The sequence below is a fragment of the Streptopelia decaocto genome (genome assembly GCF_964273445.1).
Source record: "Streptopelia decaocto genome assembly, chromosome: 4".
Lineage (NCBI taxonomy): Eukaryota > Metazoa > Chordata > Aves > Columbiformes > Columbidae > Streptopelia > Streptopelia decaocto.
This window is the reverse complement of record NC_138658.1, coordinates 40,594,307-40,738,485: the sequence shown is the minus strand read 5'-3', so window position 1 is coordinate 40,738,485 and position 144,179 is coordinate 40,594,307. Positions and strand designations below refer to the sequence as shown.

Sequence of the window (144,179 nt, the reverse complement as noted above, 5' to 3'; positions counted from 1 at the left end):
GAGAAGACAGGGACTGTAATACCCTTGAATGAGAGGACAGGTTGATTTTCTGGCAGTCCCTAAATGGAGGCTCCTGCCCAAAGATGTGTTAAATTGCAATGTATGCTTTCAAGATGAGAATCCTTACTGGTATATAACTCTTTCAGGCATATCTGCATATTCACATAGTTGCTATAGGAACATGATTTTAGATAAAATAGAGAATAAACAGAGAACTTAATTTACAGTACTTCCTGATGAATGAGATGTACTTTAATGCTTCACATCTTGATGCCATCTGGACTATAGTTCATTATTATTCCACTATGCCATATAGGTGTCTTCTAAAATATACTTTTAATTATGCTTCAGCAATAAATGCTGAGTACAATAAACTATTTGAGTGTTGAAGGGAAGTGCTGCTCTGCAGAGGATGGGTCATTCACAGCAATAAGTAGAAGGCTTAGTAATGGGTCTCTCAATTACTGTAAAAATCCATAAGCATGAATGCAATTTACATAAAACTTCAAATAAGAATTCTGGGAATTGACTGTACCAAATTCTATTTTAAGCATAATAGTCTCTTTAATTTAGGCTTCTGGTGGAAGATGGTGCCTGACTGCAGTGTTTTTTCGAAGTTGATGAACCTTTCCTTTGGTTATATTGCCTGAGAAATGGCAGCAATGACTCTAGTCCCTGGTGTTCAAATAGTGCTCCTGGTGTTCAAACATAAATGCTGATACTGAGAAATGCTGAACCAGTTAGTCATCAAGAGGATGATTTGGGATTACATATTTAGATGTTTAAAATAGAGGGAAAAAAATAGACAAAGAAGACTACTTCAGTGAAAGATGTAAGGTGAGAGTAATGATAGATTTAATGAACTGAGAAGCTAATAGGCTTTAGAAAAGCACAGTAAAAACTTAGAAGTGAAATGCACCAAAATGTTAATGGTTTTTTTTGTTACAAATAAATGTTCTCTAGGTGATACAGACTGCTACCAAAGCTTTATGTTAGTTTCCTCTAAGCATCACTGCCTCATTGCAGTCTTTTTGTTTTGTTTTTTGTTAGAGACAAGGAATGTTATATATCAGACAAAATTATGTAATCCATGTCTTATCTTTTGACTGACATCTAGGCCTTTAGATATGGAGTATATGTATGTGTTGCAGATTCATCCTGCATAAAATCTCCAGAGATTCAATCTTTCCTCTTCTTCCACACAACCTCCCCCTGACTCTCGTTATTGTGAGATATAATAGAGATATAAGGCTTTTCAGTTAAAGGAAGCTTATTTAAACTGTTTATAGTTTCTCATTTTTTGATATTAGGTGTGGTTTTTTTTTTTTTTATTTTTAGATTTGTTTCTTGTCGTCGTCGTCATCTCTTGTAGTACCAGATCCCCATTTCATTGTAAATAATGACATGACGGGGTGGAACCAAGAACTTAAACTGAATTTGTTTTCATTAACTAGGAGCAAGGATTTTTGATGTATGTGATGGTTTAACCTGACAGGCAGCTAAACACCACACATCCGTTCACACACTTCCCCCTAGTGAGATGGGAAAGAGAACTGGAAAAAAGGTAAAGCCTGTGGGTTGAGATAAAGATGGTTTAATAGGACAGAAAATTGAGGGAAAATAATAATAATAACAATAATGATAAAAAACTATACAAAACAAGTAGTGTACAATGCAATTTCTCACCACCAGCTCACCGATGCCCAGCCCATCGCCAAGTGGTAGCAGCACCCCCCTAGCTAATTCCTCGCAGTTTTTTGTTCAGCATGACATCATATGGTGTGAAATATCCCTTTGGCCAGCTTGGGTCATCTGTCCTGGCTGTGTTGTCCCCTTCCAGCTTCTTGTGCACCTTGGACTTCCTCATTGGCAGGGCAGTATGAGAAGCTGAGAAGTCCTTGACTTAGTGTAAGGACTGCTCAGCAACAACTAAAACATCAGCGTGTTATCAACATTATTCTCATCCTAAACCCAAAACACAGCACTATACTGGCTACTAGGAAGAAAATTAACTCTATCACAGCTGCAACCATGGCAGTGAGAGTGTATGTATTACATACATGACAGAAACAAAAAGTAATGAGACTAACAGAGAAATAAAATGTGGTTTATTAGAACAATGATCATAACAAAGTTTTCTCCAAATCCTCCCACCCCTCGCCTTCCCCCAGTATGATAAGACATTAAGTCCCAGGAGGCAAGAATAATATGCAGAAAATTTCGTGAGTTATAGAAATAGAAAAACATCTACATTAAACAGTCAAGTCTGTTCAAAGTAAAGATGATTTATTTTACCTCAGCAGTACTGATAGTTTACATCAGAAAAGCTTGCTAAGTTTTTGTTCATATATCTTAACCACCTGTCCTCTGGAAATTTACCATTTAATCTGATTATTTAAAACATTGTTTCTATTATAAAATGGGCTTAACTTGACACTATATTTGTATATTGCATGAGGATACTCAGTGCAAATTTAGATGAAATTAGGTGGAAATATGCATGATTTCAGAATATAGGACAAATATTTAACACAGTATTATATATGTCCAATCACTTATTGAATTGAAGATGTGTGTTCTGCGTAAAGTATAATTCAGGTTAATATAAAAATGTTTCCAGTGTGAAAATTTTTTTCAGGAAAGTAGTCACAACATTACATTAGGCTTCTAATACTGAAAGATAAACTAATGAAATAAAGAGAAATTACTGAAATATAGGGATTTATTCTACTTATTAGTGGAATAGCATTTAATCAAACATTTTACACCTGCATCGTAATAAAAATCCATATTCTTATTCATTATTTGAAAATATTTTTAGACACCTTGTTGTGGACAAAAAGGATGCACCTTCTTTTATACAATCACATTTGCAGTTATTTAATACATTTCTATTGTATTCTGTGGGAAGAAAACTTGTATAATAACTGCAGCATGAAGTGTAAGACTAGAGGATTTTTACCTGACCTGTTTTCAATGTGAATTGTTCACAGAGAGTCAAATTAATTCTGTGTGACAGTGTATATTCAGGAATATTGGAGCACCCATAAATTTTCAAATGGCCATTTGTTGCTTAGAATTTATTTCAGATCTTACCTATAATACTTGTTTAATATTATGTAGGTGTGGTGCCATGATACCTATGATTGGATATGTTATTGTGACAGGAATGAGAGATTTCCAGAACGACAAAGGGCATTTGTGTAAATATTCTTCTATAGTGGGTCTCCAGAGAAGTGTGGTTTGGTGTGTGGTTTGTTTGTTGTTGTTGTTGTTGTTTGTGTGTGTTTTGTTTTGTTTTCCCCTGACCCACAAAAGCCAGGTTTAGAAGAATAAAACTGGAATAATTACCTTCCTAAATACAGGAAGAGAAGAAATTAAAAAAATGAGGGTTATAAAAACCCACCCAGTATTCTGGCATGTGGGGTTCAGTTACTCTCTGACCTAAAAGAAATTCTGTGACTCCTCTCTGGTAAGTGAGATGTTTCTTGTCTGAGTCTTGGTTGTCTGTTTCACCTGTTGCTCAGCAGTAATCTTATTCTCTTTGCTTAAACAGTATCTTGAAGCTTTCTGGTGCTACACTCTTACCTCTTTCTTTGCCTGTTACCCCCTTCAAAGTATCTCCACCATAAACATGCTCAGCTGCTCCCTGGCAAAAGACCAGACTTCCTGTGCCATCCAATTTTTTTCAAGGGATCTTACCTGAGCTATATAGTCTGTTAAAGGCACATATCATAAATGAAGAACACATCAATAAAACACTATCTCTTACATATATGCATAAAAACATTCTGTTTCAGTTTCTTAGGGACTTTACTGTAGCATAATAAAACAAGTTACATGAAAACCCTTTCAGCTATAATGAAACTCAAACAATTGTTTAAACTTTTATGAAGTAAGCTGATCTCAAACTGAAATAATCTGAATGGGTATTCTAGCTACCTCTGGTTATGTAATAAAAGCATCAGGTCAGACATATTTCCCCCTGGTATTAGAAGGGTAATATGAGTGGGGAATTTCTGTTTATAAAAGCTGTCTTTCCTACATTTCCTTTCAAGTCTGTTGTTCTGCTATTTTTGCTTTTTCTGATTCATTATTATTTTCACCCTTTTATTTGAGTTCTTCTTTTACAGAAGAGATTGCCTGAAGCTATTTCAGAGGAAGATGTTTGACTTATTTGGGTGTTTCTCACTCCTCATATTATTCACTTTCTCAGCTAGTCTGTGTTGTGCAGTCACTGTTTCTTTCTTTCCTGGTGGCTTTTTGTCACATACCTGCCCACTTAGTCTGCAGTTGATTCTGTCCACTTCAGCTGGAGAGGCAGTTAAAGCAGCTGTTACTTAGCTGAACTGTGAAATAAAGATTACACCTTAGTCCTGGCATGACAGTCAGGGCTAAAGTCAGTCCAGTCTTTTGATGAGAGAGACTGACATTTGCATTTTAAAGATTTGATTAAACTAGGAGTTTCAAAGGCACTCTGCACTGACCTGGCTAATATTTGATGTTGCTTTTTATTTATTTATTTATTTTTCTCTTTACCTATGGACTTTATTAAATTTCATTAGTGCAAGTGTTGGTGATAAACTTTCTACGTATGGGGGTGATCCCCAAAAAGCAGTGTTTTTCAGAGCCTTTTTCTCAAGGAAATACAGAAGACAATAAGCAGTACTCTTCCACATTCCAGTGTTCTTTTGTGGATCTTTTCTAGATCTAATTTCTGCAAATGTGAAATTTCCCCATACAACTACTTTCTTTTTCTATATATCTGATTTGGGCAGAAGACTGGTGGTGAAGGAGAGCAGTACCAGTCTGGATTGACATAGGTAGGTACTGTATCTGGAGGAAACAAGAGCTGCTGCTTCCTGGTAGATCTTGCTGAGGAGATAAGGTGCTGTGATATAAACATCCAGGTGTGTTCACCCAGACATATTGTGCAAGGATAAACAAATAGGTACCTACACTCTGACCTAAAATCTAGATGCAGCCTGTAAGAATGTCACAGAAGTTGAATTGAGAGCAAAACAGACTGATTGTGCAGTATGTGCCAGGTACAAAAGCAAATGTTGTACATCTGAAGAAATAAAATACTCCTGTCTTTCTAATATTGTCCCTAGCCAAAGTGATCCTCAATATCTAACAATCTAAGTATCACTGGATGTGTGGTCTGGTAGGTGTATGTTACTGTGGCTTAGTTCAACAGTAATATACATAGAAGAATCACAGATCTCTTACAATCCCTTGTGTTATTATACGGAGCATCCTAAAATGCACTATAGTTTATTCTGCTTTCAGAAAATGGATAGATACTAGATGCATTATCAATACTTAAGGGCCATCCTATTGTGTAAGACAGAACAGTTTGCCATAGATTCATGCATTTGAGTAATTATTGTATGCAGTTTTGGCTTCTTGGCTTGTATTTTTTTTTTTTACACTTAGTCAGGTGATGGGGTTGCATGAGATTAGTTGAATAACATTCATCTAGTTATTAATAGACCTTGAAAAATATTTCTGGCTTCTGGAATCATTCAGTTATTTTCTTTGGCAGAGAATGTCTTAATGAAAATTAAAATCATAAAGGGCATGATTTAATTCTTACTCAGTTCATTTAGTGCTTTCTGAAGGCTGTGTTTGTGGTTCAAAAAAACACTTTACTGTTTGCTCTTTATTAAATTACTGGGCTTACTTTTAAGTGATACTTCCATTAAAAGAACTGACATTAGCTGTGTGTGCACCTGTCTGGATGACTTATGATCACGTGTTCAGGTATGTGTATGTATACATACAAAAAAAAATCATACATTTGAATAAAATAATGATCTGTTTTTCAAGATTTTATTTTGAAATATTATTTTACTTGCTACATCTAATCTTCACAATTCTGCTTGCCTTTTTTTTAATGTATTGCCTCTATTCCTCCCTTCTTTTTCCAGTTACTGTGTCTTAGCTTCCAAGTAATTACAGTGACACGATTCGTTGTTTTGGGCCCTAGAGGTTGATGTCCTTGATGTACTCATGCCTGTTGATAACCTTAGTTATAGTAGAACAGATAAATAGTCATTTTAGCTCTTTGCTATTAACCTTGATCCAATAGCATGATAGGTGCCTAGGTTAGATTTTATTTTGTATTTAGCAAAGCTAATAAATAAGATCTTGGTACTAGTGTATCAGGGGGTGTGTTAACTGCTGATTACTTTCAGGAGAAATCTAGAAACTGGAATGACTACCCAGCTGGAAACTGAAGAATTGAAGATGCATTAAGATACATTTATAAATGTATGTCCTAATTCCAGCTAGTGATTCAGACTGAGATGATAATTTAAGCTCTTTGTCCCACATAACTGATTATCTTACACCTGTTAAGATCACTGAATATTGCAAAAATGACTATGCGTTAAGATACTGAGATGGGAATGTGACCTGATTGCTTTTCCCAGTCCTGGTAAACAACAATGGAAGTGGATCAGTAGATAGACAATTAAGATCAAACATCTAACTGAAATTGGAGATTAACTCTAAAATGCTATTTTCAGATACTAACCAAAACAAGCCTTAATAGACGAATAGTCTAATAGGCTGTCCAAATAATAGATTAATTAAAATAAAAATTAACATAAACACAAGTAATGTTGCAAAATGAATGAAAACAGTTAATAATATCTTTTGCTGCACCAACTAAAATATACAAAATGAGTGATGACTTCATCGTCTTTGATGGAGCTAATGCAGTAAGCCACACTTAGTAGGGATAATTGTTTCCTGCAGTAATAACTAAACAAAGATGTGTCTACTTAGTGTTCAGATTGGTTTTTGGAAGCATGACAACATCTTTTTTTTTTGTATTACATCTTTTTTTGGGTCTTGCAAAGAGGTTTTACTGTTTTGGTTTTGTTTGTTTGTTTGTTTTTGGTGTTTGGTTCGTTTGTTTTGGGTTTGTTTTGTTGTTTTTTTTTTAATACTTGAACTTAACAAAGGCATGAAGTGAAAAAAAAAATTAGCAAGCTGAAAAAAGCTACAATTCATATTGAAAACATAATTTGTCTAGATTCATTGCTTTATTGTCTCTTTAGGTCAGAATTTGCAGGAGCCTATAGAAAGAATAAGTCAGATAGGAATTCTCATTAGAAAGATGATGGATATAATCTGCCTCCTACACTCTGGCTCACTGACATCTACCTTGAACATGAGGATTTATTTTCAGTCTGAAGTTTGGTTTTACTAATAAAATCTCTAGATCTTGATTTGTTTGATTCTTTGACTTTTGTAATTTTGTAGGTCAAGAAGATGCTCTTTTCCAGTTTCAGAAATATGGGGAAACTTACAGTTGCTGAAGGAGAGTGTTCAACTCATGAGAATTCTTGTTACATAATGGCTGTGATTTTTAGAAATGGTGATGTTGAAACCTAACAATAGACATTTTGTGGAAAACCACATATTTTTGCAAACTTGACTTATGGTACAGCTTAAAGAAATTTTAGAAATGTGAGATAAATGTCCAAACGTTTGAATCTCTGTGGATTTTCTGTAATAGCACCAAGGGCTTGTGTTTTTCACAACATTAACACAAAAAAAAAGTTATAACTACTATTTCTTCTTACTGCAAATGCAGTTCAGCCACCTCCATCACTGGAGTGTGATTTTGATTCCAATTCAAATTTTTTGCCTGTGACTTGTCAGTGCAAATTATTGTACATCAATGTAACCATTCAGTATTATGGACATATCAATTATTAGAGGCAATAGAATGACAAATATCTATTCAGGTGACATATAATTCTTGCCATAATTTAGGAGGAAATTTCTCAGAAAGTTCTACTGTAGAGATGTAAGGAGATAAGGATTGTGAGCCTGTAATTTCAGTGTTATTTTTGCACTAGCTAGCCTAGCCACTCACCAGGTCACAAATGAGTGTAGCTGGCACGTAACAACTGCAATTAACACCACAGCAGGTGTTTAAATCCATATAATTTACTTTATGCTTACAGGAGGTGTGAAAGATGAGGACTGAGGATTTGGACAGACAGGAATTCTCAAGTGATTAGGTGCAGTAATTTCTCTTTAAAACAGAGATGCAAACAAAGTAACAAAAATGAATGAAATTTGGTCTTGCACTGGGTTTTGGGTAATAGTACCAGCATGTCCTGAAGTCTAGGAGCTCCCCAAGTGGCTAAGGATCATATTAAAATTACAAATGTCAAACTTCTGCTCCTGATCCTCAGATATTTTTGTAATACGTCTGCCCTTCTTATCCCTCTCTTGCACTGAAGCCCATTCACCACCCTCTTGGCCTTTTATTTTAGGACTATTTCAGGGGATATGTAAATGGATTGCTTTTTTGCTTCTTTTTTGTGATAGAGGATTTGGTTTAATAGTTGAAATAATAGTGCTTTGGCACATGGCCCATGACTCTGATTTTCTCTTTTCACAGTGCATGACACTGCAGGTCATGAATTTCTAGGCAGTATGACAGTATTACTACAAAAATGGTGTGGTTCCCTTCAACTTTCCATGTAATTAGCATTTCTAGTTGCATAGGAATTTAACAATATTATATACTTCTTCAAATGCTGTATAGGGACTTTAGAAAAAAGATCAAATAAATAGTATGGTATCTCAATCAATATTTATTATAGAAAGTTATACATATGCTCAAGTACATATGCTGCATATGTACATATGTTACATACACTGGAAGTGGGAATCATCAAGTTCTGCTAATTAGTAGACAAGATGCTGCTCACATTACAGTTTCGTGAAAATGGAAATATTGAGTCCCCCCCCCTTTTTTTTTTTTTTTTACAGGTTATGCCATCTGGCTTCACTTTTATTTGGTGCATGATTAGCATTAACTTTAAATTCTCTTCCTGTGCAAACTGCCTAAATTAACTCATTTATTTCCTGTGTCTTCTAAATAGTTAGCCTAATTAAGAGCTCAGTTAGCAGAACACTGCGTGTTAATCACATGGTCTCTTTTAATAACATGCTAATTTATTAGGTTAAAATGACCCTGTAACACTTCAAGAATTGAACTTCCATAGTGTTTCTATTCATAATATCCAAATTTTCAGAATTATCAGCAGATATCATCATCCAGCCTTCTTACTGACTTAAATATATGGCATCAGTGCTCAAGGATGGAAATTTAATTTTCTTCATGGCAATATTCCATTCAATGTCTCTTCTTTGAGGCTGCGTCAGCTACATAAGTGATTGTGCCACTGTAATCAGAACTGGTGAGGCCGCACCTTAAATACTGTGTTTAGTTTGGGGCCCATCATCATAAGAAGGACATTGGGGTGCTAGAGAGAGTGCAGAGGAGGGCAATGAGGCTGGTGAGGGGCCCAGAGCACAAGTCTTATGTGGAGCGGCTGTGTGAGCTGGTGCTGTTTTGCCTTGAGAAAATAAGGCCGAGAGGAGACCTTATCGCTGTCTACAGCTACCTGAAAGGATGTCGTAGCATGGAAGGTGTTGGTCTCTTCTCCCAGTTAGCAAGTGATAGGACAAGAGGAAATGGCCTCAAGTTGTGCAAGGGGAGGTTTAGATTGGACACCAGGAAAAAATTATTCACAGAAAGGCTTGTCAGGCATTGGAACAGGCTGCCCAGGGAAGTGGTGGAGTCACCATCCCTGGAGGTGTTTAAAAGGCATTTAGATGAGGTTCTTAGGGACATGGTTTAGTTCTAGAGTTAGGTTAGGTTATGGTTGGACTCATTGATCCTGAGGGTCTCTTCTAACTGAAATGATTCTATGATGTGGATATGCTCTTTCTTGATTTCAGTAAAGCATTTGACACCGTCCCCCACAGTATCCTCGCAGCTAAACTGAGGAAATGTGGACTGAATGATCAGGTAGTGAGGTGGACTGTGAACTGGCTGAAGGAAAGAAGCCAGAGAGTTGTGGCCAATGGGATGGAGTCTAGTTGGAGGCCTGTATCTAGTGGAGTCCCTCAAGACTCGGTACTGGGACCAGTATTATTCAATATATTCATCAATGACTTGGATGAGGGAACAGAGTACACTGTCAGCAAGTTTGCTGATGACGCAAAACTGGGAGAAGTGGCTGACACGCCAGAAGGCTGTGCTGCCATCCAGTGAGACCTGGACAGGCTGGAGAATTGGACAGAGAAAAATTTTATGAAATATAGCAAGGGCAAGTGTAGAGTCTTGCATCTGGGCAAGAACAGCTCCAGGTACCAGTGTAAGTTGGGGAATGACCTGTTGGAGAGCAGTGTGTCAGGAGGAGGAGTCAGGCTCTTCTCAGTGATACCCAATGATAAGACAAGGGGAAATGGATGCAAACTGGAACATAGGAGGTTTCACTTAAATATGAGAAGAAACTTCTTCACAGTGTGGGTGACACAGCTCTGGAACAGGCTGCCCAGAGAGGTTGTGGAGTCTCCTTCTCTGGAGACATTCAAAACCCACCTGGACGCCTTCCTGTGTAACCTCATCTAGGTGTTTCTGCTCCTGCAGGGGGATTGGACTAGATGATCTTTCAAGGTCCCTTCCAATCCCTAACATTCTGTGATTCTGTGATAATACTGGAAGTACATGATTTAATTAAAAAAAATACATTATCAAGAACAACATTTATTGCATTATTAATTGAGAAAAATGGTCACATAAAGTCTGTTTTTTCTCTCCATTGTGCCTCCATCTCAGTAAGAAAATGTTGTTGTGTGAATTGAAGGGTTCCACTAGAAACAATTGTCCAGACCATGCACTTAAACATGCAGATATGCTTTAGATACCTTGATATTTCAAGACTAATTTATAATTATAGGACTGAAGTTGTTAGGAAAGCAGAGTAATTGTACTGACTGAACTGGTCGTGAAAAATAGTGCAACTTCTGAATGATGGAATAGATTCTAAGAGTTTGTAAATTTTGCTTGGCAGCAGGCTTGGTGTCACAGATTATGCTATATTTTATGTAACAAGTTATCCCTGTAAGCCCAACATTTTACCTTCAAACTACTTCACATCCTAGCAAAACCACATCTTTTAGTTGATGTTTGAATAGTCTCATCAAAAGATAGGGTTTTTTTGAGTCCTTTTAATAAATTTCAGCATTTATGAAAGTAGTATTACTCTTGGTGCTTGGAAAAGGCAATTCTTAGCAGCCCTCCTAACTGTCAAAACACTCATCCTATTTATGTACCTTTTATCATTTCTCTCTTAGGCCCACAAAAGCCTTTTAGTTTTAAGAACCAGCTTTGTGAGTTTTCCTAAAAAACACTTGTAAAACAGAAGGAGTATCTCCTGAAAACTGGCAGAACAGTTCCAATATTGGAAAAAGATGGAGTGAAAGAAATAAATATTTCTATACTTAGCAGAAGATCCCAGGCAAGAGATTAAATGTTTCTTATTAGACTTATGAGAAACTGAAGGAATATAATTAATGCAATCAGGTGGGGTTAATAGAAAGTAGATCTTGCTTGACAAAATTAATGTAATGATGTATTTCAAAGCAGATAGGGATTCTGGAAATCAATGTCGCAGGCTTTTTTTTTTTTTTTTAAATTAAAAATAGATGTGATACAAGTTTTAAATGGTACATTTTAAAATTGTACAGTTCTGTTTAATACCTTCCTCAACGATCTGGATGAAGGGATTGAGTGCAGCCCTAGTAAGTTTGCAGATGGCACCAAGTTGGGTGAGAGTGTTGACCTGCTGGAGTGTAGGAAGGCCATACAGAGGGATCTGGACCAGCTGGATAGTTGGGCTGAAGTCAATTGTATGAGGTGTAACAAGGCCAAGTGCTGGGTCCTGCACTTGGGTCACAACAACCCCAGGCAGCGCTACAGGCTCGGGGAAGAGTGGCTGGAAAGCTGCCAGGCAGAAAATGGGGGTGTTGATTGACAGCCAGCTGAATGTGAGCAGCAGTGTGCCCAGGTGGCCAAAAAGGCTTTTGGGCTTATGAAAAGAGTTTCTTTCAGTGAAATAACTGAATGTTTACCACAATGAGGATGAGCATTTTCAGACTACAGAAATAATTTTCAGTTTACTTTGCTAATTTCCCATGCGATCATCTTGATACATCAGAACTAATGGATGTCTAATGCATTAATGACTTATGGCCCTCTACTACTTATGGGGAAGACAGAAAACACAGAAAATTCATCATTCTTCTATAGCACGTATGCTTTGTGGTTTCAGTTATATGATATGAATTAAAGAAACATCTCATTGCAAGGAATCAAAGACTTTGTTTTATGATAAACCATTATGATGAGCAGATGGGTTATAAGAGTGAGAAGAACAAAGGGTGTTCTAGATTTACTTTAAACCATGCAGATTGCTTCTGATTTAAGACACTAGTTTTACTCCTAGACAGTCCCCTTGTCTTCACTTAGAGCTAATTTGCAGCAGCATTTTTGAGTCTGGATCCCTAACAGCTTTCATAGTGGCTCAGTCCATTAAACGCTAAGTTACTTCTGATTTATAAATAGGTAGAAGGAGGGAAGAGAGAGTCTAAGTCTTCTGCTGCTATTTCCAATAGATGCATGAATGCACTTAACTAAATAGTTTTGTCTTTTTGAGCACCACATAATGAAAAAACTACATCCTCATTCTGTGAAATGCTGTTGTATAGATTACAACTATATAATGTAGCTTGTCAGTTTGTCCATGCTTGATGGAACTCAGACTTGGGAAAATCAAAATCCTGCAAGATGGGGTTATTACTCCATCATTATGATTGTATCACTGTAGAAGAAGCTATCAGCATTCAATGGTGATAGCAAGGGTATTATGAGTCCTGCTTCTCAAGGTAGTGATTTTTCTTCTTTTCAGTCTTTGAATAGGAATGATCTATTCTCTACTCTTGCTTTAAATCAGTTTCACTCTCCTAGAGAAATTAACAATTAGTAGGAGAAAAAATTGACAGGAAAGGTGTATGGCAGATAGACCTGCATTTATTCAGAAACCACAGAGAATAAATGGGATGTCTCCAGCCCAAATTATTCAACTATTCAAGGTTGTTGGTTGTTGTGTTTTTGTTTTTCCTTCACAGTTTACCTGATATTAGTTACCTGGAAAGCAAACACTGAGTGCGATACAGTTGAAGAATATGTACTGTGTTGGGCATTAAGCAGCTTGTTTTGAAGAAATTTAAATCAGAGATTCGATCTTCTCAGTGTTATTGGGATGTTACCATTGCTAGGAAGATATCTACACTAGGAAAGGAAACTATAAGTTATGTAGGTGAGCTTCATGAGATGAAGGAGAGTGTTCTGCATATATGGTTGAAAATCTGAAAGCTCAAGAGGTAAAACCTTTGGGGCTTTAAGGCATAAAGTGTCCAGTGTGCAAACCTCTGTAGCACTGTTTGCTCTGATTAGTCCCAGCCATCTCTATTTTGTCTATTAATATCTTTGTCTGCAATAACAGCACAGTGTTAGCAAGAACAATACTGTCTTTGGATGCATTGTTCTGCAGATGTTCAGTAGCCATTGAAAAGAGACTCCATGTGAAGTCAAAATGTTTCAAAGATATTCCTCAAATGTGAGCTGTCCTTTGTTTCTTCTGTTACACATGATCTCTATCTGCATTGCACAAGAATTATACCACCATAGAATACCACCAAAAGAAAATGTGGAAGTCCCTGTACAGGTTGCTTTTGTAATGATGCCTCTCTTGTTCCTCCAGAAGGACCATTTCTGTCACCTATTTTCTCACCTGTAGTGAGAAAGGGTCTTGAGATCTACCTTGTTCTGAGACCCAAGAGGACACTATGTCTTTCTGTTTATCATAAGGACTCTGCAGCATTGTGTGAGAGTTACCTAGATAGTGTTTGAAAACCTTACATCTTACTGTCTGGACTGGTGTCAATGTTCCTCTGCAAGAGCTGATACAGAAAAAATATACCAGATAAAAAATGAGCTATAAATTTCTGTTGGAGGAATTAACCTTGAGATCTGACATGTATGCTAAGATTTAGAAACAGATAAACAGATACTTGATGCTGTGGAAGGAAATCGGTGATTATATCAATTACAGTTAAATTAAATATCTCAGCCAGTGAAACATCTATAGAAAGGAATTTTTCTACTTGATGGAAGGTTGTCTTCCTTTTCTTCATGATCCACATGCTACAATGTGTCAACAACCTGAATTGATAAAGCTAATATTCATAATTTCCTTAAGGTCTTACAAATAATAGAAGTGCTGGTTCTTTTGGAACTGCATAAATAAAGCAATGTACTTCGGGGACTTTTTCACAGAATCACAGAATGTTAAGGATTGGAAGGGACCTCGAAAGATCATCTAGTCCAATCCCGCAACTAGGAAAGCTAAGGCCTCCTTAGAAGTAAACCTGGTGAGAGCGGTCAAGGACAACAGAAAGAGCTTTTTCCAATACGTGGCAGATAAAACTAACACCAGAGGCAATGTAGGCCCACTGATGAACGAGGTGGGTGCCCTGGTGACAGAAGATACAGAGAAGGCAGAGTTACTGAATGCCTTCTTTGCTATATTCTTTTTAGTGTATTGTCTTGGACTACTACATGCCCAAGTAAATAGCTGATTCATGTATAGTTTGGTTCAGGAGACTGGAATGAGGCCTAGTAATTCTGTCTTTTTAAGAGAGCTGGACAGAGGGTTATTCTGACTTTGAAGCAAGAGTTATGTGTCCGTTATACGTAACACTGGTGAAGAATAGGATAGCTGTCAGTCCAGATTAGAGTCTAGAGACCTTTCTACAGAGCTCCTCACATTAGCGTGTGACCTCTGTCGACTTCCCTTTCTAATTTTTCTTGATGTTGATGGGACAGGGTAAAAGGATGTTTATGCATTTCTCACAGCAATGCTCTCAAACACAGGTCTTCAGGGTTGCATTTCTTTTTAAAGTAACAATTGACGAGGCCTCGGCAGTTATCTCTCAGTGTATTCTCAAGCTGTTACACTGCATTTAGTGACATTTTTCCCTTCGTGGTGGTAGCATAACAGAAAATGTGATTATTATACTGTAAGACATTACTGAAAGGAAATAGTTCGCAGGGCAATGACAGGACTGTGGAAGATGGTCATCCATGCTGGCAATCCTTTCAGCAGATGACCGAATAGGGGAAAAGGTGATGATGGAACTCAAACTTCATTCGTAATTTTTATTTTTGTCACAGATTAAGCTTGCAGATTTTCATGTATGGTCTGCTATTCCTTTTAATGCTAACTTTAAGAAAAACAATTGTGGGAGGACATCAAGTTTTAATCTTGTTTTAGTTAGCCAAATATCTTGGGTTTGACCCTGATGGTGTTTTTGTTGTGTGGGCTTTTTTTTTTTTTTTTTTTAAATATTTATTTATTTATTTATTTACTTACTTACTTACTTTCCCCAACTACCTTATTCCATCCTCATGTCTTGCAGGTGGACATGTGTGTGAATTCAGGCATTACTTGAGTGTGGGAGATTGGGAGATCTTTGGATAGTTTATTCTAGTTTTGTTTGTTTGACAGGACTCTGACAGAACATCACTTCCTGAAAGTGTGTACACCAAACATCTTTACAAATTTAAAGATAGTTTATTGTGACAAGAGCCAAAATGAAGTTGCTTTGGAAATAGAAATTCAGATCTCTTGGATGTTAAAGTGATGGATACTTTTCTCCTCTTCTCTTTGTAGTTCAGCTGGCATTCTTGGTCACAGTAAGCAGTCCTTGTTGGGTTTCTGAGGCCAAGTTTGTTATGTTTTTAGTGTGTGGTGTGTTCCTTTTTTTTTTTTTTTTCCCCACCTCTTTTTTTATTCCCCCCTCCCTAGTCACCTCTAAGTTCTGTCTGGGAGTATGCTCTTTTCCCTTTTTCACGGTCTTCCATTGTACACTTCTGCAGGTTTTGTTTTCGCCAAGTGAACGTGAGGTGTTACTCTCCAAAACAATGTTTTTGCCCTCCAAAAACCTATGTTTGTCCCCAGCAGCAAACACAAGGCAAATAGACAGCCCCTCCTCTGCAGCTCAGCCATGATCACAGAATGCAGCTTATGGACAGTAAGTGGTTAACAAATAAAGGAAGCAGGTGCTGTCTATCATGGTTCGTGATGGTGCCTTAAACGGGATGGAAGCTTCAGGAATAGGATGCCATTTGGCCCAATAGGAGATTACTGGGAATGAGCAACTGCTCATTCCTGCTTAGAAACAGCAGAGCTCTGGATGCTGACTATGTAGCAAGAAGCCTGCTTCGCTGGATACCAGTGTTGAAGAACCAAACCAGGCTGGCCTGCTAACCAAGAAGTTTGCCACGAAAGTTATGCTGCTGTGAACATTAAACAAAATACTGCATTAGAAAGATGCTTTTCACAGTCACCAGATTATAGCTTGTTTTGACAATTGTTCAGCAAAGATAGCTGCAGGCACTGTGAAGGAAATTGGGACTGTGGTTTGAAAAATAACCCAGAAACCAACCAACCAAAAAAAAAAAACCCAACAAAAACCCAACAAAGCAGCAGCTATTGGACTGTCTATGCAAATGTGAAGCAGGAAAAAATACCCTGAAGATACTCTTGTAATTCACTCACACAAACATTTCAAATAAGGTAAAGAAGGAGGTTTGTAGTTTCTTTAGACTTGGCTTATTTCTAGTCTGATTGCATATACGTAAAAAATAAAACACATAAACTTGAAATAAAAGAATGTGCTAAAAAGTAGAATTAGTGAAATAACTAATTAAAAAAATCTAAATAGAGCTTTGCAAAGTTTATCAAACATTTAAACAGTTATAAAAGCATTGCATATATCTATATGTTGGATTCACTCGAAAAGTAATTTTCATACAGTAAATTCTAGCTTGTGTGCTATGAGAGGTTCAGTTTTTGTGGTTGAGGATCCAGTTCCTCAATAGGTCTACATTTTCAGGTTGTCTTTATGGAATGGTATGTGAATTTGAACATGCCATCCTTTTATTAGGTCCTCCAACTATTTTAGCTTAAAAATCAGTTTTAGGCATTCTTTTCTTTCCATTTCTCTCTCTTCTCTTTCATACCTTCTATCTGAAGCTCTTAAGTTAAAGTTTAGTTAGGAACCTATTCAGTCTTTATTTTACTGTAGCATCGCTTATCATCCCCTGCTCAGAGTCCATTTGGAAAGATGAGGTATGATTTTTGTCTAATTAGTTAGAAAAAAATAGTTAGTTAAAAAGTATTCAGCTAATGACTCTGATGCTTTGATAGGTCCTGAGCAGTGTTTGTCCTTTTTCAGAGCAAAATTACCTTTCTCCCACCCAACACAGTATATCTCTGAATGAAATAATTTTCTACATTATCTATTCAATTTTTAACTTAAACTTATAACTTTTTAATGATAAAAACACAATATGCAAATTTAACACCCTACAATGGGTAACTTAGTATGTTGCTTTTGTTTTTAAATATTGGATAGTCTTTTTGCTTCTTAATTATCTATGCATAAGAATCATAGTTTTGTATGGTACTCAGAGATAAGATTTAAATTCATTAAATTCATTGACATGTAAACAAGGATATTACGTATGGTCCCAATACTTTGCATGCCCACAATTTCTTTCCTGTATAAATTTATACTCAAATATAAGTGTGTGCAGTTCTTTTGGGTCTCTGTGCAAGACTATTCTCTTGCAAGTTCAGGTTCTAAAATGATTTCACATATGTCTTTGGATAATACATTTACACTTTCAAAACCAAGAGTGTTCTGAAGTTGTGTTGCAGAGGTCAGAGTTACAGGTCACTCAACATATTTTGTGCTCCAGAACTCTGTTGTTACTGGCCTGTATCGATGCTGTTGAGTAGACTTAAAAACATAACAATAAAGAAGTATGACTTGTATTTATTGTGTTGCCTGTCCAATGTTATTTACACATTCTAAGGATGTATGACAAAATTCAAAATGCAAGCAAGCTGTTCCATAAGAACTAAAGATGTTTAAGGAGGTATTTTGCTGAGGTTATTGCCCTGCCAGAAAAGTGCCTCAATTTACTGTTCAAGTGCCTCCATTCATTGGGAAAAAATAATAAATCTATTATTGTATCATATGTTATTGTATGAGTAGCAAAGAGAAGCTTTAAGTGAGATAAGATGATGAAGAGGTAAAATCTTGAACATTACACTTTAGTGTTTTTTGATACAATCAAGTACATTATTTCTATGCTCAACTCTAGTAGAGAAAGAAAGCTTGGATCCTATTCTATTTCACATTAGGTTGCTGTCATTGCTCATCCTGTTTAGTGGTTCATTCTCCTTTTCCAATCTGAAAAAAATATCTTATTTGTTGTGTGTAACTTAAGTATTTTTCAACAACTACAATACATGATATAATACAAAATGACTGTAAAAAGTACCTTGGACTTTGACTGCGTCTGATGAGTGTTTCACTCAATATGTTCTCACTCTCATCTCTGAAACAAAGATTATTGTGTATAGTATAGGACTGCAAAGTGAGTCGTAGTACAATGACTTTAAATTCCATCTTTAGCATTTAAGCTGGTAGATTGGTAGCTTACTTAAAGTCAGATGTCATGTAATTATTATTTTATTAAATGTACTAATCATAAATATTTGTAACATTCCCAGGGAGAGTATAAACAAAATGTAGCAGGAGTGCTCTTTGACTTAATAGCAGGTAGCTCATCAGATTCGAGTCAAGGGTCTGGTGTTTTATATAGTGTGGTGAGGAAATTTGGAGGAAGATCATCCATGTCAGGCAGTAATTAGGTGAATTTGAGGGACCAATTTCCTATATGGAATTGTTAGAACTAGCACACTTTTTAAAGAAGTTTATGTTGTGCAGTCTCAGGAGGATGTGGATGCCCTCAAAAGGTTGAAAATCCAGCCACCAAATGGACAGAGTGTACTAACGGCTAGTTATCCAAAGTGATGCACCTCTAATTATTTCATTTAAATAAGATCCAAATAACTCTTCAGTCCTGGTGTTTTTCCAGCTATGTCTGACCTCAGCTGAAACAGTTTCTGTGGTCCAGAGATCTATTTCATGCCTTTCCCATATCCCAGGAAAGCTTAAATCGACTTCTTAGTAGATGGTAATTATTTTCCATCATTATAATTAACACAATCTATTATCATATATTGCAAGAACACCACTGAATGTTTAGAAACTTCTACTGTTTTACAGTGTATAGTTTCTTTTTAAGATGTGTATATATGTTTGGGTCAGTTTATTTGTTTAATCACTGACATTTGCCAAAGTATCGTACAGTGAGGTTTTCTTGCTTACATATCAAAAGAAACTGTTTGCCTTGTGTTCTCTTATCGGATGTTTTATGGAAAGACTTCAGAGGAAGAGATTTTTCTGCCTTTTTGTTGTTTGTTTTTTTTTTTTTTTTTTTTAATAATAAAAATACAGCTAGTGTACCATCAAGCTCTTCTGAAGTATACTGGCCCTTAATGATGTGTTTCTGTTGTCATGGAAATGGGATTTTTTTTTTTTTTCAAGTAGTTTACATGTTCTATTTTTACTTTTTATAGTTTTAGTTCTGTACTAGTGATGTCGTGTTTCAAGAAAGAACAGCCATACTTCCTTTATCATACTTTTACTTCTCTTTAATGTCCGTTAGAATTTGATGGCTAAAAGACTGAGGAGGAAACAAATATTGGCAGATACAAAGACAGCAGGCATATACTTCTCTGAACAGGAGACTTGCTGCTAAAATGGTTTTGTACTTAAAGACTGTTTCAAGTCATTTACAGTTCTGTCTTGTTTTTTTCTGAATCTTGGTAAGAAAGATGACTCAAACATGTGTGGTTAAATGCTATTTACTGCATAATTAGAAAGTGAGAGTAATGAGTTAATCCTATGTCCCTTCTGATGCTGAGAATACTTGAGGTGTGTCAGTGTCAGACAGATCTCTTCAAGGTGTGCAAGACACGCTGCACAGAATTCCTATACATGGTGAGATACCACACCACCTGCCATGCTTTTATAGTCTTCTTCCTCACCATTAAATTTATCAGTTACAGATAGTCTTTTTCCTTACAAGAAAACCATTAATTTGTCACCTAAAGAATGTGAAACATCCATGAAGGGCAGATCACACATGTTAGAACATTAGACAGGACCATTCTCCTGTAGCACCTGCAACACCTCCTGTACATCCTCCTGTAACACCTGCAAGCCAGCATGGCAGGACATACTGTGGGGTCATTCAATGGTCACTTAGGTTAAGATATGAGTACTAGCTGCAGAGGCTTAGTTGAGTCAGGGTGTACCTCAGGATCACTAATTCCTCATTATGTCTTCAAATAAGGCTCCCACTGTAACAGTTTTTTCTGTACATACATGTTAAAATTAGTTGAAGCATTGTAAACACATAATATCTGTAAAAAAAAAAAAAAAAGCAAATAATGAACATTTTTGTGCTGATTCAGAGAGAGACAAAGCATGATTCAGACTGCACATGATTTGACCCTCTGTTCCTCTCCTCTAAAGGTGTGTGTTACTTGCTTCTGAGAAAAGGAGGGAAATGTTAAAAGAGATCATACTTTAGAAGCAAACTAGAGAATGTCTCTTCTTTCATCTGCCATTGTTTTTGGTTTGATACAATATTTCATCTTTCCTTACAAAGTTAATATAATGAAATACGTATGTAGTGAATGACAACTGCATCTGAGTTCCTAAAAGGTAGATCTTGCAAACTTGAAATAATAAATTAATATAGCCTGTTTAGAGAATGAAAAACAGGGAAAAATCTGCTAGTTATAGTAAATCCCATATATATCCATGCCAGCTTCCACTCTTTCCCAAATCTTTACATTAGGTGCATGCTGTGCATCCAGTAATGTTAATTTCAGGAGTTTTTATGCCTTCTGTGAGGATTTATTTTTTTGGCTGTCTTGTTTATTTGTTTTTAACAAGTTTCCTTATTTCTACACAGTTACCTATTTGAAATTTAGTAAAACAATGGTTGATATTCTTTCTTGTTTTTCTCTGTCTTGTCATAGCTTTTTCTGTGTTTTGCTGTATATTTTGAATTCTAGTATTACAGTGTCTCATTGATTGTTTTCCCTTCATACTGATGTGTTTAGTTTATTAATGTCCTCCCTCAAGGCAAAACTGTATTTACATTTGAATATGCACAAACCACTCTCTTTAAAACTAAACAAAACACTCAAAGGTATGATATTTTGATCCCTATTGTTATTACAGGTATCATAACTAATTCTTTAAAAAATGAATAAAGTATCATGCTAGTGCAAGATAATTGTAAAAGGGATACTAGCTTACTAGTGTTTTATTAAACTTGTCCTTTAAAAAATTTGTGCAGGTGATTATTTCACCCTTGAACATCTCAGATTAGTTCTTTTAGGTACTGTATGATAAGCATAATTTTTTTTTTTTAATGGTTAGAAAATAGTTTTTTTAAATAAGTGTGCATTATTGTTATCTACAATGCTAAGCGATATGTTCTGAAAGTTGTAAAGAATCTTAATGTTTATAATTTATTTCACAATTAAGAAGAGTGTTTGCATTACTGTGACCACACCTGAATTCTTAATGGTAAAACAATTTTTTTTTTTTTTGCTAATAGGATAAATATCATGAACATAATCAGAATATATGTATATATATATAAATATATATATAAAATCCTGATTTTATTCAGCCAGAATTTTCCATTCTAATTATGCTTTGGACCATAGTTTGAGAGACAGACCAGTAAACTTCATTATAATCTCTCATCAGGATAAATGTTGGCTTTTAAATTATTATATTTATCTAGAGATTAGTGAAAAACATATTTTGTGATACTTTTATTTGGTGAGACTTCTGGAGTAGAGAGTACAATGCCTCACTTGTTAAAACACTAGATTTTAATAAGTGCAAAGCAGGATTAGAGGTGTCCAATGTCTAAAACACAAATCAGTTTCCTTACGCTAGTTTAAAGGTGATAATTCAGGAGACGTGGTTTGGTTTGCTGTGTTTTAGTCAACAGCTTTTACTGTCTTTGTGGGAACCTTTTTTTTTTTTGGTCATCTGAAAACTGATCTGCCAATCCATTTATGTGATTTAGTTTTCCAGATTAGGGAGATCCTCTAATCATGTTGTATTAAGAGATTCCAATTAGAGTTTTTAAAGGAATCTTAGCTTGAATATCACCCAGAATGTGCCCCTTCAAAAAAAAAAAAAATGCAGTTTTGTTACAAAATTAATTTCCCCAACCTGTCCTGTTATAATGTTGCTGTGCAATGAGGATATTGTATGCTACTTTCAAAGGCACTGAGTACATAACAGAGATTAAAAAAGGGATTACAGGATCCAGGGAGTTTGCTGAACCAGCATCTATCATACCAGAGCTCATGGAAGATATTTATAAACTGTTCCTTTGTAGCCTGTAATTGAACAGTCAATTTCAGTTATGGTTTTTAAATATTTTTGTCTGATTTTCTAGGAGTGATAAGGGGGTGGGGTGAGGGACACGGTGCAGAACTTTGTTTATGTTCTCTTAGGACAGGACTTACATGCCTTTTGTCCCTGGGCATGCAGAAAGGTCTCATTTGTTAAATATTTTGCAGCTGCACAGAACTTCATAGGAGTATATATGTGTCTGTGTTTTATATTTATCTATCTACATACATATATACATACACATGCATATAGACTTATAAAAGTTATCTATAAACTTATCTATATGTTTATCTATCTATCTAGGACTTCTCTCTCCCAACAGAGTTAGAAGTATGCAATCTTTTTTTTTTTTTTTTTTTTTGGTCATGACCATCACTCTAAGACAATGAAAATGATTCCTGATTTAGATTCCTTATATTCGTCACATGTAGGCCATCAGAGACAGTGATGCATTGCTCATTAGAGAATATACTAAGGAGTAGAAAGCTTGCTGGTAAATTGTTATAAGGACAGTTTAACTTTCATTATTTTACAAATAGAATATTTGTGATCTCACCAGATTTAGCAAATAAACACAGACAACCAAACTTAGCCTTAAAATAAGCATTAAACATCTATGATTGTAGTCAGCTTCACAATTCTCCATGAGCCTTAAGGTTTCTGTGCCAGTGGGAAGACCCACACAGCAGTATTTTGCTTGTTTCTCTTTTTCACTCAACTGCTAATCTTTTTTTTTTTTTTTTTTTTGGCTTGTTTTTCCTTCCTTATTCCCTTCAGAGCTTGGATAAAATGAATACAGTTAGAGAAAAGGCCAGGGGAAGCAAAAATGTAGCTGGCATCTACACAAAGAATCTACTGTAGCTCCCTAACCAGACCTTGAAGAAAAGAGTCAGCAGTGGGACATCTGAACTCATTAGCAACCAAATATTTACTGCCATTCTAGGACATCTGGTTTGTTGTATCCTTTTTTTTCTTTTCTTTCTCTAACTTCATATATATTCCATAAAGCTCAGCTAGCTGAATCTTCCATAATATTCTACCTTAGCTAACGTGCAAATTCTCTGAAGCAAAATGACCTCCTCAGTGTCCTTCCTGTGCCTCCCATGTACTTCATGATGCATGGATGGTCTTAGATGCAGAATTTTCATTAATATTTCTATGTGGTTTATGAGAAGCTGCAATGTGCTGCTCTTCTCATGAGAAAATCATCAATATAAAATAGACAGTCTCAAAATCGATTTTATTATTTTTTTAAAATGTATATAGCAACCTATTAATTTTACAGTTCTGAAAAGCAACAGATTAAAAAGCCACAACACTTTTCATGTCTGTGTTTTCTGAGTTTCTGTTGAGAGTAAGTAACACCTTCAGCTCTATGTAAGGTCATCAGAATTTTTCCCATGGACTTTTGTTTTAAAACCTGGCATCTTTAATTCCTACAGTTTTATTCTGGTTTCATTTTATTTCACATCACTTTTCACTCCATAGTATGGAAAGCCAAGCATTAGTAATTCCTGATTATTCTTCTTATGGCTTGTGATATCTGAAAGACTTAACTGCAAAGCTGTGCCAAATAATGTGTGAACAAAGACCATGTCTAAACTACAATTTGTACAATGATGAAGAGAGCACAACTTGGTTATTGCAGGTAGTCTATTGGGTCGCTTGCTATTCTGTGGTTTGTGTGCTGTCCATGTGCAGTAACTTGGCTATTTCTTCTGTGTTGTGATTCATGTGGAGAAACTTTAGAACCTGAATTGGCAGGCAGAAGCAATGGATAAGTTTATAGAAATAGCCCATCACTAAGTGTAAATCAACTCTTTCATCTGAATCTTGTAGGTGGCATGTGGGTAATAAATAGTTGACCTTGTTTTAATGCTGCTTTGAATTTTGTGATGGAAGTGAGGGGGCATAAGTTCAGCTGTAAAAATGTGATGATTTCTTTCCTACGGGAAGCTGCTGTTTCCCAACGGGAGTGGTCACTCTTCTTTCTCACTAAGTGGAAGCAAGATGTGACTGATAGGACCATTTAGAAAAAAAGGTGCACTCTTCTCTGTGGATTTTTATCTTCCTCCCTGCCGCTTTTTTTCCCTACTGTTATGTTTATCTGTTCTTGTTACTTTATTTGTATGTCATATGTGTGTTGCATGTGTTCTCTGCTTTGCTGCCTTCTCAGCTCCTAGCTTAGAAGTAAATGTCGTCAAGGGACTTGTGTGTCCTTGTCAAGGGAAGGGGTTAGAACAAGTACAGCCTTTTGAAATCATCAAAAGGTGCTTTCAGAAATTTCTCAAACTTTGGACACAGGAGAGAGACACTAGAGAGCCAAATAGAAACTTGAATGCTTTAATAGACTGTTACCACTAATGGGGCATCAGCAGACAGGGTGATATGCATACTGTTACATGTGGGGTAAGCAACATCTTTAATCACTGTGTGTCAGCAACTTATTCCGAAACACTGGTGGGAAGAAAAAACAAAGGGCTTGGCTTTAACTAATTCTCACATATATCAGACATCTAAATTTTGAAGCTATTTGAATGAACATTTTGGTGTACAAAGACCGCAGAAGTCAAGGAAATCTCAGAGCACATTAAGATATGAAATCTCTCAGCAAACATAATTACAGCTTTAATTAATTAAGTGATTAAAAAACCAGAAGAGACTAGTGTGGTCATCTAGTCCAAACTCCTGGAGAGTGCAGGAATTAATCAGAGACTTTCTATGACCTAATTAAACCATAGTATAACTAGGAAAATGTCAGAGATTTAATTTCTTTTGTGTGTTCAAGAATCCGATCTTGCTGAATTTCTCTGCTGTTTTGAAGAAAAATTTGAACAAAATTTATGTTCTGAATTTGTCTAGTTTCAAATTCCAGCAATGCTAACTAACTCAAGCAGCTTTCAATTAGATTTGTTTTCTTGTAGATACTTTGATGTAATGTAGTTGCTTCTTAACTCTTTTGTTAAATTTACCAGACCAGTCACTTTGAGTTTTTTAATTGAAAGGGTGTTTTCCTTAACCGTGTCTGTGGCCATCTTTTGAAGTACCTCCATTTTTCATCAACATCTTTGCATTGATGGCGCAAAAAACTATATAGAATATTTCAATAGTAGTTACACCAGCAGGAAATCTCAGAATACAATCACAGTGTTGTTGAGGTTGGAGAAGAGCTCTGGAGATAGTCCTAAAAGTAGGGCCACTAGAACTGTGTGTGTGTGTGTGTGTGTATACTGCCATGTGAAATGTTCTTTTTTCTCAGGACATCCAATACACATCAGTATGGGTATTTATCAGTATGTCTACTACCTACAATCCTATCTGAGCGGAAGAGAGTTCACTTGGATGACCACAATGTCATGCTTATGCCATGGCCTCCAGTTTTGAAAGGGGATGAGAACAGCCAGCTGCCATTGGGCTTTAAATATACTCACAGGCTTAGAGCTGAGACTTAGAGTGTCCATGTGGAGCATCTAGCCATACAGTTTAGAATCCCTCCTGTATAAATGTGGTATTAGGGATCTCCTTGACTTTTACTGTCTCACATTCATGTTCAGCTGGCTGTCCTCCATGATTCCCTCCACCAGTCAGTATATTTTCAGAGTTAAATCTTACTGAATGAATTCCTTTGGGAATCTGGACAATTACTTTTGTTCCCAAAGGTATCAATTCACTCTCAGCCAGTTAAAAAAGGCATAATTTTCTTATTTATAGTTATCAAAATGTTTCAGGTTCTTCAGAATTTCAGGTGGATGGTATTGGCAGTGTTAACTCCTTTTAATTAGGAAAGCTTTATTTATTTTCAAAAGTAAAACTTTACTGATAATAATTATGAAACATATCCAGTCAGACTAAAGGTTTTAAGCTATGGATAATACAATGGCTACAGATAATAATCTGGATGTTTATTAAGATTGGTATTCTGAATCAGGGGTCCTATTAATCAGTTTTTACTATGTTCTCTGGATTGAAACCGTGTGAATTAAATACATTTGAGTACCAAGAGGAACAAATTCTTATATGTTGTGTTTTAAGGCTGGATATCATACACAGTGGTGAAAGATTTTCTCAGTGAATAAATACTTTTAACCAGATGATAATTTCACAAAGGGGTTAATTTTTCTGAACATGATAATTATGTTAGTGGTTATTAGTATAGAACCTAACAAGGCTATATGCAAGGAGGTCTCCTTCACCCTTCACAGTCTTCTCTTCAAGAAAATCCCGGTTGCTAGAAGTGTTAGATTCTAGAAGCTTGTACAAAGAAATGAGAATAAATTAAGGTTGTTAAAGAAAGGATGTCTATTATACTTTTGTCAAATGTAATGTCCAGACTTGAGCACAAATAGGATTAGAATAACCTTTCAAAACTCTTTGTTAGTGTTCTTGTGTTTGCAAATCACTTTTTCTTTTTATCTCTGTATAACAAACAATGTTTGATTGTATTAGTCAGAATGGAAATATTTATTTTAAGTAGTAGTAGACTCACTTGTATCATGTGAAGTCCTATTCTGAAATGTCTTTGTTAAATGACCATCCTGCTATTTCTTTGATAACTACCTGTTCTAAACTGGTACTTTGTTCCTTTAGAATAATGTAATTTCCCCAGAAACATAATTTTGGGGAATTAGTAGAACTATACACAATCCCATCAATGGGATGAGCAACAATATTCTATCAATGCTACATTTTACCTTCTGCTTCCTTCCTTCCTCTCTTAACGTTTCATTTCACCACTAATTTGGATAATTTTTCATGTCATTAAGCATTTCTCATTTCCCTGAACACTTGTGTGAATGTCCGGCATGAGTTAAACTCTGAAATGGACCATGTGTTGTTTGTTAATTTTGATAAGTATCTTGTGAAGCTGTAAATAAGAAATGCACATCCCAGAACAGGCAATTAGACACATTGTGGAAGTCTTAAAGCTTCTCAGTGCTTCCTCTAAACTTACTCTTTTGGTATATTCCAAAAGTGAAATATCTTGTGCCCTGTGCCATCATTTTATAGTTGTATTTCTGTTTTGAATATAAAATAGAAATATTAATCATGGAGCACTCTAAATATCAAATTTGAGCATCCAGTTTTTCTTTTTTTTTTTTTATCTGTGAACATTTTACAGATTTCCATAATCTGCCTAATTTTCATAAAATAATTACTGCATTTGTGTCTATATTAGTGTTCTGGTGAGTTCAGGAGTGAGCTTTTGAAGTCAATGTCCCAGTTTTCCCCACCTGCTGTATGCTGGTTTATATTACAGAACATTCTCTAAGAACAGAGGTGGTTATTCTTATAATCAAACCAGAACATGCTTTCAAGAGGTGCACCTTATACTGCCCCAGCCCCTAAAGGGCAGTCAGTCTGTGAGACCTTATGGGCATTAGTCCAATGTGAATTCCCCTGAAACACAAAGAACAGGTATTGCTTCATTCCCCAGGTCCATCACATCTTGTTCATGCAGTCCTAAGCAAAGCATTGCAACATAGCTGAGGTAATTCGAGCTGGTTTTTGATTTTTTCTTGCTCATTTATTGAGGTAGTAGTGTTAGCAACATTAATAACATTGTACTTTTAAATTAGGTATCAAGATATCGTTGTACCACAACATTATCATTATTATCTAGTTGAAAATCAATAGGATGGAAGGATGGAGTGGTGAACTGATTTGAAGACCACACCAAACTGGGAGTAAAAGTCTGGTGTCTTGCTGTTTAAAGCTGCAAGTGCTCAACCACAATTCATAATATCATAATGGACACCAGGGGATCTGTTAATGTTATCAACTTCTAATTATTCTCTTGATTAACTGTTTATTTAGTCTCATTAGACAGTTGCATGTTCTGTCTTGCCTTGCCATTTACAAACGGTGTGGTTGTCCAATGATCACTTGCACCAATAATCTCATCATCTCATCTCAAGAGGGAGTTTTAGACAATCACATGTAGTTCCTACTAAAATATTTTTTTTTTTCTGTGGCAGAAATGTGCTCAGAAAGGGCAGGTTCACAGCTTGGGTAGTTTCTGGGTATGGCTTTAACGGAAGGAGCTTGTGCGTAACTGGTGGTAAATACATTTCACAGTATGCAGAAGAAGGAAAGCCCCTATGGTTGCTGCTTAGAAAAATCACATAAAGTTGGCACTTTCTGACTTTGTTTATTACTCTTCTTAATACTTGCAGAGCTTTCCTGTTGTTTGATTTTAGGGATAACACCTATTCATAATTTCATCTTGGAGTAGCTTTTAAAGAATCATCTAGGAGGCAGATTTCTGTCTCAACATTAATATGTTAATAAAATGCAGTTAAATATGGCAGAAGCTGACATAAATTCTCTCTCACATCCTCTCTTGCACATGCTCATACAGGAGCTGTGAATTAATGGCCAGTTAATAGCACCTGAAACTAATCAGCATCCTCTTAAGAAGGAGCTTTGACACTTGTGTAGTTTGGAGAAGTTGGTGTTTATCAGGAGTCCCTATTAATACCTTTATGGCAATAATATCCATGCAGAAAAATAGATCATTGCAAGGGGTCAGGGGGAAGCTCAAAGCCATTGTTTGGCAATGCCGTATTTTGCTTCACCAGTTACTGTTATTTCATCTTAACCTTTGACATAAGATTGTAGGCTTTTTAGGAAGCTAGAAGTCCTGTCATTAAAATGAAGGCTTGTGTAAACCTGATGTGAAAATGACCATAGTGGGGACTAGGCCAAGGATACACTCAGCCCAACATCTCATATATTTGTGTACAAAAGCATAAGTAATATAACAAGAAAATAAAACTTTTACACTACATATTCCTGACTCTCCAATAATTTGGAGCTTGGGAACTCCTGATTCAGAGGTACATCTTCATATCCATGACTCACTGTGATTCAGTTTCTCCTTGCTGCTGTTTTGTTTTGTTTTCTTCCCCTCTACAAGGCCCTTCTGTAACAATTTCCACAGCTTAATTACACATTGTATACTGTGCTCTTGCTTTCTTCTGAGTCTACTTTCTTTGCAGCCCCCCCCCTGTACTGAACAAGTTTCTTATTCAGCTTTCTTTTGTCACTCATTATTGTACAATCTTTATTGTATCCTCTCCCAGCTATCTCTTTCCAGCCATTTTTTTTTTTTAGATACTTTTTATATTTGAAATAAAGTTTGCATGATTGTTTCAAGTAATGAGGTCATTTGGTATTGCATGCAACCTATAGATTCCTTTGTTGCAAATATCCCTGTCAAAGAGGTTGGTTATCTCACATATTTGGTGCTATCAAGGAAAAAAATAAAAGTGTAGAAGCAATTGTCACACTAAGTAAAATGTTTGCCAGACACTTTTTAAAATATGAAGATTTATTAATGCTTATGTAAGAAAATGCTTTGGAAAAAAAGTATTACAGAGGAGACTTACACAGGAAATCTTCTGTTTTGAAAGAAATATTCCTTTAAAAAAAATTCTGACTGAAGGAATAATTCCTAGAAAGATGGAAGACACTTAGATGCTATGATGTCACAGCACTTCCATGTCTGTAGGAAGTCTTGATGTGTTGATTTTGAAACGATCAGTTAGATCTGAGAACTAAAAAACCTGATTATTGTTTTTCAGTTATTCCAGAAAACAGAGTCCTAGAAAGGTGAATTAAAAAGGAAAAAAGGAGTAGGAAATACATTGGGTAACTAAATAAATGTGCGTTCAGTTATTCAATTATATATAAAAATTGTATCCTCTGTATCCTTCATCTATAAAATATATACCGGTATGAACCAGATTTGAAAAGATTTATATACAAACTGTGTTTTAAAAAAAATACAACCCCAAAAACCAGCAGCCCCCCAAACATGAGAGAGACAACAACAGCATAAAAAAAACGCAATGAACCAAACAAACAAAAAAAAAACCACCAAAAAAAAAACACCAAAAAAACCCCAGACAAACAAAAGAACCCTGACCAGCCAAACAAAACAAACTCAAACCAACTTTATTCTTGTTTTGGGGACTTAGACGGCAGCACTAGGTCAATCTATTTAGATATCATAAAATAAATGGATGAGCTAGTTATAATTTATATGTAAACACAAATAAGCTTTAGTCACTGTTTTCCCTAGAAGGATGAGAAGTGAAAACTGTAAAGAAAAATTTGACTTGTTCCAATTTCACTTTTGGTGAAATTATGAGTCTTAAAATGATGTTACATTCTACTCTGTAGACCAAGGTACAAAGATGGTAATTTATTGCTAGACTGCAGCATCCAATTTGCATTCCAAATCAGACTGCAGAGCTCCCCAAATGAGTAGGTGCCCTCACAATGTATTTAACCTGTGCTTTTCCTGAGTAAATTCCTAACAGTATGCATGTTTGTACATGCTTCCTCACATACATACCCACATGTGCTGCTTCACCATTTTAAGACAGTCACTGTTTCTTTTCATAGGGATTTCAAGTGTACAGTCCATTTTGGATATTAGCAATCAGAAAAAAAAATGATGCAAGTACTGTTTTATAACTCTGAACTGCTCCTAAATTCCTATTTGCTGTGGCACTGACAGATAATATGTAGGGTGCATATAATTTGCAGTTATTAATGTCACATATGAAATTGTGCTTGTATGTGTCTATGAATACACAGTTGCATACAAAATAGTACTGTTATAAATCTGTTTTTGAGAATATTATAGGGGTAATAGCGTATATCTGTTTTTAGTTCCAGATGATACAGATATATGAGAATGAAGGAAATGAAGAATCATATTATTCTTAAATGTGCTGATACAGAAGGAGGGGGAAGGGGGGGGCAGGAGGGGGAGAGAGAGAGAAGGAATACAGCATAAAGAACCCACAGGCATCTGGGCTTTCCCACTTCAGTAGCAAATAGGGGGAATTATGGGTTGGTGGTCTGTTTCCCGTTAGGAGGACACCCCTCCATCTGTTTTCAGTACAGCCTGTTTCCAATTTAAAACACAGTTTTCAATACAAACCTCAATTTCTTTTCTTCATTTTATGTGCAAAGTGAGCCTTATGAATCCGTGTCATTGCCATAAGGGCTCAGACCAAATTTTCCCCCAAAATTCACAGGCTGTTCATTTGAATACCTGCTTACAGTGGTACACAATGGGCAGCTTTGAGAAGAAAAATTGATAATCTTCACGGAAGAGTAATTTGAATGAAATTACACTTGACAGCCTGTCTCCAAGCAAACAAGGAGAGTGAGGGAGCCTTAGCTAAGCTCTGAGGACTTGCCTAAGCCTCTGCTGTTGGAGCTTCCCAGGGAAAAAAAAATCCACACTTTTTCCTGCATCTGACTGAAGCTTTTGATTAATTCTCTGTAGCTGTTTCTAGTGAAGAAAGGTAGCCATGGAAGAGAATATGGAAGAGGGACAAACACAGAAAGGTATTGTGATAAAATTGCTTTCTTTTTTGCAATGAGAGTATTATTTTGCAGTTCCTTGTTTGCTTTAGCAGCATGCTGTAATGTTACTGAATATCCTTATGTGGCATATGGGGAAAGATTTTTTTTTTCTTTCATACCATTTACTTCATTTATCTCTCTGCAATAGCACCTAGCATTAATATAGTGACTGTCATCTGATATCTAGCCTTAAAAGAACCTAAATAGCAAATTTTACATCTATACTAATAATATTGCAAGCATTTAATGCAGCCTGCTTCCCGACCAGTCTTTGTTAACATTCCATTTATTTCATGTTTTCACGCTTGTCTAGCTGGGTCAAGGGAGTCTAGTGTGAACTATGAGAGAGCTACTCACACAATATTTGGAGCCAGTTGCAGTTGGATATCTAACAATATAGCCAGTATTTACACCTTGAATAAGAGTCCAGACTGAACAAAGACATGGGGTGTATTTTTTTAATTATTTAGGCAGTATTGAAATATCCCTCTGCTTTTTTTCCACTTCTGTTTTGCAAAGTGTTGAAGCAGCCTTGCTATAGTTCTCATATTTGTATTGTACAGATTTGCATTTTGCCAAAATTTGTTTGCACATTGCAGCTGAAATTGCTTTAGCAAGATGTACACAGCAAGTGTAGAGCATTTCTGTTTCACTGTTTCTGTTCAAGTTGAAAATAACTGAAAATGATGGGATGTGTTAGCACTTAAAGGTGCAACTGGATATTATTGCAGACTGTTTATTAATTTGTGGGTCTCTAAGAAATATAGTGGTTTTCATCTTTTCACTTAAGTGTTATTCTCTACAAGTAACATTACAGTAGTGAAAGGAATCAAGGTTTCTTCTCTTTATTGCAAGCAGAAAGTGTAATCTTAGTGAATATTTACTACATTACATAATGTGTATTTTTCATTTTGCATTTATTTTTAATTCACTTCCATTTTTGAGGAGGATTTAGGAACTTGCCAAATAATTTAATATAAGTTGCCTGTAAAGGCATATTTTTCTGCACTGATGCCATATTCTGTTTTTCCACTCCCTGATCAATCTGCGTTCTACATGTAAATGTCACTCTTTCTCATTATAAGTGACCCATTTAGACAGAATGCAGCTTTGTATTGTTTATGGTCTTGACTGGATTTAGATGCAGGGTAGGTAGTCATGAGAAGACTAAAGGAGTATATATATGTTCCCGCTCTGTGTGTATACATACTTATGTTTATAGATAAATAGATTAGTATCTGGTTGGTGATTTCAGCAGTTTCTTCAGTTGAATTTCGTTATTTGCAAATGGCAGAAATAATGAGAAAGTACAAGACAGTTTGTCTTTTTTTTCCTAAATGTAAAGTCAATGCCTTTATTGTATGGTTCAAATTAATTAGTGTAATGCCTTTATTGTATGGTTCAAATTAATTAGTGTGTTTTACATTCAGAAATTGATGACATTAGTTTTTTTAAAGTCTGAAATGCATTTTTTTTTCCTGCTTAAAACAAGTGAGTTAAACTGTTTGACCACTGAATCAATATACTTCATTGTTACTGAATGATATTGACTGAAGGAACAGTGGGAAATGCAAATCTTTAAATTCTTATTAGAGAGAATAAATCAGAAAAAAGTGAATTATTTTATTTATTAAAAGAACATTGATAAACTGTGTCCTCATTGTTCATATGATAAGCAGCTGAATGACCAATCACCACTCAAAATTGTGTGATTAATAGTGTAATTACAACAGCTAACACTACTTACCTCCTACCCCCCATTTACAATGCCATGTGTTCAGCCTTTTTTCCCTTTAGTGGTACCCAGCTGTCACCACAGACAGTGACAGGAGAATGTTAAGAGCTTGCAAATTATATGTATTTTTCCTCATTGCTGTGGAAGGGGATGCTGCTTAGTTGCTGTGACCATACCTGTGAACCTGTCACTTCAACCTGTTGTGTTCACACTTTGGATCACAAGAACTTTAAAAATGTATTTAGACTTTGAAGAAAATTTGCAATGCAGGAGGAAAATGAAAAAATGTTTTCATTTTTTAATTTATTTTGAGTGCTTGAATGCAGATTTTGGAATTGTAGTATAGGGATGATTATGAAATCGTGGGTCTCTCTAAGGTTTGGACTTTACATTTGAAAAATATGGGCTGTTACTAGTGTGATTTGATACTTCTCTTTCATAGTTCCTGGTGTGTGGGTTGGGTTTTTTGTTTCTTTGTTTGGTTTTGTTTGTTGTTTTTTTTGGTTGGTTGGTTTTTCCTTTCATTTAGAATATTCTGTTTAAGTGTTTAATTGATACCCATAGTATAGTTCCAGGTCATCTGGACTAGCTTTTCTAAGCGTAGTATCCCAGCAACTATAATATATTCTGATTTTTGTCCTCCTGCCACCTCGACTGGAACTGTTTCTTTATTTCTTTCTCCTCTGCTTTCCACAAAATCGATGGGAGTATAAATTGTCACTGCTTATCAGCTCCTGTGCTCTTCACACCAGATGCTTTGAACCTCCCACTGAACAGCATTACGTCTTGCTTGCAGCCATGATGGAAGTGAATAGTTTTATATTGATGCATTTCATAAATACAATAAAGATAGCTTTAGTAAGAGGCTTGCACATTTGGAAGTCTTGTTATTTTAGAGAATTTTATGTGATAGTATATTAATAAGTGTAAACATAATTCTTACCACTGTCGTTCCAAACAATGACCTTCTGCCTTACATTATCTCTGTACATTTTAGCATTTAACACAATTTGTTTGTGGCTGTATCTTGTAAAATTGTCAGCAGGGAAATATATTACATCTGTTTTCCAAAAATAATTAATTACTAGGAACTGTATAGTTCAAAGTAATGATTAGAAAGCATAAATGGACAACTCCCCTCCCTCTCTCCTTCCCTCCTTACTTTCCTTCCCCCCTTCCTCCCCAGTTTTCTTTCTATTGACCTTGGAAAGTGTGTTTGTGTGTGTTTTTTTTTTCTTGGCATCAGCACCCTTAAACATTGTAAATTGAGATAAGGCTGCTGTCCAGCAGTTTTCTTATGTAAAGCTGTAAAAAACGAAAGTAAGAATAAACTGTATTAATTTTCTCTTTTAAAGTATTGGAACACTTGCTTTTCCCCCTTTTTTTCCTTGACATATTTCCTTTGCTTGCAAGTTGGTAGAGGTTGGGGAGGACATTTCAAAGGTATTTGCTACTCAGCTGTCTGTAGCTGTCCAAGAGCTGAAAGTATGTAGAAAATCTGGCTGAAATGTAAGCTACATGTGAACACTAAAGTGTATTCTAACAAAGTAAAAGGTCATAACATCTCAGAAATATCAACTTGTTCACAATCTCTGTAATACTAGCATTATGCTACATGCCTAAAAGTGTATCATACTGAGTGCTTTGATTGCCAATTTGTTGTCTGGAAAACCTGGGATAACCAAAGCCTGTAATTTATTTGATTGGTTTATTTTTCAAAAATGATCAGCTCCACTTAGAAGCAGAAGGTTCACTGATGTCTTTAGGGATGCATGCTAATTTTGAAAACCTCATGAATAAATTTGCATGTGTCAGTGGTGGATTTCAACTGCCGGTGTTTGAAAGACAATGACGTCAAACAGCTTTGCTATGTAGAAACATATATCTGTCCAGTTCCTGCAGAACAGGTCTTCTCTCCATGAAAACACTGAGATTGCAACCATGTCCCCAACCCCAGCCACTCATCCCAATAGAAGACTTTTCAGAGGGCAGGTGCTGTAATTTTTTCCTTTGTGCAGGACTTGGCACAGTGGAATTTAGGATTATTCTCACCACGTATCTCCTTTAGAAGAAAGGAGCAAGACATACTTATATGATTTGCACTAAATTGTAGATAAAAATGCCTTTTTTATGGTTCATCCATAACTTCATTTTGTAGTTAAAATTATTTTATAAACTCTGAGCATGGATGGAGCATCTGTGTTTGTACCGCATCAAACATGAGAAAGAGCTAATTTTACTTTAGCTTTATTGGCTGTAGTATACCTAACAAAAATAGATAAGGTTCCACTGGTACAACAGCAAAAAATACAGATTATTGTGAAAAGAAATGGCTGAATACTAGAAATAATGAGTTAGTATTTGATTTGCATTAGTGATTTAAGTGCACATGCAGCCTATTATTAAAGCTTTTTCATTTTTTCTACAGCATGCCAGTAAAGGAAACTTTTAAGCAGAGTTTTAGAAGAAATTCATAAGGAGTCTAGGATGCTATCACTAGGATGCTACACACAGCCTCTGCTTCAGCCATGAGAGGCTGAATTGCTTCCACTTACTTCAGTAACTTTTGGGAAATGGCAGACTCTGAGTTAGTAGGATTCTATAGGCCAGGTGAAAGTGATTTTTATTTCATATTAAGAAGTAAACCAACAGTAAAATAGCCAAAGCATTGCTGGCATCCTTTGCAGTTTTGGTCTTCTAAATCTTTTTATCTGCCTCTAAACAAGAACAGTTGTCCCGTTTCTTAATTGACTGTTGTTAGAAAGTTGGTTAAAATACAAATGAGGACATCTCAATATTTTTCACTTGTAAATAAAGCTGAAGAGTTAGTTTCTGTTCTTTAATGTAAATGAAGTGGTAAGCGTGAACCGTGCTTGTACTTTCAGTTAGATCTTTTAATGTAGTTAGTACTCTATCTAGTCTTATAGAACTCTTGCATTACAATACATTTTGTAAGTTGGAAACAGCTTTTAAATTTGGCCTTGTAAGTAAGAAGTAGCAGACGTTTGCTGGCTGATATTCTTCATACAAAACCTGGATTTGCAATGCTTGATTCTTAAAGAAAACATGATAGGCAGAGGTCAATCTCTATTTCCTTTGGGAATATATTTTCATTTTCACTCTTTGTTCCTTCAGAGCAGAATAGTCATAGCTTTCATCATGTTTATTATTGCCTATTCTTAAAAGTGTGTGTGTGTACTAAGTGTCAGATATAATAACTCACCTGACAATCAAAGTCACTAACAGAGGAAATAATTTCCCTTCATAATCAATGTTAAATATGGAAGTAAATTTTAACATCTGGCAAAGTATCTCACTATATTTCCTGCTTAATATTCATTAGTAGTTAATCAATAAGGTTTATTAAAGAAAAATGAAATAGTGTTCAACATGAATTTGAAGTTCATTATTCTAATATTGTAAGAGTTATTCTCATTTATGTAGTAACTACAGACTACCTTGCTTAGTATTCTTACATTAGGAGCAGTGAGTTACAGAGTTGCAATTTGAATTATTCAATACACTAGGCTTTTATTCACAGATAAACATGTAAGTAAATTTAGTCTTGCTTGCTTATTTAATCTGTAGCATTGAAATGTCTCTGTTAATAGTAGAAAACTTTGTATTTCTTAGAGGCTTAACAACATACTAGTCATAGGCATGAAAATCCAGCATTAATAGGACCTAATTATACTTTAAACTATATTCTTACACGGAAAAAAGTATTCCAGCTGCCCTAAGGCAGATGCAATCCTCAATTCGATGTGTGAGAATTTAAGTCTTCATGGTAATTTTGACATTTGTATGTCAATTTCATGAATAAGCTATTTTAGAAATAAGATGTTTCATAAGTAAGAGATGTGAATGCTTAGAAAAAAGCACTGACTACATTTAAAATGATTAATTTATACAAATTCTTGAAAAATACTGTCTCAAACCAGCAATATAAATGTATAAAAAGCTTTTTTTACAGTTAAAGAGGTGACAATATGTTTTTTCCTGCTAATAGTTTTATAGGGATGATGGCAGTCCAGTGCAGGGCAACGAAGATGGTTAAGGGAGTAGAACATCTCCCTTATGAGGAAATGCTGAGGGAGCTGGGGCTCTTTAGCTTGGAGGAGACTGAGGGGTGACGTTATTAATGTTTACAAATATATAAAGGGTGAGTGTCATGAGGATGGAGCCAGGCTCTTCTCGGTGACAACCAATGGTAGGACACGGTACAATGGGTTCAAACTGGAACACAAGAGGTTCCACTTAAATTTGAGAAGAAACTTCTCAGTGAGGGTATCAGAGCACTGGAACAGGCTGCCCAGGGGGGTTGTGGAGTCTCCTACTCTGGAGACATTCAAAACCCACCTGGACACCTTCCTGTGTAACCGCATCTAAGTGGTCCTGCTCCGGCAGGGGGATTGGACTAGATGATCTTCCAAGGTCCCTTCCAATCCCTAACATTCTGTGATTCTGTGATGATGAAAATAAAAAAGGAATAAGCAGTATACCTTGAAAGACCTTTGGAAGGGTTCAGAAGATTGAAATTGATACAGAAATAGATGAAGACAATATTAGAGTTAAAAGAATGAAAGATACTAGTATTTGGCCTTTCAGACGAGACCTATAGTGGGCCTTGATGGAAATGTTAGGAGTTTCTTTATAAATAAAATGTGTGTTTTAAGGTAGAGTGTTTTCAAATGGCTTCCAAACCTTTGTTTCAGTCTCTTAAGAAAAAAAAAAAATCTTAAGGTGTTGACATAATGTAATAAAGTTCAATAATTTTAAATTAAAAAGGCCCCACCTGAAATGTTAGTAATCTGACCAGAGTAGTACTAGATTGATATTTGTAGATTAATGTTGATAAATAAATCATTTGAGAAGTTTTACATAAAATGTTATTACAAGCATAAATTCAGATTATCTTTTTAAAACAGTGAATACGTAACTTAAACACATTTTTCACCCAAGTAAAACAGTAGTCACACCATGTTCATGACATATTGGTAATATTGTAATATTACTATGTTAATACTACTATGGTAATATTGTAACTTTGGGGAGTTTTTAACTATTTTGAAGTTACATATAGATGAGGGGAAGAGGGAGAGCAAGTTTGATTTTATCTTAAAAGCAATGAGAGGTAGGCAAGATTCTTGTAGCTGGAAAATGAAAGTATATCACTTAACGTTCATGGAAAAGCATTATCACAGTTGATCCATTGGCCACATTTCTCTGGTGAAAGAAGATGGTACTGTTAACCCTTGCTTAGCAAGGTGAGGTAGCCTGTGTGGGAGGTTCCACAGTGTAGTGGCACCCTCTACTACTGGTGAATCAGCTTAGCTTTCTTTATGTAATTAATCAAAGCCTGCCACCCCCTGATTTCCCACCAAATCTTCTCTCACTCTAGTAAGCTATATGCAATAGTAAGCAGCTGGCATAATTTTGAATCAAGCTTTCCACCTTCAAAGGGTTGTCTGCTCTGATATAACACAAGTTACTAACAGTACCTTTTCAATGCTTTGGGTCTTAATATTTACAGACTAGAATCTGCACATGGAAGTTGATGCTGTGGTAGGTTTCCCTAATATGACAAGGAGAATCTGGACTGTGGTGAGCAAGACATTGTGCAGACTGCTGAGGGAGAATCCTGTAAGTCTACACTGGAGGTGGAAGGCCACAGAAAAGTTAGCCCTGTTGGTAATTCTAATGTTCTTGTTCTATCAGTAAAAAGGTCTTAAGTCTTAAGACCATTCTTTAACATTTCCCATTAGTAAACATTTGCAGTTTTGGTTGGTTCTCTTTCTGATATCCTTTGAAAAAAAATAAAAAGTCCAGACTCCAAATATTATGGTGGCATGTGTCCCAAATAAACTTGTAGTCTCTTTGTTGGCTTATAGAAGTATGCTGCAGACATTAGTAAGCTTCCCATATTTCAGGTCTGCCTGGTCTTTTGGGAAAATTCAAGTTGTACATTTTGACCAGAAACCCCAAATGGCCCGAGAATATGATGTGGGAATTTATTGAACACCTTGAATTTCATGGCTTTCTAGGCATGCTGCCAAAGACATCTGCATGTAGCCTACTGGTAGATACTTCTCTGAACAACTTTCATATGTTGCTGTGGTTTGTGATAAGCCTTTGCTAATACTAACAGGTACTGCAAATTCTGAGATGTTCTTATTGGTTAAGGAGAATTAAATACATAGTTTGAGTAATATATAACAGAGTATCTACCCTTCCTAACAAAGTACAGGAGAATTAACATTTACTCATTCAAGAGACAGAAGAATATTCGTTCAAGATGAGACATACTCTTGAAAGATCAAAAGGAATCTGATGGGAGCATTTGTGAATTACCTTACTAACCATGAAATCATTCAATGGATGATTGCCTTCCCTGTTAGTGAATGGCAATGATAAGCTACAGTTTCCTTAACCTTTCCAGTAAATTAATCCTTGCCTTTTACTAGCTAAATACCACATTATGTCCTCATGCCATATGTACAAAGTGATTTATATTCAGCAACTTCTTGTTCTTCACTGGCCTGCTTGTTCTGTGACCTCTATGGTGAAGATTCCATTTCCAGCTACATATTTCTGCATAATTTCTTTGCTAGGTTCATGGAGCAACTTGGAGGCTGGATCTGGTCTGTGGGATGCTTATGTTTGATATGCTCCTTTTTTAATGGAGGAGGTGGGGAACAACTGAGCAGAAGGTGCTTCTGTCACTCAGAAGAGACAAATGCTCCTGTGCCCTGCCTGAGCACAATATTAAACAGGTCAAGTAGGTACAGTAGCAGAAAGGGGATACAGTAGCTGCTACTGGGTGCAGTGAGCCCAAATTCAACCTCTATAGCTGTTGGATTAGTCCATTGTGAAAAAACTTAATTGAACCAATGTCCATTAACAGATTTTGATTTTTAATAATAATGGTAAAATCGAGAGCATTTTTAATTCTATATATGGCAAAAAAGAGCTTAAAATATTTTAAAGGACAGTGTTCTTCATAAAGATTATGTACCAATAAAGCGCATGCATGTGAACTTATAGGGGTAGTAGTTTGCTAAGTCATTGTAAATAGTAACTCAGTGTGCATAACTGAAAATGAAAGTAAATGTTTGAAATTGCCTTGAGAAAGGGACAATTGACTACTGGTCACTGTGTTGTTCATAAAGGTATTAAATTACATTATTGCATGTTGTGTTATTGCTTTTTAAATTGAGTAGCTTTAGCATGAAGTGCTTACCACCTAACATGGTTTGCCTTTGTTTATGTCTTGTTGCTAAACCTAGAAAAGGAACCTACTTTTCTAACTGACTGACACAAATACAGTGACTTACTGTCTCATGAAGCAGTCTGAGTATGTTAGATATATAAAAAGCTTTTCCTACTTGTTATGATGCTTGAATACAGCAGTACCATTGTCTTCAGAGACTTTCTCAGCCTTCTAATTTCTTCCTGAGACACTGACTGCTGCTTCTCATCAACATACACTTTCCACATTATAAATAAGCATAACTATGCTTTCCATCTTGCCTTTCCTCTTGGTAGGAGTTTGAAGTTCCTTATAAACACTTGCAGGTTCTCTTTGTGGTTCTCATGCTATTCAATAGCATCTAATCACCATTTACTTAACAAGGTGGCTGAACTAGATATAAAGGAAACACTATCTTATTTTGCAAGTGTTCATAATTAGCTTGAGATCTACTCCTTTGAGCCATAAATCTTCTATTTAGTCTTGACTATATTTGCTACAAAATACTTCCCTTTTTCTGGAAAATTCATAGTCCTAGTAGTGTACTAAGGACAACTTTCATTCACACTAACCACCAATGCTGTGGAAATGAGTAGGATATGCTTGTAAATGTATATATTACTCTTGATTTTAGGTTAATATAATGCTTCTAAAATTACAGACATAAGTAACTTCAAAATCTGGAAAATCAATGACCAAGGCTCTGATCTTGCAAAGATTTACATGTATGTATTTGATGTCATGCACTGTGAGTAATCACATTGGCTATATAACAGTTATTCACATAAGCAAAAAGGAAGCACATGCACAGTCTTTAAGATTAAGACCTAACAATGCCATGGAGTAATTTGCGTGTAGCTGTCAGGTTTTTGGCAGGAAATCTGTGAGAGAATATGATGATGCAATTTAATGATCTGAGAGGAGAGTGGAAAGAAGGTTGAATGGAGATTATCAGTTGTCTTCTTTTGTTTGTTTGTTTTGCATGGTATTACAGTAGATTAATATGCCTTGAGGTCTCCTGTGGCTGTCTGCAGGTTCCAATAAATGATTATTAATTTTTTCTTGTCTGTTTTAATTTTTAAGGGTTTTTGTTTGTGTTTTCCTTTGAACTAATAGAATTTGTATTCACACTTGGACAGGGTATACTGTACCTTCTAGTGGTACTGAAATATTTTGTTAGTGTGTCTTGTTCACATACTTAAGCCAAGCTGATCATCAAATTTGCTGTGCAGATGGAATTTTCCCCTAGGCAGGGTACTAGTGACCTTCTCTTTACCTTTTCTCTGCAACATGATCGTGGTCTGCTTTCTTAGATTATCTAGGACTTTAATTCCATTAAAATCCTGCTGCCAGTGCAAAGTCTAGCACTGGTATTATCCTTCTTGCTGTCCTGTTGTAACAAACTACAGGTCAGAATTTTTATTTTTTAATGCAGATCTGAAGCAGCATGTTGGTTAGTGGCCTGTGGTTTGTAGGGTAGAGTGGAATGGATATTTGATAAATCCTTCTGAACTGAGGGTCTATTACAAGGCTTTCTGCTATTACGAGGTTCTGGACCCTGACAATGTCCAGTGTGAACAAAGTAGATGGGCTTTTGATTCTGAGATTTTTGCCATATAAACTGTGCTGTTTAAAATCATTAAGGGAAAAAAGATACTATTGTCAGATATGTATAGAGTTTACAGGAGTATCTTCCAGTTTTATAATAACTATCTATCATACAGGTAAAATTAATCATAAAGGTGCATATCACTGTGACCATCCTAAGAGTTTAGTAAAACTTGTATACTACAACCACACCCACACCATGTGGCACAAAAGCCAGAAAATAAAAAGTAAATTTATTTCAGCTGTTCAACAGCATATGCAGGCTACCATTTCTCAAAGATAGAATCATAGAATCATTTTGGTTGGAAGAGACCCTCAAGATCTTCAAGTTCAACCATAACCTATATCTAGAACTAAACCATTTATCTAAGAACCTTATCTACATGTCTTTTAAATGTCTCCAGGGGTGGTGACTCCACCACTTCCCTGGGCAGCCTGTTCCACTGCTTCACAACACTTTCCATGAAAAAATGTTTCCTAATATCCAATCTGAACCTTCCCTGGCAATGTCATATTGCAAAATTATTCTAGATTTATGACCATTGTTCACTAGTGAAAACAATGGAGTAATTATAACCTGGCAGTGAGTAGGTCTTTTAGGTCAGTTGTGTTTATGCTAATGGTTCAGACAAGATATTTTTCTCCTCCCTCCCCATCTGGTCCCGTCATTAAATATCGAAAACACAGGAGAACCTGTTATGGACAGTTCGGGTCTCTTACCAGCTTTATAGATGTGTGTGCATATGGGGGACTTATGCTGTTCATATTTTCTTTATGTTCATCTGTTACACATGTCAAAACCATCTGTTTGGCCTATGCTTCCAGCAGGTATCCTTCTGTTATTACCTGTCCTATCCCCTTCTAGAAGATAAAAACATGTACTTTTTTACATACTTATGGACAGCCTTAACTTCTAACATCCAAATCAGGCACCTCTGCCTTTATTGAATGTGACTGGGATACACAGATTTGAAGACTTCAAAGTACCTGTAGCAAGGTGTGTGTGTATTTTGTGAATATTATATATGACCAAAAAGCTGAAATATCTTGTTATTTCTTGACAGAAGAGTACAATTATGCCCATGCCTGGACAGTTTTAACCCACAGTTATACTTAGTTGTCTGTCTTGATTTATTTCTCATATTGTTTTAATTTTATTATTATCTTTTAACGTAGACTCAACTAGATTTGATGTAGCTGCTGCAGTTGCTGAATCTTGCAATACCCTCTGGGATCTCCTTTTTCTTTTGGTTGTTCTTGCCCATATAATTCCTGATCTTTTCTGAGTGTGTACCAAACTCAAGCTCTAATGGTGGACTGTCTGCTACTAGAGATCTGAAAGTTCTGCCACTCAGGAATCTCTGATCTGTAATCATTCTTCTAATCTAATATCCTCACAAGGCAATAGACTTCAGTGTTGCTACAGAATGTGGTTGTTTTATATCTAAAGGGATAATTTTACTAGGCTTTTTGTAGCACTTCAGGGACAATGAATTGCACAATGGCCCAGATGTAACAAGTAATATAAGAGTAGCAGTCATTAAACTAAATTATTACAGTCATCGTCACTGTCCTTAATCTGTTACGTTTTCTTTTTTTTTCCATAGCAACCCCAGTGTGATAAACAGTATAATTTAAAAGCTTCCCTACAGAAATGTGATGAGGAATAATTTGGCTAGGGGTAGTAGTGGGTAATAATGCAGCAGAGTGTTTTCAGGTAGGCATGGTCATAAATTCTGTAATAAATTAAGCTAGCATGTACTAAAATATGGAATACTTCATGGAATGAATGTATTGAAACACATTTGCTCATTGTAAGTAGGAAAGCATGTTAGAAACCTCCATGGCAATTTGTTCACTATTGTCAGAATATGAAAAAACTTTCCATATTTTTCATTTTAATGACATTATGTAAAAAGAGGGCAATTACATTTGCTTTATGCAATTGCATTGACTGTTTGTTTTTATTCTCTGTCCATATGACTCATTTCATGAAGTTGTTTGCTTTTCCTTTGTTAAGAAAAATTAAAGAAACACTAACCTCTTTTCTGAGTGGTTTTTATGGTTGTTGGCGGAGAACAGCAGTTGCTCTGTCAGTGTCACAGTGTTTATTTTAATCTCTGAATTAATTTTCTTGGTTGCTAGGCAATTCTACTTCATAGTTTTAATGAAAATGACTAATTCTGGGTGCTCTCATTTCAGAATATGCCATCATTTGCTTTAAAACTGAAAGTAGATTTCTCTGTTAAATAATGCTTGACAAATACTCTTGTCAGTGTACAATTTTATGACTACAGCTAATAAAATATCCACATTTCCAGTCCTGTATTTCTTGCACATTCCAACAAATCCATTGTAAATCTAAGCTATTCAATACAGGAAGAACTGAGCTTTTATGTGTATGTGGAAGGTAAATATCTGCTCTAATGTCTGACATTTTAGACAATTTTAAAGGCAGCTTATAGAACCGGTTATGTATTATGTATTTGGAGCTGCTATCAGTTATGTCTTTTTACATCCTCAGTGGCAATGGTGTAATAAGTGCTATGTATCTCAGTTACTCAGATTGCAGATGCATTCAGCAGGTCTTGCTTATTAGCAGTGCAGAGAAGTTCAAAAATAGGTATGAATATTCAAAGTAGTAATAACCATATTATTAAAGAAAACATCTTAACAGTCTGTAGCTCTAGAACTGGTTTTATACTGGAAAAAACATAATATAATTCAATCTTTTTTTCTGCTATTTCAATACTATTCCTATTTGGGGACAAATATAAAGGAAAAGGAACTTCAAATGAAACTTCATAGGTTCCTCAGTATCAGGGTAGTGCAGAAGCACAGGCCTTTTTTATTTTGTTGATATCAGCTATACTTTCATTTCTTCAGAACTATCAGCTGGTCAAATACTGTCCTTTAGCTTGCTATCTCAATTCCACTGTTATTTTTCCGTGCTGGTGAACTGCATGGCTTGGAAATGAATGAAATCCATCCTCCTCCTTTGTACTAGAGGAGCATCCCGTGAGCCATAGTGCCACTGATGTACCCTATTAGGCTATCTGCTCCTGACATTAGTTGAAGGTTTATCAGCTCAGCTTCTTAGCCCTGAGCACCATTCTGCATGCTTAATTGCTCTTTATTTTCCTTCTCCCTAGTTTATAGTAAACTCGCCTTCCTGATAGTGGCCACCTTTTTGGTACAGTTAGTACACTGAGGGCCACAGCTGATTTGGTTTATCTGAATAATTTGTTGCAGTCAAAAAGCTAAATAGTGAGTCTAATTTTGTCCAGTTCAAAGACATAATGTGTTATCCAGATAGGAGACTGTGAATGCAATGTATTTTAATAATTATGTATTAAGACATAGTCTTCGCAGGATCTATTAATGCAACTAGTCTCTGGCAAAATCTGATGTTGGTGTTAGCTAAGCACCAATACTGTGCTCTTTTGGAGCTTTCTAGTTGGATTTGAGAGAAAGCAAACTTAAAAAATCGCACAAGTTTTTTAAAGATTTTTTTTTTTTTCAAAAGAATGTGGGGTGGCGGGGAAATAGATTATTCAGCTGCATTCCTCACAGAATGATGTGCTTTTATTCTCTTGATTTTTATATACGGGCTATTAATAATAAGGTGGGTAGACAGCCAGAATGTTTGCAACTGTAATGATAATGCACAATGAAACTAAGCAGTTGGGTCATTTGTATTCACTATGTACTTGGGAAACCTCACTTTTTGTAAATGAGAGGTGTGTTATGCAGCCAAAATTCTTAAGATTATATTCAGGTTAGTGAGCTCTTCCAGCTCATCTTAATCTATTTTACCACTTAAAGAAAGCAGTACTGAGAAGATTGTTTTCAATTTGTGAAACTGAGTTATGAAACTCCTGCAACAGAAGCATAAATATGTTAACGTGGATGAAAGTAAACCTGTAGGGGATATGAAATAAATTTCTTAATGAACACATGCCTGGTTCTGTGAGGCAGAACACTTGTATAAGCTGGTAGTAAAAACAACTGCTCTACTGTAACAGCTTTACCAAATACCAAAAATTGCCTTTCAACAAATAGTGTAAAACAACAAAAAAAATTCCTGCCAAAGACCTTCCCAAAGTAATTCCAGTAGTCTGCAGCTTCAGTAGGCACAAACGTTGGACCTGTGTCCAATACATGAGTGCACAGTTTACAAAAGGAAATATGTCACAGCAATAATTTGCATTTTGCTTGGTTATTCTGAGGAATGAAATTGTTATGAAATAGTGAAGTTATCAAAAGTTTGCATTAAAAAGTAAGCTCTTCTTTCAGTCAGTATTTTATTAGTTACCATTTTAGACATGGCATTTTTTTGAAATTATTAGGATATCATTTAAGATTCTGGACAGAGATATGAAAGATCTGAAACTGATTATCTACGTCACTTACATTTTCCAATTTGACCTACAGAAATTATTACCAAATTGTTTGTACCCTTGAGAAATCTTACAGTAATGCACTGTGTCTCGGAACTCACTGTGTCTCGGTTTCCTATAGGTGAAAATCCATTTAGGACATGCATAGGCTTTCATTTCTTCCACCCATTCTATGATTTGTTTATTGCTTTAGCAGGTCATAGTCTTTACATTTCTACAATGGGAATCTCAGCTGAGGCCTCTAGTTACTAAAGAGAGATGAAATATTCTAGGGAATACTAACCAATTGGTAAATAAACAAATTGCAGCCATTAAATATTTTTTGCTGTTACGGGTAGAATAGTGGGTACTTGAAGTATCTTGTCTCTCCCACTTTATTTTCCAACCAAATATTTTATTTAAATGAGCAAAACTAAAGGATTTGCAATCAGTATGCATATGGTATATGTGTTGTTAAAATGAAGAGTGACAGACCTTTGATTTTCAGCAGTGGCATAATCTAAGGCAGAATGCTGTGATATACATATGGTGGATGTCTGCGCAGTATGCCAAAGGAAGGAACAGTTCAGAAAGTTGTTAACTTCAGACCCTTCAAAAGAACTGGATTTCTTAGTGATAATAGATGTGTGATATGCAAAGTTCAGGACAGACATGATTCTACTAGGGATCAGTGTCTCTTCTTACTCATTTTACAGAAGTGATACCCAACAGTGACAAATTGGTCTGTGTTTGCTTTTTTTTAAATATGCTTTTTCTTCAGATGAATGGCTATTTTTCTTTAGGAAGATGATTGCAACATTTTCAGCTAATGGAATGATTAAAATGTTTCTTGTATCTTTGGCAGCAGAAAGTGTAGACTTTGCACTAACAACACATGATAGCATACAACCCCAAATAAAAAGAATATTTCTTACTGAAGTATGGAAAGAAATTAGCAGACCTAACTCTTGATAGAAAAGATGGTTTCTTAAATGTGCCTTCTTTGAATACACTTGGTTTACTGCCCATGCAAAGAGACACTTGAAGTGTCTTCCCCAGTGGTGTATGAGATGTGTGCCCCATCATGTCACAGAGCATCCAGTCTTTACCTGGGACTATAAGCACCATCACCATCTAATTTATCTTAGTGGAAAGTGTACATTGTGTTGAGTGCTGCGCTATTATAGCAAGATTTATTTTTGCTACTTAAGCTACCTTGTTTAAATGTTGTTTATAGATCTTTCTTTAACACCGCTGTCTGCTAGCAAGATGTACGCTTAGATTAATTGTTGAAGTAGGCAGCCCTCACTTTTTTGCAAGTTCAAAGTCTTCTTCAATAGCAGCTCCTGAAATCATGCGATATGAACAAAATCTCAGCTGTTGCATTACAAAAGCAAATTTCTGTCATTCATGGCTTCAAAGAAAAAGTTATTCTTAAAATTACATATATAATGTATTCTACCAATAAGATAGAGGTTATATGGAGACTCTTACAGTGTTGGTGACACTTGCAGCATGCATATGGCTATCCTCATTTTCATTTGCATGCTTCCAAATAACTTGAAATGTTGTTTGGTTTTATTTTTGTTTGTTATTGTGTTTTGTTTTGTTTTAATTATTTTTCTGTGGTAAATAAGAGTAGCTCTTGGGCTTTGATATTTTAGTTTTAGAGTCAAAGCACATGATGGACCTAACTTTCTGAATAACAATGAAGAGCAGTTCTGCTCTCTTTGTGGTCTGACCAGAGACAACAATTGTCAAGATTGGGGTGACTGAGAGCAATGTCAAACCATTATAAACTTCCCAAGGTATAAAAATAAGAAGGAAGAATGTATTACAGAGGAAACGGATGAAGTGTAAGACATAAAGGTCTCCGAAGTTAGGCTGTCTAGTACGTAGGTTGAGGAAAATTGTAGGGAACTTTAGCCTCAATACCCAGTCAAGAGTTGTTAAAGCAGGGTAATTTCCCTGGAAGTTTAATGATAATACTAAGATGTCAGTCCACTGAAGCACCAGCCCATGTACTGCATCCCTAAAGAAACATGGTTTTCACATTGTGTATGTAGGTTCTGTCACAACTCCTATCATTTTCTTGGGCTTTGGAGAACGAAAAAAGATTTTAAAAGGTGCATTTCAGGGCTGGGTGGGGCAGAGGAGGGGAGGGGTGAGGGAGGGGGATGAAGAGGAAGAGAAGCTGTGTGGCTTGGTTTTTGTGGCTGTCATCTGTCTGAAAGCATATTGGTGGGAATGGCTCCCTCAGACCGTCAGTGAAGGAATTGGAACTATTCTACTACCACTGTGTGTTACGAGTACGGTAATTTTTTTTTTATTATTTTTTTTTTATTTAGAGCATAAGCATTTATTTCCTTGCATAACTGGCAGAAAAAAAAAAAAAAAGTCACCCCAAAACCCCTGACTGAGTTTTTATTATAATCTAGTAACTGAATGTAGAGTAGTCATAATAGTGCATTTGTCATTGCTTGTAATGATTATCTGAAATTTGATCCAATCACTTTCAGATGAGCTCTTTGAATTAGTGTCCTGGTGACTGTAAAAGGATCAGGCCTGTTTAAATCCTCTACATAGCCAGAAAAGGCCAAGAAGTTGCTGTGACTCAAAGTTAGATTGTCAAAAGCAAGCAAAAGGGTGCCATTGCTGTGGAGCCGGAGTGGTTCATTGCTCACCAACAGTGTAACCACATGTAAGTTATCAGGTCATGCCAGATGACTTTCAATAATGAAGTGATATTCATCCACCAGTTATATGTGTCACATACACTGTATAAAGAGGAATACTTCACTGACTTTTAAAAATTTTTCTCTTTATTGGAGTTGTTTGACTGCAAAATGAGCTTTAGCTCTACAAAGTCAGCTTTTTTTTAACAATGTTTTTTTTTTGGCCATGTATTCAATATCTTGGAGTATAGAGATAATACAAACATTTCCTTAAAGAGGCCAAGAGAGTTTTTATACCCATAGCTTACAAGGCTTTTAAATGTCAATATCCCGATATGTTCTACAACTGAGTAGTTGCTTGTGCTAGAAGTGTGTGTGTGAGGGGGTGGTGGTTGTGAAGGGAGTGGGAAAGGAAGAAGGAAAGGGGAAACTGAATATTTCCAATTATTTCAATTTTTTTCCCAAATGAGTCGAAGAAAGGGAAAGCTTTGAATTAATTTTGCACAAAGTTGCTACAAGCATCCAGACTAGCATTTATTAATTCAAACATTTTGGAAAAAGATTTGTCTTTTCAAAATTCTGTCTAACCTTATGGCAGCTTCTCGTGAAGGCTGAAAGTTTTATTCTCTTTTGCTTGATTTTTTTCCATAAAAAAGTCTAGTTCTTTCTTTATGCTGTGACATGCATAGAAAACAATTTGTTTTTAAGTAAACACTACTGTTCCTGGGAGACAGATATATTGCTGGAGGAAGTAGCAAATGTACAGCAGATTGATTTAGTCATGAAAAGTGCTTTTCTGAGTTCTGAGTAGAGGCAGGTGAAGTAGTAGTAAAAGGTGCTCAGAAGACAAATGGAATGTGTGAAATTGCAATCTTGGTCTATATCACATGGTAGGTTGTGCTAACTGTGCAATAACTATTGTATATTCTGAATATAACCATATTGTAGTTGCCAGAAAAGCAGTGTGTATGAAATTTTGCAGAACATTTTGTTTTTCTCAGTTCTGTGGAAGAAACTAAGTCCTATAAATGATGATGAGCAGAGCTTCAAGAAAATATTTTGAGGAAAAAAATGCATTTTGTAGAATCTCTACCTTGTTGTGAAGCAAGCATTAGGCCATTGTATTTCAGAGTCATGATATAAAACAGACCAATAAGATTTCCTGTGCTAGCAGCATTGGATACAGTTGAATGTTAGTATTCCTTGCCAAGGGAAATTAGGAGAGAAGAAAATGGAAAGTGATTGCAGGTTTCTCATGCTCCACTGTTCAGCAAAGCCAAGTAGATCTGAGAGTTAATTAGCCTAGGAGAAATAAATGATTACCATTATTCATTAGCACTGGAAAACAACAACAACAACAATAACCAACAAAAAAGAGAGAATTTTGAGCAGCTCTGCAATACATAAGGTGGATGTTGCCTGGACTTGTATGGCGTGTCTGCTGATGTTCTCAAAATTTGCAAGGCCTAAGTAACAGGGATTAAATGAAAATATTAGTCTTACTGTCATAAATGTATGAAACATCTTGAAAATGTGAAGTGTGCATTCTGAAGGCTCAGGAACCAGAAAACAAGTGAAAGTACAAGAACCTTTAAAAAAGGGACCTGATTTTCCTGTCTTCACAGTTTATAGCAACCAAGGTACTGTTGCACGGTTAACTGTTTTATGGTAACAAGGCTCGTGACCCCACTGTGGCTCCTGCTTGGATGAGAGCTTTGGATGTTGCTTTCACTTGAGTCATGGATATTCTGGCTCCTAAAGCGGTTAATAACACGGGTATTCAGAATATGTAGTTGAAGGCTTTGTGTCTAATGTTGTTGTAAAATGCAGTGAGTGGATAATGTTAGATCACTGTATCAGTTCAATGAAGACCTGTGCTTGCAGCAGCTGGATAGTGAAGTACCTCTGAGGGGTCGGAGACCGTCAGGGCTGCATAGTGTTGCACAAGGTGTGAGGGTGGGTAGCTACAGGAGTTGCCAGTGGCTGGCAAATGAAGTAACTAGATGAACTGGGAGTGTTCAGTGTAGAAAGGGAGTTGTCATGACAGGACGGTCTCCATCTTTCATTCTGTGTCTAGGGGGTGTGATATGATGTCTACATGATATTTTATTCTTGCTATTTTCTATCGAAACAAGAAGCTGAGATAAGAAAACCAGAATCACTTTTCAGCTAGAAGGTGTTTCTGTAGCAGTTATCTGTGTGAAGCTGTGTGGGGAGCGGCGTTGGCACTGAAACTTTAGCCAGAGAGGAAGCCTTGAGAACTTCAGTATTTTCCCCAGGCAACAACAGGAGAAACAGAAAACGCTATGTCTGCTTCTAGCTTAAGAGTTCCCATGAACTATTAGCCCATATCACTAGCTGCCTAGCAGTGCTGCGTAGGATGCACACACTAATTCTTATAAAAACATTGCTTTACTTTGAGCAGTAAGTCCTAAGTATAGTAAAATGCTAAAGCTGTTCTTTGATGCTCACCAAAAGCTGAGTGTAGCATATGCAGTCAATCACAAATGTTCCTCTAGTACAAAAGAGTGAATTATCTCATTTTTATTGCCCTCAGTCTTTGGCTTTGGAAAAGGCACCCCAGTGTCAGGAAGCATTTGTTACTGTTGAAAGTATTTTGCTGCCATTTCTTATGGAGATAAGATGCATTAGACTGGGATTGGCTGTGAGTTTTCCATAAGCTGCTATGGAGAGAGGCCAGAGGTGTGTAGGGGAAGGCTACCTAACAGTGAAAGCAGACAGTAGAGTCTGACTTTTTCCCTTGCAGTTATGGTTTGAGAAGTGGACAGAAAGGTGAAGTAGTGCTTTCTTCCCTTCTCAAGCCTTCCTGAGGACATTGATGCCAAATGATATTTGGAAAGCTCCACTTGCATGGAGGCAAAAATTCTGAATTTATTCTCTCACAATGATTCTGCTTTAAGGATGTGTTGAGGAGAAACCTAGGCACCTTTTAGTCACTGGCAGATGTAGAGCAGATGATCTGGAGGGTGGGAAAAACTGGAAGCTTCGTACATCCTGCAGTCAAGAACAGCAGACTGGGCTGTGCAAAATCTTTTAGGATTGCCAGGAATTGGAAATCATGGTGAGTGTTTTATAAACCAGCAGATACTCCCTCTTCATCAACGCACCATAGGGTTTGCACAGGATGCAGTCGGTTCAGGATAATTCTGATGTCCTCTTTCACCGAGAAGCAGGAGAAGCTGTGCTGTGCCCCAGCTGATGTGGTCTGGAATACTGACAGCAGTTGTTCCACAGACGCTGCAAATTTCCGCTGTGTGTGTACTGGTAATTTCATGCATCAAGTGTGAGGGAATTTTGTGGAATGCTTCAAAAAGCATATCTCTGAGATTATGCCTATCCCATTGTCATTTTCATGTCCCTCTTGTAAAGCCTAGAAGAGATTCTACAGCTGTTCAAAGAAAAGCTTGGTAGATTTGCCACCCCTGAGGACAAATTAGTGTATTTTTCTTTAACTTCACTCTTTGGAATAGTGGGAGGTTTTTTGGCTGCAACTTTAAAGATTGCAGCCTAGAGGGAGACCATGCATAGCCAATTCCATCCTTAATAATTGATTTTGAAAAATTAGTAAATAAAACCAGTGTTTTACCTTGGAAAATATTGGTATAACGATGGAAGTCCTTGCATTGGAGAGAAGTTGAGTGTAAGGAAGAGGGGAAAAGAGTGGAAATAACAAATCAACACAGGTGTTTATCTGTACTACTGGAGTGGAGTATCTGTGAAGAATGAGAGGTATGGGTTTGACAAAAATTGTGTGAAGTATTAATAACATATGTAGTTTATAATATTCCGATATTTTCAGGAGCAAATATAGAAGAGAATTTGCTGTGTGAGGAATGAGGTAAGGTTATAAACAAAGATAATCCTCCTGGGGGACAGAAAGGAGAGATCCTATTTTACTTTTGCATGGCATAGTAGCATGGCCTTAGGGAGCACTTTGAAGATATGACAGATCTGGGATTTAATTTTGGGAAAAACCCAAAGCTAGAAGAGCCTAGAGGAAGGACGAAGTGCTCAGTAGTGTGGGATATGAAAAAAAGTGCATGAGGAAGGTGGCTGCAAGTGGAAGGGTTGTGTGTAGTTCACCATCTCTATAAGCTAGCTGAACTAATACACAATATGGCAGGGACAATATGTGTAATCTAGAACTGCAATTTTTACACTTACTGATGCTGGATTTTCTAGAATGAAGTTTTCACATTTAAGTTGGTGTTGTATCAGTGATCTCAGGCAAGCATAACAAACATTTGTATCCCCCCCACACCCTTGACAGTAAGTTTTTTTTTGGGAAAAAAGTGTGTTGTATGGACACTATGGGTGTCTACAAGCCAGATGAGGCTTGGAAACATCAGTTTCAAGATGTGAAATGATACCCACTCTTAGGTGATAATCAGAAAGCTATTTCTGCTGGAGGCAGATAGTAGAGAAACAATCCCAGAATTTTAACAATATCAAATTGCTGCAATATGGATTCTTGTAGCAAGGCAATTAGTACACGTACACAATATATTAGGAGTAAACATATAAATAAACTCTTAGTGGTTTAAAAAAGAGCCTGTTCTACAGATACTGCAGAAGGCTGCAGCTATTTTTTGCTCTCTGCATGGTTCCTCAGATAATTCCATTTGGTAACTGGTGACACATGCCTTAAAAAAAATTGTTGACTTTCATTTAAAGTGACAGTAATAGTGCTAAGAAACTAAAAAATGTAGGTAAATATATATTAAATATATATTTTTGTATTTGGTCATATGCCATTGTCTATTTAGTTCTCTTCATAATTTCCAGTCTTTTCAAGCAAATTATTTAAATTGAAGTAATCTATTTGCAGAGAATGAAAAGAACAGAATGAAACTGGGTAATGAAGGGGTGGAAGCTTTTTGAGCATGCCTGTGATAATGTATTTGTGAAGGAGCAGAACAGCACAGAAAACCTGTAACTAGCCTACACATAGTTAATTTTTAAAATGTAAAACCACGAAGTAACTGTCTTGCAGAAATCACTGTTTTTTTTAAAATGTTTTTCTCCCACAATGACAGTCTGTACAAGTATTAATACTGTCTACATCAACCATTGCATTCTTACAGCTTGGAAGAAAGTGTTTTAATTCTGTCCAATTCCAGCCAAGACTGCAATATACAAAAGATATTTAATTGCCATTACTATTACAGTAATATTGACTTAGGTTTGTCCATATAGTTAAAAAATAAGTAAAAAAATAATGAATGTGGATTATTACAGTAGAAATTTCTCCTCTAAAGCAACAAATACATTGGAGGATTAAAAGCTATTGCAGCTAAGTCTGTTTATAGTGTTCTGGCCTTTCAAACTAAGATTTTGTTCCAGACATCTTTGTAGTTCAGTCTCTGGGTTTTAATCTCAGTAATATGTTACACTCGCTATTGTACCAGTGAATTTGATGACAGACAGTAATTGGGTCACTGCACTGAAACGCCCATTGCAAGCCCCCAGTTCTCCCGGCTCGTTGGCAAGGCAACTGCAGTGGTCCAGGAGACATGCGCAAAGCGATCCCCAGCCTGCTGCCTTCAAATGGTGTCACCGGAGGGCAGGGAGGAAAAATCCCTGGGATTCTGAAAGGAGCAGTGAATTCTTCCCTGTTTTTTTAATGTGTGTGTTGCCTTTCAGTGGTGGTAGGGGGGTGTGGAAATGCAAACTGACAAATAAAATGCAGTAGTGCGCAGCAATTGATGCTATATATTATGGCTTTGTACTTAAGTCTTTGGATATTATTTTAGTTTGAGGGGATTGAATACATTATACATCAGTTGGATCTAGTTGTTCTAACGTATGACAGAAGATAAATATTTCATAACTGCTTTAGATCTTGGTCTGATTTGCTGTTCTCTTCCCCCATCATCCACACCTCCCTATAGAAAAGCAACTGATAAATTGCTTATTCCATGAATCTATAAATAAGCAGAATTCCATGTGTTGGAATTCTTATGTGTGGTACTAATTGACACCTTTCATTGACTTTTTTTGATTTTTTTTTTTTTTTTTTTTTTTTAATTTTTGATGCCTGGTGTTAGGAAGAGACTGGTGAAGGAGAGAGAACTGCCCTTGCTTAAAGGCACAAAAAGGAGGATAAACTCCATAGACTGTCAGTTTCATAGTCCATTGTGTATTTTTAATTTTTCTGTTTCCCTGGGTTGTTTAAAACAAACAGTTTGGAGATAGTTTCATCTAGAAGCACATCAAATGCTGATGAAGAAAAAAAAAATTCTCTTCCAAGCTATACAAATGCTACAAATTCAGGTTTTTTGTTCAGCCTGATCTGGATTGTGGCAAATCACACAATAAAGGAAGAAGAAAATTAATATAATCTCTTTGCAATCAATGAATTTCTCAAGATTATGTAATTTCAACTGGTCTCATTTTAATGGATTTTTTTTTTTCATAGATATTATCACCTTCTCATTGGTTTAAAATTTTTTTTGCAAATCTAGAGTTTTTAAGTGGTGAGAAAATAAGTAACTAAAAATAAATTGGCCTCAATAGTTTATACTTTTTAGTGTGGATGAAGGTGTTAGAATAGCATAGGATATTATTCTGTACTACAATATGGTAATAGTAATTACTGCTATCAATAATATAGTGATAACCATTTTAGTGATATCACTAATAGTTTTAAGTAGTAATTATGGTATGATATAGTAATACTCTAGTATGTTTGCAAGAAGGCAAGATGTTGATGCATCCTCTGTAGATATCTTTAAAACTTCATTTACTTCAATACATGCAGATGTTGGAATGGTATTTCAAAATAGAGTTGAAGTGACTCATACAGCTGGGATTAAAGTATCTTCTTCAGTGTTTGTAGTGGTATATTTTTGCTATCTTTACAGAGAACAGTTAAAACTCCAGTTAATTAAAAACCACTTGTGCAAAGCCAGCTTTATTTACAGTCCCCACAAAATGGACTCTACATGTCGGCATAATTAATAACTTTAAAGCAAGTGGCGTATGTATGATTTTTACTCAAGTGAAATAAACTTAGAGTTTGTGACTACACAATAATTTCAAACAAAGAAAAGATAAAATCTCTTGTGTCTTACTTGAAAGGAATTCTGATCTGTCCTATCAACACATGTAAGAGTGTGGGGAATAAAGTCATGTGAAAATAGTTGGATGCTTCAAACATATAACTGATAAAATGTTTCTGTCTCCATTCTTTAAAACTACAGATTTGTCTTTATTGTCAGAATCTCTTGAACCAATTTTGTTCTGATTTAAACAGGTAAAAAAATAAGGGAAATTATTTTATACTGCGTCATTCAGATGCTTGTCTCTCCCTAAGTTAGGAAACTTCACTTGCAAGTAAAGAAGATAGGAATTAACGGAGTTTTTTCATGGTTGATTTGTACAGTTGATGCTGAAGCCTGAATGTTACTACTAAAATACTTTGCAAGTGAAGGGTTGTGAAGGGAAAAGGAATGAATTTCATAACTGCGTAGAGATGAAAATATTTCTGCTGACCAAGTCAAGGCATCAATGAAAGTCTTGTGTCTGGAGGAAACTAAGCTTTGTTAGTGACACTGCTTCATGTATGACATATTTGTTTGCTTCAGTTGAGTAGCTGATGACTGGAAGTTATTAGGCTGTTATCTTGATGGCATTGGAAAAAACATCTGTTTTTGTAAAATAAAAAGCATTTTTTGGAGCTGGGGGCATATCATGTTCTGTAGCTATCAAGTTTTTTAAAAATAAATGTATTCAGGTAGGAATTCCCACAATTCAGTTTTCTCACAGCAGCAGCCATAAAGCTGGCTACACTAGCAACAGCCACTTCTCTTTTGCCATTCATGGCACCGCAGGGAGCCAGGCTCCCCTGCATCTTTCACATAAGTCTCAGCTATTCCAAAAAAACTAGCAACACCAATCTCATAATGCTGCATATCTGGACCTGATACAACATGAAACTCTTGTCACCTTCACAACGTGTATGCTTTGCATACATAGGATTTCAGAGGGTTTTAAAAATATTCTGAAGTATATACACTTATAAACAATGCCACACTGGGCAAATAAGTATGTAAGGTCTAATTCAAAATAACTGAAAATAGAAGGTGGGTAAGTTAATGATAAAAATGATTACATTTTAAAAGTGAGGCTAGATGGACACTGTGACATGATCCGGTGCAATGCCACATTATGTCTGTATATATTTTAGGCAAAAGAGGAAAAAATGTGGAGCTAACAAGTCTTGGTTCTCCTAATATTATTTCTCCTCCCCTTTTCTCATACACCACCCTTGTCTGACTTGATTCTTGCCCTGCATAGTTTAACTAAATGAAGCTTTGAATAGAAGAATTAGAAAATCTGTTGATTATAATACTACTGCTACCAGAACTAGACTTAGGCAGCAGAACAGGAGGTTTTGATTTAAAAACAAACAGACAAACAAACAAAAACAACCAAAAAAACCCAAACCAAACCAAAAGTCATCACAGTTTCTAAGCTAGATAAACTGGCGGTTTTAACCTTTCACCTTTGTTGCTGACTTATTAACTAAGCAATTAAAGGTGTCCTTTTAATAAGAAAGGAAAACAAAACCAACATTATGTAAGCATTTTTAAGGCCAAGATACATATATTAGCTAGTCTATGTGTTGTTCTCAGTCAAAAAAACAGAGAAAATTTTCCTTTTCATTCGTTTTGTGTTCTAGTTTTGAGAATTTCCATGGCCTTTGAAAGCATGACATGTTCCTTGAGTAAGTGGGAAGTAATCTTATGTAAAATCTCAGCTTGTCACTATTATTTTTACAGAAGATTTGTCTATTTCTTCCTATATGGAAGTTTGTTTTATTTTTTTCCCAGTTTCTTGTAGTTTTTTCTTTATTATTTTCTCACTGTTTGTTTCACTTCTGAGCAAAATAGCCAGACATACTGCTGTTCAGTTTGACTCAAGTAGTCCTGTGATTCTAACTCATTTGTCCTTGTGGCTAAGGGCTCAGTGCTGCTTTTATGGAAATTAATGATAAAAATGCACAGACTTTACTGCTGTATAGTCAGATCTTAAATTATCTGCCTCTGCAGTGCTTTAAATTTCTTCAGGTCCAGGAATAAATACATCATATTTCACTGGGACACGTGAAAGAATGTGAGGGACAGAGCTGCAATAAAACCAGGGACAGTAAATAAAATCCACCATGGCTCCAGTAATTCTTGGGAGGGACTCGGATTTTTAGAGGCTCTGCTTAAGGAGTTTATTTTCAAGTGGATGTATAAGACAGTGGAGGACATACGTCACAACCTTAAATCTCACAGCTTCCCCTGCTTTTATTTCCTGTTTGTAGCACTGTGATTTACAATACGTGTTCCATATTCTCCAAAATGACCTTTTAATTGTCAGAAGACTTGGAAATTTGGCGTTGTTCACTCACAGTGATGCCCTTCTTTAGACAGCATATTCGGAGATAGCTAGTACCTGTATCTTAAATACTCAGTGGATTTCTGTTTTAACAGATGGACTGCATTTGAGCATACATTAAGCTGGTGCCAACTCCCAATCAGCAAAGTGCGCAGGAACAAGGATATCTTTAAGAGGTTAAGGAAAAATAACTTTCTCCTGCACCAAAAATGCCCGGGTTTCCCAAGCCAAATATGCCTAAAAACTCCACCACTTCAATTTTTGACAAGTGATTTGCTGCATAATTAAATAAAATTACATATTTCTTTTTCAGAAACCTCAGAAATGTATTTTCATATTTAAATTATTTTGATTAAATATTTTACCTATAAGTCAAGATGAAAGGTAAGCTTTTTTCTTGGCGTGGCTGTCATGTTTTTGAATATCCTACTAGAAGTGAAAGACAAACGAGATATTTAAAGTACCATAAAGGGATGTAGGGAAGATCTGTCTTTTGCCTGAGATCTGGCAATGCAGGATTTCTTACAGAGTCTTTTCCAATTATATTTTGTTTGACTGGCAATTTTGAAAGCGCTAGATATGAGTTCCGCTGCATTCTTGGGGAAATAGTGCATAGCTTAAGGTATTGAAACATCAGAGAGACTATTTACATCTTTCTGTATTTTAAGACCTTGCAGAGTTAATGGAATGCCACTAAAGCACCTCTTTCCACGTTTTCTATTTGCATAGTAGACAGTGTGGTTGTAACATATCTCACTGTTGTCTTTTATTTTAAAGTTTCTCTGGAAACTCAAAGACCTCTTTTTTTAAAAATGATTTTTTAATTTATCTTCTTTAAAGAGAAAAAAAAAAAAATCTATGAAGGGAAAGGGTGGAAAAACAAATGTTCCTATTCTCTTATCTTTCTGCAGTAGAAATATTGGGACCTGACCATAATTTTGTCAGAGTTCCTGCTCAGAAAAAGGTATGAATGCATTTACTCCATTTCAACATGTATGCAGCCCTAAGCCATTGATATGGTAGCCATACATTTTGACATTTTCTGCCACAAGATATTCAACAATCCTCTCCAGTGGTTTGTGTCAAGTGTTTATATCATGAACTTTCAGATAGGCTTATTTTAAACATATCTATGTTTTAAAATAAATGAAAGCAAGCTCTACTCCTTTTCAAAAGCAAACATGGGAATACAAACTACCTAAGAGTAAAAAGAAGATCTAAGAGCTTCTCAGCATACTATTTATTTTGTTTTGTTATTTTTCTTTTTTTCTTTTATTTATTTATTTATTATTTTTTCCTTTTTTTTCTTTTTTTTTTCCTGTTTTCCTTTTTGTCCTCTTCCTTTTTTCCCTTTTTTTCCCTTTGGTCTTTTTTTCCCCATTTTTTCGCTTTTTTTCCCCTTCCCCCACCACCCCCTTTTTTTTTTTTTTTTTCCTTTTTTCTCTCCCTTTCCCTCCCTTTCTCTTTTCCTGGGGTGGAGGCTAGAGGGGGTCTTTTTCTTTGTGTCTTCCCCAAAGATTCCTAGGTGCTTGTCCCCAGAGACCCTCCCACATCTCAGCTTTGGATTTGAACTGGCAGAGAGGCTTCCTGAAGTCTGTGGCAGTAGTTCCATGTTGGCTGTGATGGACCGTAGCACTATATTCTCATGTTCTCAGCCTGAATCTCTTCAATTGTCCGTATAAAAGGAGTGGAAGACTTAGGACACATCCAAGAGGGAGATAGAGTTTAGGTATGTGTATTTTATTCTGATCCTCACTAAACCTGATCCTGGTGGCTTCTAAAATGTTTATGTAGCAAAATATCTAAGTTGCATTAGAGACATCCTGGAAGTGGAGCTGCCAGTAACTGGTTTAGTGGGTTTCACACATTTGTGAAGCTCATCTATGTGCAGAGTTTTGCTTTGCTTGTGTTCATTTACAGGTTTCATCTTTCAAAGTGTGTTCTAAAAATGCATCAGAGATGGAGAGCGCTAAGTTAGTGGTTACAGCATGTGCTTGGGATCAATTCCCTTCTCACCCGCATTTTCTGTGTCTCTGAGTATGTTCTGACAACCAAGCTGTAGGTCAGGTTGAAGTGGGGGCCATTCCATCTCTACTCAAACTTTGATTTTACTGAAAATCATTACAGATTCAGTAGAATAGTGAGAGGAATTTAAAAAAAAAAAAAAAAGGAACAATAAACAGAGCATGATGATGAAGCATACTGTTTGCATTTATATTTTAAATAAGCTGTCAGTAAGTAAATTATTGAAATAAGAACCTGAAAGTTTATTTATTTTGCTGGTATTTCATTGTTTCCTTTCTGACACATGTAATTCTTGCCCTTGTCCTGGGCAGGGAAACTGCGCATCTTACAAAGAATTTTTGAATGCTGCAAAAGAGATATAATACCAAGGTTGCTTTTTACTTGTACCTTTCTGAAAATGCAATATAATGAATGTGAAGTCCTCTAAAAGCACAGCTGATACTCTTAGATGCTCAGCTTCTGTGGTTGTGGGTCCTTCAAAACCAGAGTATTTCAGCTTAGTGCAGACTCTTGTGTTCAGTCTTTTCTATAGCATTAGACTACATGGGACATTTAATTCAAGATCTCGATGGGCACATTTTGCATGTATTATTAAAACACAATCCAGTAGGTTCTAGCTAAATATATTAAAAAAAAAAAAAGGAGACTCTTCCCTAAACAGCTGAAATCGTAAATATTGTTGTAAATGAAATAGTAAAGATGAAGATAAAGTATGTAGCTGACACTTTCCCATGCAAATATTAGGCATTTTAAAATTTTAAATATTTTTTTCTTTGAGATATTTGAAAGAAAATTAAAAGTAGTAGTTCATAGCAGTTAATTGAAGATAATTTAGGGTGAATTTTCTGGGGGAAAAAACAAAGCTTATATAATGAGTGAAATATAGCAAATGAAACAGTGAAAAGCTTTGTTCTGATATCTTACATACCTTATGTTTTTCTTATGTATGTCTCACTAATAAATGATGCATTAACTAAAAAAAAAGCTTGAATAATTCTATGAAATGTGATAAAGTAACAAAATTCTGTGAAGTTTAAATTGTTCTTATCTGTTGTGTCATTGTCTAGCTAGTTTTTTATGTAAGTGCATTTGATATCACTTTGTGATACTTTACCAGTGACTGGTATTGAATAGGATGAGGAGACTAGAAGAAAATGGCTTAGTTAACCCCCATAATAACTCCTACTGAGTTTACAAAAGAAGGAAGACAACATGGAAGAGTGGGATATTTTAAATGCCTTTTTTTTGGTGTTACAACTACACATTAGTTTTCTGATGGAATAGATATAGATATCTATTTCATTCTAGTATAGTCCCCATCACCTGGATTCATACCACTGTTTATGACTCTTCTTAGTTCAGAATTAATGTTCTGCCAGAGTGGAGTGCTTCACGTACATTGATTCAAATAAATTGTTATTTGAACCACTAATTTTTAAAATACACCCTGTTTTTACTGACAGTGTCCAGAAAATATGAAGTACATTAAGTTAATTAAACTGAAGATTCTTCACTTGCCAGTAAAAATATGTAAGATGGCAGAGAACAAATTTTTCCAGGTGTAGAATAACTCATTTAATGGTCAAAGGCAAATATCTTAGCCTAGCTTAGCAAGGACAATATTAGATCACACTGGTGATCAGTTTTCAGCCTACCTAACATTTAATTGTCTAATATGAATCATAAATATATAGTATATGCTTCACTGGGGTTGTGTCCCTTGTGTGGCTGCTGGGCTGTATGGCCAGGAACTGTGAATTTCTAAACAAACTGTGTAAAAGCAGTGTCTCATACAAAGCTACATAATTAACAACAGTTGTGACTGACCTGTATTTCCAGATTTGTTATTTAACTTTCATTGTTATCAGTGATGGCATCTCTCTTTTATGCAATTCTGCATTGGTCTATGCTTATCCCTTTGTTCCAGCATTATCTGAGTTTGCTAATGTGAGCATGCTTCAAGAAGCAGTTGGCTGCAAGGAACTTTGATAGCTGGAAATAAAGGCTTGGTTCTATGAACAGTGTGGGTGTCCTCTTATTTCTTAATTGCATCTTTGTAACCTTCACAAATTTTCAAACTGTTTCAGTTTTGCATCATTAAATCATTTTTATATTGTTTATAGTACAGCTTTAATATAGAAAATTACATTACAGAAATTATGTGGTAATAAAAAGAAGGGGGGTGGTTAGTAGATCGAGAGAGGTTCTCCTTCCCCTCTATTCCACCCTGGTGAGACCTCATCTGGAGTATTGTGTCCAGTTCTGGGCCCCTCAGTTCAAGAAGGACAGGGAACTGCTGGAGAGATTCCAGCGTAGGGCAACAAAGATGAATGAGTGGAGCATCTCCCTTATGAAGAAAGGCTGAGGGAGCTGGGTCTCTTTAGTTTGGAGAAGAGGAGACTAAGGGGGGACCTTATTAATAAGTATATAAAATAAGTATATAAAAGGTGAGTGCCATGAGTATATAAAATAAGTATAAGTATATAAAATAAGTATATAAAAGGTGAGTGCCATGAGCATGGAGCCAGGCTCTTCTCGGTGGCAAACAATGATAGGACAAGGGGTAATGGGATCAAGCTGGAACACAAGAGGTTCCACTTAAATTTGAGAAGAAACTTCTTCTCAGTGAGGGTGACGGAGCACTGGAACAGGCTGCCCAGGGGGGTTGTGGAGTCTCCTTCTCTGGAGACATTTAAGACCCACCTGGATGCCTTCCTGTGTGACCTCATCTAGGCATTCCTGCTCCAGCAGGGGGATTGGACTAGATGATCTTCTGAGATCCCTTCCAATCCCAAACATACTGTGATACTGTGACTTTAAATAATATTTTTCCCTTTCAAAAAACAGTATGAGTGTATATACATGTGCATATATCTCCATGGTTTGCTTTATTTCTTGTTGGTACATATGATGCTGTCATTAGAAAGTTCTTTGTGTGAATAAAAAAGGGCTCAACAAAATCTACTGAAAATTTTGCCTTTTAAGCAAACAAAAAACTGCTAGTAACCACCAAAACTGGCTGAAGTGTTATTATTATATATTTCTATCTCATTACACCAAAATTTACAAGATTGAGATAAATACTAATTAGAACATTCACAATAGGCATATTCAGGTTTCAATTGCTTAAGCAGAAGTCATGCTAGTATATGACTACTTTTCAGAAACTGCTAAGCAATTTGTAATTTTAACCTCTTTACTGGTATATTTGTATTGCAGCTTTAGAATTGCAGTGGTGTTTTTCTTACTGTCCTATCTTCTTTATTGAGCACAACTGCAAAAGCAAGGAAGTTTCTCAGGAACTTATTCAGCTCTTCTGACAATGGCTAGTGTTCATTTGAAATTAATATCTGAGTTTTGTTTTCTTGCCCTCAGTTATTAAAGTGTAGCACTGCTTTGGTACTCATTTCAACTCACAGCTAACTTACCTGTGTTAAGTAATAGGAGAAGCTGATGCAGAAATACGTAGTGCCCTTCACTTCCTGTAGAGTCCATCCTTGCCTCTTTTAATTGAATTAATCTCTGCTACATTAGAGCAACAAAGCCTCAAACTTGTTTCTTAACCCAATCTATTAGTCTGGTGAAAAGCATGCCATGAGGGAGCTTTGATTTCAATCTGCCTATGTTGACTTTAAAAAGTCACCAGGCAAATAAACTTAAACTATACCACATTATGAAGCTGTGGAGATAGACTCAATTAACTCTGAAGAAGGCTAATAGAGATAGTGTAACTGACTTGTGGTTGATAGTGAGATGTCATACTGACTTCCAGGTGGTGATTTTTTTTTTTCTTCTAAGAAATTTGGATTGTCTTTTTGACAACTGATACTTTTCTTGTCCTTACCAGTACAAAACTGCTACAGGCGATGGTGACACTGCTGATTTGTACTTACAGGGGAAGAATGAAATACCATTCTTTAAGTTATTTTTTCCTGTTGATACAGTCTTCTTCATTAAGAGTAATCTATAACATAGTTTTGCATCATGCCTATAAAATTATTTAAACTGTTAATGATTCCTTCTAGGTTCAAAACTACTCTAGTTTTGGGCTCGTGGCCATCAATTAATTTCCAATAAAAAACTGATAAATTTCACTGAAGTTTCTTAAGCCACATTAATGTGAACAAACTCCTTTGTTCTGTAAATATATGTTTGTGGAGGTTTAAGTCTCACTTTCATTGTGTTATTTTTCTACCTGAGATAGTTCTATATTGTAATATCAGAAAATTTGCTGTATCTAACTTATTCAGGACACTTAAAATATTGATAATGTAAGAAAATCATGGGACTATATGAATAAACATAGCATGGAATATGGGCATTTTGCATTTCAACACAGTTCAGTTTTTGGGCTGTTTCTACAGTTTCACTTGTGTATTTAATTCAATCAATATAACAGTTGAATTTACTTATCTTGTTAACAAAGTTATGCTGAATCAAATTGGCCAACAAAAGGGCATGCCTGGGTTTTCTCCAGGAAGAGAGAAAAATTACTTCACAGATTAACAATTAGAGCATTCAGTCTTTGAGACATGCTTAAATTTCTAAGTTAATTTAATGCCAGAGTGCATTTAATTTTTGAGCCTAGTTTTTGTCTTTCTTTTTGACCATTAGCAGTATCACTTGTAAAATTCAACATAAATTCACAAACACTTTTAACTCTTGAAAAATGCTTTTAAATACATTAGTAATATGTAAAAAATGTTTGTCTAGCATTTCTTGGGGTGCATATCTACTGTAACGGCATGATGGGGTTAGGGCTTCTTATCTCTTCTCACAACAGGTAGGGAGAAAGTCTGAAGTCTCCAGTGCCCTCAGACATCCCTCCTGCCTGCACACTTACGCTCTGTCATAGTTTTAAATGCAAAAACTAAAGTAATCAGTCTAGGCAGGTAAGATTTGAAAAATCTCTCAGCCTTATTTTCATTTAGTAATTTGCACATACTGAAGAAGAATATGGATCTCTGAACCTTGAGGTGTTAGCAAGCTGTCTGACCAGACACAGAGTCATATGTCAGCTCGTGGTAGCCTTGGCTGCACCATGCTCTGCTGTGTGTAGCTGGTCATCTGTTTCCTGAGGCAGGTGGCACTCCTCTGCTTAGCAGGACCATCAGGCATTACAATCACAGAAAAAGATAAATGTTTGTCCTAGAAATCAGCTGGAGAAAATAAGTTGATGATGAAGGCAAAGAATACACGTATTCTGGATATGAGGTAGAAGAGATTAATAGGTACAAATAATGTTTATGAAAACCTTAATGTTACAGACACTTTACACTTTCACAACAAACTTCTCTTCATCTACAGTCTTCCTCCTAGAAATCTTCTAGGTAACACAGTGTTGTGAAACATTCAGTGATGAGCCTATCAACGTGCCCTTCTAGTCACAATTAAACAGACATTCAATGTATGCATACAGTTGTTAGATATGCATTTCAGGTTCCGATTGGTAGACAGCCAACCATTTGATCTATCGAACAAGTACTGGTGTTCTGTGGACAGTGGTTGATCTCATAATCAAATATTGGTTTTACATGTGTTTTGGTTTAGTATGTGTGTAGGAGTTATTTACAGTAGACAGTGAGGTACTTATCACTTTCAAAATACTTCATACTGAATTTATAGGTATGAGGCTTTGTCCTTATCAAAACCTTCAGATGTAACACAAAACTGCTGAGTGCATGCATGCTAAATTTGTTGATATTTGAAATTCCTGACATGACAGATTATTGAATATATTTATCTTGACTGACTTTTCAGGAGCTACTAGTAAAATAGAATGCTTATTACATGAAAATGGCTTAACATTCAGAAAGTTCTGAAGGCATTCTATATGCACAAAGTACTTGTGATATAATCCACATAAATCCCATCTATTTGATTTGAACTATAAAGTCAAGTACTAGTCTGGTCTTCTCTGCATTAGCACATGATAAAGCTACTGTTTTGCATATATTTCAGCTTCATATGGGCAGCAGCTCATTCAAGACAAAATCAATTTGCATTCATGGCTTATTCTTTAAGAGCTACCTCTTCACGTTCTCTTCATGTCAATAATCTTTACAGTGATACTTCTGAAACCCATGAAGATTTCTCTCTGTAAATAATACCATTTGGTGCTATACAACTCTAGTCTTGGTTATTAAATTTTTCTGTGTGCTTGGACAGCTCTTTTAGACATGTAGAAAGAAAATGTTTTAAATATTATTTTTCATAATTTGGGAGCTACTTTTAAAATATACAGTAGTCACTGGTAGTTATTTGCAAGACTCAGCTTTTATATGACTATAGTACTTTAGAAATGATATATTAGCAAAGCACAGTTGTATACTGATTGGCTGGTGTGGCAACAGTAACTGAGTGATGAGAATAAGGTGTATGGTAAAGTCCCTGCCCCCACATTAATAATTTAATTATTAGGTCTAAGTATATTGTAAGGGGGATACAAGTCTATGTTTAACTTCTCAGATAAGAGCTGTACATTTCAGTAACTAACTCAGCTGTGATTTCCAGAACATACTAGAACTGTAGATGTTACAGTGTATATAGCTCTTATCTAAATGTGAAAACACCAAATTGCATAGTAGTACTACTCTTCTAGTAGTACTCTTACAGTAGTACTACTCTGATGTCCTTATCAGAGGTTTCTGGGGTGAAAAGCAATAGGAAGAATAAAAAACTTCACTCTTGAAGGAAAGTCTGTCTGTAAGATACTAGAGCAGATAATTTATTCAAGGACATATATTTTTTAAGCCTATCCTTGTAATGTTTCTAACATCAGTATCTGAATAAGTTATACACAAACTAAATTAAGGCATCAAAGAAATACTTTTCACACCTGACCTTTTTGGAACCAATCCAAATTTTAGTTTTCTGAAGTGTGCTAATTGGTCCAAATCACACAATCTATTTTTTTTCCAGCCCCATCTGGATTCACCTCCTTTGTGTTCCTAACTGGCTGAGTCACTGTTTGTGTGCTAAGTGTCATGATAAATACCTAGTTTGTATGAGTTATATGAAAAAGACATGACACAATTTTCTCACTTTTTTGCATACTAGCTTGCACGGTATGGTGTAGCTAATTAAAAAAAAATAATTCTTGCATTATATTGAGAAAACTAAATAATTGGCCACAGATAGCAAAACCGTTAGAAAATAAAAGGGGTATGTTCATACTTTAGATAAAGACGCATGAACACAGCGAGGTACATGCAAGTATACCCTGGTTTATCTTGCTATTTCAAAATTGACAGATAACCTTGATTTTTTTTTTCATTCTTTGGTCTTTTAAAACAGAGACTTGAATACATGTCTTGTTGTTTTCAAGGTTAGCTTTATAAAATTCACTTTTACAAGTGAATCTATTCAATACTTTTTTGAAGCTTAAGTATTCCCTCTTGAATGGGAAAATTTATTTGGTTTCATGTCTTACAGGTATGCAAGTTGTTCCTAAAATACACAATAGTAGGTTACATTAAATTTTACTACTTGGCAGGGTACCAGGAGGCCACACCATCTGTGCCTCTTTCTGGATTCTGTTTAGGGAGTACAAATTGCAAAACTTGCTCATATTTTGCCCATCCTCAGAGAGGCATTCACGTACAAAGATACAATGCTCTGTACAGTCTGACCACTTCATGTGGGCAACCCCCATTTGTTACCATAAATGAAAATTTCTGATGAAAATTTCAACCTTGGCAAATAAACCCAACTTTAGAAAATGCTTCAAAGCCTTATGATAGTTATTAATGTATACTTTGATTGTGGTTTATTTTTGGATTAAGTCTCGTATGTTTTAGTGCATTTTTATTAATGGTTTCTGTGTAGTTTTTTGTGGTTTTTTTTGTTGTGGGTTTTTTGTGTTTGTTTGTTTGTTTTCTGGCTGAGCATCCTCATTTATTTGCCTTTGAATTTTGCATGTATTATGGTGTTGCCCATACAGTGCCAGTTAATCAGTGTATATTTTAACTTAGAAATTTTCTTTTAAATTTGTTTGAAGATCATTTTAAATGGAGTATTTTCTTTCATTTTATCTCCTTCCCACAAGTAATTACTGGCCAATGGGTATAACTTTTAAGAAGCTTTTTAAGCTTTTAAATCAACCAAGTGAAAAAGTCCCTGAAAGTGTCAGGAAGTGTTCTTGATAAATTGAGTTCCTGTGCACAACGTTCCTGTAACAGCAGTTATTTTGACAGTGCTGTTAACAGTGACCACATGATATACATGTTCTCTAATAAAGACATTACAGTGCAGAGAAACTTCCACCTCTTCACTCACTGTCTTACCTTTTTAGTCTGAGACTTGTAATTCTCTCTGTTTTCTTCTTCTTCTTTTTTTTTTTTTTTTTTTCTTTCCTTGTGATTTGGGTAACAATATAATTGAATTTCATCTTGCTGATTTTATGCTTTTGTTACTGCTGCGGTTCCTTATTTTAGATGGATGTATATATATCTATTGCAAAAACATGATCTTCTAAGTTGGAAAAAAAAATAATAATCATTACTAGATATTTTGCCAGGAGCCTAAGGCTGTGAGAATTGTCTAACGAAGGTTGCATTTTCAGCTCATGTGGAGCAGTTTCTTTCTGAACTAAAATGTGAACATTATTGAAAAAGGAACATTTGCCAGCACTTAGCAGATGAATGGTATCTAAGATGTGGTCGTTTTACACCTTAGTTTGAAGGTGAGTTTCAGAGTGCTAGTGCATATGTTTGTGAGTCTTACTGTCCAATTCTTCCAGAAGTGCAATTTCAAAAATTTTGAACCATGAAGGCAGTCATTAGCTACAAAGAGATTTTTGCTTAACCTCTGAAATTTTCTCCAAAATATTTAATTAGATATGAATGTTATTAGATATCAATTTGATAAAGTTTAATTGTAGAAAAGAAGCATCCGTAAATTGCTATGCAATGTAATACTTTAGTAAGTGTATTTTTATTTATATTTATTGTTCCTAAAACTTATTTTTTGAAACACCCTGTATAGTCAGTAACCTGTAATTCTAAAATTCCCAAGTTGCATAATTTTTACTACTTTTTCACTGCTATTAGTATTTCTTGTAAAATAAGACACTACATCATACTTTATTTGGGATATAGTTGATGCTGACTGGCTGACTGCAGAAAAATAAAACAAAGCAAACAATAAACCTAAAATAAACAAACAAAACTAAACCAAAGCAAACAAACCAAAACAAAAAAAAGAGGCAAACAAACAAAAAACCAACCAAACAAAAACCGCAAAGAAACAAAACAAAGACATGATTGATATTCATTTGAAGAATGACACACAAGACTATACTTATTTAAATATATTAACCATTACCAGGCTTATTTTGGTGTCTATTTCAGATATTTAGTGACAGTTACGTTAACTACAACTCTCTCCTTCCTAGTCTCCATATATTGTAGCCCTTCCAAAGAGAAGTGGCCTTAACATGACACTGGCTTTTATATATGTATATAAGGAAAAGAGAGGATCAAATTTTTAAAAATATCTTTCAGAAATGAAAAGTTGCATGTTTCTATGCATTTGTTAGATAGTAACAAGTTATTAACAAATATTACTACAGTGTCTTGGAGGTATATATTCACTAGCTACAGCTTTTAAAGTTCTGTGCTTGTGTTATTGTTTAAATAGTGTCTTTGTTCAGGACTTGAGAAAGCAGATCCATGGAACTAAAACTTCTAAAAGGCTGCTAAAAACATCTTAGATAATGTAATTCAGATATGTATGTTTGCAAACATATTGGAAGATGAAATGTTGAATACTGAAATGAAATAGTTCAGTGACAACAGTGTTTTATGTGGTGTTGGTTGGTTGGCTTTTTGTTTGTTTGTTTTGTGGGTTGGTTTTTTTTTTTTTTAATCTTTTTGGATATTGCTTTAAGAATGACTAGTATGGTACTGCTGCTAAATTTAGTGCCAAAAAATATAATCATACTCTTCCTTAGAAGCTTTTTAAAGAATTTATGGCCATTAACTTTTTCATAACTTGAAGCTTACAAGAACAGCCACTAGAGACTTTGGCCAGTGCCCAAATGCAGCCATCTCTCAGGGATTAATAGATTTCAAATATTTCAATTTCATTTATGATAACTGTAAATTACAGTGATTGGTTCAAAATATAAGACTTCAAACCCACTATTTATGATATTAATAGTTTATAAATAATACAATTTCAAGTCTTTTTGTTACTGTTTCTTATTGTGTACTTAAGCACACAACACTGCTCTGCTTTGTCAGCCAACGGAGCAGTGGTATTTGCAAGATATACTGCATCCATAGCTGTGTTGCTATAGTAACTGTTGCCTTTTTCTCCTCTATTTAACACTATCCTAAATTATGTAGGCAAGATTACCCAACCAAATCAATTTAATGCTTTTTTATGAATGCTATTAATTTTCTAGTCATTCTTCAAACATTTTATTGTTTATTACAGACAAATTCTTCTGAACTGCTTTTGCAAAGGCACTTTGGCTGGGGAAAGTAGGAGAGGGCAGAGCAGGGGAAGCTTATGGTGGCTCTAGGGAGATTTTTTTTCGTTAGCTTTGTATAAAGCATCCAAAATGAGGGAAAGTTTCTTCACCTTGTTTCTAAGATGTTTGTACGTTTCAGGGTGCCAATAATAGGTTGTATGGCTTGTGCTGTAGGGTCTCTGGCCTGAATTAAACAAAGACTTTCAGAAAAATCATCTTGAATAAATAAAATGTTTGCTTGCTTTAATTTTTGTGCAAATAATCCAGAATTTTGCATTTACAAATATGTGGATATGCCAATCAAATGGTCTCTGGTTGAGAGGATTTATTTCAGTTTCTGTTTTCACAATTTTTAAATAATTTGTAATTGGTATATAATTCATGTTTATAAATAAATTGTATAAAAGGTCAAAAATGGTTTAGAAATAAAACGCATAACAACCAAATTTTATAGTTAATCATTTAACAAAAAGCTTTTGTCTTTTCAAAAACAATCTTGCCATTTGTTTTTTAAGGAAATTGCATTTATTTCATTTGAATCTTTAAAAATGTACATGGTAGCCACTCAGAAAATATCATTTGAGCTGTAGTTAAACAGGGTATGCCTTAGTATTTGTGTAGGTAAGAGAGTTAAGATTCAATGAAAAATGCCTATTGTGGTATATTTACTAATGACGTCACATACTCAGTTGTCAAATGATCTCAATTTTATGTAAATGGTGGGATTTTTTGTTTATTTGCTGATAATTCTTTTTCTTTGTAAATATTAACATGGGGTTATGGGCAGAGATAATTTATTGAACCATGTTTTTCAGGTTATTTCATCCTTCCTATACAAACAATGCCCCTCATAGTAGGCACTTATTCCATACTTGGCAACGGGGGACTAAGATGTTGAGATTTGAAGTATAACTTTTAGTGCAGCACAACTCCTTATTGTATGCTTCTATATTGGCATGCAGCCATTAGAGAAGTATTTCCCAAACTTTGTCTATGGAGACATGTTTTTTACTCAGTCAAAACTCGTGGCCCATGAAGGGTCTCCTTGACTTGTCCTGACCCTCTTGGGAGCCAAGACAACAGCTGGCCTGTTTTAAATGACAGAATTTTTAAAGACGACTGTAAGTTGCTTTTTTTTTAATGAGTACCCTTTGGATCTGTTATGGAGTAAACAGCTTGTATCTTCCATTGGATCCTTTATAGCATTACAGATATCTAAACTTTTTAAGTGGAGAAGTTAGTGTACTGCCGCTGTTTCAACAGAACCAGCTTTTTGTCATAGTTAACCTAATTTAGTCTGGTTATTTCACTTTTAGTTTAGAATTGTACCTTCACTTAGGCTGAAAATATCAACTTGATTGTTGAATGTGATGCTGGCATGCTTGCTTTGTTTTGTTTTTTGTTTGTTTGGTTGGTTTGGGTTTTTTTTGTTTGTTTGTTTTTTGTTTGTTTTTTTGTTTGTTGGTTTGGTTTGTTTTTTTCCCAATAAAAATGTTGTTGGAAGTATATTTTTTAAAGACAGTTATATAAATATTAAAAAGGACCACATTTTTTTTTCCTAATGGTGTATACACTTAACAGAATGTTTAATTCATTCCCTGAAGAACATAAGTTTTCACTTCTATGACTTCTTTCAGCTTTTGCACTGAAAAACGGGGCTTGAAATTTTGATAAGTATCTTTGCACAATACATGCATATTATTTTCAGCCTTATGACAGTTGGTGAATGTGCATTAAGAGATCATCTTCCTGTCCCCCACAGGAGATCACCTCCACACAACATATGCAGCATTTATCTGCCAAAATTCAGAAGTATTTTGAATCAAGCTTTGCAAAAAATTCTTCCATCTGGAGCTCTTAGTGTTTTCCAGAGATTCCAGAAAATCTACTAAAAGAAATTTCGGAATGTTTAAGAAGTTACAGTTAAGCTTAAGTATTTCTAATGGAAAGTCACTTTGAGCATTGTTATAGAAGAAGTGCATCCTTTTAAAGATCTCTGTGTAGTTCTGTGTTTTAAGGTACAGAACGTATGTAAAAAGCATATGTTATGTATACGAAGAAACGGAAATAAACTGTAGTTGTTTTTGTTTTTGTTTTTGTTTTTGTTTTTTTTCTCCCCCAGTTGTAAAGAGGTCAGTATACAGGACTAGCATTAGAGAAATGGTATACACCCTCTCAGAGATTGTGATGTTCTCAACACGTCATTCATTTGATAGGAATACTCATTGAAAGTTCATGGTATTGGCAAGTGAAAACTTTTTGCTGATTTTAAATGTAAGAACTTGAAAAAGAGAAGCAAAGATGGAGAGACAAATATAAATGGACATTACAAATCCTTTATTCTTCTCACACTATTTTCTTTGGTTTATATACACAGGATCTAAATCCCTAGTTGCCTAGATAGCAAGGAGCCCAAACAAGTGATATTATGAATACTAAACAATCTCTTCAATTCAGCTTTCTGGCTGGGAAAATTTTAACCTTTTTTCTGCTAGCTCTGCAAGAGAACTATTTTCAGTATATTTCATGTATATTGAAGAACAAGGAAGGGGAAAGGAAGAGTGGAACTGCCGTGGTCTTATATGTTCCCTAGATGTTGGGCTATTCATTTTCAGTGCTAATCATTTGAAAAATGACAATTGTGGACTGTGATAATGATCAACATTCACAGACCAAATGGGTTCAAGTTGCTTTAATTGAAATGATGAGGTAATTTAAGTTACATCATATCAGCTGACTTCATTTAGCCAAAGGCTCATTTTATAGAGTACTCGTTTCCTAACAGGTTTTGACAATCTGATTTTATAAAATGGTTGTCTTGGTAACCCATTCATTTTGCTTACATTTATGAAAAGGCAAATGAGGAAACTAATCTGGCTAGGTTTTTTTCTTGTATCTTCCACCGTTTGCTTGTTTTTATTTTCATGTCAGAGAACATATGAACTGGAACCCAAAATAATAGGAATATGTAATATATAACAGTGAATAGTGTTGTCTGTAGAGCTCACAGGCAGATATATGCACTATCCTCACTTAGTATATAATTCACAGGGGTTTTAATTATAAGCTCTTCAAGGCAGTGACCTCATTTTCAAAGACATCTGTAAAGTGCCAAGCATAATAATGGTACTATCTGGATAAAAGCAGAAAACTCTGCAAAAAATTATTTGTGAAATAGCAATTGAATTCCTTCTTTGTTTATGAAAAAAGTATTCATGTATATATATATGTGGCATATAGCCACACAAGAATTCTAGAATTGGGGAAAGCAAACTTGAAGGCATTGAGAAATTTACTAAGTGAAAAATGAGAGAGAAGATTCTGCCAAAATGGAACACAGCTGAGCAATCTTAAAAAACGCACTGATTAAGGCATGACTGATCACATCTCCAAGAGAACAGAATGAAAGAAACAGGAAAAAAGCCAAGTGCCTTCATGATACAGTTAAAGATGTAAGGCTAAGAAAAAAAATAGCTCCCAAAAGAAAAGGAAAATAATGAAGTAACAATAAAAATGTCAGCGTTAGTTAAACTGAAAAGGAAAAAAAATAGGGAGAGCATAAAAGGAAAATTAATTCATTTTAGTAAAAAGGTAGGGGGACATATGAAAAGCTTTTGGAAAAATATGAAGAGATAACAAAGTAGAGCCAATATTAACAAAGGCAGGTAAAAATAATGATTTTTTTAAAAGAAAAAAGCTGAGTCCTAAATTCTAAGATTTTAATCACTTGATTTTTTAAATTGTTTTATTCTTTTTGAAAATTGAAACAAAAGTGAGTCTTAATTTTTATTTTTCCCCTTTTTCTCTTTTCTACTCATTCCCACGGGAGTGATGATAGTTTATTAACCTAAAAAAACAAAAGACAGAGAAAGAAAAAAAAGAAGGCAAGCTTTTACATTTGAGGAAAAAGATTTGCTTTCTTGCTTTTATTCTGGAAGAGACGGGGTTTCGTTTTCCACAGACTGGTTCCTGAGATGTTGTTTGGGCAAGTGGCTTGTGTGGGTTCGGGATCAGTTTTTCTTACCTCAGCTTTATATGGTGGATTTCTTTTTTTTTTTTAAGGGATGAATGTGAGAAATTGCCATGATTTCTCTTTGTTATGCTGGTATTCACCTTTCAGTTCCAAACCACTGGAAAACAGCAGAAACAGAAAAGTGGAAGATGTTGCAGAAAGGCAACTTGCACAAAATTAGTCTATTTTTGTTGGTGGTTTTATAATTAATTTATAATATGCTTTCTCTTGTTCTGAATATGGCGTGCAGAATTCCAGAAGACAAAGCATACGTTCTCTAGTTTATTGCTGAAGAACCTGTCACAGGCACCTTGTGTGGTTCAACTCACTGCAGTAGTTTGTTGATCCCTTACCTGCATTCTGGCCACAGGGCACTTGGAGTGAAGGAGATATCCCAGTATTTTACTGAATGTCAGAGTGTCTCAAGCCTTAAGCAATTTGCTTTTGCTTCTCTCGATCCCTGCTGTATCAGCTTTTATCTGGCCTGTGCAGCCCCAGTGAGGACCCATGTTGTTACCTGCTTGATACACTGAAGGATGTGCCAAGATAAGGTTTCCCAAGGCCTTAAAATTTATAAATTCTCCATGCTCTTTTGTGAGGAATTCCTTGCTATAATATATTCCCTGAAATAATATTTTACCTGAACCAAATTAATGAAAAATGCAAGTATAAACATTTATTTGTCATAGAATCATAGACTTATATTAGAATGGTTTGGGTTGGAGAGGATCTTAAAGATTGTCTAGTTCCGACTGACCTGCCATGGGCAGTGGCACCTTGTACTAGACCATGTTGCTCAAAGCCCCACCAAACCTGGCCTTGAACACTGCCAGGGATGGGACATCCACAACTTCTCTGGGCAGCCTGTTCCAGTGCCTCATCACCCACATAGTGAAGAAACGTGTAGCACTTAAATCGGGTTGTATGGTTACAAATTACTATAAGATGCTTAGGTAAAGAATTGTAACAGAAACTGCTTTTAGTATATGAATGTAGCTGTAGTACGATAAGGATCTTCCTCTTCTTTTCTTCATCTTACTTTGTTTCCTTCCTGATTTGAGACATGCCACTTTTATACCAGTTGTTACAAAAATTTGCAGACAGAGTGTAGTTTTTGCATCTGGCAAATAGAAAACTTCTGTTTGACAGTTTGAAAAATTCAATTCCTGACATTCAACCCTCCTACATACATACCCACCATTATCTGCCACCTGTTCGTGGTCTCAGTTTAAGCTGGAAGGTCTTTTTTTGCCTATGACAGGTGCTGATACTCCTAAGATACCTGCAGTTGTACCTCTTGCAGACTGACCCAGTCCCAGGCTGTATGCTGCATCTCTGTGTTTCCCCAGAGATGCATGGTGTATGGGGTCAGTTAAAGGGAACAGGCCTCCAAGAGTTCCCTTAAACTTCAGCCTAAAAGTGTAACGATGTTTTAAATGTTGGTCATGATATCAGACATTTAATATCTGCTTATGAAAGATTAAGAAAAGTTTTGCCCTCATTGATGGACTCTACAAAAATTCATTCTCATCAGTAATCTTGCTGATAATGTTGTGTAGCTGTCTTACCTTAAGGCTCTGAAGCACTTCAGTGAAGAAACAGAAACATTCACATACCTCTGACCTGGAAAGTACAACTAAGATAGTTCACAGTATTAGAAAACTATAATTTCACTTTTTTTCCTTCTTTTGCCGCTAAGATGTTAAGCCATAGTTGATGAAGCAAAGAAACCTTTCCATGTTTTGTAAGAATACTCAAAACAACCAAAACTGTTTGTTTTTTTTTTTCCTGGTTTACTATAAATACAAAGATATCCTTGTAAGTAAAATGCTGAGGTTTCTCTTTTTATTTTATGTGAGAAATATGAATATTTAATAAAATACTGGTTGTTTCTTGATGTTTTTCATTGATGTAAACAATCTTCATTTATCTCAGATGCAGTCTTTACATGGTACAGACATTCTTTGTGACTTTTATAACTGTGCATGCTTGGGTGTTTGACAATGTGCATTTATAGTGTGCTTTTGTAGATGCTTTGGTGCATTAGAAAGATTATACAGAAGAGCCCAGTGACATCAAGTGAGTGAATAAGATCTTTGCCAGTAGTTTTGTCAGTCAGTACTTCACTAAGAACCTCCTATTTATTCATAAGCTTGCCTTTTTTTTCCTTTTTTTTTTTTTTTTTCCCACTGTACTATCACACACTCCTGAATTCTGAATTTCAAGAAATACTCTTACAGGAAGAGCTTGTACAAGCAGTTTGTGTTAAGGAGGATTAGTATTCTAGTCATATCCCCAGTGACAGCCGAAGGGAACCCAGTCAAATGATTTCAGGCATAAAGCTGTGCTAGTTGCAGCTTGTCTACGAATTTAGTCATTAAGAAGTTGTATAGAAAGGATAGTAACTACAGCTTCTGAATTTTTATATATCAAGCATTGGAGGATGATGTATTTGAATAAATGAGCATGAAAAATGAATAAAAATGTATTCTAACAATGATCCAAAGTTTGTCCAAATTATGCTTAGTTCAGTGTTCACTGACTGGAAGACTATGTATAACTTGCATTGTCTTCTACCTTTATTGATACAGGCAAAAGAACTTAAATATTTTTCCATGGAATTTCTATTTTATAGATTAATCTCTAAATCAGTATAGTACAAAAATATGTTTCTGATGTTTCTTATTAATGCTAGATATAAAGCAGACTCGACTTTGTTTCTACCGTAGCTTGCCATTTGCAAAGGCAGTTGAAGTTAAGTGCATATCATCATGAGTAATTTTTATAAGCATCATGACTGTTCACGGGTTTATGTGGGACAATAAAACAACTACCATTATTAGGCAAATTCCTTATTACTAAATAAAACCCCAAATAATCCCCAAGTTTGCTGATTACAGTTTTGTTCTTCCCCATTGCTACTATTTGTGGTGGTCCCTAGTGAACACAAGTATTTTGGTGTGAGGGATTTTGTTTCAGCTTGAAGTCTGCAGCCTCAGGAAATGAACATGTAGTAACTTCCTTCTAGCATACCTTCTGCTAGAGAACTTTTTCAATACCCTGAAATATGAATCTATAGTTTTTACTTACTATTGTGGTTTTGAGAGAGTTCTTAACCTCCTAGAAATATCAATATATCCTGAGCTGTTTGTGTTACCAACTCATGAAAACCCAGCCCAAGCTCTTCCTTCCTCTTGAAGGGTTCTGTTCCTTCCTCTTCTATTAAAACAATAGATGCTTATGTTTTCTCCTTATTTACCATTTTTCAACACATTTTTGCATTATTCTGCCAGCAGATTTCCCAGTAAAAATGAGAGTACAGCTGGAAAAGAATTCTCCTTTGTATTGAAGCCTTTATCTAGGTTGCAGCTGCAGAGAGAGCTTAATAAAGCAGCTGTTCCATTGGACCATTTCCTTGGAATGTGCAAGTGAAATTTTCTGCACTCTCTGACCTTCTGAAAATTTGCCTGGAAATTACTGTAGGTTCCAGACCTTGCCATGCATTTAATGTGTATTTTTTCGCAAACAAAGCTATTGCTGAAGTTTCAGTTGTCGCATCCTGGGTCTTTCGGGAGGCTATACCACCTTTGATATCCTCTATTAGAATATGCTTACCTTGGGACAACAAATTCATGATGATTTTTTAAAAAATATTTTTATTGTTTGCACCAGCTCTGTGTACTTAGAAGGCCATTGTGACGACTTCTCTCAGTTCTGATAGGCAAGATGTTGACAAGATTTGGAGATTAGAATAAACTGAATTTAGCAATAAGATCAGAAAACAACCTGACTTTTATCTGTGTTACCTCACTGCATACAATAAATGACTACACGAATTAGCAGTGTACCATTTGGAAGTCAAGATGAATGCTTCCTTGTTACTTTCAATTCATACCGCTAATCTTGTCTTACAGGACAGCTAATGCAGAAAGAGGGCTGGTGCCTGGAGGCTGTTTGTTTATGACACTTCAGCTATGGAAAACATAAGAGCTTTTCACTCTCTGGTCCTCTTCAAAGTAGTTTCAGGGATTTCAAATACTTTGCACCAACCATATGGAGGAACATTTTAGCACCCCAAATACTGTTCTGTAGGAACAGTAGGGAAAACTTTGAGGAAGATAATTTTTTCCCTTTTGATTTTATTGTAGCAATGGCTTACAAGGGAAGAATAACAGAAGAGCAATGACCTTTCAAGCATTAGCTTAGTTCTTGCTTAACCAAGAAGAAATTCTATTCCTAACAGAACATTCTTAAGTATTTTAAAATCAGGGAAGATGTACTGCCACTATGTTCAACTCTGCTGGAGAATCAGTAATTTAACTTCTCTCATTGATTATCAATAAGCATCCATAAAAACATAAAATTATCAATATGAAAATGTTTTTGTGAATTTCAAGAAGTATGCTTTTAATTAGGGTTGTTACCCCAAATATTGTGATTTGATATTGATTTGTAAGATCTTGGACACCTAATTTTTCATACTAGTAATGTCATCAATTAGCAGATGTAGAAATACTGGCAAATGAAAATATCTGCCTGCTTACAGAAATGCTGTAAACCTGAAAACTTGTTTAGTGACTCATTTACTCTTAGTAAATGGCTAGTGATGATGTCATATGAAGTGGGAGAACAAGCTATATGTTTCCCTAGCTTTGGTTTTATCTTCCTGATGTGTTTTTTATGCTATATACAGTTTCATAGTAGTTTGTTACTACATAGTGTATCAGATAAGTCTTACATTTCATATAGATCATTAAATTATAAAACTTCTGATTTTTTTTTTTTTCAGCAGGAAGAGGTAGGACAGAGATTGTAACCAGGGCTTTTAAAGTCATTTATGAGGAAACAAGGATTCATAGTAAGTGATGTAACACATTACTTATAGTATAGTGATAGATCTATATCCAGATCCAGACCTTCAACCAAATACATACTTCATTGTACCTGGGGACAAATGCAATTCTTGGGGTCTCATTTTTATTTTATTTAGTTATTTTATTTTTCTTGGAGATTGTTTTTCCACAAATACTCTTGGTTTATTCCTAGAAGCTTCTCCACCTTTGGAGACTTGTCATATCTTCTTTTATCTTATTGAATTGGAAATAAGAAGAGAGGATATATCTTTGGCTGTTGGATAGATAGATGGCAATGATGGCTGTTAAATGAGAATGTACTGAGATGCCAATCCACCTCAATTCCTTTCAAAGGGAAGTAATGGAATATCTATTGGCAAGGGGTTTCATGATTAGCCTACTGGAAAGTTGACGTAAGTGCATTGTATATGACTGTTTTCTCTGTGATGGTAGGAAATGGTCTAGGTGACTCTTGGAAGCTTTTTCTTTCTCATTTTGTATCAAATGATAGAAATTAAAATCTCCATATTTCAAATATGCTATATTCAGCATAGATGTTCCAGGCAACTCTGCTGGTCTGTTCTGGGTTAAAACAAACAAACAAAAGAATAAAAGGTAAGAGGGGAGGAAGTTTAGCATACCTTACCCCTCCTACACTTTCATCTTGACACCTGTTATAATAATTGCATGAAAAGATGGAAAAAGTTAGCATAAAATCTGCTCTTCACAGTTTGTGAAATACTAGGAGAAAAAAAAAAAGGGGGGGCATAACATGTAGGCCGTGTTATGACTAATAGAACACTTTTGAACAGTAAGCTGTGAAATCCTTTGGAAAAGCAGAAAATTAAATTAAGAAAATCTTCAAATCTACAGTTTGATAAAATTGCGCTATAAAGACTAAAATGAAATCAGCTTTAAGAGGCAGTGGCGAGGTTGCTACAACTAGAAATCCATACGAGTTACAATTTGAGCTAATGGCTCAATTGTAAAGCCTTTAGGCCATCTGCCCTACTGACCTGCCATACTTACTGAGAAATTTAGCATTCTCCTGTAGTGGAGGGCATGTGTAATTAATTGCCCAAAAGTAAATAGTATGTTAACCAGACTAGGTGAAGCCTTTACTTAAGATCAATAAAACCTCTGGTATTTCCTTGCCAAAGTCATCAAGAATATAATTAAATCTCTGTCAATCCCTATGCTGTTATTTTAGAGCATCATATCTTTTGAGGCCAGAGCAAGATATTATGTAAAGAATTCCAGCTGTCCCTGAGAACTTTCTCCTTGGCTGGGGAGTCAGACACACAGTCCCACTTTTAGCTTCTGGGCTTTGACATTTGACATGCAAATAAAATAAATCAGTAATCATTAAGGAAAACAAATCTTATGAAGAATAATATTTCTAATAAGCTGTAGGAGGTTAAAAAAAAAAACCCAAACCACAACACCCTAAAATTATGTAGATAGACTCTCATTCAGATTCTTTTTTTACTAACTTGTACAAGACTTTGTGCTCTCTTTAAAACCTTGTACAGGCTATTCCAGATTTCCGTGTCAATGATGCATTTGCACTCAACCGAACTGTGCAATGATCTGATTTTGCAGTAATCAAACACACAGATATTTGGCAGAAGAAATCAGTAGAAATCTTAAAAGGAGCTGTCTCAGACTCAAACAAACAGTGATAATATTAAGAGAAAAGAGAAAATTTGATGGAATTTTGCTAAAGCTTTAGTATCAGACCATTGGCTGAAGACAAAATAATGTGCAGCCAAGAAGGTTGTCATTTAGTCTTGAATATGCCAAATGCTGTTAGCAAGAAAAAGAGCCAATAACAGTCCTCCATGTTCAACTAATGAAGAACAAAAATTGTTACTATCTTTAGAAAAAAGCTACTATTTTGTTTAATACTGTGCATTATAAACAGAAAAGAATAACACCTATCCTTTTGATGTCTTCTAAACCAAATTTAAGACTATCGTGCTTATGGATGCCAAATAGGTCCCAGAAGATTACATTCTTTGCAAATGTCCAAGACAGCTGCATTTCTGTCTTTAAACATGTAACAAGACAGAAAAAATTTCATAAATTATATGAGGACATAATTTCCCCAGAAGTAGGGGGTCCTATTAGCATGGCTTCTCTGCTGTTCATTCTCCTAATACTTTCATGCCTAAAGACTGATTTTGGAATTTTTGATAATTTGACAACTTAAAATGTATGATTATTTAGTGAACTTTTCTGAATTAAGATTTTCAGTGCTGCCTTACACCTTATCTCATACTAATCACCAGTAACATGCTACTCATATAGGGTGAATCTCTCAGAATAGGCAAGGAAGGCTGTATGTCTCATTACGAGAACATAACAAATAATTTAAATAGACAAAACTACTTTGCATGCATATTTTTGTATTTCTAACTTCACAACAAATATAGGTTTTTAGGTGAGGTTTGCACCAGATTTTTGCTGTCAAAGTCAGTTTGTTACAAAGTACATTGACAAGTTTTTTCTCCCTAAGGAAAATAATGAACTAGCGACTCAGACCTGACCAAATCATGACTCAATGTATCGATGAAAATGAGCTATTTCTAGATGTTTAGAAGTAGTAGGAAAGAATGACCTCAAATCTTTTGCTTTACATAATCTTTTCAAATGTAGGGTTTATGAATGTGTTTATGATTTTGTTGTTGTTGTTGTTTGTTGTTGTGTTTGTGGGGGTTTTTTTTGTTTGTTATGGTTTTTTCCCTCTCTTTCCATTTTGGCTTGGTTCTACTTGATTCTTTGTCTTCTGAAGACAAATTATTGACAGCATTTTTAACCTGTGCTTCACTGGGAACAAATGCCTTGGCAGCTGGTCATTGTAACAGATTTTCTGGGTGACATGCATATTCTATACTGCTCTTGCCAAAGCCTGGCGTTTCAGATAGCTTCCTTTTCAAGAGCAGGTGTTCATTTATTCCACATCGTTCTGCAACCTTGGCAGATGAGATAAAATTCAGAACTAGCGTAAAGAAAGAGCTTGTTGATTTAGCTTCATAGAAAAAAATCCTAATGCTTGGAGCTCCATGTAGATCTACAAAATCTAGAAAGAGGAAGAAAGGTGTAAATGTGATGTATCTGGCTGGGAATAAGGAAGGATAGTGAGTTATATCTGAACATACTATCTAATTAACTTGTCTGGATCCTGCATTTTTCAAAGGAATATGATAACACTCTGCCTACACAACTACTTTTATTTAAGTAATTTTTGTACTGATTTGGTTTGTCTGGACAGGAATCTTAAAGTATTAACAAAAGTCACTTTGAAGCCATTCTTCCATTCTTAGCAACACTGAATAAATAGTTGCCATTTGATTGCAATAGTTTTATTCTTTGTTAAAATAAATCTGTTGTATCTCTTCTTTTACTTTGCATATCTTGACTTTATAAACATGGTTTTAATTACATATAATGTAAACCATCAAAATTTGTCATTAGTGAAAAGCATAACTTACATGTATGAGATCTGATAGCAAAACCATGCTTGCAGACTGTAGTAAAAACCCTGCACCAATAGGGAAAATATTCTCAGCCTGTGGAGTTCCATGGTTACTGTACACTTGAGGGAGGTAAATATTTGATGACTTTCATACTATATTAAATCTATTTTACTTTGGTTGCCACCACCTCTGTTCCCTTGCTTACAAAATAGATGTATTTTATCTTTAAAGTATTCTTCACCTTTATAGACCATCTCAAATTAAGCCAACTGCAGCAAACATTTTTGTCTTATTAATTTCTTTATTTATCCCTTGGCCAGTGTAAATGCTTAAAAACTATTTATCAGGCTTATGTCAGAAAAATAAAAAATTGTAGCTTATTAAGCATCTCGACAGAGAAAATAAGCTTACTATAAAAGCTACAGTATATGTGTATAAAATCAAATTCAATTTGACCCAGCTACCTGACCCACCTGCTCTGTGGACCGAGGACTTTCGTGATGCTTCAGAATCTTTGTGTTACAATGGTACAAGAACTAGATAGATTTGTCTAGAGGGCCTATTGTAAATTGATGGTAGTTATAGAAGGAGGAAGAAATAAGAAGTTAAAATATCACTGCAGCTCTTGGAGACATCTCTGATCTTGCTTCAAGCATTAAAAAAATCCTTAGGTATTCTCATCAGTGTACACTGGAAATAATGTAGGCCAACAACCGAGTGAGTTCTTCAGGTGGATTATGGAGCTTTTGTTGTTACGTGATGACACAACTGCTTTGCTGACCACACTGGAACTTACTGCAGTGTATACCTGCCTGATTTAGAATTCCAGGAATTACTACGATACAGTAATTTCTAACTGTGAACTCAAGCTGCAAATTCTTTATTAGTCTTGCTATTTGGGACATGTTGAGTGGTCACGTCTTTAGAAGATCTGAGCAGGGAACAGGCTCTCTAATCTCTAGGATTTGGGGCGCCTGAAATGTTTTTATCAAAGTAAACATTCACACAAACATGTAAAAATAGCTATAGTTTGTAAGACGTAAATATCTACCTTCTGAAATATGGTCGCATCTCTATTTTGAATGTAACCACAAGGCAGTTCTCTGTACTTCTGATGTACTTTTGAGCAAACATTTTAGGACTGTATAAATTACATTTGGCCCTTTGAAGGCAACAGCAAGGCTGATGTGTGCCCTGGTGAAAATGAGTATGACACCACTGCTCTAAAGCAAAGTAAGCAAAGTATACAAGTTTACAAGTTCAGGAAGTCTTAAGCACAAGTTTAATTAAAAAAAAAAAAAAAAAAAAGGTTGCCTAAGGATTTTCATAAAATTTAACTAATTTAACTTACATGGTCTTGGTTTTGTCCACTACATATCCCTCTCATGCAAGTGAAATTGAAATTGTTTTTCCCTGCATCCCTGGCTGCCTTGTACTTTCTTCACAACCCTTTTACTTTCTTTCTATAGTACATCGGTTCAGGATGTATGTAATCCATGGAAAACACTGGCGCAGGTAGGGAAGATAACCAGGGATATTGGAGGAGCTGGTTAATGACAATCTAGTTATGAAGTTATGAGGGCTCTAGAAAGGAAGGAAAGGATCCCAGCTGAAAAACATCTGGGGTTAGGAAGAGGTGAAAAGCAGAGTATCTGTGCTCTAACAGCTGCCTGGGATCAATCAAAGAGCAGAATTTCTTTTTTCATAGCATAAATCATGAAGACACTTGCATTTTAATAGCAAAGATGATGGTGACTTATCTAACCTACGTTTTTCTTTTAGGATTTTTTTTAAGGTAATCTTGTCTGCAAGTGTGTTTCTACAGTTGTACAAAGTACTAGAGTGTCAGAATAAAAGTGAGGATTGCCAGAGACTTAAAAACTAATCTGGATTATGGAGTTTCTAGAGACTTTCAGTGCTGCACATCTCTTTCTTACGTACAATTGTCACAAAAATGCCTACGGCTAAAACACAGCACAGTGAAAGACGAGTCTAGATTTGGAAATGCAAACTGCAGCACAGAAATAGGTTCTAAAATATTAACTGATTTTGACAAGCGGTAAGTTCATATTTTGTGGCCAATGTCACTGTAAGTTTTGTTTTTAATTTACTGAGGCAATGACGTTGCGTGGTTTTTGCTAGAAGATTCTTAACACTTCTTTTTTTTTTTTTGCTTCTCAAGATAGCTCACAGGACATAAGCTTTTCCTAGTTGCTTTGCTTGGTATTTGGAAAATACCTGTCTTCTAAAAGACAGAACTTATTTTGAAACATTATTTTAAATATTAATAATGATTCTGCAATTTCAACAGTGTTCTACTCCAAATCGTTACAAGTTAACTTTGTGTTTGTTCCAGCTGGTGTCATTGTTTTACTGATCTTATTTTTATGTAACTTCTGCATTTGTCTTTGTCTTTTCTTTGTAATACTAGCGCATTGATGACTGTAGTAATAGTACTCTTCTCATGAGGACCTGTATTATGTTGTTTATGACCTTTAAAATATCCAATCTCTGCTGGATAGTAGTCAGCCGAAGATTTTCTTTATCCCTCACAAGACATTCCTAGAGGTCTCCAGAACACAAACCAGAAAGAATATTTATTATCCTTTTTCTGTGTGAACAGGAGAATAAAGCTTACGTATAAGTTTCTACTGAGGAAGTAAAATCCTCCTCTTCTTCTTTGCAAAAAAAGTATATGAGAAAAATTTTGTCTCAGAAAAAGTTAACTGGAACATATTCAGTGTTTTTTGAGGCCTATCTAGCATTGGACATAAGTGCAATGGCCATGAGAAGCATTTCAGACTGTGAATCCATATGTGTGACAGCATACCTTAACACTGCACCACTAATAAATGTTGTACCATGCTCCCAGGCAATGCACTGGCTCTTTGACTAAGATTTTATTTGGAGCAGAACATGAACAAACGTTTTGGTCATACTTAAGTCTCCTAATTTTAGGTGTGTGGGAGTGGGCATCATCTAGAAAATGAGCTGTCTTCTTTTTTTAGTGCAATTTTGGAGCCCATCAAGCCAGCACAGTTCTTCAGAAGCCTCTTAGTAGGAGTCTTTGAAGCTGCAATAAGGTTTAAAATAAGATAAAATAACCCATTTCAAAACAAACCAACCAAACAAAAAAACACACAAAAAACCTTCCATCAGCAGAGATGCAAATTGCTCCATGCTGAAATACCATCTGCTCTCCCAAATAGATTTTTACTAGAGTGCAGAACATTTGGCTGAAGATACACCCTGCTGCGTGTTTTGCAGTTTTCCTTTGTTGTACTTGGCCTACCACATTAGGTTCTTTCTGGAAGTCTTATACTCATTTATTAAATGTTAGTTGAGTGGATCTGAAATGTATACCTGCTGTCTGAAGGTATGCCTAAGTTTCAGAAGGATTCCTAGGTTTCTTATCATCATCATGATCTGAAGTATTATATTGACCTTTTCATGTCTTTTTAGAGTCATTTTTTTTTCTCAGAAGATGCTGTTTGACAAAATAGAAGAAAGCTTTTTAAGGTCATTCACATTATCTCATATAGACATTATTGCCATTCCTGCTTGGGGAAGTGAGCAGTTTTCTGTCATTAGAGGAGGTATACTTGCAGATTCATTAGTGGTTTTTTTTACCTGGCTTACTGGAACTTGTTGGCAAATTTCTTGCCAAACTCCATGTTTTTGTGCTTTCCTAACCTGCAGAAGAACTGATTTGGTTTGAGGGACTGTTGAAAATCATGTTGTTCCGGCCCTGTTTTGGTGGTCTTTTCTTGTCAGCATTTTAGGTATATGATTTTTTTGTTGTTGTTTTTTAATGAAGGTAAGCAGAGTAATCTCTCCAATAATTTAGAGCTAAATGTTTAGGAAAAAAGTGGAAGTCTTCTGTGCTGACAATAAATTCAAGTTTCTGTATGTTATGTTTGGCAATTTATGAAAACTGGAAATTTTTTTCTTTGCTTATCTCTCCAAGAAAAAATTTCTCTTTAGCAAGAAGTTTCTCATGTAAATGTGGATGAAGATGTATACTTGGACTAATGTTGTTGCAAAGGGATGTGTGAGATCTCAGATGGAAGGACTCATCTTTGCATTCCCAAACTTAGACATAATTACCATAGACATCAAAACTGTTACAGTAAAAAAAGACAAATTCTCCAGCTGCTTTTTTTTAAAGAAACAAACATATAAAACAGTTTAACCTAAATTAAATTATATAAATACTTCTGGATATAAGTATGGTATGGATGCCTATAGATACGTAGCTTTTCCTTTTTTTTTTTTTCTTCAAAAGTGCTTGGCTCTGTTTTAATTTTTTTTTTTTTTTGGTCTCAAACCTTTCTGTTGACCTTTTTGCTTCTGTTTTGTTTTGTTTTGTTTTGTTTTTTTAATTTCCCAGAAGTAAAATATATCACACTTAGCACAGTGTTACAATAGAGAGACTGTACAGGAGCTAAATAAGACTTCCTGAGACTGTGACCTTTTTTAAATACTACTAATACTAATACTAATACTAATACTAATACTAATACTAATACTAATACTAATACTAACCTAATAAATTAGTGCACAAAGGCTGCAATGGATTCATTCTGCCAACTTCAAGTTTAAATAAATACTGGTTTACAACTATTGTAGTTTTAATTTTAGTGTAAAAAGATATGGTTTCCTTTACTCACCCCTGCCAAAAAAAAAAGAAAAGAAAAAAAAAGTCTATTTAATAAACTTAGTCATATTGTTAAACTGCTTTATCAAATAGGAGTTAATGCTCTTCAATTCATCAGTTCATGATTACCGAATGAGAAAGGAGACTTATACATTTCAGGTAATAAAATGAAAATAAATTTGATATTCACCAAGTAGTATTTGACCATGGTCACTATGGGACTTCTAATAACAATGTTAGGTAAAAATAACTGCTGTAAAAAAGACAAATATCTGTTATTTGTATGCTAATCATAGCTATGTGTTTCTAAAGCAGCTGTTGTTCACTTCTGTGGTGACCTTGCTTTAAATCAGTAGTATATTTTATAAGATAATACATTACATTAGAAAGCTTTTAAGCTTGAACCTTTTGAGAGTAGGAGAAGAACATCTGTTTCTCAAAGACAGACTAGCACACTACCTGGAAATTTTCTTTGGTTAAGCAAAAGAAAATAACTACAAATCTATTAAATAAGGAAAGTGCAGTATAAATCTTAGGTGTTATAAATAGAATTTGAAAAGACACTGTTGTCACTGCCAAAGTTCTAATACTTATGTGAAATTTTCTTTTTAACTTGATTTACTATATCTATGGTTTCTTTCTCAATATGATATCCAGGCTTCTTGATTTTTTGATTAGTTTTGTTTTATTTCTTTTTCTGGAATAACTTCAGTGAAATAATTTACAAGAAGGTGGATATTTCTGGCTGTGAAAAGTGAGATTATAGAGCATCCCATCACAGTGGCTTAACTGTGAAGAACTGCAGAGCTCTCCTTCTGTAGAGCAAACCAGCAGAACAGGAGATACGTGATAAATGAGAGCTAGTCATCCTGGATCGTGGCTTCTGGGGAATGCTTTCTTATTTCGGGATGGGCCTGTCTTCTTCTATTTCATGGATAAATTTTCCTTTCCTTGCTATTTGGAATTTGGGAAAAATAATAAATTTTGTAATAATAAAACTTTCTAAAGCCAACATAAATCGTATTCGGCTACTGCAGGCATTTCTGACTTTAGATTTAGATAAGGACATTGGAAGATTTAACAGGTGAAGGATGAAACTGGATCTATTCACGCTATCAGTATACTGCTGATTTTCATGCAGTCTTGCAATTTCATATTTTGATTAAATCACCTGTAGATATGTTTCAGTCTATGTAATTTCAAATCCACAAATTAATACTTCATTTCTTTCTAAAAACTATTCAACTCTAAGTTACAGTCTTAATGCTATTTTAGGTAAGGATTAGGTTCTATAGGAGGTATACTGGCTTTTGTATTGTATTTCACCTTCTCTGCTCTTGAAGAACTCGTTGCAGTGTTACCTATTAATTATCAAGCTTCAAATTATCATAGGGAAAAAAATAAGCCTTGATTCTAGCTCCAAAGTTTCCAGAAAGCATGGAATTAGTAGAACATTCTAATCTTGTGCAGCAATTGTCCTTCAAATAAAATTAACAATTATTTAATTGAAGAAAGACTTAGTGGAAAAAAAAAAAAACAACCCCAAACCAACAACCTACAAATGGGGAGGGGGTCAAGATGTCTCTATACAAAAGTTATTAAGATTTATTGGTGACTTTCAGCATCCTCTCTACATTGAGTATTGACTAAACTATAAATTTTAGTGAAAATAATTGTATTTTAGTATCTTACAGATAAACCTTTGTGAAACTAGAAAGAAAAAAGTCTTTCATGGCAAAGCAGCACTTGAGTAATATGAAACATGATTTCAGAGTCTGTGTTCTTGAAATGGAATTCTCTTGTCTACCTCTCATATAAGTTGTAAATGTCTTTCCGTATTTTAATATACAAGAATAAATGCTTTTTCCACTTTAGGTAGAGTGAAAACGAAATGCATGCTTAATGCAGATTGATCTTTGACTAGATTCTAATCTATCTGGTTGAGAGTCATTTTCCCTGATACAGTTATTCACTCCTTTACTCTAAAAGTTGTCACTTCACTGAATAATTGCTGAGACTTCTCTTCTTGCTGCAGTCAGTAATAAACACTGTTTAATGGGAGATGGCTTAGGTTTTAAATATACAGTCTTTATGAAGCTGACAGAAGTTAGCTACTACAGATGTTCCTGTTAAAAAGAGATACGTAACCTGAGGTCTTGGCAGAATGGAAACTAATTACTCTATTCCAGTAAAAAAAAATCAGTTTGATATAGTTAAGTTTATTAGTTGTAAGCTTGAGAAAATGTGTAACATATTAGTCCACAGAGACTTTGCTGATGGCCTTTATCTTAAAAGTTGTTATCAATGAAAAAAGTGAATGTGTAAATTTGCACTGACTGAGTAAATGATACCTTTAAAGTGTTTATTCTAAGTTCATTAGCAAACACTTCTGTTTCTGTTTTATTTATGTCTGCAAAACTGCTTATTCACAGATTTATATGTGTCTGTGTTTTTAAAAAATATTGAGGGGTTCATCATTATATAAAGAAGTCTAGATCAGATATTTTAAAGTGTTATATATCTTCATATATATATTTTGAAGAATATACAAGGTGATATTCATTAGTTTCATGGAAAAGTCTTCCTCATAACTAGTCAAGTTATGACTGGATTATTCAGATCATCGTGAAGGATGATGACTATCTGCCTCATCATTATCTACTTCCTCATCTATTTTCTTTCTGATGTGTGGAAGTGACAGTCATATAAAAAGTTATTTAATGTTTCAATTGAAAGATTATGGGTTTATTTCCAGATGGAAATATTTGAAATTTCAGACTGAAGCTTTCCAAATTATTTTTTCTGCTACTTTAGTTGAAATTATTCTACTTTTTTGAATAATAAATACATACACAACATGTATGTGTCCATTTCATTGAGGAGAATCTCAGTGCCTTGGAGAGGGGTGGTGGAATTAGATAGCTAGAACAAGGATGGGGAGAGAAGGAGGCGGCAATGCTGAGTTATATATCTGCTCATCCCCAAGAGCAGATGAGTTTGAGATGAGAGAGAATGAGCAAGATTATCTGCTTTGATTGTTTCTCAGGCCAATAGGTGTTCAAGGGAATGAGAGTAGCCAGGATGAAGACAGCCTGAGGGTAAAGGGAGCAGATGAAGCTAAAGAGAGGCTGTTGAGAGAAAAGTGATGTAAACCAAGAGGACATAGGATCAGAAGTTGCATATGATGTAGAATAAAGAACAGGGTTATGTACTGCCAAGTAAAAGAAAGTTCTAATTGTTGTCACATCCAAGAGCTCAGGATTTTTGAGTTTTAGAATTACACTGCTATCAGCTAACAGCCGTACAACCTACATGCCCTATCTGCTTCAGCAGTGGAAAGATTTGTAAGGCAAAAGAGATTAAGGCAGCTAAATATTTGGTATTTTCTTGATATACTTCTTGCCAGTATGTCCTGCACAGCTGCTGTAAAATTTCCTGAGATCAAAGTATTCACAACTTGCCTCTGATTGTATTTTTTTATTATTTCCAAGTGTTTAGCGTGCACAACTGGAAATTACAACAGTATATTGTGTGTGATTACATAAAGCTGTATTAACATAAGTATTCTGAGAAATCATATTAATGTTATTCTGAGTACCAAACTGAAAAGTCACTTGGCAAATAATCTGTTTGTTTCTCTGTTCCACCACCTGAAAAGAAGGAGGATGCTACTTTCTCTAAAATGAGGATGTTTAAAACTGTAAATACCTTTTAAATATGTAAGAGATTTGTAGAACATTCCAATTAAACACATAAATGCACACAAAATTCATGGAGGAGTGTTCTCTGTTTTTGCAAGACTTGGATAATGCACTAAAAAAAGAAAAAAGATATGGCTTAAAGCCCAGTGTAACTCAATCTATTTGTGAATGAGGAAAAAAAATACTGCAGAATTATGTTTCAGTACATACTTCGTAGTATTTTTCCATTTGGAAGAAATAGCTCTGTTCAAGGTTGAGGACAAGGATTGAGGGATTGATTCTACAAACTCTAAGTGAGAGGGATAGAAAGGTTACTTATTTTCTAGTTTTATGACCTATGGCATTGTCTTTGGCTTTATAATAAAAGTAATTAATGTTCCCTTGCATTAGTGTTCTTACAAACTGTTATTGTTTCCAGCAGATCAAAAACATAATTATAAACCTCTATAATAGTGTCAATCATCATATATGCATTATTGATACATATAACATATTTATAACTTATTTATTAACAATAATGATTTGTTTCTTTAATGTACAGATCTGGGCAAAACATTTGGATTAATTGACCGTAGTCATCTTTAATTGTATCACATTTGTGCAACTGGTTTATTTCATTCCTGTCCCTTTAGCTTTAGAGTGATTTTGAAGCTGGCAAATGTTGTCTGTGTTAAATCAGCCAGCAGGTTTTTTTTAAGATTACAAAGATTGACTGTGTTATGCCTGACTGATTTGTATTTCAGGCAGTGACTGCTCTGTGTCAGTAACTTTAATACTTATTAACTGCTAGATTAAGATTTGTCTCATTAAATAGCAATAAACCTAATGTACTGAAGAGTCTGTAACAGCTAATCACAACAGAGTTTTATGTGCATTGTCATAATAATCAATGTCCCACAAATGTGAATATTTGTTAATGTTAGTAGTTTCTTTCAAAGGTGTGAATGTATAAGTTTTTGCACATATATATATATAATATTTTAATTAATACCTTGTCTCAAAAAAGTTGCATTAGTTTACATTGCAAGCTCTAACAGTACCTGTAAAAAGAGAAAAGCTTCTCAAGCATGTACAGATCCCCCTTCCAATGTTCTCACTTAATAATCAGTTCCTCTCTCACCACAAGCATTACCCACTTAGACATCGGTAAACAAAATCAGCATGGGCATTTCTAAAGTTTTTTAAGCAAATGTGAAATAGTAAAGGTGTCATGCATGTGTACTGGTGTCTAAAGTTTGTTAAGAAAAGTCTGAGCCAGATTTTGTCTACTTTTGTAATTGTTCCTCATATAGCACACCAGCTGAGGTCTCATTCTTATTAGGTTTTACAGCTACTTCTAAAGTACAACTATCAAACAATATAAGCAGGCTTAAAGAACAACAACAAAGAAGATGGTGGATCTCAGGGACAAAAGGGCAAGAGGTGGGAAGTGTTTTCTAAGGGGCTTGACACATCAAGCAGTTTGAAAAAAGAAAAAAAAAAAAAAAAAGGAATTGACCTAAAACCTCTTCTGAACTACTACTGCTTCTGCTCAGCTATTATTAGTGGAAGTTAAATAGAATTTTATCCAAGACAACAAGGTATTCAGGTACTATTTGGAAACAATAGTGGTGTGATGTCACCTACTTCTGGCTATCAGCCTCAGATTCTGTATATTTTTTTGAGGTTACAGTGTTAATTTGATTTTAAGTTGATGAGACAAGCCACATGTTTGCAGACAAGCACATGCTCAATACTTTACTAAGTGGAGCCTTGTGTGGGCACCTAAAGAGTAACTGAGCCAATTTCTATGACAAGCTGTGAGATGTGCAGCCAGGAGCTTTTGCTTAAATTAGTTCTTTGTTAGAATTACAATTGACAGGGCTGGGGAAGGTGACAGTGATACCTTAAAGGAAGTATACACCATGCAGGATGTTCATTTACCTGCCCATCAAAAAGAAGACGACAAAAACAAAGTGATGAAAAGAAATGCTAGTTTTCTCTCTGATTAGCAAAGAGAAAGAAGCATTTTGCTTTAAAGAAGTGGTTCCAGTGAATCCAAAATAGTTTCCCTGTGTTGTTAAAAGTTATAGAGTAGGAAAAAGATGCAGAGTAGCCCTCGAGATGTTGTGCAGACTCTGCCAAAGCTTGGAATGTACCATCACTACATGAACTCTTAGACCTTTGATCATGACTCATGATGAGACACTTTTACCAAGCCACTGATTCTCTACTGTCACAATAGCTTAGATCTGTGTTCTGCCAAAAGGTACTAATCAGGTGGATTGATGCACAGTGCTCTTTTGTTAATGTATGATATCTAGCAATTCTCATCATTCATTAGAAAGTGACCCAAGTTCAACCAATATGTTGGCAGAATACTTTGGTGCAACAGAGGAAGCCAACGAGCTATTTGATCATTGATAAAAGAGTACAGTTCATTGTATGACAGATTATGAATTTTTGTACCCTCACCATTGAGTATTGCTGAAGTATGACCAATGAAAGAAGGGATGAAATTATTGTATATACTGGTTAATTCAGATTTGCTTTAAAAATATTTTAAACATATACATTTTGCATTTCATTCTGTTCCATGTTGGACATTATAATAAAAATTTGTGTATATGTGTATATATATATATGTATATTTCCCCATGTCCAGCTGTGTTTCAGTCACCCAGGAAGAGAGACTGTAGATAGTTCTTTTTTATTATTCTCTAGTTTTCATTGCAGTTAAGAAGGGTGGAACAGAGCAGAAGCATGTTTATTATCTGTGGGATAAGTAAGTACGTACATGTGACTCTTAATCTAGGAGAGAGGACCTCCTCTTGCCTTAAATTGCCATGCTAAGTGCTTTGATGAGAATTAAAACCATGTTTATTTATGTTAGGTGTGTCTATATACTTCATTGTAAAGTTATTTTTAATATAGTGTAACTCATTTATAAAATACATCTTTAATTTGGCTTTGAAAGTTTATTATAGCATGGGATGTAAACACAGAAATTATAGATCTCTCTGCCAGGTGGATTTGCTAAATACAGTTTTTTGAACAGCTCAGTATTATTCTGTTGCAGGCTTCTTGAAATAACATTTCTTCTCTTTGAGTGGTATATTGCATATTAATACCAGAGTGTATTAAAACTGTGAATTATTTGGGACCCATTTAAGCACCCCATTTGAGATTTTATTAGCCTGAATGTAACTGAAGAAGCATGTTCAATGCATATGATGAAAATGCAAGACTAAATTATATTTCTGATATAGAAGGTACCACGATAGATTCTTAGTAATCTTGTTAAAATAAAGGGATTTTGTTTGTTTGTTTGCTTTGTTGTTTTTTTTTTTTTTTTTCTAGTGAATGCAGCTTTTTAAACATTACAGTTTGAAGTGCAGTTTTGAGTGCATAGTTTGGATGAAATTATATCTAATTTTAAAGAGTGTACAAAAATTGTAAATTCTGTTGCCTTTGTTCAGGTTTAATTGTTATCCATTACTCAGAACAAGAGAGTATCAATATAAGTAATGGAGGGAGAGATTTTGTGTCATGAACTATGTTTTATTACAATGGCATGTAATCTACAGATCACCATACTTTGAATTAATGAAAATAATAATGAACGGAAAGAACTTTACAATTTGTATACACACTAATACACATCAATAAATGAATTTGTAAAGCAGGTCTTTGAAGGTCATAGTAGTTTTCTCATTGAAAAAAATGCTTTACTTTGCAATCTGCTGTTTCAACAAATATTAGTGCTGCTACATGGAGGTTTTGCAAACTTAAAAAAAATTGCATTCCGTGTGACATTTGAATTCACATTGGAGTACTGACCTAAACTGGTCTTATAGTTCTAAAATTTCTAACTAAAATTTCACAAATAATTGATTTAAATTAGTTTAGAAAAAGGCTTCTTACAACAATGTATCTGTAAGTCTGCACTTTCCTATTACAAGTGCAGAACTATCTTATATTTCTATACAGTAGAGTAAATAAGCAGTTGATTATTTCAATTTTATTTCTGTGACCCTACTAAGAAGAAAATGCTAAACTAAGCCAGGTTACTTACCTTTTGACCACTCTATTCCTTTTGCTTTACTGACTGCAGGTAAGTTTCCAAATATTTTCTAGAATTCAAATTATGCTGAAGGACCAAAGATTTTACCTTTACTGCTTCAATTTCAACTATTTCAGCATTTAGCCACATAAAACATCACCTCTTAAAGATGGCAATAATATTGTGCCTCTTTTGTCACTAAAGGATTCCTCACATGCACATTCAGTTTCTGCAGTTTCTTAAGACTCCATTTTCAGATCACAGTACTTTACTTATGTCATTTTTATTTTCATTTTTGTTTTGAAACATCTTTTAAGGATTTTATGTTTCTATAGCTTTTTTGGTGTTGTTGAAAGTTCTGTGTATAACCTGAAGACAAAATGTAGTAGTAAATATGGTGGAAAATTGTGGATTTTTATGCTGCAATATTATCATTATTATTATTATTGGCCTCTGTGTGTGGCCAATCTATGTGGGGACTTTCCTTGTCCATGGTCAGATAATCCCAATATCATTCAAACAACTTAAGTCATATTTTTTTGATAACTGAAGCTTTCTATAAGTTAGAGAATCAGAGCACAGACAGTTGGAATGAGTGTTTCAAACGTAAATCTCGTGTTCCTTTTGCATTATTGGATGGGTTTGCATAAAGTTATATTTCTACAGAGGGAGAACTTTGGAGGCCTGAGACCTTACAGAGCAGCTTCTGGTTGCAGGTAGCTGAAGTATTGATCCTTCATATAATTCCCTTGGGTATCCAAGTTATCCTAACCAGAAACCAAAAGTGGTTTCTGGGAATTTTTTAATGCAAGATAATATAAAGGTGGCCGTCTGATGAAGGGTCTGTGGGAGCTGCCTTTAAGATCCAGTATAAACAGACTGTATCTCAACTGCTTAAAGTTGACATTTTGGCCAGAGTGTTTCTTACTGGTAAACATGCATTACAATAATTGGGAGAATGCATGATCTCAGTTATTTCAATTTAGTTCAAGAATTTCTGCATCTAAATAAGCAAAACACTTTTTACAATTTCTCTTAGCCTTGGTCCCCATGTTAAGTGCAGCAACTGATCCTATTACTAACTGCAGAATGACTATAAAGGCCTAACATTTTGATTTTCAGTATTGATTTCAGATTAGCTAACATCCAGTCACACTAAGGAGGGTAGATCCAATAACAATACAAAATTTAATGGGTAAGAAGATATCTGCGTATTTGTTTTGTATTTTCTTGCAATTAGTTGGCCTTTTTTCCTGAAAATCCTTTTGAGATTTTCTGTGGGCATTATTCTTGCTCTTTTACATATCATGTTGCTTATAATAGTTTAATCAATATAGTGTGTAATTTATTTACTCTTCCACTGTAGTCTCAGCAACTAGGATCTCAGGATTAATATTTTGTTAACAGTAATTTTTTTGCTTGATAGGTAATTATGTAATAGTAAACATTCCCATGGAAAGTTAATTTGAAGGAGAAGTCATCTCCTGAGCAATACTTCAGTTGTTAGCACTTGACATGGCAAGGTGATAAAGTTTTCTTTTCATTTCCTGTAGATCTTGTATAGTGGGACATTGTGGGAGCAGAGTGGGAATGTATCCCTTGAATGACCCTGGGTGACAGTTAAAGGGCAATCATGTGGGGTGTGCATGAAATACTTCTTGAACAGGTTTTTCAAATAACAGCACAAGGATGATCTTTGCTGATTAATTCCCCAAATGTTGCTTTCCCTCATTTGCAGCTTTGTTAAACTGCATCTCAAATGGCTTGTCTAGCTTCTGTACTTGGGACAATATCAAGGGAGCTGGATTGCTTCTGCCTCTTGCTCTGCTGTGATGCCTTGGAGAACAGTTTCAGATCAGGAAGTCATGCCACATGTTGAACAATTTGGGTTTTTTTTGGTTCTAGACATAAGTAAAATGTGCTGCTTTTTTTCAGTACTGTGTATTTTGATTGATGTATTTATCAAGAAAAATTTTACATAGTAGCAGCTTGGCTTCATGAGGTTATGGCTAGCTTAATAAAATTCAGAACTGAATTTGCATGTTTCCTGATGGTCTGTGAACCTATATTTGAGTTGGTTCAGCATGAAAACTGTGTGACAAGTGGTAAAAATTTGGAAATGAAAAAATACATATCTAGCCAGTCATGGAAGGCACAGAAATTTTCTTTTTTTTTTCCCCATTTCAAGTTTATGTAGTTCTCTTGCATTTTGCTTCAGCTCTGCTGTCTTGTCTCCTAATATTAGATAGAAATATCTTTAAGAAAAACAAGTTAAGAAAAAATGTCATTAAAATGTTATATGCTCTTTAGAGGTGCTTGTTCCCATTGAAGATGTAATTATCTGTGATTAATCAGTAATGCATTAGAGATGTAGATATCTATGATTAATCATCCTAGAAATTCTACCTGAAAATACATTGAAAAGGAAAAAAAAAAAAGCAAAACTAGAAAAACCTTCTGTATTCTCTGTTTATTTTTTATTTAATTTTTAATATTTATTTTCTACATGTTAATTTTTCCATAGAATTCTGACGTAGGTGTGTTTTCTTAACAGTTTATGTAAAAGACAGTAACATAACAGCATACTGAAATTGATTCTGAAATCATTGGTTTAAACTTCACTTTCACCACAGACATGTGGCAATATATGTAGGTTCTGAATCTCTTGTTTTTGTTGTTGTGTTTGTTTGTTTGTTTCATTTAAATACACTGGCCAAAAGTAATTTTGTGTTTTATTTGTCACGTTATATGTCCTGATCTGCGCTGAGGAGAAAACATTCACAGATCACTAAAAAAACAAACAAAGAAATTATTGTGGCAGTGTAATTTGTGTGCATAATTAGCATGGAAATCACAAGGCCAATTTCTACTTCTGCTCAGGATCTATATCTTTTACCTTCTTAATGTAGAAAAGAGACCGTATAAATAGACAAGGTGAACTTATGTATGGCTGGTGCACTTGTAGATATCTTAGAAAACTTGAACTCAAAAAGCAACATAAACTAGAAGAGGTATGCACATATTCGCCTGCATAAGGGACACTTTGCAGGCCTTTTAAAGCAGAAGTTTATATACCTATATCAAGAGTATTTCTCATATAGACAGTAATAATTGTGCTGAGAGGAACAGATGCCTATGACATCTTTGCTCACTGGAATGTGGACATAAGTAATGTAACAGTAATGTGCACTATTTTGATAGCTGAATATAACCAGTATTTGAAGTTTTTTTTCCCCCATGTAAAATAAAATTCCTTGTCTTGCCATCTTCTATGTATTTCATTATTACATTTTCTCTGTGGAATGCTTTATAATAAGTTAAACTTTTTTTTTTTTTTTAAAAAGAAGTACAGTTCTTCACATTGAAAGCTACAAAGAATAGTATTTTGGATTACTTCCTAATGTGTATGTAAAAATACATCGTCTAAGCAGACCTAGATTTTTACCTGAGGGAGAATATTGTTAAACATAAGCAAAATAAGAATATTAAATGCTGAATTATATTGCATAAATTTATCGTGCAGGCTTACTTTGCAGGATGAACTCTTTGAAAAGTACTGAAACCTGTATTTGCAGAAGAAAACAAACATCAAAGGAGCATACAATCTTTTTTATCTTTCCTAGTAATTATTTCTGTGGCTGTATGTTTTAATTTCATTGTGAAGGTGGTGTTCAGAGTAATGAGTGACTGCCTGTCTCACACAGACATGTACACACATCGCACAGCTGAGTCACATTCTGTACCAGTAGTTCAATATCACTGTGCAAGTTAAAATAGCATTTCTATTGTTCTGCTATTAAACAGCTATTTTCACATTCTGAACAGCTGAAAGAAAAGAATCAGAGCAAATGTTACCTACAGCACATTAGTGTCTGTGTTGTATGAATGAAGTGTGATACCCCTTTAAAAATCTTAGTCCTCATTCACCGATTTTCTTTAGTTTTGAGTTGATTTGACAATACTGAAAACTCTGGAGTTAATAATGAAATAAGTGGAGGTGGTTCACAGCCAGCTGTTTCCAGATAACAATAGTCAATCTATTAAATACAGTAGTTGTGTGCGAGTGGGACCCTAATGAAATTTATTCCAGATTAGAGTATTAGCTATTTTTGTTCCTGTGTTGTTATATTTTTAACTTTCTCTCTTCCACTTTGCCTGTCTCAGAAGGTGAAAAAGAAATCTTTACAAAATCTGTCTTCCATCTCCCAGCCCCAAGCTATTGCAATATTAAGAAATACTCTCCCTACAGTTCATATGTCCCTGTAAATATTTAGGTCTTTCTTGTTTCTTCATCTTTCACTTTACAGGCTCTCGTACATCACTCCCACTATTACTCTACTGTTGTCTTCTCCCCTGTTTTTAACTTTTCATATAATGCTGCCAGGTGTAGAGTGTTACTGGTGTCCTGGGGCTTTTTCTGCTGTTATTCCATGCTGAAAATGGTGATGGGCATTTTGTGATAAACTCTGAGATCATGCAACTATGTATTTCCCTGCAGTCCTTGTTCAGTGGATATATTTGCAATACATATTTCTTATTTTTATGCCTTTGATACAGTGTATTAGCCAGTGAAGGATCCTTTTCTAGTATTTCTGTAGGCTTTTAAACACTGAGGAAACAACCACAGTTCTTGTTAAGAGTAATCTTAGAAAACAGGACTGAAGGAATTTTGAGAGATTTCTTGTATTTATCTGCATGCAGAATTAGTTACTCCAAAAGCATTTATATGTTTTCCTAGTCTGTTCTTAAGACCTCCCACAGTTGGAAAGCCCACAGACTTCCTGAGTATAAACCCCATACTCTAACAGCCACTGAAGAAAGACACAAAGTGATCACTGGACATTCGAAGCCCTGTGCTGCTGAATAGGAAAACTACCTACTGTCCATATAGTAAGATGACATGAATTGCAAGAAGGATATATCCTTCATCCAGTGTTGTATAGGCTCAGAGAGGGAAAAAAAAAATATCATGTTACCAAAGTGTTGGAAGGGTAGAAGGTGTTACATTCATTTGGTATTTTACAGGTTGCTGTAATATAGTAATTTGCCCTTAAACAAAAGTAGTATCAAGCCTTATCTTTCTATTTTTATACAACCAGCATACATAGCTGGGAATTACCCCAATTCTTGAAGCCTGTTTGTCTTGTACCTCTGTGCGGCGATTAGGAACGACGCATACCAGGACGCAGACAGAAATTCACGCAGAGGCAGAGATCTTGTTCAGGAAGGAGCGCAGAGCCTGGCCAAGCCGAGAGCTGACCTAGGCCTAGCCTGCCTTCTTTATTCACCATTGACAGTTTATAGGATTTACAGGTACGGGCCTGGACTAAGATGTTTACAAAAGGGTGCTTTTCCACTAATTGTTATTAAGAACACACTAAACTCATGTGATGTTTGTCTCACTTGTTTTTCCACTCATTCACAGACCAGGCCCAAGGACATTCACACATCCCATGCACTTGGGGGCGGTTATCCGGCCCGAGATACCATTCTCACGAGTCTGGGCTATAACTTTTTACAATTACGAGAAACGTACTTCAGAGTAATCTGTCCAAGGCCCTTTATATATTATTATGTGAGCATTATGTCTTCGACCATCCAGATGGTCATGTTAGTATTGATCTTCCTTTATCACCCAGGTGACTGGAACCACACATCTTGCTTTCCCACATTTTACTTTCCATCACCTGTGTAGTATAATTTATTTTCGTTGCAGGAAGTATCCAGCATTTTAAATACGGATTTTTGTAGGACCTATATTTACAAAATATCAGTAGAGGTTACTATTTAACTAAAATGTATGTAGATTTGGAAATGGCTTAAACTGTTCTCTTCAGAGAATCTTGTATATAAATAGCTGCTAAACATCTATATATCAGACAGATTGATATTTGTTCATTAAAAGCAACAAATGAATGTTTGAATAGACAGAGGAAATTACTGCTTTGGTTTTCCAGGCTAAAGGAAGCAAGAACTTACTAACTTAAAGGACGAAAGAGGAAATTACATCTAGAGTCTACATGAACTTTGAGAAAAGTAGACATACTTTCTTTTAAGAATGGCTTCTTTGTGCCTATTTTTTTTTTCTTTTAATATATCTCTGGTGTTCCTGTGATTTAGCATAGCTTAAAACTTTTGGAGCATGTTAAATATGTTGACTTACACCTGTTGAACATTTTATGAGTAATTTTTAATTGGCTATTATCTGTATGAGCATTTAAAATTTGTAGACCTTTCTTTTATAAACTGGTAATAAAACTTCTGACTACTGAGACAATGCATGTTTGCTTTCCCTCAGCCAATGGTTCCGGCCTCTCTGTCCTTCCAGAAGGCAATAGGAAGGCCTCTACAGGGTGTAAAAATCATTATGGGAGTGGTGAGATTTGGGAGACTCAGAGATGCTGCATTCATGAAACTACTTGACAAACTAGGCTAGACAGTGCTGGAAACTCCAGCACCCTTGCTGGGGAAAGGGTGTGTTGCAGAACTGGGCATTGGTTTAGAAACGGTAATGGCTGGACAAAAGGTTGTGATTGTATAACTCAAGAGCAATTCCCTTCACTTAAGAAACATTGCACAGGGTAAAATTCCACTTCTACTTTTTGTCTAATTTTGTGCCTTTTTGGTGGATATTTTCATTAATTCTTGTGAGGTAGCTGAGTGATGCACAAAGAATTGGTGTCACGGGCAGAAGCAATTCTGTTGTCAGCCCTGTACAGATGAAAAGGTGCAATAAACCTATGGTGATGGAAGGAATTGAAACGGATATCCTCTTTTTGTGGTTTTCCTGTTACTGAGGATCTTCCTCAGTAACCAATACGTGAGCAACAGGAATTGTGAATATAGGTGTAACCTGCGATTGATATTGTAACCTGCTCTGAATAAAAACATCAAGCTGCACAAGGAATTAATTAACATCTCATGTTAATCTGATGGCATGTCTACATTTAATAGGTCAAGTGGAAGCTGAGAAAACTCTGAAGTTGAATTAGCCTATATCCTTTCACAGATCTTCTGACATTATGAGTTGTTATATGTGACCTAATCTCTCTTTGGCCTGCAGTCTTCAGTTTTCAAAAGTGTTTCTTGAGCATAAAAGCTTTATTGCTTTCTTCATACAATGTATTAACACATACTCTTTTCTTGTAGGGTGCTTTGAGTGTTGCATCAAATGTCTGGGAGGTATTCCCTATGCATCTTTGATTGCTACCATCCTGCTGTATGCTGGAGTTGCACTGTTTTGTGGTTGCGGACATGAAGCACTTTCAGGAACTGTCAACATTCTGCAAACCTACTTTGAGATGACAAGAGCTGCGGGAGATGTTATTGATGTCTTTACCATGTAAGTTGATAGTTTATTTTGATTGTTTCCTTTTAAAACTGCTGAAAAATTCCACAGGAGATATAAATTTGACTCAAGAAAATGTGTTGTAATGAAAATCCTAGAAAGAATGATTTGGATAAGCTCAGTAGATGAAATTTTGACAGAGCTTAAATTTTAATATTTACAGAAGTTTGTAATACTACTTAGTATCCCATAGTTATAGTTTAATTTATTACTAACATTACTTCACATAATATTAATGAATCTGTTCCATACATCCTTTGTTTTACCCTTTTCATGCTGTGACAATTTATTTGCTGAAAGATGTAAAAAAACTCCAAATCAAAACCAAACAAAACCCCCACAAAATTCAACAGAAACTCTACACTCTAAAGAGATAAAGCAGGAGCATGTAACATGTGAATGATTTGTTCTGGGAATAAACACAATAAAGAAATAACTGGAGAGTTGCATAGAACTCTGAGACTTGAAATATCAAAACCCTCTTGCCTCTGTTTTTTCTAGAATTCATCTGTTTTGAAGGTTTCATGCTTTGCTACTCCTGAAAACCTATTTCTGGAAGGTCTTCATTTTGTTGAACATCTCCTTCCTTTTAGTAAATTAAGTACATTTAATAAAGCAGTTTACTGTAACCTGAAATTAAATGACATATTTTCAAATCTCTTTAACAGTGTCCCTTTAAAAAGTGATTTTCTTAGATATTTGAAAACCAAGATCTTATCTGGCTGTTAATGGTCATGACTAAAGCTGAAGAATCCTATCCTCAAATTCGTAAGCCTTTCTTTCGTGAATGTTTGTTGGAGTAGTGAAGTGATTTGATCATCTGTCAAAACAGGGACATTTTATGATGGATAGTTCCATGATGATAGCAGCTTTTTGTTTAGCAGTGGTCAAAAAGCAAATCAAGTACCAGGAACTACTGGGAAAATAATAAAGCATCAGAGAAGATAGTATGCCATTGTATAAATCCATCTTTCATCCCTGTCATTAATACTGTGTACAATATTGGTGCCCTAAAGGAGGCAAAAAAGGATTATTAGAGTCGTAGAACAGAGGCTATGTGGATAAAAAATTAGTGTAGTAGGACTCTTTAATTGAGAAAGAGGGTGATTAAGAGCTGTTCATTGTTTGAGATAGGAAAACAGACAAGATAGATATTTGATCTGACTTGGTACCACTGTTGTCATGACAGCTACAAACAGAATCTTAAAACTCTCAACTTGTGTAGTGCCATATTATCAACATGATTTCCAAAGCTTCCCTGTGAGTATTAGCTGTATTGTTTATGGAATTAGTAGCCAGAAGGGAGTACGTACCAAATAAGTGTGTCACTGCTATGCCATATCCAAATTTCTTCTTAGGACCAAAGAATTTAGATGTTATTTTATAATCATATTAATAATAGATCGGGTTGGTGGGAAGTGTGTGACTTCTGCATGGCCTTTTTGCCTTGTCATTTAGAATAATGGATCTGACTTGACTTGGCGGCTAAGGTTCATTGTTATCCTGAATGAAAGATCAGTCATTTTATTAGGCTCTAACTTATTTTATTAGTCCCCAGGAAGCCATTAGCACAGAACAGCCACAAATCGATGGTTTCTCTTCATAGCAAGTTTTCCAGCTTCCCTCTGTCAAATACTTAAGTGAAAATATCAGTCAGGAGACATAGTTCAAATCCATATAATGCACTGAAAATGATTAAGGAACTGTAGAGGTGATTTTTTTTTTCTTGGCATTTAATTGTTTGGCTCAACTAGTAGCTTTTTTATTTGTTTGGGCTTTTTTCTTTACTTAAAGATACACAAGACCAAATTCTTTCTTTGGCAAACCTACTGGAGTAAAAATTTCAGTTTATGCAGTTGTGAAAGATGTCTCTAAAGTTATGTCTTAAAGGTTGGAGGAGTAAATATTATGACTAAAAGCAGATAAGCCATTGCTTTTAACTGGATAAACTGTATGGGTCTCAAAGAAATGTGCATATGCTAATTCTCTGTGTGTTTTTTAAAATAATTTTTTAGGGAGAATAAATGCTTAATATTTTGTCACAACTATTGATTAATAGTATATGGCACAAAAGTCGTGTGGTAATTATATTGCTTTGAAAGGCCAAAAAGCAGAAAGAAAAAAATATGCAAGTAGAAACAAACAGTACAGTGCCTATATTCTTAAAACTATACGTATTGAAATGGAACTAAAACCTAGTTGGTGTTGTTCTGAATAGAAATAATAAGAATTTAAACAAACAAAGAAACAAACCCAACAAAACACACAAAAACCCCAAAACCACACAAAACCAAACCAACCAACCAAAACCAAAGCAACACCAAAACCAAACAATCTAAAAGTGTGCCCTACTAAATTATACTTCTTTATTTATGACATTTTGGCTTTTAATGCTTCTAGTGCTGTGAAGTGTCTCAGGCTGACCTGAAGTCTGTTCTTCTGTGAAAAATGTGCTAGACAGGTGCTACAGTGGAGTGAAGTGTGTCAGATGCTGTTTAATCACGCTTATGGTTTCTGTCTATATTTTTGTTAGCACAGTGGATTTCAAATGTCATTCAGAATAAAAATCAGTCCCAATCTGAGAGCCACTTATGTGGATGGTAAGCAATAAGGGCTTTTTAAATTGTTCCCACTTCTGTGTTTGTTCTGAACTGAAATAACACAACTCACAAGCCAACCTGTACCTTTTATCTTTGTCAATACAACAACCCATTGGAAGTTAAAAGAACCAGCAGACCCCTGTAGAGAAAGTAGGGCATAAACAAGATCTGAAACATTCTTTAAGTACCTAAAATAAAAGCCAAAGTACCTAAATCCAACAAAGCCATTAAGAAATGTACATATCAATGTCTCTGAGGGCATCAACAGCCCTGTCTGGCTTCCCCTCAACCTGCCTATGGTCCAGGATCCAATTTCAGCCCAGCTTGGGGCTCTCAGTCCCTCACCGCAGACTCCCCTGGCCATGGCCCTGGGACTGCCCTGGCTACCCTGATCCCTGGCTGGGGTGCTGGGATGCGTCCTCAGTGGCTCACAGGGAGCCCTCATCCCTTGTGGTATCCTAATGCCTAGGGAGAGATGAATTAATTATGGACCTGCAATAGACCTCGAAGTCCCCCTGGGGAGCTCTGCCCTTGGGGGTTCAGCCAAGAGCAGCAGCCCCATGGAATAGAAAAGGAGGTCCGAGTGCTGGCCCTGCACCGTGGTTGGTGATTCCTGGACTCTTATCTGAGTTCAAATAATATACAGCAACTGCTGTTCATATATCCTTTGGAAATACTAATAAGTAATAGATATTTATAATTTTAAAAATGAAGAGCAAGTTTGTGTCTGGTTTTAAGATTCCTTCTATGCCAGACAGTTAAATCAATTCTCTCAAATTATTTTCTTTCAAATTAAAATATGAAATGGTCATAGTCAATAATTCTGAGGTATTTGAGATGTCATTGGGATATTCTGGATTGGGTAGAGATAGTGCTTTTATAGCACAGTTTTACAGTAAAGAATGCTCTTTCACTTGCTTGTTTTGAGTGGGAAAAAAACAACCCCAAATTTGGCCTGTAACATGGTCCTAAAAACAATAATTTCTGAGAAGAATGATTTTTTTAAAAAGGATTTTGTTTCAAAGTACTGGATTACAACCTGACTTGATTTTCTTCAGGGTGATGCAGGTAAAACAGGTACTCTAAACTCTTGAAAACTAAAATAAATAGAATAAATCCAAATTCATGACAAGACATACTGTACAGACAGGTATTCCTTATGCAGAGAGCATATCTTCAAAAATCACAAAGCTGAATGAGGTAGACTCTTCACTCTTTACCCAGTCATTTCTAAATACTTGTTTATAAATATAAATATTTTGTAAATGTTTATTAAAAAATTCAGAATTATCCATGAGTCACCTTATCATTGGGATTAATTGCTATTGCTTTCTGAATAACTCTTTTGAAACTTCATTCTCCATAGTCCCAGACTACTTCACTGTCAACATTATCACGGCTCTAATTGTAGCTGCTTTTCTCACAACCCCAAGTGAAAAAATGCCTTTTTGGGGATTTGAGGTACACAAGTCATAATATGTTGTTTGGGATGTGGATTCCTTCAGTGTGCATAGTGTAGTTATTTTAATCCCTTGTGATTCAAAGGGATCTGACAAAAATAAGTATGGTGACAAATTATCCTAAAAACTGCCTTTATAATATTTTAACTGTAAGCGGTGAATGGTTTATGTTGCCTACTGTGTAAGCTTAACAGCTCTGTAGGCTTCACTTAAATTGAGTAATCTGCTTGAGGCAGATACGGTATTCAGTCATTCTTCTAACAGCTTAATAAACTCCAATGAACACTGTATCTGCAAAGTACTGGTTGTAACTAGATCTGCTTACTTATTCACTGATTTTGACAAGATTCCAAAGTCAGCAGGAATAGATGTACGACTATCAAACATGTATTGTATCAGCTGGATTTTATATTTTTTTTGGTGTTTGGAACAAATTCCAGAAGACTGTTTCAGGAAATCAGCAGCACAAGGTAACTTTGGTGTATTTCCCAACAGCATCTTTTCACAGTTCATTCTTTTCAGTATGCAAGACCAGCTAGTGCCATCTGTCACGTTTGTGATATATAGGCCATGAAACAAGGGAATCCCGCTCTTAGACTGGAAAATGAGGAAATCTTCCTGATAGAAACATTAACAACATTTCCTACTATAGTCAGAGCTAATTCAGGTCGTTGCAAATTTGCTTCCTTTTAAAGGTGTGAAACCAAACAGTAAACTAAATGAATTTACAATCTGTAAATCTGTTGTCACGATCTTCTCTGTTGGAAGTGCCACAAACACTCTACTGGAGCCACCTTCTTCCTTTCAAAATGTGAAAGCCTGTGTTTCAGATGCTGTTGTGTCCAAACTTGACACTTGTTGATAACCTTTCTGTTAGTCTGTGTATAGTCATTTTTTAATTAAAAGCATATAATTTAGTAATGCACTCATGTATATGCAACTGTTTGCAGAAAAATAAAAAAAAAAACTTGTTTAGAAGCTTTTATATCCCCCCTCTTAGTGTTTTAAACCAATGTTTTGAGCGGTAGATAAATGGATGTTATTCTGATATTCTACTGTTCTTTTTTTTTTGTTGTCTTTGCAGCTATCACAAGTTAAATATTGGTAGCACTAAAAATACTATTGTTACAGTATTGTAGTATAGTATAGTATAGTATAGTATATTATGTCACACTAATATTTGGAGATGACCCCACTGGTTCTGGGCACCAATTCGGCTATCTGAGCCTATGAATGGGAAGAAGAGATAGGAAAGAAATGGAGATGTACACAGTTGGCATACACCAAACTAGTAGGATGACTCCCTGTGGTTGAAGCTCAGGCTTGTATGATCATTTCTTTGAGATGTATACTGCCTTTTTATTTTCATTCTCCTGTTTATGTAATAATATCCAAGTAGTTATTTAAACAATAGTTCACTTTTTCTTTACATAACAAATTAATATATTATCTAGGGAGTGTAATCTAAGGAATTTTTAGCTTAATATCTGTAAAATTAGCATTAAAAGGCTCTTATAAAATCATATCTTTATATAAAGCTAATATGCCTTCTCAGAAGTATGTTTTATTTTAGATAATAGATTTTATTGTTGCATTAGGTCAATTTGATACTGCTAAAATATCTGAAAAAAAAAAGTTATGTATCTGAAGAAAAGTTATAAATATAAGCAAAAATATTTTATTACAAAATATTTTGCAAATGCAATGCTTGGAAACTATCCTTAAAATCCCTGAATATTATTACTTTGGTACATGTGAAGTGTAGTTTATTCTGTGACAGTGAATCTCTACCAATCAATCTTACTTCACCTAAGTATTGTAGAACTCCTAGCTTGATATGCAATACTCTGTGTCTACTGTGTATACTGCACAGACTGATAATCTTGCACTATGAAAAACAGACAACAGTGGGCTGAGAACTGCCTTATTCAAACCTTCTTCAGAGACTCTGCTCTCTTGATGTTTTTTGAGATGTGAGCTCTGAAGATGCAATCCAGAGTTAAGCAGAAGAGTCATAGGGCTATATAGACATTAGAAAGCAGTGCTAACACAATAGAAAGTGATTGGTAGGCCTAAATACTTGGTGCTAATAACTTGCTGTTCATACAGTATTTATTAGAGGGATTTATTTTGTACTCAGTGTTACCTGATACAATGGACTGAACAGCCATTAGTGGCTGGAGTGCAGTAGGAGCGCTCCTGGAGCATACTTCCCATTTAGCTTAATTGGAAAGGAATCCATGTTGTGCACTCTGAAAACCGCGATGCAAACCATATCTCAATAAGTAGGGACAGATGCAGCACTTGCTTAAAATAAAAATCCACTCCTGAGGAAAAACGCTAATGGGGGTGTACCTATAATCCCTGCTGCTGTAGGGTTAAAGGTTTGTTCATGGAGCTCAGTGCTAAAAAGACTTCTAACTAGGCTAATGCAAGTTTCCACTAATAGCACTCTTTGAGCTCTTCTACCTGGATTCTGACTCTGTGTAGAAGAATGACTTTTTCTCTGCAAGGAAGGCCTAACTTTGGCCCATGTGTCTTGTTTGTGTATTATAATTTGTCAGGAACCACCAGAGAGAGCATTAAGTCATTGAAGGATACTTTTTTTTTTTTTTTTTTAATGCCATTTACTTAAGGAGAACAGTTTCTATTTCACTGGAATGCCTCAGTCACAGATGAAAATTAACACTGGGCAAACATAACATATTAAAGATTAAACGCAGAAGACAGCATTTTAGATCTGGTATCATTTGGTAGATGCACCAGTTTTGTGGTTTAGACTCAAATATTTAATGATTATTTAAATTCTTATGCTGTGTCCTTTCCTGTTGTAAGGACATTGCAAGATTCATAGGGCAGAAATATGGTTTTCACTGCTATTGCTCCTCTTCCATTACCTTGTAATTCTCTACTGCTTTTAGAAGTGTTCCTTGAAATCTCATCTCAACTCTACTATTCCAAGGAAGTAACCATCAAACTTTCAGAGGAGGATGATTTAGGGTTGTATTCTGCATACCTGCAGAGAGTGGTACACAACAAATTAATCTCTTAAAATCAATGGGATCTTATGCCACGTCGTCTTCTGTTCAGAGTAGAATAACAAAATCTTGTCCTTACAGAATGTGAGTGTAAATTGCATATTATAGTGTGATGATCTCTTCTTTATATAATCCTAAATTTGGCTTTAGTTTGTGCAAATGGCTTGTATGATTGCATAGAAAATTTCTTCCAGAAATACAGAATCAGGAGTTTCTGTTTTTCTTTTGTTATGTTTTATTTCTACTTTAATAAAAGAAAAATACATTTAGATCTTTGTTGTTCTTATCCTTTGTCTACTGTTAATCCTTTTTTTTTTATCATTTCTTGACAAATTTTAATTGAGCATTCTGTACTCTAATTTTGTTTTATTTCCACCTGAAATGTAAAAGTACAGACTCCATATTAACCTAATCCCAGAAAAATCCCTCGTGGACCTATGCTGACATTTTCTTACTGGTTTCATCTTTCCCTTCTCCACAGTGAGGATATTTCTGTTGCTTTTACCTCATTTATGTTGTTACCTGGAGTTTTTTAGTCTTACGTTGCAAGTAGTACATGATTATTAATAAATAGTTCTTTCTCCCTGCTGGTTATGTTTGCCTTTTGAAGTTTGCCTTTGCTTGTCTCCTCCCTTTGTTAACAATTCTTTTATGCCTCTTGATATCAACTCTCTTCTTTGCTCAAACTGCTTAAGTGAATAATGTCATTAATTTACACCAATGAATTGTTCCTGGATGGTTTGCAGGAGAGCCTGAGCACCTCTTTTAAAATCTTCTGTGGGGCATGGCTTCTGCATACCCTAAACAAATGTTCTTGCTTGCAAACATCTGCTTATATCTTGTTTGTCTTCGAAAAGTACATTTGCAAAACTGCTGCTACAAGCTTCAGATCGCTTGAGGAGGCAGGCTGCTATCTCAGTCTTTTAATATCCTCTTAGCATGAGTCCCTCAGGGGGCAAGAAGATTAGCACAAAGGCCAGCATTACTGCTTTATGGAATAATAGAGATTATTGTGTATTTGAGATGTGAACGTCAACTATTCAAAGTTCCTTGTGATTGAACAAAATAAATAAATTTTAAAAAAAAGGCCTGCAAAACAGTAGAACTCACCTACCCCAACAGTAATGATTACATGCATTTCTCATCTTTCTAAATTGTCTATGCCAGCTATAACAAGAAGGTAATCTTTAATTAGGAATTGCACTATGATAATCTAACCTACTTTTTAGTACTTTGATAGCTTTGGTATTTTATTTTCCTTATTATGTTCTTTTATCTTGGAAATAGGTATAATTACCTGAATCTACTTGCACTCAGAGAGTATAGGTACAGTTTGCTGGCAGTTATAGGTTATTCTGTACCTGTAGTATCTGAATGTCATTATCTATATTGGTGAAGTTATGTTATAAATTCAGGAAGAGGAATGTGAAGCAGAATTATAAATGCTGGAAAACTAGTTCCACAGTAATAACCAGTACACCGATGGGCTAGGCCGACCAAAATCTCCGTAACGTTAGTGTTTGATAGCTTGTCCAGGCTGAAGCGTACACATACTCTATTTGAATACGAATTTTTTCTGGACAGCATGAGAATCATGTGTCACAGTGAAAAGTGATGTATTCTTTTGCTGCTGCTAATTGCAGATAAAAGTCTGCAATGCATTCCCCTACTGACCAAATGCAAGAACTATATCCCTAGCTAGTATGTAGAATGTTCCAAAGCAACATTAAGTAACTTGGGTAGAAAAATATATATGGATGTGCATTAGCTGGGTACTGACCTTCAACACTGAGGGTAGAAAGTGTACCCGTGATTAGACTGAATAGTGTAAATGCTTCAGGGCTCCTACGATTTGCAGTTCCTTTCAGGACACAATAAAATATAAAGGGTCAATGTTAACAGCTTTTCTTGGCTTATCTGTTGGGGTAGTAGATCAATTTATTATGGTGAAACACGTCTGGTTTACTCCAGTCAAGCAACTTTTTATACAAGCTTAAAACATTATTACTTCTACACACAATAAACAGAAGCTAATTATGAATATTGAAATATTTTTCAAACAGGATATAGTGATTGTAAGTTTAGTTGACTGAAGTCTCAAGAACAAAAAAATAATTCGTTATAACACATTTTTCACAAAAACCCGCTAAACATAGACATGATCATTCAACAATTAATCTTATTGCTTGCTGATTTATTTTATTGTTTAATTCTTGAATTTGCAAAGCACCATGAAAATACACAGTAGGAAATCTGCAACATTGATCTAACTCACTGAGAATGATTTCACTGACCTCTGACTTGTCTTTGCTGGGATAGTCTAATCTGTGTTCAGCTATAACTTGTTCATTGAGATGTTAGCATTGATGGCTTCCATTAATAACTTCCATCAGAGGAAGAAAGTGTTTTCTCTAGAGCTATTTTAATATTAATCTTGTTGGATGAAATCCAGATTCAGATTAATGAATTAGGAAGTCTGTTTAATATGGAATAATTAATGACTTGGTAGAAGAAAAACAACCAAAAATTGAAATACCAGCTTGATTTAGATCACAAATTGAAAACAGTGGTATTTATGTTTTTGACATTTCTAAACATAGTGTTAGGAAAAGCAGACCTGGAACCTGTGGAGCATCTACGAGATTAAGACAGTACACAAAACATGGTTTAGATTATTATATTAAAAAAAAAAGGCTTTTAATAATTTCAAGATGATTTTCACAATTAACTTATGTTTAGATAATCATCCAGCTTATTCTACCCAGCAACCTAGGCTAATATGTGAAGACTGGATGATAAATGCAAATTTGTTAAAATCAGGTTTATCTTCGCAATCTTCATTGACTGCCTTTTAATAGAAATGTTTCATGACCTTAATTATATCATTATATAATATTCATAGGACTCCTGCATTTAGTGAATAGGTATTCAAGATTTCTTTTTGTTCTCCTCATTTAGTGTTGCTTTAGTCTCCACTTAATATGTATCTTTCCAGTCCTGTCAGGAGTACAAAGTTTATCTTTATAATTTTTTCTCTTCTTCCTTTACTCCTTACCCACCACTTTCCTTCCATTCCAACCTACACAAGCGTAAGCCCTACTTGTACTTCTTTTTCGTCCTTATCCTTTTCATCCATTGGCTTATATTCATCACCCTTTCTGCCATTTCCTTCTACGTCCCTGGTTGATCTCATGTTCCATCTGCAGCATTAGAGACTTTGCTGAAGCACAGATGGCAATTAATCTCTCTGAGTTCATCCACAAAGAACCAAATTTTATTTCAAAGAAAGGCAGTCTCCATTTTACAAGGCCTTTATTTTATTATCTATTAAAATGTAATTGCAAAATCAAAGCTTATGTGAAATTTATTAGATGCTGCAGAATAATTTAATACTAACGCTCTCTTCAAAACCGTAGATGTATGAAATGTTGCAGTTGTATATTTTCTTTAAATACAGCACCCACTAAATAGAGTTATGTTGCAATATAATTCTATCTGACTTTTAAGAGGTAGTTGAATAATTGTTTTCAATTTTTGTTTGTATTTTTACTCTGCATTATACAAGATCCTTTCTCCTTGCAATAAGTTGATATTTCATCTCATGTAGTCTGATCAGTAGAGATCTTACTACTTCTCCCTGTAGAGAGTGTATGAGGAAGAAGTTGATTTCTATATTTGGCTAGTGTATAGCTACACATATTCTTGCCTAGTGAAAGGAAGGCCTAAGTGAAAGTTATTCCTTTATTACACATAAGGCTAAGGAAAAAGCAGCAATCTTTTAGTACGCTTTTTGATACAAGCAGCTCAGTGGGAGGCTCAGCACAGATGCTTTAAAAGGCCTGAAATAGTCTCTGGACCTCCCCAATGTCTTGATCCCTTTAGGGCAATGGTAGCTTTTGATTTCTACAGCACTGAGCTCAGAGAGGTCTGTGGGGAGCTGCTGCTGATGGAACTCCCACACTTCAGCCACTGGTGGAGGTCACAAAGTTGATGTCTGTTTGTTCCCTGTAAATTTGTTTTCATCAATAATGACAAGATAGGCTCAAAGTATTGTTTTCCTATTAAAACAGTGTTTACTATAAAATCAGGGAAGTGAGATTTTTTTACAGTGTAATCAGCAATTATATGTACTAAAACAAATTTCGTCTTCACACCATCCAACAATTGTCTATAGTGTTAAATTTGTTTCACCCTTTTGAATAGTTCATGTATCTATTCCATTCAGATATCAACTTACCCTGGTTTTCACTTGAGTATAAAAGAAAAAGTGATATAGAATAAAGCTGAGGGACCTTTGTTATTGGAATGCAAGGGAAAAACATATCTAGTCTGACTCCCAGAACCCTTCATTTATCGCCTTCTGAAAAAACACTGGAATAGGGGCCAAAAGTATTCATTTATAATACTGCTCCCACTCTGAATCAGGTCATAAGTTTACTGGCATTTTTATGAGACTAATTCAAGCTTAAAATACTTCAGTGAAGTTATAGACACAGTCATACATCTGAAATATCAACTGTAAACTTGAATCTGACTTTGAATCTCTTGAAAACCATCCAAATTCAAAGATCTTTCAATGGAGTTTTAAGCTTTTTATTGTATTGTACATTTAAAGTATGTATTGAGAGTTGTGTTTGGCATGGTGATGAAAAGTGTGATCCTAAAGAAGTGTTATCATTAAATATTTCTTTTCATAACAGTACAAGCATTAATCTTTTTGGGTAGTTGTTTGGTGTATGTCAAAACTAATCTTGCAGATCCTAATGTGTTTCTGGCTTATTTTTTGTCCTACTTTGTTACAAGCTGTTGCTATCTCAACCTGGACAATATGACTGGAGCTTGGGAACATCTTAAACCTGCATATTACCATTTTCTTTAGAGCTGCATAACTCCCGCCATGTCATATTGATAAACTGGGAGCTTACTGTGCCTAGTTCCTAGAGAAGTTCAAAAGTAGGAAACATTGAAACCTGCTGATCCAAGAAAATGGTCATGGGGAATGTTTCCAACTTTAGACAAAACACTTGGAGCAGAGAGATGCTTTCAAACATAATTTCATAAACCCTCATCAGCAGAGAACATGTAGAAGGCAGAGTATCCTTGAGCCACTGTTGAGCTTCTAGAAAGTGCTGGGCAGCACAACCACATGATAACCCAGGTAATCTTCTTTGTAATAAATTGAGCCTTCTAGGGCTCTGCATGTTACACTGTAAGCCATCCTTCCATTTCTTGAGCTTTGGGTCTGTGAAATGATTTTATTTTTTTTTTCAAGCCCCATTATAGAAGAACTCAAGATGATCTGACCTTATTACTTTTGTAATAACATGTTTCTGGTTTGAAGCTAGGGATCTCTCTTGATGACTTTATTATTCTGTGTCAGATACTTTGTCTGTTGGAGAATAAGTGGAAAAATAATAATGAAGAGAAGATAATACAGAATGACATTGCAGCTTGAGAACTACTTGTACATTTAGAACGATTTATTGACGATTGTAACAAAATATACTTTCTATAACCTAACTGCTGGATATGGTGTGTAACTCAGGAGATGTGTCAGATTCTTGTTTTCTTTTTCTTTTATTTTTTTTTCTTTGGTGTTTTATTTAGAGAAAAATTAACTGACTTTTAAATTATTCTGACAAATTATGCTGTCTTGCCTACACCAGTCCATTTTTACATTTTATTAAATTAAATGGCCCAGTATTTTTTATGTCAACACTATTTTATTCCAAAATTCACTCCTGTCCTCAGCTTCAGCTGTCATTATAGCGCATCAACACTGTAGCTGACGCCAGTGTAGCAACTTTGAGGCTTCGTGGGTCTGTTTACCACACCCTAAAATCCTAAAATTTCAGAGTCAGCTTTAAATATTTATGCAGATAAATAATTTTTGCTGTCCCTATACAGGATTGACATCTTCAAGTATGTGATATATGGTGTAGCAGCTGCATTCTTTGTATATGGCATTTTGCTGATGGTGGAGGGATTCTTTACAACTGGTGCCATCAAGGATCTCTATGGGGATTTCAAAATCACCACTTGCGGCAGATGTGTCAGTGCCTGGGTAAGTAGTTAAGAAAGCTTTTGTACTTATGATAATTTCAACATATTTTCTACATTTGTAGTGGCTCATGATTTTTTTACTTTAATGTTTTCTGATACTTCAGTTAAGTGGTTAAAAATCATAGAAAAGGAGAATAGAAATGTCAGAAATGTTCTCTGTATAGGTTAATCACTTAGCAACTCTTGCTAAGGAGTAATTAGTTCCGCTAGTTGAATGGGAAAACTTATTCTTTTCTGTTTGGGACAGGACTCAAAGTCAGCCTTCAGCTGTACTGGGCAATAAATATTTTTCTTACTAATATTTTAACTGTTATTTTAGAAGTCTTGCCTGTTCCTCTTTGGGACAAGCTGAGACCTGTAATCAGATTTTGTTTTATATTTAAATGGCAAGCAGCCCATTATCTCTTGTTTGGAGAGACAACTCACTTATGATCCTGGAAACCTTAGATTAAAAAAATTCTGATTTGTACCTGGACTTACACAAAGGTTTCTCATACTAAAATTGCTGACTATTTGAACTGGAATTATTTTAAGGTGTCTTTTCAATATCAGGTAGGTAACTGTTTTGGTATTTGACTCTTCTGCATCTAAGGTAAGAGAACTGAACGCTTGGTAGCTTTGGCATTGGATATTTTTGCAAACATTATCAGTAACAAAAAAATCATATTTTCTGATGAAAAATAAACAGCTAAAAACAGCCAGGTAGATCTGGGTGTTAAGGTACACTTAACGTTATACTACATTTACAATAACTGCTGTATAAAAAAAATAGCCAGAAGAGGGTTGCCCATTGTAACCTCCTACAAATGTCAACATTTATTAAACAGCAATACAGACCAGGAACAATTATAGACAATAGAGAATATTTTCCAGACACACTAAAGTCTATGAAAACCAATATTTTGGTTATTCTGACATTTAAGGTTAAACTGAATACAGATAATCTACACACTGGAAACTGGAGAATGTGGGGAATATGCCATCCCTACATAGATGTAGCATGCTCCACAGGAATGCTGCTTTTTCAACTTTTTTTTTTTTTTCTTATCAAATGTCATTGTGTGATTTTGGCACTTTAACTAAGAATTGTTTTAAAGCCTTTAAATAAATGTATAAAGACTGGGAACATTTTAAGTAAAGAATAATAATTGCTTATACCAACACTGTTTTAGTCTTCTGGAAAGAAATGTCTAATCTACATTCACGGAGAACCTACTAAGCTAGTTCAAATTCTGTAGAGAGTAGCACATTTTTTAGAACATTATTTTTTCTTCACAGCTACCAGAGATGCCTTTGCATATTATTGCAGCAGACCAATGCTGCATCCTTTCACAGCTTTGATGCCCTTGCAGTATAAACTGTAATTCTGTAGTATGTGTCTAGAAAAAATGAACAGTTAAGCAGCTGTTCTGTGGTTAATATCACTGTTATTATTAATGATTAATCAAGTTAATTTATTCAGCATTTGGCTTTCCTCATAAGTAATTTCTAGTGTTTGTGTTTTATTTTAAGAAACCTTGGGTTGATACGCGTTGTGCAGCTAAGATTAAGGCTGTATACTATTTATTATGACAATTAAGATAAGTCATCAATCATTTTGAGTTAAACACATTGTTCTTATTATTCTTTAAGTTAGTGAAAGTTTTATCTTTTCCTTGAAAAATAAAAAAATCTGCAGTTTGATTCCTTGTCTTATTCTGATGATGTATCAGTAAAACTTATACAATTGTCTGGAGCTATTTTGGGTTATTGTTCTGGCGTTTACTTCTGTGCTCTAGAGAATAAGACAGTATATACAGAAGTATTGTCAATTAAAAATTGAGATCTTTTTTGACTAGGTTTATTTTTATTATCTCATATTTAAAATTCTTAAGGGACAAATAACAGTTTACATTAAAATAATTGGAATTAGAAAATATTTCAGTCCAGCAGTGATATGTTTATAATTTATTCAGTTCCTTAAATCATGCAATGGTATGAAGAAATAAGTTCTAAGAGCAACAAAGAGATGGTTGGAGAGGCAAATCAAACCCAACTAGTACCCTTGTGTGTCAAGCTCGGATTGCTCTATTGCTATGCAAATTTGCTGTAATAAATTTTGTTATGTACAGTTGCCAAAATGATATAATGCTATTGAAGAGGATTGGCAGATACTGCATGTTGCAAGAAAGCTTCCTTTATAAAATTTGGAGACAGTAATTTTGTAAATATTAAAACCTAAGCTGTCAAAGACTAAACAGTTGAGTTTTTATAACAATACCTTAATACTAAGACAAATGTATACACAGGATATTTGTTGTTTTGAAGAATTAAAATGACAAAAATGGCTCCACATCAAAAATACCTTTGTAAAAATCCACTTGTGACTATGATTTCACATCAAATTTGGCAGTCTTTCTAAATACCAGTTTAGCAAGTCTGAAAATGAAGTCCTTCTGCTTCACCATGTCACCAATTACTTCTTATTAATATTTTGCATAAGCATATTTATTATGCCTGCAACTAAACCTGTTAGGTAAATGGAGGAAAAACAATAAGAAAAAATTTAAAGGAGAAAGAGCTCATTTTAACTTTGTATGGGCAAGCTATATTTTTCACTGGAAATCTGAGAAGTAACATCTTTTTCTTTCTTATCAAAATATTATTTGAAAAGCAGGCTTTTAAGAACATTGAAAGCCAGCATCTGCAGAAATTTTTCATGTGCCCTTCTTGACTTCCCTCCTTCACTGTGATTAGTTCACTTTCTGGCTCTACATGACCAAAATGAAATAGCTCAACATACCATTTCTAGTGATTGTATAGTTGATTAATCAACCTGTGTGAGCATTCAGAGGCTTAGCATACAAGTCATGCTGGTGCTGCTGAGGAGTCAGCCCCCTCAGATCTGAGCAAGAGTCTGTGAAAGGGACAGTGAAGAGTCTCATTGGCAGCGTTTTCAGAATTAATTTACTGTGAAAACTAAAATAAAAGCAGCATAAAAATGCCAGTCACATTCAAGGAGGGATGGCTGTGGTTTTAGCCTTTGTTTTTCAATGCCTGAACATGATTTTAGAGAATTAAATAAACAGGTATATATAATTCTGCTGCAGCATGATTAGTGAAGAATGGGAGACAGGCCTGAGGTCAACTGTGACACTGTTTGTATATTTGAGATTTTATACCCTTCTTATTTATATTCAGCTAGCTTGATCATGGAAAACTGCATTTACACTTTGTTTTAGAATGTCTACTTACACAGTAAAGCAAAGCAAAAAAAAAAAAAAAGAAACACAAATGAGGCTTTTTCTTCCTTGAAAACTTTTCCTCGTCAAAATTTTATGCAATGAAATGAGAAAGCAGACTTTTTATTTAACCAGAAAACATAAGATAAAGATTTCACCCTAGCAAATGTATTTCTTTTTCTTTGTATCTTACCTTTTCAAAGAAACATGTTAAGGCTCTACAGAGTTGCATTGACTAATATGTTTTCTGTATCTTTAGTTTTTAGGAACCTTTAATTTTAATGAGTGAAAGGGATTTTTCTGCCTTCGAAAATTATTTTGGCTGCCTGAATAACTATGTACTATTTGACCTATGTTTCTTGAGTGCTTAAACTAAAACTTTAACTTTCCAAAATATTTCCAGATTTTATTTTGCAAGAAAAACCATGGGAGCTTTGCAAATACTTTGTAAATACATCTGTATGGGATGTGAACTTGTCATTTCATCTTGCTGTTACCAGACCAGTTATCGTAGAGGCAGCAAAACTGCATTATATTGACATTTGACTCTTTGTGTAACATGAGGAACAGAGTTCAGTGCAGGCTCAGCTGGCTTTCCCACCCAGAACAGATGCAACATTTCTGAGTGGTACAAATGAAGCTCTCATTTCTGAAAATCAGATAACATATCTGGATATTCTGGTGGCAAAAAGCTGAGCTGACAGACAGAAAGGCTTTCCTTCTAACTGAATGCGGCTCTATCTGAGGAATGCAGAACACTTCATACCACTGCAGCTTCATTTATGAGAAGTAAAGAACAGTCTCTCCAAGACAGCAGATGTACTTACAGGTCTAGAATCTCTTAATCCAATCTAAAATAAGGGAAGCATTCAAGAAAACTCTTGTTTCCCTAAATGTGAAGAAGGGACTTCTTCAAGTAGTTTCAGACACTGACAGGGCAAATAGGGAAAGTTATTAAAGTTACTATCCCCCAAAATCCACACGAAGCATATAGAGCTTCTTGTTCTCCATATCAACTACAGCTTCCTATTGATGCCTTATAAATTTGTAGTTACCGTTGTAATTGTCTTCTTAATGCTTGCCAAAGAAGAAAGAGGGAAACTTGTAGATTTATCCCCTCACTGCTTGCATCCTTTTATTCATGCATTCAAGTTAGGCTGGCTAGACTTAGGAAACCAGAGTGTTTTTTTCAATACTTTTTTTCAGCTGAAGAGCTTTAACATTTAAAGTCACACTTCTAGAATCTCCTGGCTGATTAAAAGCCGTGTTATTGACTTTCACTGCTTGGCAAGACAGCAAACAAGAAAGGAAGGTTCCTGCCCCTTGGTTCTCTCATAGGCTTCTCAAGCCCCATTAGGAACATGTGTTCTTATTTTTGGCAGCCAAGCATTCATGTGGAGGGACACATCTGTGTAAAGATGTTATTATTTCTGCTTTCTTGTTTAAGCTTCAATGTCTTGTTCCGAAGTACAGACCATGCAAAATTTCTGAACAAATATTGCAGTGTTGGCAATGTAAAGAATGTAAACAATCTTGGCAATATAAAAAATGTAAACAATCTGTATACTGCAGTCTTTTCCCAGCTGAGAGTGGTTCATGATCAAAAAGATAGATTTTATGTCTTTGAATTGAATAGTTATGTGTCACGAGCACAGCCTGAAGAACTCACGAAGCAGAGCTATTTAATGAAGACATCTACTCCTTAAAAAAAAAAGAAAAAGTTTTAGAACCTGATTATTTGTCTGTAATCATATTTAAATACAACACCAATGAACCAAGAGCTGAGCTGTATTCCCAGAGTACATCAAAGTGTTAGAAACACCACCCCCCCCCAAAAAAAAAAGAAAAAAAAAAAAGGAAAGAGGATGAAAACTTTGGATATGAAAATATAAGCCTAAACATCTTTAGAAAAATTAATTCCTATCTGGAAGATTGTAAAATTAAGTAGGAAATTCTGCTGCTGTTAAATAGCAGATAAGAACCAGCGTTCTCTGTAGGACTTCAGAAGCCTATCAGACTACAAGAACGATAGTCTTGCCTGAAGAATATATAAAGTAACTAACGCTAACAACTTTAAGCAGCAAAATTGTACAAAACCATCTACCTTATAGAGAAGATTCAGAACTTAAAAAAAAATATATAGTTGGTTTATAAGGAAGTACCAAAAAGACAAATTACAGAATCTTCATCAAAAACCTAGTCTTGCATCAATGCAAAGCCATCTTATTCAAACTGAGTATGTTCTGATAGCCAGTGGATTTGTTTACAAAGCAAAGTTTCAAAAAATGAATATATTGTTAGAGAATCTTTTCATATTTCTGATACAGCAGTGTCAATCTTCTCCCCCACTGCTACCAGTATATCCATTCAGAGTAAATCAAACCAGCTTTTTACAGGCATCTAAAGAGGTACAAAGCAATAGAAATCATGCATTGAATATTTCAACCTTGAAATATACATTTAAAGGACATTTTAGAAAAAATGTATGTGCAGATGAAAAAGCAGAAAATAATAGTGTGAACTGCTTTTCACAAAATCGCACAGAATCAAAGAATATTAGGAATTGGAAGGGACCTCGAAAGATCATCTAGTCCAATCCTCCCACTGGAGCAGGAACACCTAGATCAGGTTACACAGGAAGGTGTTCAGGGGGGTTTTGAATGTCTCCAGAGAAGGAGACTTTTAATTTTGTCAAAATCAGTTTTTCATCCATCAATGCTTGTAGAAGAAAAATATTTATAAAACGCCAGACAAAACAGTTCCATAAAATGGATGCTTTAAAATTTAAAATTTCAGGGATTTGATTTTCTGGTAATGGATTTTAACAATCTAAGGAATGTCACATTAACTTCTATTTAGTACATGGATGAATTGAAATTGGACAAAACTGAGAAGTCTGTCTCACTATGAAGAGAAATTTGAATCAATATTGGTGTGGGTTATTTTTTTGTTTTGGTTGGTTGCTTGCATTTTGTTGTTGTTTTGTTTGTGGGTTTTTGTTGTTGTTTTTGGTTTTTTCTTTCCCCCTCTTGAACTAGTTGACTTGAATGCAAGCCAAGAAGAATCAACCACATGTCAGTAACAGCACAGCATGAAATGCACCCATGTTTCAACAAGACTCTTGGAGATGTGCTTATGAATATGATATGTCAAAGAGATAGGATGAACATGTTTTGCAGAGGCAATAATAAATGACCAACAAGTGACTGTTAGCAATGAAAGTGATATTTTAGATCAAGCAGAAAAGACTTTGTAAGTGTGTATTTCCTGTGATTTATAGTGCATTTGGTGGTAATATCAGAACATCAGTCTCTTTCTTCCAGCAGCATTATATGTAAAATGAAAAAAGTTGAAATATTTTTGCTTCCCCTTTTACTTCTGTTCAGGAACGAAGCACGGATGCAGGAGGTGCTAGTTAGCACAGAAATAAGAATGTTAGAGGAGACCATTTGGTTGTGAGTTACTTAACAGTCCTGAAATGCATTCAGATTTCAAACCGTGTGTAAGAAGAGGGTGTACGAATGCCAAGAGAAGTTGGCTGGGGTGGCAAAGAATTATCTGTAACACATGAAGCATTGACATGTCCATGAGTTTAAAGACATCTGTATAGTTTTTTTTTTTTTAATTTCTCACTTGACCACTTAAGAAAACAGTATGATTTATTTGAATTTAAATAAATAAGAATAGCATTGCTCGTTCTAGACAACCTAACACTTTTAATTAAGCAGTAAAGACTGTTTTAGCTTCTGCAATGTTAAAATCTGTTCCAGAGGGACTCAGTGAGTTTTCCACTTGCTCTCTGTACTATGTGCACATGGGGATCTATATATTTAAGATGTTCTTGCAAAAAACATTGAGAAGAGGTTGAAGTATTTATGTAGAGATTCTATTTTAAAAGTGCAAAAACTGAAAAATTCTGTTGGATGAATTCTGAACCTCCCCAAAATAAAAAGATCTAAACATCTGTGGTGTAAGAATACAGATTGTGAACAGGAGCAAAATATGCAATATTTACACTATCTATGATGATAGTTTATTGATCAAAGGAGGTTACTGAATCTGGACTATAGACGTAAGGTGGTATGCAGAACCTTGCATTATAGAAAACCGAATGCAAGATAACAATAGGTCTAAGGTAGGAACACATGTAGTACTTTTAAGTCTGACTTCTTGTGAACTGCAGAAAGAACTATGCACTCTGTCAGTATGACTTCAGCAAGATCAAGTTCAGTATTTCAGAAAACATATAGTGACTGCAATGAATAATTTTAAAAGAGTATGTAAATGTGTTTATGCAGAATATGCGCAGGGTAAGGAGACAGCAGCATTAACTCTGAGGAATTGCTCCTAGGAAAAATGGACAAGACTGAGGCATTGAAATGAAATCTGTAGATGACTGAATGTGATCATAACATTAGAGAGACAGCAATTCAGTAAGAAATTGATAAGATCTTTCTGTTCATGCTTCTGAGTTGCTGTCAAATGACATACAAAACCTTTTTCTGATGTGCAATTGGGAAACTGCACCCAGAACCAGGACTACACACCACACTGTGGAGGTCAGATGCCTCACAGCATTCCAGTTAGAGACAGCCAGGCTAGTCCTGGGCTCATCTTCAGGTGATATTCTGCACTGGCAGGGTTTCATAGTGAAGCATAATAGGCTTTTGGCAGGATGGAGGTACATAGATGTCTGTAGATGCAGGCTTGATCTCTGGCAAAAACTGTCAAAGAGAATTTCTGAGACTGTGAAGAAGTCTGGAAGGAACCTCCTAGGTCATCAAGTGGAAAGTAAACAATGAAATTTTGTGTGTCTGTCATAGGATAATAAATCTAAATGAGCTATAAACACAGCAAGGTGTATGTGTTACAACTCTCTGGGTTGAGAGTTCATGTCAGGGAGTTAATATAAAATAACTATATGATTAAATTGAGAGAAGGTGTAAATCTAAATCCTGAGTGTTTTGAAACAAAGATAAAATTACCTGGCAACATGAGGTTTCTGGAGTTATGTTTTATTCTGGCACTTATGAATTTGTTGCTATGTGGTTTTTGTTTGTTTGTTTTTAATAAGCAGCAGTCTCCTCATACAATAAAATGACTGGAATTTACTTTGTGTCCATTTCAATCTCTCTCTGTAGAAACAGTACCTTTTAGATACGATTTCACTGTCTCTGTCCCTAGGGTCACTGAAGCAATCATACAGTGTTTCTTCAGGGGTGTTAAAAGATTTATAACAAAACTAAAACAAGAACAGTGTTTGAAATTTAATGAATGTGCTTTTCATGGAACCAGTACCTTTAAATTTTAAAAAGAAAGCAGTAGCTGAAATATTGATCTTATTAAAATAGATAGGATTTGAGTAATGTTTTCCATGGAAACAGGATTTCAAACAGCTATGACCACCATAAATATATAGCTGTTGTGCTATAAATTAATACATGCCATTTCACAACATGCTCTGAAATCTCTACTTCCTGACCTTGATCTGTGCAACAGATTTTATATATATATATATATATATATATATAAATCTTTCCAAAAGGGTTTTGGATTTTCTTACTTTGATAATTTATGATCCAGGAAAGTCATTACTGGCAATGAAAACGTTGTAAAATACAGCAAGAGGGTTTTACTATCCATGGTTTTGGTACAAGAAATTAACTGCTACAAAGATTGAAGATTTTAGCTATTCTTTCCCAATGTGAACTGGGTATTGGTTAATAAATTTTTATATTAATGATTTGATAAATTAATTTCACCATCACTTCCAGTTTCTTTTGGGTTTATGTGTTTGGCTTCTTACAGTGAAAACTGATCAGATAAAGTAATTTTCACTACCAATGCAATACATAGCATACTAAAGAACCAACTGCAGTAGCTCTTTAAGATGATGTACTGCTATTTCATAAATCTCTGGCTTGTCACACAGCAGAATGCTACTTCAGAGGAGAATGATACCTTTGAATCTCAGGAGACTGAGTTCTGAATTTAATTCCTGGAGTGAACAGCATCCTTAAATGTTTCTTATAAGGTCTCTAGAGCAAAAAGGAAAGATTGTAATAACAGAGAAAATTATCTAAAAAACCCCACTTCAGTCCCTTGCCTGTAGTTTAAAAAAAACCAAATTTTAAATAACAATTTCATTCCATTATAACAAGAATTTATAAGCTAATACCTTCTATTGTTAGAAGCTAATAACTTGTTGTGCAAGATTAACCTTTTGCTTTTTACTGCCCCTATCGCAGAAGGTATATTACAGCCCAGATCACATTTTTGTGTTTTGCTTCACAGATGCTAGTGATAGCAATTTTCAGGGATAACTCACAGCTACCAAGTGGTTAAACATGAAATTTTGCATTTTAGTTATTCTTGCATGAAACAAAGGAATTTTCTCTCTTTCCCCCCATCTTCTTGGTGTTAGGACATGAATTTGGGCATATCATTGGCCACTGGATCTTCTGTTGAGTCACTGAAAGAAGAAAAATAAAGTTCTTCCTTTCCTAAAATACCATTTTGAAATGAAATCAGCATTTGATTCACTTTTTCTGAGATACTCAGACACACAGATTCATGTTTTTAAAAGAGAATCCCTTCCGTAAACAATAACGCAATTCTTTCTAAGAAGGCAGCTCTTGTGACTCCCAGCAGCCATCACCTGACAGATTTCTCCTTCTCTTATTCTATGCCCAACACAGATTGTTTTGGAAGCTAACAAGCTGTTTTTTCTCTCTTTGCTATACCAATGCTTTTTATTATCTCAATACAGATCTTTAAGCAAGTTTCTTAAACAACCAAGGCTGCAGAGAGTTTGATCCCTACTACAGATCAGAAAATAAAAAGATATTAAATAGAAATTGTAATGCTCATAGTAAGGCTCATCTTCTTCCTCCATTTGGTGGCAATTGCAGATAGGGAAGATTCCTGAATCTGTGCGCAGCCCAGTCTCACAAACAGTTACAACAGTTCAGTAATATAACTAATATCAACAATTAAGTACTCTATTAAATTAATCTGCATGTACAACACCGAGATATACTAAATTTATTAAGTATTATTTAGTTCAGAAATTCTAGAAGGAGGCTCAAAAATAAGGCCTCAGACTTGCTTGTTTTTGTCAGTCTCATAGAATATAAACTAGGAGGCTGGTTTTACCTTTAAAATATTTCTAGAATATAGTAAAAAGAGAATTTAAAGGCTGTTCTGAGAACACACAGAGAGCTTTGTTTCTAATTTCTTGCTCCTGCTTTAGAAAAATTGAGTATGACTCTTTAGCTTGATAATAAATTAAGATCAGACATAGCATTTTAGTTGGAATTCATAGCCTTGAAGTGAATCTACATTCCCAAGTAATTTTCCAAGTAATTATTTATAAATGAGTGCCTGGGGTTGAACCAGATGTTGTCTTATTAGCTTTAACACTGTGATATGGAGAGGAAAAAAAAAAAAAAAAAAGAAAGAAAACGATAAAGGAGCAATAATGAAAAATAAATAGTAGTTTGTACAGAGCAGTATTTACTTCTGTTGATTATTTTCTCTGCAATAGGGCGTATAAAACTTCTATTACATAAAGCAACTGACAGACAGAAAAGTCTACTGTAACATTGAAGGGTGTATATTTATTATAGACTTTGCTATCACTTTTCCTATTTTATCTGTTGGTTTTCTAGTAAGTGTGCTTTGGGGAAAAATTAGAAAGGAATACAGTCACCTGCATGAATACCTTTTCAAAAATCTTTAAACATAACTTAGACACATCAATTTCTTTTTTAAACTAGTTTGATGTTAAGAGAAAAGTTAAAATGGTTCCTAACTTACAAAGTGGGAGGTAAAGCTGAAGTGCTGAGTACTAAATAAAGAAAATGTTAGGAAGAAGGTACCCAAAGTACTGAAGGGAATATGTCTATTCTTTCTTCCACTTTATCCTTTACTTTTCTGCAAACTTCTGATAATTATTTTTAGGGATATAAATCCTCCAGCTTTTCAAACTAGTGCTGAAAGGTTCATCTACCTAGGGACAGTCAGGAAAATTAATCTGAATTGAATTTTAAACTGTATTAATTAAATCCCTATGTAAATGCACTTCCTCAGAATTAAAATGGCTTTTATTTAATATTCTTTGGAAGCGAGATAAAGTAAATCAAATTAAGGTCTCTGTCTCTGTAATATTGCTTGAGAATGTCCATCCCATATCTTCAAAGTTATAAAACTACCTCACCTGAAACTTAAACTTTTTTCTGTATTGCTTTTCCTGCTCAGGTCCACATGGACAAGCCGCCACTCTAACAATTTTTACTATTATTTACAACTCTTTTGAGTGAGACCTCATATGATTTCCATAAATAAAATCCATATTTATACTTTTTTTTTCCTTTATCATCTGATATGAGAGATCTTACATTAAAAAAGAACTAGAAAATATCTCGTTTTCCTCTTATTTACTCTTTAAAGTTTAATTTTATCCAGATCATGGACCAGCTTATTCAGCTTTCAAGAAGAGCTCTTAATTCTTATTCTCAGAGGCATTTTTTTTCTGTGGCAAAGAGCTACAAAAATGTTAGTGTGCTGAGAATTTTCTGTTTCAGTAATGTGTTTAGATTCATCAGCATTTCTGAAGCCATCAAATCTTGGGGCTATTTGGATTCAACATTTAGAGGCTGACTTATCTTCCACATTTAAATATGTAGCATCTTCATATCCTTTCCACAGCATAAATTGAAAGGGTAATTTTTTATTGATGAATGTGTCTGCCAGTTGTCTTAGGTTAGTGGCAGAGCAGTAACGTAGCATGCTCACGTATTTACAGAAGCTGGGTGTGCCAGCATAACTACCGGCCCTGAAGGCAAGTAGAGTTCAATGCCTCCTACAAGCAGATTGCTGTACTCTTGAGGCTTATGGCTAAAAAAAATAAAATGTGTAACCTTTGGAGAACACATTGCAAAGTATGTAATTTAAGGCATTTCTTATTATCAGAGGTATGCACCCTAGAATTATGAATTCGCTTGTACGTATACCTCAAATATGTCTAAACACAGTAACAATATAACAAATATATTGTCTCATTGGTTCAATGCAAAATGGATTTGCCAGTGAGATTCTGTGGCAGCCATAATAATTATTCATTTTGATTAAGACCCAGACTTTACAAAAAAACCCAAACCAATTAAAGTGTATAGTATTACATTCTAATTTTCTGTATCTTGATTGATAGTGGAAAAAAAACCAAACGTGATCTCTTAACTATGGAGTAGTGGTGGTGGTAGAGAGAGTGAGAGGCATGTTTTACAAAACATGCAGCTATCTCTACTTCATATGTGGTGCTTTACACCATCATAGGCCCAAGAGTGACAGGAATGTAGAGTAAGCTTGCACTTGTGGAAGAAAAACTGTGCGCTCTTCAGAAACATTATGTTATTGCTCTGTCACTCACTTTGACTAGATCATGAATTTACTATCAGACCCAAACTGTAATTTGAATAAGGACAGAAATGGACAAAAACAGTCAGAAATATGTTCGTTACTTCTCTGCGATTCCTTTTTTGCTATGGAGTACCAGTTAAGGTCTGACTTACCACTGGTTTTGTTTTTCCCTCTTTTACTGCAGTTTATTATGCTGACATACATCTTCATGTTGGCCTGGCTTGGTGTTACAGCTTTCACTTCTCTGCCCGTTTATATGTACTTCAATTTGTGGACCATTTGCCGAAATGCCACCGTAGTGGATGGAGCTAATCTCTGCTTGGATCTTCGCCAGTATGGTATGTGAATGAAGAGCACTAAATATAAAGCAAGATTTCATTAAGAAAACATCGTATTGCTTTACTTTCATATATCTGAAATGAACTGTTTCAGTGTCTCTGAAATAATTGTTAAGTATCTCTTTCTATCCTTTTACCTACTAATCAAGGCAGTATATTAGAATTGCACTGCATTTCCAGTTCTGACAAAATTGAATCAACATTGTCCATCTTCCCAGAATACTGAAAATTTGGCCCGGGGCTTCTGTTTTGTCTCTTCTTTCGGAATTGCTGGAACTTGTCTAAAATGCTTAGTTAGTCATTTATCTGGAGAATGACTCTCATCATGTGGTAAGACACTGATTTGGAGACGTGAGATCCTAGGTTATCATTTGTCTCTGCAGAGCCTAGAGATGAATTGGGACAGCATGAGATTTATTTCTTGCAAAAATTTTGGTGAAAAGTGACAACACAAATAGTAACATTCTAAGAGGCAGTTGGAAAGGCTAAAGGGTAGACTGTGGAGATTAGAATAAATTTGGAATATACACATATGTGTGTGTTGGGACAACAGGAAATTTGGACAAAAGTGGGCTTGGAATATGAAAAAGTCCAAGAATTCTTGTGTTGGTGATGATAATTGAATTCCTTTTTGCCACAAGACTTATTGGAATCCAGATGTTCTGGCCTCAATGGTTTCTCAGCCAATAGAGCTTTGGGAAATCATGCTCTTGTCAGGCAGTTCCTTGAGTTTTTCTTTTGTTGCCTTGGCCTAACATAAATTCAGAGTATATTTTTAATTGCTATTTTGAGATATTAAAAAAGCTGTATTGCTTGGTAATTAAACTGTTCGGTTCATATTAAAAATTTTACTTCAACCTGAAACAAAATATTTCATCTTATTGAGTTCATAAGGGGAAAAAAAATATTTTTTTCATGTATTGATTCTGCACACCGCCCCCCCCCCTTCCCCCCAGCATGACAGGTGAGTTGAAAAAGCAATTCTTTATACAGATCTCATCAAGAATATCCATTCTTCATTCTATGACCTTTCATTTTGTTAATGTTCATGCCTATTTTTAATTATTTATTCTATTTAAAATGTGCATAGGATACTAACATATTAAAAGTGTATTCTGTGAATGTACTGGTTTCCTGTAAATTCAGTGTAAAAACTGCTGATTACTAATAGGAAAGAACAGTACTGTTTTTAGTGATAACTGAGTTATAGAAGTTGATTTAGTATCTGGAGATTAGCTGAAGGAAACAATATAGTAGATTCTAGTTATTCTTGCTGATAGAGAAACTATTATTACAGTAAAGTATACATTTGGGTGATGCTTTTTTACAACTCGTGAAAGAAGCATTGTACCAGATGAACATGTCTGAAAAAAGTATATAGCACATTTCTCCAACATGAGGTTAGAGAATGTTTGTGAACAACATGGCAAGCCTATATACTGGTTGCAAATAATTTTCTTGTGTTTTGATTATTGGGCTGATTAAAATCTAGAATGGAAATATTCAAAAAATGGCTGAAAAATCATTATTTGTGTGTTTTCTACTAGGGCTTTTACTAAATAGATGATGTTTTAGTTTTGTGATGTCTGAAATTATCATAGAATCATAGAATGATTTGGGTTGGAAGCGACCTTAAAGACCATCTAGTTCTAAGCCTCCTCCCATGGGTAGAGATGTCTTCTGCTACACTATGTTGCTAAAGCCCTGTTCAACCTGCCTTGAACACTGCCAGGGATGGGGCATCCCGAGCTTCTCTGGGCAGCCTGTTCCAGTGCCTCACCACCCTCACAGTAAGGAATTTCTTGCTAATATCGAATCTGAATCTACCCTCTTTCCATTTAAAACTCTATCCCTCTCCTATCACTGCACTCCCTGACAAAGAGTCCCTCCCCATCTTTCCTGGAGGCCCCCTTTAGGTACTGGAAGCCCTCTATAAGGTCTCTTTGCAGCCTCTTCTTCTCCAGGCTGGACAATCTCAACTCTCGCAGTCTGTCCTGATACAGGAGGTGCTCCAGCCCCCTGATCATCAACAAAAACTGATTTTATTGCTAAAAAAGGTTCTGCAAAGGAGATGAGAATTTCTTGGCATTTCTGGCTCATATGGAGTAAGCTTCTATGTATTAGGAATACTAAATACTGTGCATGTTTATTCTGCTCCAGGTATTGTAACTATTGGAGAGGAAAAGAAGGTTTGCACCGCATCAGAAAGTTTCATCAAGATGTGTGACTCTAATGAGGTGAATAAGTGTGATAATATCTTTTGCAAATCCATAGTATATGTTATAATAGGAAGTAACTGATGTGTTTGTTTTTCTAACTCTTAATATTCTAATTCTAGCTATGGTGATGAAATAAAATCCCAGTGGAACATACTGTCAGCAAGTACTTAATTTCTACAGCCTTTTGTTTTCTAAATACACCTGTATTTTATTTTTTTAAGAATGCTACTCTCATGTATATTTTTACTGAGATGTTTTTGAAAGCTAATGCATCTGCTGCACACTGAATAGGTCTGTAGAAAGAATCACTGTTTGAAGATCTTATGATTGCTGTTGTGACAGGAAAGTAAAAATTTCAAATGGATTTGACCAAATCTTGCAGTGTGTTAGGATAATAACTCTTAGTACATTTTTCTTTGTAGTTTTTCCCTCTAGGCAAAGGCCACTTATATCAGTGCAGCTGAGGTTTCTGTTTTTGTTTTTAAATGATCTGGGATGAAGAAAGGACAAACAAAATTACATCTAAAACAACAACAAAAAAAAGAAGCTAACATCACTCTGAAGACAGACAGTGCTTTACTAAATGTTTCACTGGGTCTTACTATGTTTGAGTAAATCTTCTTAGAGTGAAGGTATACCCTTACTGTGCAGTTAACACTCAGTGGATGCTGTATAAAATAGACCACTGAAATTAAAACCAAACATAATAATTTGATTTGGGGTGGGGTGAGGAAGGTGGTTAACTTTATCGTATATCAATATGAACAAATTTTATTGGCAAATTTGGGAAGCAAATAAATCAATACATGAGGATGGAAAGCTACAGCTAATGAAGAGAAATGCAGTTTTCTTAGGCTGCCTGTGCCACTAGAGAAACCACCACAAACGTTTGTAGATCTGGTGAGATAGATTCATAATTAAAAAAACAAACAAACAAAAAAACCACCACAAAACCGAAAAAAAACCCCAACAACAACAAACCAAAGAACACCAAAACCGGTGCTGAACTGTTTATCTTTAAATAATTAGTTTTCTTGATATTTTATGATTTAAATACAATATTTTAAAATAGGATTATGCTTTATGCCCTAATATGAGTATTATAGCAAAGCAAACACAATGTCATGGGGTGATGTCAATATTTTGGTAAAAGTATTAGTCATCATTACTTTTGTAGAAAGGTGACACCAGAAAGGTAATTATTTGATTTACGTTATTCTGACTTTTTGTTCAGTTTCTGTATAGTTTAGGACCATGAAACTCCCTTTCTTTGTTCCCCTTTGCAGCTAAACATGACATTCCACCTCTTCATTGTGGCACTTGCTGGAGCTGGAGCAGCAGTCATTGCTATGGTAAGCTACCCAACACTCTGTACTTCCATCATCACCCGAATTGCTAATACATTCTGGTTGTTACTTAGTATCAGTTACTTAATTTCCATACTATCACTCAATGCTATTACTATATATACATTAATGTTAGAAAAGTATACCCAAGAGACCATTCGTTCTCTAGTGTGCTATTGTTTTGAAGTATATTCAGTAGTAATTATAAAATATTACTTTGTTGGGATAGCAATTCTGCGTTTCACATAAGAGTTTTGAATCAGAATAGCCACCAAAAGATTTTCAGTGAAAACAAACACATCTTCAGTGGAAGCAAATTAAACAGGTATATTGAGCCAGGTAGTTTAAATATGTGATATATTCAATGAAGTTTAAAAAAAACCCTTCAAAGCTCCCAGTACCATATCAAAGAATCCTACTAATCCAGTAGGAATTCACTTTGATGGCTCACATTTATTCACATATTTTTGAAGCAAACACAAGTATGCTTCTTATTGGATTCTGCGACTGCACAGAGCAGGCGTGGTAACACTGACTGTTTCAACAGAAATATAAGTTAAAGATTTAAGTCCTAGTAAATTGTGTAGCATGCAAATGCTGCTAAAGTGTGTTTTATTAAACGCTCACAATTGTTTTGTATATATATTATTTTTGTATTTTAATTGTTTGGGTTTGTCCTATGATTATGATATGTTGGGTACCTGATAAAGACTAGCACATTCCACTCTTTGATGGTGGTATTTTCTAGAACTGACATACCAGACCACATTTATAGGTTGAGCAGTGTGCTTCAAACTTCACACTTGACACAGTAGCCCAAAGACTGGGGACAAGACATGAAGGAAAACTCAGTATTTTGTGGTCAGACATGCAGATATTAACAGGTTCTCTTTCTTTAAGGGAAGTTTGCTTTCACAAGGAAAAAGTAATTTAGAGGAGGAAAAATAAATTTTGGGTCCCAAATGTCTATATAGGAAGAAGAAAACATCTTTTTCCCTAGATCCTGTGCTCAAATTAGGAGAGGTGGTAAGGTATCAGCAATGAGCTACAGCGAGGAACAAAGTGTGCAGAGCCATTTAAGTCACCGGAGAATCAATGCCCCTCCCTATATGTGCTTTTGCAAGAATAATCACAAATATGATTTAACAAAATTGGTCTTTGTATATATCCACGACAGTAGCAGATCTCTGTGTTTGTGCAATTTAATACTACTACTTAACAGAATAATTAGTTTAAAATACTGGTCCTTTACAAAATTGAAAACTTATGAATTTATGGCACTTTTAAAATATTTCTTGTTAACAGATTAAAATAGAATAGTCCATCTGACTGAAGTAGTATTTTGTATTTATTACCAACCAGTAATAGTAGTACATCATCAGTGAGACTGCTGAATAGCTGAATTGGTAAAACCTGCTCTATTAAATGACATTTTAAGTCATGACATTGATATTCTCCTAACTTCTGTATTTGTAGGCATTCGCAAGTGCAAGATTATTTAATATGTGCAGATTTCTTTAACTCTTTTAATGTCAATATTTGTCATGAAATTCACAAAAAAAAAATCAACTTGTTAATAAATATTAAGGCCATCTGTCACCAGGATACTTTTAATGAAAATATATTTTAAAGATATATTTAAACAAAATGTAGTCATTTAATGCAAAAACCACGCGCACACAAAAGTTAATACTTGCAGAACCATTTAGTCACAAGTCACAATCTTCCCATATCTACTAGTTTAATCTCTCGCTTGCTCTCAGATTTTTATATGAATGTTGGAATTTTTTCACAATTCACTAGCTGCCTCTTCGGTCTCCCAAGGAGAATGCTCTTTTGGGTTGAAAAGAGAATTAACGTATGAGTTAGGATCAAAGTATAGAAAAGCTCATATTTTTACAGTATATGTCAGGGAAAGCTTTATTTTGCAAAAAAGGAAAATGTAAAATAATTTGTTTAAAAAAAATCATTATTCATAGACTTCAGGCGAAGATGAAAAAACCTGATAGAATTACTTATGCTGTAGATGCTTTTTGCAAGTCTTAGGCACAGAAAAAATAGCCAGGTTTTTGAATCATACTTCATTTGAATGCATAATTCTGAACATCCCTGTTATTTTTTATGTCTGAATGGATAACACATGGATATAGAAATGATAATTGAAGTAATACATACTAGTTTTATTGTTGTCAGTGTTGTCATATAGAAGATATAAAGTTGTTTAATGTAAACTCTGCTATCCCAAAGGGTTAATTGTAAAGTTAGTAAGCATCTTGCCTGTGATGTTTTCCCAAACCCACTACAGCAAAACTGAATAATGAGATACACAGTTTCCCTTCTCAAAAGTCACCATATGAGCAGTACTCTTCTGCCTGAACTTCCACAGGTCTTATGTCCTGTAAGATGGAGATGCAATCAGTTCTCCTGAAACAAGAACAAGTTAAATGTGTAAGTGGTCTAGTCTCTCTCCCCCAGTATGATTGTGCACTTCTGCAGGATTTTAGATGTATGCAAGGCTAGGAAAATGTTATTTAGACTCCTGTCCTGCTGAGATAATAACATGTGCCAAAAGGAAAGGAAAAACAAAGCAAAACCAATCCCTTTCTTAGCCTAGATGCAATTCCACAGTTTTAAAAGGCTGAAGCACTATTTCCTCTTATGAAGAAATCTAAGCAAGAATGTATCATAGGTATGGAACAATTTTGTGCTGTCTTGCATATGTCTGTAATTGAAACATCCTGAGGCAGACTGTGGAAGCTGCCCTGCTTCAGTTTGAACAAGCCTTGACAGGGCCCCACTGGCTTCAGGCTTTTCAGGTCACAGAAGTGTGAAATGCAATTAAACAGCCACTTAGAGATGACCTCCTTCATGTTACAATGTTATCTAGGAACTTGGTGTTAAACAAAAAAAAACAAAGGTGGTGGGACTGTTAAATGTACATGTCATTATATAACATGGATATGTATTTGAGATTATATTAATTATAATAGATAAAGTAGTTGTTTCTGGGAAAGTTGTGAATGTGAATGTGAATGAATGTGAACTCCAAGAATTTTCAACAGTTATTCCAGATGTTTGGTTCTGGAACTTTTAAGGAAGGAATAGCTAAAAAATAGGAGTTGGGTGAAGGTCAGACAGTGCAAGTGTGTCTTCAGAATAATTTTTCTATTTTTTTTAGTAAAAGAAAAATGCCAAGTGAAACTACAAGATATTCGGTTTAAATTTGTCTCTTACTGGGCTGTTAGCAAATATTTTGTGAGGATAAGAAATGTGCCTACACAGTCCCATTTCTATCATATATTCTTAGTTGCAAGATTTTCTGGCAGATGTGTTTTAAAGGGTCTGGAAGAAGTGAGTACACTGCCTAGAAATGCCCCACTTCTAGGATTCTCGTATCTACAATCTGTTCAAAGTTCAGATTGCATTTTGTAATTGAAATCTTACTCTTGAGGGACCGGTGCTGGTGTTTTCATTGGATGCAAATTATTATTGTCTGAGATGACAGAATTATAAAGATTACCAGCCTATTTCTTTTGATTTTTCTCAAGAATTTTACTATTGAGGAAATTTAAGGCATTTAATTCAGCAGAATGGGGATTCAACATCAGTGTCTCTCATTTGATCTAGAAATATTGGATCTGGAGAGCACTCATGGTAAATGCTTTTGGAACAACTGAGTTAGATATAAGGTGTTTCTTTTTCCTGTGTGCTAAATTATGATCAGAAAGTGCCCCAGAGTAACACAGTGCATGCTGCCATCTCCAGCACCTGCAGTCTTTTTCCTAGAGGACAGATTCTCTGAACACCTCTTCCTGTTTTATGGCTCCTCACACTCAGCGTGTATTTCTCAAACAGGGATTAACTGGGTAAAAGCTTGCCATAAACCACCAGGACAAAAAAGACACCAAAAATATTTGGTCCTTTGAGGAGTTTCAAAATGGTTTCCTTTGTCTTAATTATTCAGATTAAGGAATGTACATTAGCCTGCACTAGTCAGCAGCAGTTGCCAACAAACATTCTGGAAAAAGCCAGCATTGTCCTTTCCAAAAAAAAAAAAAGAACATACTAAATTGGTTCAATTCATTTAATATGAGTCTAAGATACTTGTGTGTCTACAACAGTCCAATGTGGACAGGAGAATTTGCATGATCTCAGGGTGTTTTTATGATTACTCTATTCCATTTTCCACTAATTGAATCCTAGTTTAGTTTCTTGAATTCTTAGGGAGAGTTGGAACATTTGTTTTATTTCAGGAAATTATCTGTGGCCTCTGAAGTGGTTGATTAACACAAATTTAAAAGATCCTCTCATCAGAAAGTATTTGCAAGCCTGCTAGTGGAGGAATAAATGTCCAGAGAGTCCTAGAACAGATCAGTTGAATACTGTTACTGAACATTTTTATTTTATGACTGAATACAAATCCAACAGAGCACATCCTGACGTGAGGGGGAGACAAGTTTAGAGAAAGTGAGAAGCCTTTTGCAAGCAGATCCAGCAGATTGAAGGTTGGGCATTTGAGGTCCACCTTCAAAAGGAAAGCTTTCAAAGTCTGCAAATGTCCTGAAAGGCTCAGACTTGGGAAGCTGAAGTGAACAGGAGAGCAGTTTGTTGCTCTACCAGGCAGCTGAGGTAGACTTCACACTGCAGATGGCCACAGTGCAGACTGAGAAAACTAACTCCAAAAGGTACTGAAGGCAGACAGCACCTGACTGCCCCTGAAGGAGGAGCTTTGAATAAAGTATTTTTGGCAGCAGTTCTTAGGAGCTTCATTCCTTGTATTGGTGGTGTGTTAGAATTTATTACTTGTTTGACCACTCATTTTCACCATTCAGAAGACCGGACATCTACTGATTGTTAAGCTCAGTCACTGGCAGCCTTACCATGTGATTTTTATAAGCTACTAAGCTTCATCTCAAAGGTAAAATTAGGGTGTTTTACATCCAGTATTTATAGTGGAAAACATTTGCAGGACATAACATTTCTACTGGTAAGATACCTTTCACTGACTTTCAGATTAAATGTATTTAAAGCCATGTAAAAAACATTTTTTCATGTGACAATATTGCCAATATCCTTTAACTGATGTTTTATCCTGAGACGTATTCATAGACATTCCGTCCTCCCCATTTGCTAACGTATGTAAATCAAGCTCTTTGGCAGTATATCATCATAGCTCATCCAGTGATTTGTGTTGGCTGCGAGTCAGGTCCAATCTCCAATACTCACCAATAAATTGTATAATAATCACAGGCTGTGGGGTTTTTTTCTCCGCCTTTTCAGATAATTTTTTATTTTATTTTTGGATGGAACACTTGGAAAGCTCACAATTTCATTTTCTTAAAAAGTGTATTTTTACATATTCAAAAATCTACATGGAACATAAAAATTGTTTCTGCTCCATTCAAGATGTATACAGAAGTTGTCTTTTGGAATCATACAAATGACTTTTTTTTGTTTCCCATGCATTTTAAAGAATTACATAAATAACTTGAGGTATAACTAATATAACAGTGAAAAAAAATTGCTAAATTAAATGATGACAGATGTGTGCCTTCTTAAGACCTTGAGTTTATTTGTAGCTGTATTTTGTCTTATTTTGCCTGGCTGAACGTATTTTCCAATTTTTGACATTTTTTCCCAAATCAGCCAGTTTCGACAAAATAGCTGGAGTTGTAGGTGAAAGAAAGAAATCATGACTAAATGGAAAGTTAATGCTAACTTTAACAAGAAAGAAACCAACCACTAATCCTTCTGTAATTGTACTAGATATGTAATCATAAGTCTACAGATGTGTCTATGGCACTTTTCTGTCTTAAGCAACTACTTTAACAAATAGTGATTCAATGGGGAAAAGTCTGCAAGAAATAACCAGAAGGCATTTTTCCATGTAGATTTGCAAACTCACTGAAATAGTAAAGCATGCATGATTTGTTGATTTTTTTTACAGTTCTTCTAATTTTTTTTTTTTTTTATAACCATTGCTACCAAGTACTAGTCACAGTAAGAGTAACAACTGTGAGCTGGGTAATCTGAGGACTAAAGAAACTCAAGCTTGAACTTCACATCATGTTGCTGTACTACTTCTTGACTTAAAGACACTTAGTTCCTTCTGACAAAAACCTAATCTCTATCCTACAGCTTTCAAGTTTGAAATTGTTCTATTCTGACTGGCTCTGTTGATTTCTAACTCCATATTACCTCTCTTACAGGTCCATTATCTCATGGTCTTGTCTGCCAACTGGGCCTATGTGAAGGATGCTTGCAGAATGCAAAAATATGAGGATATTAAATCAAAGGAGGAACAAGAGCTTCATGATATTCATTCTACTCGCTCTAAAGAGCGGCTCAATGCTTACACATAAAAGAAAACCTTGTCTTACTTTCTAATGTGAATGCTTTGTTGTTTAACTAAAGGCCATCCAATTATTTTAAAAACAATTGAAAGTGCTTCTCACAAAAGATAGTTTGGGTGACTTACATATCACTCATGTACAATTCTTGGTTGTCTAGCACTTGGTTTCTTAATTAGTTCTTACTTTGTGTGACCATTCTCTAACACAGAACTCCTAAATAGCCTTTTCTGAATCCTTTTAAGCTAATTAGTTCTGCTAGATCAAGGATACTAAACTACTGTCAGATACAAATATGTGTTTGATTTTTTTAATCACTTTGTATGTGTTATGCATAACACCTTTTGCATTGTTTCTTATATGTTTTTGAAAAAAAGTAGCTTTTTATACTTTTTAGTTTTGAGTTCAATAACTACTTTAACTACAGGTATAAATCAAAGGGACCATTGTACATGATGTACAATATATGAAGAAAATACACTGATGACTTTCCTTTATATTTGGAAAACTTGCCAGATGGACCCTGATCAACTTGAATGAAGGTCCTAAGAACGTTCTAAACAATCAAAGGTGCAATTTCTAAATTTGTAATAGTGGGTAAAAAAAAAAGAAAAAAAAAAAAAGAGGAAAAAAGAAAAAAAAGAAAAAAAAAGAAAAAAAGTGCTTCTTATCTTTGTTAACATTGTATTATTATTGATGTTTTTAAAGATTATTCTCTTGTTCCAAGTTCCATGGGTGATAATTCCTGTTTGTATTGTGAGCATGCAGACCGTGGTGCTAACAATGCATGGCCACTTGCCTTTTGAAGGAATTCAATACCACGGCTACCTGTTAAACAGTTATGGTACATAGACAATTGTTAATTAAGTGATAGTTAACCATAGTTTTTTACAGAATGATCTCTCTTTAATTCTGAGATGGTTATGCTAAATTGAAAATGTTCATGTGATAATGTAAGAAATTACTGCTTAGCTACATTTATGAAAGTAATATATCAAAAATACAGTGACCATAGGAGTCAGATGTCTTTTTACCTGCTTTAAAAATTTAAATGGATTGCACCTGTCTGAACTGTAAAGATATATTAAAGGAGACTTCCATAAATGTTGTAGCTTGGCTTCTAGCTTTCCTACACATAATGGTTTACCTGTATTACGTTAAAGTAAGGTGAAAGACCACTACAGAGCTTATTATTTGAAAGTGTAGTAATATATTTGAACCTTTATTTTGATAGGAAAATGTTATCAGAAAGATAGGTCATCCTAATTTGAAAGAATTACCTGTATCAAAAACAAAACAAAAAACCCTATTTAAGAAAAGTCAATATTATTGGACCAAATTTAGTGGATTTTTTTTTTTTTTTTGCCTATTTCTAATGCTACAAGAATGCTGTAAAGTGTCTTTTAAAGTGATGTAGCCTGACAAGACATTTTTGTCAGTGTTAAAAATCCTAGGTAGTTTTGTGCACTTATTGGACCATTGTGAATTCTCTCTCAGTGTAAGTGCATTTCTAATAAAACTTCTTGAGTAAAACTCTTCTTTGTACTATTACTAGTCATGCATCATCAGTAATTTTTAACAATTCTTGTAGTAAGTAGAGGGTAATCCTATAGTTACTTGTGGCATGATAATGCATTAAGTAGTATTAGTTGATTTATTTTTTCTTTTTCTTTTTCTTTTCTTTTGCTTGTTTTGGGGGTTTTTTGATTGTGTTTTTGATTTGGGGTTTTGCCTTTTTTTCTTTTTTTCTCTTTTTTTTCTTTTATTTTTTTAACGCTTAGGCTGTCCTACAGGATCAGCAGTTTTCTGATAATGTGCAGTACAAGTATTACAGTTCTGCAAAAAGTATTAGGAACCTCTTTTGGATTCTATATTGTAGTGTTTCAGTTTTGTGTCTTAAAACGTTTGTGCTGATTTTTAAAACTATGTCTTTTAAACACATGTAATGATGTTAATGCTTTTGGCTCCTCTCTGGTATTAGAGTTTGTATTTTCACAAAGAATGCTTTGTAGCAGGCATTACAATTAATCTGTTTTGTACATAAATGTGCCAACAGCTTGATGGTGGCGTTTTTGAAATGTAGAACAAAGTGCTTGCAAAAATGTAATAAACACACTTGTGTACTTTGTGTACTTATTAATTGTTTGTGTTGTGTAGGGTTTTTTGTTTGTTCGTTTGTTTTGGGGTTTTTTTGCTTATACTGGAGAAATCATTGTAATCAGAAATGGAATAAGCTTGTTCCTTCTATTGCCCTTGTTATTGGAGGACTGTTCTTAATTTTTACACGATTTTTGTACAACCTACTTCTAGATGTTCAAGGAGATAGTTGCTTCAGCAGAAATTATGAGAACAAGGAATAAAACTTTAAAAATATTAATCTGCAGATTTTACATTAATTAGAGAATATATCTTTGTCAAATCTGTGACAAAAAAATCTCATTGCAATGAATAATTAAGATAAAATAATCCTAACTCTAAAGAGTGATATTCTTATCCCCTTTCATGACACAATTCCCTCTGGCCTGTACCTTTACAAACCACACATTGGTAAAAGTACAGTGTACAACCTTCCCATTTTTAGAAAATCTGCCTCAGTTTTGGATAGTTTGTTCCACTGCAATAAAATTCCCAGTCATTGCCCATGTGCAGATTATTTCAAATATGTCTCTTAATCAGCATTTAGTTTCAGAAATGCTATATCCTGACAACAAGAGAGTAAAATAATTTCTCAAACCAAAATTTCATAGTCTAGCAAGAACAAGGTAGCATGTCATATTGTTATATTTTTAACATGTTAGTCAAGGGAACAACTGGGCATGATTCACATTACTGCAGTGTCATTTGGAATAGCTCAACAGAAGGTGGTCTGACATCAGTTTGAATGTTGCTAAGCATACTGATACCTGGGTTTCACGGTAGCTAATGCCTTAGAACCTCGATAACAGTACTACCTTACTTACGAGCATGTAGAGTAATTTAAATGCTTAAGAGAAATCTATAGCTGTGACAATCAACATAGTATCACTAAGAAAAAAATAATGTGGTTGTTTCTCGGTTAACTAGCTGTTATATGGCTTTTTGTGTGCTCTTAATGAGAACAGATGCCATAATGGCAAACAATTTTTCATCAGCAGCACAAGCCAAGGGAGCAGAGGAGCTTCCCACAGCACATGAGTCATAACTGATTTGCTTCAATGTCTGGGCATATTTGGTTGAATCCAGACTCTTCTCTGTTTGTTGACAACCTAAGCTGACTTATCCTAAGGTAGGTTGCATGAATTGTGATTTCTATAGTATCTTCTGTGTTTAGTCTAAACATGTGACTATTGTGCTTTTCAGAAACAAGAAAACCAATTGTAAATCAATCTATTTGTTGTTGTTTGGTTTGGTTTTTTTCTGTACAAAAGGATGCAGTTAAATGAAAATTCCAATTTAAGAAGTTTTCAGCCCTAGTTTTGTTTTTTTCTTCACAGTTTACTCTGCTCCATCAATATTTCTAATAGCATGTTACAAAACAGATTAAAAATTGTTTCAGTTAGAAATCCTTCCCACCCATTTTCCTTTACACACATGACCTCATGTTTTTTTGCACAAGGTTATTTTATCCCTCAGCAGGATCTTATCATTATGTCTAATTTTCAGCACAACCACACAAACCATTCAATCGGTGTGGTTTAGGCAGTAGTGAATTGGGGATGAGTATCCACAGTAGGGTGGGAGAAAAAGGCAGCCATTTCTCATTCCTGAGGGCAATGTATCGTATAGTTGGGTACTGTACTTAAAATAGGAGACACTGTAATGATTTGCTAATTTTGTATTTCTAAACAGTTAAGGATATTATTATTTTGGTTACAGGAGATAAAACAGGATTTCTACTACAATTTCTGCTATCTATAAATACATTGTCTTTAATAGTATACAGAATTATTAATCTTGAATTAGTGCAGTTATTTGAATTGTAATGTGTATGCATTGATCATAAGTATTTCATCATAAGTTCATAAGTTCATAGAGTTCTTTCCACCATTAAGATTCAATGCATTTTTTAATTATTCAGTTCTAGGTTATCACCAGTATTAATATAGCTGGTTTTCTGAAGAACACAGATCAATTCACCTTACTGATTAAGGAGCAAACTACAATGAATTTCATCCCAGGAGGGGAAAGGTGGTTTTTATACAAGCTCTCTTTTAAAAAAACAACATTTTCTTTCTGTGGGGTTGCACAGAAATGCTGCAAATAAATACTGTTAGGCAGCAAACTGATTCATGTCTCCAGGTGATATCACATTTCAACACTGCCTCCATTTTACATTGAAGAGAACAAGCTCAAAGCCCTTAATATATATAACAGCTCTTTCAGTCCCATGTTAATTCTTCCGACTTATATTTTTTACAAGAGAAGAACTCCATCAGTTTCTGCGTTTTGAGATTTTCAAGTATAATTTCTTTTTTCTTTCAGATACCTGCAGAGGATGCCAACACTTCAGTATTTAACAGTTATTAGCAATGATGGCAGCAGGTAAGTAGTTCTGCTGGTACAAAGAGAGATCTGGTTACTAGTAGAGAAGTGGATTATCTTCAGCTTTCAATAATCTAAGCATCAATCAGGATTCTTGGCAGCTATTCTGCAGGGAGAAATTTGTCCTGAGAAAATGGTTCTGCCCATGTTGTACAAGCTCTTGTGGACTCTTTCTCCATGTCAAGTGGAGTCTGGACAGGTAAATGTGAGCCCCAGGGAAAATAATTTTAGTTGCTCTTTGAATCAACAGT

The 144,179-nt window shown here is 35.1% G+C and overlaps 1 protein-coding gene across 1 annotated transcript; it reads left to right on the top strand.

Annotated features, from left to right (window-relative positions):
• Positions 1 to 31,649: 31,649 nt before the first annotated feature.
• GPM6A (glycoprotein M6A) lies at positions 31,650 to 139,419 on the top strand (the record flags this gene model as incomplete). Its single annotated transcript, XM_082051805.1, has 7 exons — positions 31,650 to 31,686; positions 103,154 to 103,346; positions 116,358 to 116,514; positions 129,339 to 129,492; positions 131,653 to 131,729; positions 132,998 to 133,063; positions 139,267 to 139,419. The coding sequence occupies 7 exons, from the start codon at positions 31,650 to 31,652 to the stop codon at positions 139,417 to 139,419; spliced, it is 837 nt and encodes a 278-aa protein (XP_081907931.1).
• Positions 139,420 to 144,179: the final 4,760 nt, after the last annotated feature.